The following is a 144179-nucleotide window of genomic DNA, read 5'->3' on the forward strand; positions in this document are numbered from 1 at the left end:
CGAAAGGGCAGAAATTGTATCAAACCCAATTATTTTCCAACAAGAAACCACATATATTTTCTAAAATCAAACAAGAAAACACTAAAATTACAATCAAATGACGCTATTATAAACCCAATATTGCGACTCCATTGGTGTCGATGCAATTGACACTTGTATCGACTCACTCCCTGCTCAACCCGTTCCGAAAGGCCAGAAATTGTATCAAACCTAATTATTTTCCAACAAAAAAAACATAGATATTTTCTAAAATCAAACAAGAAAACACTCAAATTACAATCAAATGACGCTATTATAAACTCAATATTGCGATTCCATTGTATCGATGCAATTGACACTTGTATCGACTCACTCCCTGCTCAACCCGTCCCAAAAGGGCAGAAATCGTATCAAAACCAATTATGTTCCAACAACAACAAAAAATATATATATATTTTTAAATTAAACAAGAAAACAGTAAAATTACGATCAAATGACACTATTATAAACCCAATATTGTGACTCCATTGGTATCGATGCCATAGACACTTGTATCGACTCACTCCCTGCTCAACCCGTCCCTAAAGGGCAGAAATCGTATCAAAACCAGTTATTTTGAAACAAAAAAACAAATATATATTCTAAAATTAAACAAGAAAACACTAAAATTATGACCAAATGGCGCTATTATAAACCCGATATTGTGTCACCATTTGTATCGACTCAAGTGTCACTTGTATCGACTCACTTCCTGCTCAACCCGTTCCGAAATGGCAGAAATCGTATCAAAACCAATTATTTTCCAACAAAAAAACACATATATTTTCTAAAATTAAACAGGAAAACACTAAAATTACGATCAAATGACGCTATTATAAACCCAATATTGCGACTCCATTGGTATTGATGCAACCGACACTTGTATCGACTAACTCCCTGCACAACCTGTTCCGAAGGGACAGAAATCGTATCAAAACCAATTATTTTCCAACAAAAAAACCACAAATAATTTCTACAATTATACAAGAAAACACTAAAATTACGATCAAATGATGCTATTATAAACCCAATATTCCGACGCCATTGGTATCAAGGCAACCGACACTTGTATCGACTCCCTCCCTCCTCAACCCTCCCCGAAAGGGTACAAATCGTATCAAAACCAGTTACTTTCCAACAAAAAACAGATATTTTCTAAAATTAAACAAGAAAACACTAAAATTACGATAAAATAGCGCTATTATAAACCCAATATTGCGACTCCATTGGTATCGATGCAATTGACACTTGCATCGACTCGCTCCCTGCTCAACCGTCCCAAAAGGGCAGAAATCGTATCAAAACCAATTATTTTCCAACAAAAAAAAATACAAATATATATTTAAAATTAAACAAGAAAACACTAAACTTATGATCAAATGACGCTATTATAAACCCAATATTGCGACTCCATTGGTGTCGATGCAATTGACACTTGTATCGACTCGCTCCCTGCTCAACCCGTCCCAAAATGGCAGAAATCGTATCAAAACAAATTATGTTCCAACAAAAAAAACACACAAATATATTTTTAAAATTACACAAGAAAACACTAAAATTACAATCAAATGACGCTATTATAAACCCAATATTGCGACTTCATTGGTATCGATGCAATTGACACTTGTATCGACTCGCTCCCTGCTCAACCCGTCGCAAAATGGCAGAAATCGTATCAAAACCAGTTATTTTGAAACAAAAAAACAAATATATATTCTAAAATTAAACAACAAAACACTAAAATGACGATCAAATGACGCTATTGTAAACCCAATATTGCGACTCCATTGGTATCGATGCAATTGACACTTGTATCGACTCACTTCCTGCTCAACCCTTCCCGAAAGGGCAAAAATCGTGTCGAAACCAGTTATTTTCCAACAAAAAAAACATAAATATTTTTTTAACATCAAACAAAACACTAAAATTACGATCAAATGACGCTATTATAAACCCAATATTGCGTCACCATTGGTATCGATACAATTGACACTTGTATCGACTCACTCCATGTTCAACTCGTTCCGAAAGGGCAGAAATCGCATCAAAACCAATTATTTTCCATAAAAAAAAAACACAAATATTTTTTTTTAATTAAACAAGAAAACACTAAAATTACGATCAAATGACGCTATTATAAACCCAACATTGCCGTTGGTGTCGATGCAATTGACACTTGTATCGACTCGCTCCCTGCTCAACCCGTCCCGAAAGGACAGAAATCGTATCAAAACCAATTATTTTCCAACAAAAAAAAAACACAGATATTTTCTAAAATCAAACAAGAAAACACTAAAATGACGATCAAATGACGCTATTATAAAACCAAAATTGCGACACTATTGGTATCGATGCAGTCGACACATGTATAGACCCGTTCAACTCTCTCTTCTGCTTAAGGATAAATCCGAGCTCTGTTCGGTCACGTGACCCAAGTGATTTTTTTTTCTTTTCCCTCCTTGCGAGTTGAAAGGCGGGAGGGGGAGGGGGAGTGGGGGGCACGACTTCTTCTTCCTTCCCTGTTCGCGGATGCGGCGACTTGTCCTCTTTTCATCCACATTGTTGTCTTTTTTTTTCATCCACATTGTGTTTTTCCTTCTCCCTCTCCTCCATCCACGTTGTTGTGTTCGCCCTCAGCCAGCGGCCACCATGGCGGGAGCTATCATCGAAAACATGAGCACCAAAAAGTTGGTGATAGTAGGAGTGATCCTGCTTTTGTTCCAGGCGTTTGCCTTCATGGTGGGCGGCTTGATCGGTGAGTTAACTCCGCTCACTTTTTACCCTCGTCGGTGTTCGCCGTGTGTCCAATGCTAACTTTTCCACTTCTCCACATGCCTCCATACTTACGCGTTACAAGTCTTTTTGTTCTTTTGACTACATTTTGGCGCCTTGAAACCTTCACTTTGACTCCTCCGGCGTGTACTTTTTGTCAAGGTGTTTCTGGTCTAAACCTCCATACTTACCGCCTCCATCTTTAAAAAACCAGCCTAGTTTTCACTGGTTCCGTCCAAAAGTCTCTCCTGGCGTCCCCCCTCCTCCAAACACACATTTTTGCAGCAAATGCCTAAAAACATGAGTGTTCATGTTGTATGGAGGACCTTGGACAACATAAAACCATTTGGCATATCCCTGCATGGACATTTTAACTTTGGGGGTCCAATCTTGTGGTTTACATACAGAACTGAGGGGTTCTTCAAGGCACCCCCTTCAGTCCTCTGCTTTTTTGCTGCTTATTATTTTCTCTCGTAAAATTAGTTACAGCGTTTACATTTTTCCAGCCTAATTCCACACTGGAATACATGAATTTTTATCCTCAAAATTCTACATACAACACCCCGTATTAACAAGGATTTAAAAAAAATATTTATCTAATTTTATTACAGATTAAATAAACTAAGAAATCACATGTGCATACAGTACTGGCCAAAAGTTTGGACACACCATCTCCTCATTCAATGCGTTTTCTTTATTTTCATGACTATTTACCTTCTAGATTGTCACCGAAGGCATCAAAACTATGAATGAACACACGTGGAGTTATGAAACAACTGAAAACATGTTTTATATTCTATTTTCTTCAAAATAGCCACCCTTTGCTCTGATTACTTTTTAAAGTTAAAGTACCAATGATTGTCACACACACACTAGGTGTGGCGAAATTATTCTCTGCATTTGACCCGTCACCCTTGATCACCCCCTTGGGAGGTGAGGGGAGCAGTGGGCAGCAGCGGTGGCCACGCCCGGGAATCATTTTTGGTGATTTAACCCCCAATTCCAACCCTTGATGCTGAGTGCCAAGCAGGGCGGTAATGGGTCCCATTTTTATAGTCTTTGGTATGACTTGGCCGGGGTTTGAACTCACAACCTACCGATCTCAGGGCGGACACTCTAACCACTAGGCCACTGAGTAGTTTCGCACACTCTTGGCATTCTCTCGATGAGCTTCAAGAGGTAGTCACCTGAAATGGTTTTCACTTCTCAGGTGTCATAGTTTTGATGCCTTCAGTGACAATCTACAATGTAAATAGTCATGAAGATAAAGAACACGCATTGATGTGAGAAGGTGTGTCCAAACAATATATATATATATATATATATATATATATATATATATATATATATATATATATATATACATATATATATATATAAAGAGTACAGGCCAACAGTTAGGATACACCTTCTCATTCAATGTGTTTTCTTTATTTTCATGACTATTTACCTTCTAGATTGTCACCGAAGGCATCAAAACTATGAATGAACACACGTGGAGTTATGAAACAACTGAAAACATGTTTTATATTCTATTTTTTTTTTCAAAATAGCGACCCTTTGCTCTGATATACTTTTTCGCACACTTTTGGGATTCTCTCGATGAGCTTCAAGAGGTAGTCACCTGAAATGGTTTTCACTTCACAGGTGTCATAGTTTTGATGCCTTCAGTGACAAGCTACAATGTAAATAGTCATGAAGATAAAGAACACGCATTGATATGAGAAGGTGTGTCCAAACTATATATATGTGTATATATATATGTGTGTGTATATATATATATATATATATATATATATATATAAAAGAGTAAAGGCCAACAGTTTGGATACACCTTCTCATTCAATGTGTTTTCTTTATTTTTATGACTATTTACCTTCTAGATTGTCACCGAAGGCATCAAAACTACGAAGGAACACGTGGAGTTTTGAAACAACTGAAAACATGTTTTATATTCTATTTTTTTTCAAAATAGCCACCCTTTGCTCTGATTACTTTTTCGCACACTCTTGGGATTCTCTCAATGAGCTTCAAGAGGTAGTCACCTGAAATGGTTTTCACTTCACAGGTGTCATAGTTTTGATGCCTTCAGTGACAAGCTACAATGTAAATAGTCATGAAGATAAAGAACACGCATTGAAATGAGGTGTGTCCAAACTATATATATACCTATATATAGAGTACAGGCCAAAAGTTTAGACACACCTTCTCATTGAATGTGTTTTCTTTATTTTCAGGACTATTTAAATTGTAGATTGTCACTGAAGGCATCAAAACTATGAAGGAACACATGTGGAGTTTTGAAACAACTGAAAACATGTTTTATATTCCATTTTTTTCATAATAGCCTCCCTCTGCTCTGATTACTTTTTCGCACACTCTTGGGATTCTCTCGATGAGCTTCAAGAGGTAGTCACCTGAAATGCTTTTCACTTCACAGGTGTCATAGTTTTGATGCCTTCAGTGACAAGCTACAATGTAAATAGTCATGAAGATAAAGAACACACATTGAAGTGACAAGGTGTGTCCAAACTTTATATATATACATATATAAAGAGTACAGGCCAAAAGTTTGGACACACCTTCTCATCCAATGTGTTTTCTTTATTTTCATGACTATTTACCTTCTAGATTGTCCCCGAAGGCATCAAAACTATGAAGGAACACATGTGGAGTTTTGAAACAACTGAAAACATGTTTTATATTCTGTTTTCTTCAAAATAGCCACCCTTTGCTCTGATTACTTTTTCGCACACTCTTGGCATTCTCTCGATGAGCTTCAAGAGGTAGTCACCTAAAATGGTTTTCACTTCACAGGTGTGCTTGAAGCTCATCAAGAGAATGCCAAGAGTGTGCAAAGCAGTAATCAGAGCAAAGGTTGGCTATTTTGAAGAAACTAGAATATAAAATATGTTTCAGTTATTTCACCTTTTTTTGTTAAGTACATAACTCCACATGTGTTCATTCATAGTTTTGATGCCTTCAGTGACAATCTACAATGTAAATAGTCATGAAAATGAAGAAAAGGCATTGAATGAGAAGGTGTGTCCTGCACTATAAGTATTCAGACCCTTTGCTCAATACTTGATGCACCTTTGGCAGAAATTCCAGCCTCAAGTATTTTTGGACACGATGCCACAAACTTGGCACACCTATCTTTGGGCACTTTCTCTCATTCCTCTTTGCAGCACCGCTCAAGCTCCATCAGATTGGATGGGAAGGTTTTCATCCAGGATGTCTCTGTACATTGCTGCATTCATCTTAGTCTAGTCAGGGAGGTGACCAAGACCATGGTCACGCTGTCCGAGCTACAGCATTCCTCTGTGGAGAGAGGAGAACCTTCCAGAAGGACAATCCACCAATCAGTGGCCAGACGGAAGCCATTTCTTAGTCAAAAGTTTGCTAAAGTGCACCTGAAAGACTCTCAGACCATGAGAAACTAAATTCTCTGGTCTGATTAGACAAAGATTGAAGTCTTTGGTGTGAATGTTTGGAGGAAACCTTCTGGACTCATCACCAGGCCAATACCATCCCTACAGAGGTGGCAGCATCATGCTGTGGGGATGGGTTTTAGTGGCAGGCATTGGGAGACTAGTCAGGATAGAGGGAAAGATGAATGCAGCAATATACAGAGACATCCTGGATGAAAACCAACGCTTCCCCTCCAACCTGATGGAGTTTGAGAGGTGCTGCAAAGAGGAATGGTTGAACGTGCCCAAAGATAGGTGTGCCAATATTTGTCCAGTAGTCTTGTTGAGGTGGGCAGGTAGGGGGTAATGGGGGGTGTATATTGTAGCGTCCCGGAAGAGTTAGTGCTGCAAGGGGTTCTGGGTATTTGTTCTGTTGTGTTTATGTTGTGTTACGGTGCGGATGTTCTCCCGAAATGTGTTTGTAATTCTTGTTTGGTGTGGGTTCACAGTGTGGCGCATATTTGTAACAGTGTTAAAGTTGTTTATACGGCCACTGTTGGCCAAGTATGCCTTGCATTCACTTGTGTGTGTGTGTGTGTGTGTGTGTGTGTGTGTGTGTGTGTGTGTGTGTGTGTGTGTGTGTGTGTGTGTGTGTGTGTGTGTGTGTGTGTGTGTGTGTGTGTGTGTGTGTGTGTGTGTGTGTGTGTGTGTGTGTGTGTGTGTGTGTGTGTGTGTGTGTGTGTGTGTGTGTGTGTGTGTGTGTGTGTGTGTGAGAAAAGCCGTAGATATTATGTGATTGGGCCGGCACGCAAAGGGAGCAAGGATGACGTCATAGGAGGTGGCATGGAATGTGAGTAGGTGTTGACAAACAAAAACGGACAACAACAACAAAAAATGTTGAAAAACAAAGGCAGAAGTAGCAGTGAACTGGACTGTTAAAATGTTGCTTACTGGACTTTTTTCGACAATGTCTTGAGAAAGAAGAAAATGTTTCCTCTTGTTAATTCAAGGTAAAGTGTTGGTGGCACTTTATTTAAATAATATGTGAATGTATTGGCCATTTATTGTTGTTTACTTGCTTGTTTTCATCATAATTAATTTATACATCATTCCTTCAAATTATGATTCGAATCGTTGTTAAAACAAATCGTTACACCCCTAAGGTTGTGTTTTTAAAACCATGTGATGGCTCCTTTTGTGGGAAAGTAATAACTGCCGGCGTCCAGAGTAGCAACAATCAAGACCACTCCGACTAAGAGTGGAAATGTTCAACAAAGTCAAGAAATTGCAATAATAGGTGGGTAGCAATAACGTGACCTAGAAGCACTTCTTTCTGGCTTTCAGGCGGTGGTCCAAGTCCCATTAGACTAGTGCTTATTTACCTGCATCCGTGCAGATTTAGGTTTATTTTGAAAGGTTTAGAGGCAAATATAAAACAGATCATGAAAGAATATTAAAAATGGGATGGAGTGGATTTATACATCCTTAGGAAGAATTTTTTTTTTAAAGATTTAAAGCATTTATCATCACCAAACTGCTACTTCACTTAATTTGACACCAACAAGGATTTAGAGAAGAAAATATTAGAGGTACATCATGTCTTTACATCTGAGGGTGTCCACACATTAAACAGTAAAGGCCTACTGAAATGCGATTTTCTTATTTAAACGGGGATAGCAGGTCCATTCTATGTGTCATACTTGAGCATTTCGCCATATTGCCATATTTTTGCTGAAAGGATTTAGTAGAGAACATCGACGATAAAGTTTGCAACTTTTGGTCGCTGATAAAAAAGGCCTTGCCTGTACCGGAAGTAGCAGACGATATGCGCGTGACGTCACAGGTTGTGGAGCTCCTCACATCTGCACATTGTTTACAATCATGGCCACCAGCAGCGAGAGCGATTCGGACCGAGAAAGCGACGATTTCCCCATTAATTTGAGCAAGGATGAAAGATTTGTGGATGAGGAAAGTGAGAGTGAAGGACTAGAGGGCAGTGGGAGCGATTCAGATAGGGAAGATGCTGTGAGAGGCGGGTGCGACCTGATATTCAGCTGGGAATGACTAAAACAGTAAATAAACACAAGACATATATATACTCTATTAGCCACAACACAACCAGGCTTATATTTAATATGCCACAAATTAATCCCGCATAACAAACACCTCCCCCTCCCGTCCATACAACCCGCCAATACAACTCAAACACCTGCACAACACACTCAATCCCACAGCCCAAAGTACCATTCACCTCCCCAAAGTTCATACAGCACATATATTTCCCCAAAGTCCCCAAAGTTACGTATGTGACATGCACATAGCAGCACGCACGTACGGGCAAGCGATCAAATGTTCGGAAGCCGCAGCTGCGTACTCACGGTACCGCGTCTGTGTATCCAACTCAAAGTCCTCCTGGTAAGAGTCTCTGTTGTCCCAGTTCTCCACAGGCCAATGGTAAAGCTTGACTGTCATCTTTCGGGAATGTAAACAATGAAACACCGGCTGTGTTTGTGTTGCTGCATGCCGGCCGCAATACACCGCTTCCCACCTACAGCTTTCTTCTTTGCTGTCTCCATTGTTCATTGAACAAATTGCAAAAGATTCACCAACACAGATGTCCAGAATATTGTGGAATTTTGCGATGAAAACAGACGACTTAATAGCTGGCCACCATGCTGTCCCAAAATGTCCTCTACAATCCGTGAGGTCACGCGCAGGCGTCATCATACCGAAACATTTTCAGCTGGATATTTCACGCGAAATTTAAAATTGCACTTTAGTAAGCTAACCCGGATTGCCGTATTGGCATGTGTTGCAATGTTAAGATTTCATCATTGATATATAAACTATCAGACTGCGTGGTCGGTAGTAGTGGGTTTCAGTAGGCCTTTAAAGGGTGAAAGACAAAGTTGGACTTATTGGTGCATCGCTAAGTAACGTATTTGATTGACATAACGAGTGCTACTGTGATCAGGACGCTAATGAGAAAAAGGATGAGTTTGTTTGCAGTTGATTTCCTGCTACAAATATTAGTCTCATCTACAATTCATGTCTGCAGTTGTTTGTATGCTGTGAAGTTGATATTTTGTCTCATTATTTAGCTGTAGATGTCCCTGTTGTTCAGCAATGTTTGCTAGCCATAACAAGACTCAATATAGGCTGTTGAGATTTATTCATCTACTTTACTAATACTATGAAGGATATTTTCTTGATGCTAACAAATATCACCATTGGCGCTATATTGTGGTCGTCCATATAGAATAAAACACTTGTCTTTCCTGCACAACAACTAAGTTTAGTTTCTGTTATGAAAATGGACAAAGAAAATACGGTGGATTGGACCAACAATCACAATATTTATTATGAGGACTTAACATGACGTTAGTTTATTTGCACAAGCAGGTCCTCTAGTTATATTTAGGCATAGTAACCACAAAAGAACACAAACTGATGCCATCTCTTGTCCTTTCTTTACGTTTAGTTCTGCTCTCAAACACTACTAATATAGTAGAGAATAAACTGGATTGCATCACAGAAAGTTTCTCAAACAAATCAAATGTGCAAACAAACATCTTACAAAGTGATCACTGTAGACATGAGCATAGTCCGATTATATTCCACAAGATGATGAAAGTGATATTTTTAACTTTATTACCTTTTTATAAACCACTTCTTTTGGGACTCTATGGAAAATCGTTCTTATATCTCTATTTGACCAACTGGAACACCCAAGAACAGACCCGCAATATGACATTTTCTGCTCAAATTCTACACTCACTCTCACTTGTTTCAATGCTATGTTCAAGCTGCTCGACCATTAATGAAGTTAATGAATGAAACGACAAAGAAGAAAAACGGACATGACGTCATGTGCAACCCTTTTATACACTGGGAAATAATTTTAGTGCAGTTAAGTAGTGCCAGGACAAAAAAGTCCTCAGTAATTTAATATTTAGAATACGCTTTAAAAATATGCCCCAAAAAGCCTGCAATGTGGTATTTAAAGCCCAACGTGCTGAGGTATGACTGGATGTCAGTTGTTTTATTTTGAAATAAATCCATGAAATAAGTTATCCATATGTTAAATGGCTGACAAATTAGATTAGTAATAGATATAATTTATCTCCATCTCTTCTCCTTTCTTTACGTTTAGTTCTGCTCTCAAACACTACTAATATAGCCGAAAAAAACTGGATTGCATCACAGAAAGTTTCTCAAACAAATCAAATGTTCAAACAAACATTTTACAAAGTGATCACTGCAGACACGAGCATGGTCCGATTATATTCCACAAGATGATGAAAGTGATATTTTTAACTTTATTACCTTTTTATAAACCACTTCTTTTGGGACTCTATGAAAGATCTTTCCTATCTCTCTATTTGACCGACTGGAACACCCAAGAACAGACCAGCAATACCACATTTTACATTTTACAAAGTGATCACTGCAGACACAAGCATGGTTCGATTGTATTCCCCAGTATGATGAAATTATATTTTTAAGAGACTTTTCTTTCGTCGCACTTCAGCTTTTTTCTTGGACTTCATTACCTTTACTAACCACTTCTTTCAGGACTCTCTTAAAAGGTACTTCCTATCTCTCTATTTGAGCGATTGAGACACCCAAGAACAGAACAGCAATACGACATTTTCTGCTCAGTCTCTCACTTGTTTTAATGCTACGCTCAAGCTGCTCGACCATCGTGTCAATTAAATCGAAGAAGGAAGACGGACGTACACAACCCAGTATATAGTTGATGGGAAAGGCGGTAGCACAAACAGTGCTGGGCCAGCGGGGCCCAGGAGAAGGGCCGAGTGCTTGGCGTTCTTGTCCGCTCGCTGACAAATTAGCTCGTTGGGTTCCTCTGCGGCCGTGTAAGTACGCCCTAAGATGGTTTTAATGAAGCCAAATTCCTTTGTGTTTGCCTGGTGGCCCAGGCGTAGTGGGGCCAATGAAGTAGAAAGGGTGCCCCCTACCCTTGTTTCCCAACAAACCCGGGAGCGTAGCATGGGGTCGGCCGGCTGCAGCGACGGCCATTATTCTGGACACTCTGTGGGGGCACTGAAGCAGCCGCTGGGCTCAGGGTCACCAGATCCTTGAATGCAGGGAGGATTCAGATAACTGGATTGGACTCAGTTTGGTGTCATTGTGTCCTTTTGTTGAAGCCAACCCTAAGCATACTAGAAACTAGGGACGCTCCAATCAGGGTTTTATGAAGCCGATACTGATCATCCATGAGTGAGATCGGCTGATATCAATACAGATCACATTATTAACTGCAAATGTTTCTAGAGATGTCCGATAATGTCTTTTTTGCCGATATTCCGATATTGTTCAACTCTTAATTACCGATTCCGATATCAACCGATACCGATATATACAATTGTGGAATTAACACATTATTATGCCTAATTTTGTTGTGATACCCCGCTGGATGCATTAAACAATGTAACAAGGTTTTCCAAAATAAATAAACTGAAGTTATGGAAAAAAATGCCAACATGGCACTGCCATATTTATTATTGAAGTCACAATTGCATTATTTTTTTTAACATGCCTCAAAACAGCAGCTTGGAATTTGGGACAAGTTGGGAAGTTGAGGTGGGCGTGGTATTGGGGTAGGGGGTAGCGGGGGGTGTATATTGTAGCGTCCCGGAAGAGTTAGTGCTGCAAGGGGTTCTGGGTATTTGTTCTGTTGTGTTTATGTTGTGTTACGGTGCGGATGTTCTCCCGAAATGTGTTTGTCATTCTTGTTTGGTGTGGGTTCACAGTGTGACGCATGTTTGTAACAGTGTTAAAGTTGTTTATACGGCCACCCTCAGTGTGACCTGTATGGCTGTTGACCAAGTATGCTTTGCATTCACTTGTGTGTGTGAAAAGCCGTAGATATTATGTGATTGGACTGGCACGCAAAGGAAGTGCCTTTTAAGGTTTATTGGCGCTCTGTACTTCCCCCTACGACCGTGTACACAGCGGCGTTTTAAAAAGTCATAAATTTTACTTTTTGAAACCGATACCGATAATTTCCGATATTACATTTTTTAAAGCATTTATCGGCCGATAATATTGGCAGTCCGATGTTATCGGACATCCCTAAATGTTTCTATATATTTATGGTCAGTGCTATTGCCAGTTTAACACCAACACAACATTTAAATATTCTATTCTCTTTTATTACATACAATTTGTAAAACAAAGTCAATAGTAAACAATAACTAAACAAAATAAAAAACTATCTGTTAGTCTTTTATCCTTTGGTTTTTGCCATCAAAGTCCCCCTGTGTCCAGGGAACTATTCCCAAAGTTTGTAAACTATAACAAAAGCGACAACAAAATTATTGTGGAAAAACCCCAAAACCGAATTACTCTTGTACCGATTTATATACTGATACTACCACTAGTATCGACACCACCAATTTATGGATCGTTTCACCTTCCTCTTACGTTCAATGTTGACACACCAACAGTTGTTGTTATATTATGTTCTACCTACACTCTTATTACTTGTTAATTTCCTGATAATAACTGCTTACTTTCCGCTGTAACATGGTTCCATCTTCACTTTTTAAACTTTACTAATCACTTATCTGTTGTTTTTAAGTTGGCTTAGCTATTAGCATGCCTGCTGCTGGCTTGCTCTGTGTGTAAAATAAACCTTGTCCTCCAGTGATAATAGTACTTGATAATGCTTTTTTTCCGTAATGAAGGTGATTCTTATTATTTATGGTAGCAGCTCAACACTGTGTATGGAGACACATAATTAGCGGCTGGTCGCTTGTCTAGTGGGGGACCAAAAATAGATACCGTATTTTTCGGACTATAAGGCGCACATAAAATCCTTTCATTCTCTCAAAAATGGACAGTGTGCCTTATAACCCAGTGAAACTAATGTACAGATTAATTCTGGTTGTGCTTACCAACCTCGAAGCAGTTTTATTTGGTACATGGTGTAATGATTAGTGTGACCAGTTGATGGCAGTCACACATAAGAGGTTGAAGCCTGTTCAATAAATGACGCTAACAAGTAGCCGTAAGCAAGCAAACCAAAACTTTGATGTTTCATTGAGAATATAGAACATTACACACAGCGCTCAAAAATCAGTCAAAATAGTTTAGTACGACTTTGGTAAACTACGAAGCCGCACCACTTAATGGATTGTCGGAGTATTACGGCTACCATAGTCAGACGCACTGTGCTTCAACATACGGTATTATTATGGTGTGTGTATAAGGACCCCAAAATGGCACGTATTAGGAGACATGTTATTTGACGTTTTGTTTCGCAATATTATACAAAACAAACTTTTCTTACCTTCTGGTACCTGCTGTTGTGTATTTGGGATCTGCATAAGTCCCGTAGTCAATAAGCTCCTTATTTTTCTCTGTCCTCTTGTTGTGGGGCATTCAATCCGCTGTTGTCATTTCTAATGTAAAGTAGCGTCAGTAGACTCGCTGTGGAAGTGCTAAAAACTACCGGTGCAATAAAGATGACGGGGAGAAGACGTCTTCGAAGTGGAGCCATGTACAAACCCCGTTTCCATATGAGTTGGGAAATTGTGTTAGATGTAAATACAAACGGAATACAATGATTTGCAACCCATACTCAATTGAATGCACTACAAAGACAAGATATTATTTTTTTTTGCAAATAATAGTTAACTTAGAATTTCATGGCTGCAACACGTGCCAAAGTAGTTGGGAAAGGGCATGTTCACCACTGTGTTACATCACCTTTTCTTTTAACAACACTCAATAAACGATTGGGAACTGAGTAAAGTAATTGTTGAAGCTTTGAAAGTGGAATTCTTTCCCATTCTTGTTTTATGTCGAGCTTCAGTCGTTCAACAGTCCGGAGTCTCTGCTGTCGTATTTTACGCTTCCTAATGCGCCACCCATTTTCGATGGGAGACAGGTTTGGACTGCAGGCGGGCCAGGAAAGTATCCGCACTCTTTTTTTACAAAGCCATGCTGTTGTAACACGTGCTGAATGTGGCTTGGCATTGTCTCGCTGAAATAAGCAGGGGCGTCCATGAAAAAGACGGCGCTTAGATAGCAGCATATGTTGTTCCAAAACCTGTATGTACCTTTCAGCATTAATGGTGCCTTCACAGATGTGTAAGTTACCCATGCCTTGGGAACTAATGCACCCCCATACCATCACAGATGCTGGCTTTTGAACTTTGCGTCGATAACAGTCTGGATGGTTCGCTTCCCCTTTTGGTCCGGATGACATGATGTCGAATATTTCCAAAAACAATTTGAAATGTGGACTCGTCAGACCACAGAACACTTTTCCACTTTGCATGAGTCCATCTTAGATGATCTCGGGCCCAGAGAAGCCGGCGGCGTTTCTGGGTGTTGTTGATAAATGGCTTTTGCTTTGCATAGTAGAGCTTTAACTTGCACTTACAGATGTAGCGACGAACTGTATTTAGTGACAGTGGTTTTCTGAAGTGTTCCTGAGCCCATGTGGTGATATCGTTTAGAGATTGATGTCGGTTTTTGATAGAGTGCCGTCTGAGGGATTGAAGGTCACGGTCATTCATTGTTGGTTTCCGGCCATGTCGCTTACGTGGAGTGATTTCTCCAGATTCTCTGAACCTTTTGATGATATTATGGACCGTAGATGTTGAAATCCCTAAATTTCTTGCAATTGCACTTTGAGAAACGTTGTTCTTAAACTGTTTGACTATTTGCTCACGCAGTTGTGGACAAATGGGTGTACCTCGCCCCATCCTTTTTTTTGGGGAAGCTGTTTTTATACCCAATCATGGCACCCACCTGTTCCCAATTAGCCTGCACACCTGTGGGATGTTCCAAATAAGTGTTTGATGAGCATTCCTCAACTTTATCAGTATTTATTGCCACCTTTCCCAACTTCTTTGTCAATTATTTGTAAAAAAAAAAAAAAAGTTTATCAGTTTGAACATCAAATATGTTGTCTTTGTAGCATATTCAACTGAATATGGGTTGAAAAGGATTTGCAAATCATTGTATTCCGTTTATATTTACATCTAACACAATTTCCCAACTCATATGGAAACGGGGTTTGTAAATAGGAAATACGGCGCATCCTGAAGCGACTGTCAGAAAGCAGCTTGAAGATGGTCTGTAAAACAAAATCTATGCAACATTTTGACCAAACCACCATTACATGGTATGTAGAACACAAGGAAGTGCTATAAATGTAGAATTTTTTTAAATAATATGACCCCTTTAATGCGTCTTTTGTATGAAAATACACCTGAACAGACTCCAGTGCGCCTTATGGTCTGAAAAATACGGTAGTGTCAGTCAGAGGGGATAGCTGTTAAAACACATAAATCGGAAATGGCCGATCGCAAACGAAACTAATCAGTCGGTGATGAAACGTAGCAGTGGGACATCCAGCCATTGAACCTACCCAAACTGAATAGAAATATAATTTAATTTTTTTTACTTGACAACATACATTTTTTGTCCATGTCTCTACATGGTCACCATTTACAATTTTTGTATTTCATGTAGCTGAGCTGTGGATGAATTAAATGATACCCACTGTATTTATTTTTTACTTGAATTGATTATATTGGAGGCTTTCTTTTGCCTAATACGTTTTGAATTGATTAACGTGGACCCCGACTTAAAGGGGAACATTATCACCAGACCTATGTAAGCGTCAATATATACCTTGATGTTGCAGAAAAAAGACCATATATTTTTTTAACCGATTTCCAAACTCTAAATGGGTGAATTTTGTCAAATTAAACGCCTTTCTAATATTCGCTCTCGGAGCGATGACGTCACAACGTGACGTCACATCGGGAAGCAATCCGCCATTTTCTCAAACACCGAGTCAAATCAGCTCTGTTATTTTCCGTTTTTTCGACTGTTTTCCGTACCTTGGAGACATCATGCCTCGTCGGTGTGTTGTTGGAGGGTGTAACAACACGAACAGGGACGGATTCAAGTTGCACCAGTGGCCCAAAGATGCGAAAGTGGCAAGAAATTGGACGTTTGTTCCGCACACTTTACCGACGAAAGCTATGCTACGACAGAGATGGCAAGAATGTGTGGATATCCCGCGACACTCAAAGCAGATGCATTTCCAACGATAAAGTCAAAGAAATCTGCCGCCAGACCCCCATTGAATCTGCCGGAGTGTGTGAGCAATTCAGGGACAAAGGACCTCGGTAGCACGGCAAGCAATGGCGGCAGTTTGTTCCCGCAGACGAGCGAGCTAAACCCCCTGGATGTCTTGGCTCACACCGTCCCTTATGCCACCGAAGATGATCAAGAGAAGAATATCGAACCTAGCTTCCCTGGCCTGCTGACATGAGGGTATGTCTGCAGAATATATTAATTGATGAAAATTGGGCTGTCTTCACTCTCAAAGTGCATGTTGTTGCCAAATGTATTTCATATGCTGTAAACCTAGTTCATAGTTGTTAGTTTCCTTTAATGCCAAACAAACACATACCAATCGTTGGTTAGAAGGCGATCGCCGAATTCGTCCTCGCTTTCTCCCGTGTCGCTGGCTGTCGTGTCGTTTTCGTCGGTCATATCGGTTTTGTCAAACCGATATGGCTCAATAGCTTCAGTTTCTTCTTCAATTTCGTTTTCGCTACCTGCCTCCACACTACAACCAGCCGTTTCAATACAAGCGTAATCTGTTGAATCGCTTAAGCCGCTGAAATCCGAGTCTGAATCCGAGCTAATGTCGCTATAGCTTGCAGTTCTTTCCGCCATGTTTGTTTGTGTTGGCTTCACTATGTGACGTCACAGGAAAATGGACGGGTGTATATAACGATGGTTAAAATCAGGCACTTTGAAGCTTTTTTTAGGGATATTGCGTGATGGGTAAAATTTTGAAAAAAACTTCGAAAAATATAATAAGCCACTGGGAACTGATTTTTTTTTTTTTTTTTTTTTTTTGTGTGTGTCCTGTCCAGCTTCTCAGGCAAATCATATAGTTGATGTAGATGCCCATATCGGCTGTTCAGATTTACTTTACAAAAGAGAAGTGTAGGATACTTCTCTTGTTGCCTTATTTGTATTTTACTTTATTAAATGTATTTATATTATCATTTAGGGCAGCCGGGCCGGAGCAGGAGGGGATAGAAAGAGAAAAAAAAAGAAGACAGAGGGGGAAATTGTGGGGACAAGAGGGGGATTAGACAGAGAGACAAAAACAACAACAGCAAACAACAACAACAACAACAATAGAGCAACATCAGCAAATATGACATGTACAAATATGATGGTAAAAGTAATAGCAAATAAGCAGTTAGCGAAAAATAAAAAATAATACAGAAATAACAATGAGCATTATTACACTACAAATGGATCAATACAAATACCAATAGAAATAGCGCTATTGATAATGAACAATACCAATAATTTACCTTTATTATCAACAATACAGTTGTTTAAATGCAACAATACATATACGTAATGATAACTTGAGATACGAAAGAATGCAGAAAAATGGAGGGGGAGAAAGAGAAGCAACCTACATTAACCTTGTAGATTGTTATAGTCACAATAGGTTAAGCTTTGTCAGTGTGCCATGTGTTACACCCAGTTTACCCTAGGGCAACAACGTTAATATATGTTTGATGAAACGTGATTATGTGCATGAGTGTAAGTATGCATATGTACTTGTATATGTACAGAATGTGTATATGTGTTTGTACAATGAATGTATATGTACAGAATGTGTATATGTGTTTGTACAGTGAATGTATATGTACAGTATGTGTATGTGTATGTTTGTATGTTGAATGTGCGTGTGGATGTACGAACATTAGGTAGGTAAATATGTACTGTATTTGTGTATGTATGTGGGAGCGTAGGTACCTATGTACGTATGTGAGCATATGTGAATTTGCATGTACAATACATTCGACTCCCAGAGTGCGTGGGAGCCAGAGCACGGCCCCATCACCCCCGAGAGCCCAACCCACAAACAGGAGGCGTGGTGCCCAGGGAACCAGGGACCACCGCCCCCACGCAGCCAAGCCGGCCAGCGACAGGAACCCCAGAGCCCGACCCACCGTACCGCCCACAAGGGCCAGCAGCAGGCCGCAGACAGACGCACCCGGCAGAGGACAGGGCACGAGAAAAGCAGGGGACAGCCAGACCCCAAGCCAGCGAGAGACCACACCCCACATGGGCAGAAAGGCGAGACGCCCCGCCCGAGGGACCCAGAGACTCCCCGCAACCGGACGGGAAGACCGCCCCCGCCCCACCGGCAACCGGGCCCCCACGAGCCCACCCCCCACCCCCGGAGAGCGCGGCGAGGCCAGCCCCCGGCCACCCCACCCAAACCGGCCGCCGCAGGACCACCCAGGCACAGGGCCACGGGAACCACCCACCCCACCCGCAGGGACCCCAACGATGGAGATGGAACAACCAGCAACCGCCCCGCCGAGCCCCCAACCTGAGGGAGGGGAAAAATTAAAAAATAATATTAATAAAATATATTTAAAAAAAAAAAAAAAGATAAATAAATAAATTAATTAATTAAAAAAAAGAATTAAAAAAAGATCACAGACATGCTGACAAACAAGGTCACTACCCCAGCAACTGGCCGACTCGCAGCACCTCGGAATACCTTGCAGCACCAAGCTACCACAATAGACGCAGGGACTAGGCCCAACAGGCCCCAACCAAGACGGGCACCCGGAAGGGATGGACAGCGGGACCCAGGAGCTCCAGACACGCAGTTCGGATGCAGTAGCCCGAGGCGTCGACCCCCGTCTGACAGGCAGGCCCAGAGCGTACCCCCAGAAATATACATACATACATATATACATACACATACACACATACATGTATACATACCCACACATACACATATATACATATACATACACATATGTACACATACACATATATAAACATACATACATACACACACATATACATACATATACACAGTTCGTCAGCCCCGACAGCCATCACGCGCGCGCGCTGCCACCAGTCACAACATCAGCCACACCCCTGCACCAGACCCAGCAGCCACGGGCGCCCACACCACAAACAAACGGCAGTAGAAACAGCAGCCGCAATAACCCCAGACAGCCAGCACCAGCCCATCAAATCAAAGCGATCAAAAAAAAAAACTGCGACCAGCAACCACACGCCACCAGGACCACGGAGACCAGCCGGCGCCAGCCCGCCAGTCAGCCCGAACGCCAACACGCAAACAAGAGACACCAACAACCCCCCCAACCAAAAGGGCCCCCACCCCAACCCAAACCCGCACAAACACACCACCGCCCAAACAACCGAGACACAGCATCCAGACCAGACACGGGGGCTGCGCCGCCACCACATCAAGTCACCAACAGAGACCCCACAGCGCAAGGTCAGGCCACACGGGCACGGACCCCACCCAACAGGAAGTGAGACCCGCGCGACGCCACACACAAATAAATAATAAGATTTAAAAAAAAAATAACTGATTTTTAATGGTTTTAACCATTCTGAAATTGTGATAATGTTCCCCTTTAAACAAGTTGAGAAACTTATTGGGGTGTTTCCATTTAGTGGTCAATTGTACGGAATATGTACTGTACTGTGCAATCTACTAATAAAAGATTCAATCAATCAATAATTGCAATACCGTCGACTAGGCTGTGTGCGTTTTTGTGTCAGCAGCAGAGGTGGGTAGTAACGCGCTACATTTACTCCGTTACATCTACTTGAGTAACTTTTGGGATAAATTGTACTTCTAAGAGTAGTTTTAATGCAACATACTTTTACTTTTACTTGAGTATATTTATAGAGAAGAAACGCTACTTTTACTCCGCTACTTTTATCTACATTCAGCTCGCTACTCGCTACTAATTTTTATCGATCTGTTAATGCACGCTTTGTTTGTTTTGGTCTGTCAGACAGACCTTCATAGTGCCTGCGTTTCAACAAATACAGTCACTGGTGACGTTCACTCCGTTCCACCAATCAGATGCAGTCACTGGTGACGTTGGACCAATCAAACAGAGCCAGGGGTCACATGACCTGACTTAAACAAGTTGAAAAACTTATTGGGGTGTTACCATTTAGTGGTCAATTGTACGGAATATGTACTGTACTGTGCAATCTACTAATACAAGTTCCAATCAATCAATCAAAAGTGTGAAGGAAAAAAGACAATTTTTTATTTCAACCGTACACCTCGTCAAAAGCCTAAAGACTGACTGCACAGTTCCTGTCTTCACAATAAAAGTGCTGCTCCATCGCGCCTGCGCTTTCTAAATAAGAGTCTCCGAAAGCCTGCGCAAACAAGCTAGCAAGCTACGGAGTTTGCCGCCAATGTATTTCTTGTAAAGTGTATAAAAACGAATATGGAAGCTGGACATATAAGATGCCAAAAACCAACCACTTTCATGTGGTATTAGACAGAAAGGAGGAACTTTTTTTCTCCTCCATTTGAAAACGTGGACGTTTGTCATCACGACTGTCTGATTCCAATCAATGCAAGTCATCAGAATCAGGTAATACACCAACTTATATTCTTGTCTTCATGAAAGAAAGGAATCTATATGTGTTAAACATGCATGTATATTCATTAAAACACTATTAACATGTAAACAAAAACGGCAAAAAAAAAAAATATAAATTATATACTGTATATATCAATGTATGTATATATATATATATATATATATACACACACACACACATATATACATATATATATATATACATACATACATACATACATATATATATATATATATATATATATATATATATATATATATATATATATATATATGATATGTGTGTGTATGTTACTCATCAGTTACTCAGTACTTGAGTAGTTTTTTTACAACATACTTTTTACTTTTACTCAAGTAAATATTTGGGTGACTACTCCTTACTTTTACTTGAGTAATAAATCTCTAAAGTAACAGTACTCTTACTTGAGTACAATTTCTGGCTACTCTACCCACCTCTGGTCAGCAGTAAGAATGGAAGCAAACAATCCTCTTTCACATGCTAAAACATCATGCTGGTTTAGTATGAATGACGACACGTTTACTGCATACATGCTGAACGTTTGTTGATTGGACCGATCCCTGTTTTTCTGGCCTCAACATGCTTGCTTTCAGTTCCAGACACGCTTTCTTTGAGTAGTCTTAGAAGCAGTGATTACCGTCTTCTGGAACGTGTCACTAATCTTTCCCATGAGCTGAATCTGCAAAGTCTGGGCTTTGATGTGCAGCACCTCTACGAGGCGCTACTTTCCTGAATCACCTTTGACAGTGATTACAGCTCAGGGAGACGTCTTGGATACATCACTACTAAAGGGTGATAGTGTTCCTCGTTCTCACAGATCTGCCTGACTAGAACTACGACTGTCATTCCAAAGCACCTGCATGTACTAGGACAGGGGTCACCAACGCGGTGCCCGCGGGCACCAGGTAGACACCAGATGAGTCGCCCGCTGGCCTGTTCTAAAAATAGCTCCAATAGCAGCACTTACCAGTGAGCTGCCTCTATTTTTTAAATTGTATTTATTTACTAGCAAGCTGGTCTCGTTTTGCTCGACATTTTTAATTCTAAGAGAGACAAAACTCAAATAGAATTTGAAAATCCAAGAAAATATTTTAAAGGGGAACATTATCACAATTTCAGAAGGGTTAAAACCATTACAAATGCACAAAAATACAAATTTGTTATCCCCCGGTAATCCACGTCACTCAAGTCCATCACCAACAAACGTAAAATTTTATATTCTGATCTCTAAGGTCTAAAGTAGGGACAATGTACTGCAGGGGGGCAAACAAAACTTGGTCAGGACCGTGTTTGTTTTTTGTATTTACTTGGTATGACTTGTATAAAAGTGTGGTGTGACTTAATCATGACCAGGGTAAATGTCTGTCATTGTAATTCCCAGGCTGAGAGCAGTTGAAAACCCCCGATGTTAAAAAGGCTTAAAAAATGCTATTTTTAAAAACAAATCTGGGTTATTATTATTTAGTATTAACATCTTTTTCTTATCATTTGGCCATTTTTTTTTAATTCTTGCTGTTTATTTTTTTATATTTTTTTATTGTTTTTGTCCTGTCCAGCTACTCAGACAAATCATATTGTTGATGTAGATGCCCATATCGGCTCTACGGATTTACTTTACAAAAGAGAACCGTGGGATACTTGTCTTGTTGCCTTATTTGTATTTGACTTTATTAAATGGATTTACAGTATATTATTATTTGGCACAGGAGGGGATAGAAAGAGGGAAAAAAAGGGAGACAGAGGGGGAAATTGTGGGGACAAAAGGGGTATAAGACAATAACAACCACAACAACAGAACAGCATCAGCAAATACGAAATGTACAAATATGATAGTAAAAGTGATAGCAGAGAAGCAGTTAGTGAAGTAAATAGTACTAACACAGAAATGACAATGAACATTATTATACTACAAATGGAGCAATACAAATACCAATAGCAATAGCACTATTGATAATGAATAATAACAATAATTACCTCTATTATAAACAATACAATTGTTTCAAATGTACATATGTAATGATAACTTGAATTACAAAAGAAAGCAGATAAATGGAGGGGAAGAAAGAGAAGCAAACTGTATTAACCTTGTAGATTGTTATAGTAACAATAGGTTACGCTTTGTCAGCTTTGGTTATTTTATTACTACAACGTAACACAGGGTGTATTTCATACATCTCCGGTTTATTTATTTACATATTCTGTCCTCCCCAAATGTTGGAATTTAGTTTACCAAATTTGTACATTTTTAAATAGGAGATGAGAACAGCTGGAGTTTGTTTGGTAGTCTCTACACTAAAATAAGGTAGATAAAAGAAAGTACACTAATATACATATGAAGTTCACATACATGTAGGAATCATTTTAAGTCAACAAGCACTACAATTATACAGGATGAAGGTTGGTTCTAATGCTGCTAGCTTAATGCTAACGTACAATGGACCAGGCTAACAGAAATTAGCATAGCAAACTTGTACAAATGTTTATCAAATAAGGTTTTAATGCAGGCCTGGGCAATTATTTTGACCCGGGGGCCAAAATTTAGAGAAAAAAATGTGTCTGGGGCCGATCTGGGGGTCTATTTTTAGGAACACTAATAATCACAATAATGTCTGATTGAATGCTAAAAACGTTATGACATACCTTAGAAAACGGAATGGAATTTTATTTTTGTTTTACTAATGAGACACCCAGAATGTACATGTAAATAAAGAAAGTGGGATTTACAATATTAACTATGAACGATAAAACACTGAATATTGACAACATATGAATGTCACACCCCCATTCGATCGACATATTTTAAAATCCGATGCATCAGATATATATCTAAGCTTTAGAACTTTGTTGTAAAAATCTCCTTCCGCGTCTGTCCCTGACACCCGCATTTCAGGCTGGCCGCTCTGGAAACGCTCCCTACCCACACTGCTTGGTGCCTCGTCTGAGCTGCTGTGACTTGTATTACCATAGTAACTAGTATTTCATGCAAAAGCGCAGATTCTAACCGTTTAAAAACTTTGTATAGTTCAAGACTTACGGTCATTTGAAAGCAGTTTCCATCTTAAAGATCTAAAAAAAAATATTTGGTAATGTCCGGCGGGCCATATTGAAAAGAAAGTTTAACGGGCCGCATGCGGCCTCCGGGCCTTATTTTGCCCAGGAACAAAATTGACATTAAACAGCAAGTGTGTTTCTATTTACAGGCATGTATTCACCAAACTCGGTAGAGTAGAAAAAGTACAAACCGCTAACTTTGTACTCCTCAATCTGATTCATGCAGCACACTCGACACTGTGTGTGCATGATGACTAACTATGGAAGCTTGTTGCTGAAACTTCAAACTCTTAAAGGGGAACATTATCACAATTTCAGAAGGGTTAAAACCTTTAAAAATCAGTTCCCAGTGGCTTATTTTATTTTTCAAAGTTTTTTTCAAAATTTTACCCATCACGCAATATCCCTAAAAACAGCTTCAAAGTGCCTGATTTTAACCATCGTTATATACACCCGTCCATTTTCCTGTTACGTCACACAGTGATGCCAATACAAACGAACAGCAAGGTATAGCGACATTAGCTCGGATTCAGACTCGGATTTCAGCGGCTTAAGCGATTCAACAGATTACGCATGTATTGAAACGGATGGTTGTAGTGTGGAGGCAGGTAGCGAAAACGAAATTGAAGAAGAAACTGAAGCTATTGAGCCATATCGGTTTGAACCGTATGCAAGCGAAACCGACGAAAACGACACGACAGCCAGCGACACGGGAGAAAGCGAGGACGAATTCGGCGATCGCCTTCTAACCAACGATTGGTATGTGTTTGTTTGGCATTAAAGGAAACTAACAACTATGAACTAGGTTTACAGCATATGAAATACATTTGGCAACAACATGCACTTTGAGAGTGCAGACAGCCGATTTCAGGCGCGCTAAGAACATATGTTTTTCCACGATTTCAGCACTCAGGTTAACCATACCTAAATAGACACAAAATACTGCATTACACAAGACTACCCGAATGTACTTGAATGATTGAAAAAAATAAATGTTTTTAAGCTAAATTATTGGTAAACACAGTTTATGTATAATAATTTACGTAAAACCGCGAGTAATGAATAAAGTTTTCATCAATTAATATATTCTGTAGACATACCCTCATCCGCTCTCTTTTCCTGAAAGCTGATCTGTCCAGTTTTGGAGTTGATGTCAGCATCTGCTTTGAGTGTCGCAGGATATCCACTAGAGATGCGCGGTTTGCGGACACAACCGCGGAGTCCGCGGGTCGGGCGGTTGAAATAAAAAAAAATTAGATTTTATTCGCGGGTCGGGTCGGGCGGTTGAAATAAAAAAAAATTAGATTTTAAATAGATTCAGGCGGGTGGCAGTTAAACCAATTCGGAAATATATATACATACCGTATTTTCCGCACTATAAGGCGCACCGGATTATTAGCCGCACCTTCTATGAATTACATATTTCATAATTTTGTCCACCAATAAGCCGCCCCGGACTATAAGCCGCGCCTACGCTGCGCTAAAGTGAATGTCAAAAAAACGCTGCGCTAAAGTGAATGTCAAAAAAACAGTCAGATAGTTCAGTCAAACTTTAATAATATATTGAAAACCAGCGTTCTAACAACTCTGTCCCAAAATGTACGCAAATGTGCAATCACAAACATAGTAAAATTCAAAATGGTGTAGAGCAATAGTAACATAATGTTGCTCGAACGTTAATGTCACAACACACAAAATAAACATAGCGCTCACCTTCTGAAGTTATTCTTCATTCGTAAATCCTTCGAATTCTTCGTCTTCGGTGTCCGAATTGAAAAGTTGCGCAAGCGTGGTATCCAAAATGGCCGGTTCCGTCTCGTAGAAGTCATCGGGAGTCAGTGTCGCTGTTGTTCTGTGAATCCTGCCTTCCGGAAAGCTCGGACCACAGTTGTGACCGAAATATCTGCCCAAGCATTTACGATCCACTGGCAAATGTTGGTGTATGTCGTCCGAGGCTGTCTGCCCGTCTTAGTGAAGGTGTGTTCGCCTTCGGAGCTGTGTGAAAAAAGCCACCCGGCCTCTTCGCGTAAACTTCCCTTAACCACTCGCTCATCTTTTCTTCATCCATCCATCCCTTCGAGTTAGCTTTTATGATGACGCCGGCTGGAAAGGTCTCTTTTGGCAAGGTCTTCCTTTTGAATATCACCATAGGTGGAAGTTAGCATGGCAAGCTAGAACCACAGTGAAGGATGACTTCTCATTCCCTGTGGTGCGAATATTCACCGTACGTGCTCCCGTTCCACAGTGCGGTTCAGTTGCTGTGAAATACGGTAGTAATCCGTGTGCGGATGGAGAGATTGCGTCTTTTTATGAACCGGATCGCTTAGTAGGAGCCATTTTGTGGTCTTTACAGATGTAAACAGGAAATGAAACGTACGGTGATATCCGCGCGTTTTTTCTTCTTCCGGGGGCGGGTAGAAGAAGAAGCGCTTCCTGTTCTATGGGGGCGGATGCTTTCCTTGGCGGTTGCTTGCGTAGAAGAAGAAGCGCTTCCTGTTCTACCGGGAAAAAAGATGGCGGCTGTTTACCGAAGTTGCGAGATCGAAACTTTATGAAAATGAATCGTAATAAAGCGCACCGGGTTATAAGGCGCACTGTCAGCTTTTGAGAACATTTGTGGTTTTTAGGTGCGCCTTATAGTGCGGAAAATACGGTAGTTAAATGTTGTTACCCACATACGAAAAACGAGCAGGCACCTGCAGCACACCACAACAGAAGAAGAAAAAAAAAGAGATGGCAACGCCGGCAGCAAACGTGGTACGCGACAAACTAAAAAAGGGAATACTAAAGACCAGGGGAAAAAAAGGCCAGAAAAGTTCAGCGTGGACTCGTTTTTATGAGGTTGTAAATCAGGATGATAGTAATGCTGGCTACGTGATTTGCAAGAGCTGCGACGCTGTTTATGTCTACGACAGTCACAAAACCGGGACATCTAACATGGTGCATCACATTTGTGCAAAACCCCGAATCTCCACAAACACCCTGAGCATGAGCAGTTTCGTCCGCTGTGATCCCAGAAGAGTGCCACAGGATGTTAAAACAAGATAGAACGCAGCTGCCTGCAGCAGTTTGAGTGGCGCGAGCGCGCTTGGAGGTGCGCTCAGCGCGGCTCCCAGATGATTGCGCACTAGTGTGCGTCTGGGCCGTGACAGCGTGGCACGCATTGAATGTCTCTGCTGTATTGGATCAGTCTCCTTTCTTTAACAGCAAAAGCTTTATAACCTCACTAATGCCTTGCATCGTCTATATTAGAAATATAACAACGGGCGGGTGCGGGCGGGTGCGGTTTTGATTAAATGTTAGTTCGGGTGGATGCGGATGGTTGACGACTTTTGTGATGCGGTTGCGGATGAAATAATTGCCTATCCGCGCATCTCTAATATCCACACATTCTTGGCATCTCTGTCGTAGCATAGCTTTCGTCGGTAAAGTGTGCGGAACAAACGACTGACCATTTCGTCGGCTTTCCCCACAGTCTCGTATTTTGAACAAATTTCGTCCAATTTCTTGCCACTTTCGCATCTTTGGGCCACTGGTGCAACTTGAATCCGTCCCTGTTCGTGTTGTTGCACCCTCCGACAACACACCGACGAAAGTGAGAAAATGGCGGATTGCTTCCCGACGTTGTGACGTCATCGCTCCGAGAGCGAATAATAGAAAGGCGTTTAATTCGCCAAAATTCACCCATTTAGAGTTCGGAAATCGGTTAAAAAAATATATGGTCTTTTTTTCTGCAACATCAAGGTATATATTGACGCTTACATAGGTCTGGTGATAATGTTCCCCTTTAATTAAAAAAAAAAAAATGTAGTTGTTTAGTAGAACATCATTGCAGGAGATGAAATCACCTATATCACCTGGAAGATTAAGTGTCACTTACTGCAGTGGTTCTCAACCTTTTTTCAACCCCCTGTGATTTTTTTTTGATTCAAGTACCCCCTAATCAGAGCAAAGCATTTTTGGTTTGAAAAAAAGAGATAAAGAAGTAAAATACAGCACTATGTCATCAGTTTCTGATTTATTAAATTGTATAACAGTGCAACGTATTGCTCATTTGTAGTGGTCATTTTTGAACTATTTGAAAAAAAAAAGGTTTTTATTTATATTTATAAAGGATTTTTTAATTGTTGCTATTTTTAGAATATTAAAAAAAATCTCACGTACCCCTTGGCATACCTTCAAGTACCCCCAGGGGTACGCGTACCCCCATTTGAGAACCACTGACTTACTGTATCGCAAAATCGCCACAAGTAAATGAATATATGGCAAACACCGGTGTTTGGACTTGAGTAAAACCTGACTGTTCAACATAGTTACCATGATAATCACCATTCTCTTAGCTTAATCGCAAATAACAATTTTTTTTTGTCTCACCAGCTCCCAGTCCCACCACAGCAGTCCACTACCTGGCCACCAAATGTGTGGACACAGTCAAACACCGCCAGGAAAGCAAGTGGTTCATGCCATGGGGTCCCAACCAATGCGACAAGATTCGGACCTTTGATGAAGCCATGGCCAAGAGGATCGAGGCCAACAACATTGTGTTCGCTGTCCACATTCCTCTACCTAACAAGGAGATGAGTCCCTGGTTTCAGTTCATGCTGGTCATCTTGCAGTTTGACATCGCCTTCAAGATGTACAACCAGATAGGTGAGAGACACCACTCCTTTCAATACCATGACATCCACAGTCTGTTTTCTTCTGGAATGACAATATTAGCCTCAATTCTGTTTTTTTTTGGCTTCACAATCTCACAGCCAATATTTGCAGTGGCTCAATGAGGCTGAGCTGGTCCTTGAAAAAAATCACATCCTTTGTCACTTCCCATCCTTCACAGGATGAATTGAAAAGTAAAGCCATACATGTCCTGGAAATAAACACATGTCTTATATAACCTCATTTCTGTGCTCGGTCCATCACGGTGAGTGCTGGAGGAACCCACCGGAATGTGTTTGTCAGGAGACCTGATTCCCTTTACGTTCAAACTGAGCAAACTGTGATGGATGATCTGCGGCTTGTTATCTAGTGACATAGACCTTAGGGCATGGGTGTCAAACTCTGGCCCGCCGTGTAATTTCACTTGGCCCTTAAGGCGATATCAAATTAACACCAAAGCTGGCCCGCCGATTATATATTGCGGCGGTGCCGCGGTAACACCGAATTCACCGCTAATTCTAATACTTGCCAACCCTCCCGGGAGTCTTCCAAACTTCAGCGCCCCTCCCGAAAATCGTCACGTCTGCTTTTCAGCCAGTCCAACGAGTGCTGGCCCAGTCACATAACATGTGCGGCTTCTGCACGCACACACAATTGAATGCAACGCATAATTCATCAACAGTGATACAGGTTACTGGCACCCTCAGTGTAACCTGTATCGCTGTTGATGAAGTATGCGTTGCATTCACTCGTGTGTGCGTACAGAAGCCGCACATATCTTGTGACTGGGTCTGAACGATGTTAGAATGGATGAAAAGCGGACGTGACGATAGCTCGTAGGGTACGTTGAAGGCAGTGCATTTAAGGCACGCCCCCAAGACTGAGATTTAATGACTGATGAACAGCTTCGTTCGATAATGAAGGTTGCCTCAGCTCAAAGCCTGAGCCCCGACATTAATGAACTAGCATCCAAGAAAAGATGGCAGGTATCTGGCTTGGGCACATCAGATTAGATCAGTGTGTTGCAAACTGAGCAGTTTAAAGTCCTGAATGGTTGTTTTATTCATTGTTATTTTATTTTCAAATTTATCAGCCTGTGGAAGAAGTTAATGTTGATATTTACCTCAGAAGGCTGCAAATAGAAAAGAGGCATTCAATTTTTATTTAAATTGTATTTGATATGCCATTGATATTTTTTTATTATTATTATTATTATTTGAAACTCGATTTTGCATGTCACTATAAAGTTAAAAGGTTAATTTGTTCAACCTTGGCCCGCGGCTTTGTTCAGTTTTAAATTTTGGCCCACTCTGTATTTGAGTTTGACACCCCTGCCTTAGGGCTTTGTAGATGGGCTTGGGACACGATTGACAGGTGTAAAAACACAGGTATGGTTTTAGAGCGTTTTACACCTCGAAGCAATGAAAGGCCTCTGTGTCTATTCTTATTACCCAGGTCAGATCTGGCATGCTTACCACATGAGTCACACTAAACTGAAGGCATGTTTACCCAAGAACAAGGTGGTCAAAACTGGAGGTTTAGTTTCTTTGCATTTTATGAAAAGTGCCATCTACGCTAGTGCTATCCAACTGGCAAGCTCAGTTAAAAAAAACTTGTAAGAGACTTCATCTTTTCAGCAGATTCCTAAAAGCACTAGAGTCCTGTCGTATAGAGGATCTTTGACTAGCTTTTTAGCAGTAGGTCTATAAAAACAACAGAGCTATCTGTTTTCCAAATTTAGTAACACCAACAAAATCAGTATTAGACAAACATCAGATGTCCACTGCAGGGGATGCTGGTTCTGAGGAATATACAAAATAAGAAAAATAGAGAAATCCGGCCTCTGCCTTCGGTCCTTAGCTTTCTGGAAATGTGGCCCTCAAAACAGTTAAAGGGGAACATTATCACCAGACCTATGTAAGCGTCAATATATACCTTGATGTTGCAGAAAAAAGACCATGTATTTTTTTAACCGATTTCCGAACTCTAAATGGGTGAATTCTGGCGAATTAAACACCTTTCTATTATTCGCTCTCGGAGCGATGACGTCACGTTGTGACGTCACATCGGGAAGCAATCCGCCATTTTCTCAAACACCGAGTCAAATCAGCTCTGTTATTTTCCGTTTTTTCGACTGTTTTCCGTACCTTGGAGACATCATGCCTCGTCGGTGTGTTGTCGGAGGGTGTAACAACACGAACAGGGACGGATTCAAGTTGCACTAGTGGCCCAAAGATGCGAAAGTGGCAAGAAATTGGACGAATGTTGTTCAAAATACGAGGGTGTGGGGAAAGCCGACGAAAATGGTCAGTCGTTTGTTCCGCACACTTTACCGACGAAAGCTATGCTACGACAGAGATGGCAAGAATGTGTGGATATCCTGCGACACTCAAAGCAGATGCATTTCCAACGATAAAGTCAAAGAAATCTCCCGCCAGACCCCCATTGACTCTGCCGTAGTGTGTGAGCTATTCAGGGACAAAGGACCTCGGTAGCACAAGCTAAACCCCCTGGATGTCTTGGCTCACACCGCTTCTACCGTCCCTTAAGCCACCGAAGATGATCAAGAGAAGAATATCGACCCTAGCTTCCCTGGCCTGCTGACATCAACTCCAAAACTGAACAGATCAGCTTTCAGGAAAAGAGAGCAGATGAGGGTATGTCTACAGAATATATTAATTGATGAAAATTGGGCTGTCTGCACTCTCAAAGTTCATGTTGTTGCCAAATGTATTTCATATGCTGTAAACCTAGTTCATAGTTGTTAGTTTCCTTTAATGCCAAACAAACACATACCAATCGTTGGTTAGAAGGCGATCGCCGAATTCGTCCTCGCTTTCTCCCGTGTCGCTGGCTGTCGTGTCGTTTTCGTCGGTTTCGCTTGCATACGGTTCAAACGGATATGGCTCAATAGCTTCAGTTTCTTCTTCAATTTCGCTTAAGCCGCTGAAATTCGAGTCTGAATCCGAGCTAATGTCGCTATACCTTGCTGTCCATCCGCCATGTTTGTTTGTATTGGCATCACTATGTGACGTCACAGGAAAATGGACGGGTGTATATAACGATGGTTAAAATCAGGCACTTTGAAGCTTTTTTTAGGGATATTGCGTGATGGTTTAAATTTTGAAAAAAACTTCGAAAAATAAAATAAGCCACTGGGATCTGATTTTTAATGGTTTTAACCCTTCTGAAATTGTGATAATGTTCCCCTTTTAGCTGAATAGCCGTGATCTACGGAGTGCAATGTTGTCAAGGCAAGCTCTGTAATTTCTGCGTGTGTGTGTGCGTGTGTTTGTAAAATACACTCGCCAGGGATGATGTTAATTCTGTGTTGTTGGCTACAAATAATCATTCTGTAAGGCAAAACTGTTGTCTTTTTTTCGAGTTAAGTCAAGTCAAGACGCCCGCCTGTGGGTGTTTATTAACGGCAGAGCTCAAGACATTCAGCAGCCGTTGCGTACCTCGAATGGCATGATGTGGGATGTATACAGAGTACTGGTATTTTTTGGTACCGGTTGCTAATTAACTACTACTACTCAGTGGCCTAGTGGTTAGAGTGTCCGCCCTGAGATCAGTAGGTTGTGAGTTCAAACCCCGGCCGAGTCATACCAAAGACTATAAAAATGGGACCCATTACCTCCCTGCTTGGCACTCAGCATCAAGGGTTGGAATTGGGGGTTAAATCACCAAAAATGATTCCCGGGCGCGGCACCGCTGCTGCCCACTGCTCCCCTCACCTCCCAGGGGGTGATCAAAGGGGATGGGTCAAATGCAGAGGACAAATTTCACCACACCTAGTGTGTGTGTGACAATCATTGGTACTTTAACTTGAACTTTAATTAGGTTGGGTCATGAGGACCGTAAAGGTTCTGGACTAACGACACTGCTCTCTGTATTTTTTCCTCCCGCTGACCGACGTAATTATGACACGTTGTCTCATTCAGTTAAGCTGCCGCTGCTACACATTAAAATCAGCTTTGAATAATGACAAATAAGGAAGCAACACCAAACAAAAGTATAACTATTTCCTCCTCGAAAGTTCCTCAGTCATGCATGCTGTCAGTTTGAAAAGACCGCACTTTACTCACGACGAGTCACAACCGCGTTCTATTAACCGTCCTCTTAGTGATCCATTAATACATAGGCCAATGTAAATCCACTCCAAAAAGTCAAAAACTGAGGTAATATAATAACCCATAAAGGTGCTTTGAAGCAATATAGCATCCACCGTGTCTGACAGGTCTCTGGTTGCTGTCTGGCGTCACTCGATTGCGTTTGCATGTCAATAAGACATCTTGCTTAAAGGGGAACATTATCACCAGACCTATGTACGGTAAGCGTCAATATATACCTTGATGTTGCAGAAAAAAGACCATATATTTTTTTACCGATTTCCGAACTCTAAATGGGTGAATTTTGGCGAATTAAACGCCTTTCTATTATTCGCTCTCGTGACGTCACATCGGGAAGCAATCCGCCATTTTCTCACTTTCGTCGGTGTGTTGTCGGAGGGTGTAACAACACGAACAGGGACGGATTCAAGTTGCACCAGTGGCCCAAAGATGCGAAAGTGGCAAGAAATTGGACGTTTGTTCCGCACACTTTACCAACGAAAGCTATGCTACGACAGAGATGGCAAGAATGTGTGGATATCCTGCGACACTCAAAGCAGATGCATTTCCAACGATAAAGTCAAAGAAATCTGCCGCTAGACCCCCATTGAATCTGCCGGAGTGTGTGAGCAATTCAGGGACAAAGGACCTCGCTAGCACGGCAAGCAATGGCGGCAGTTTGTTCCCGCAGACGAGCGAGCGAAACCCCCCTGGATGTCTTGGCTCACACCGTCCCAAGATGATCAAGAGAAGAATATCGACCATAGCTTCCCTGGCCTGCTGACATCAACTCCAAAACTGGACAGATCAGCTTTCAGGAAAAGAGCGCGGATGAGGGTATGTCTACAGAATATATTAATTGATGAAAATTGGTCTGTCTGCACTCTCAAAGTGCATGTTGTTGCCAAATGTATTTCATATGCTGTAAACCTAGTTCATAGTTGTTAGTTTCCTTTAATGCCAAACAAACACATACCAATCGTTGGTTAGAAGGCGATCGCCGAATTCGTCCTCGCTTTCTCCCGTGTCGCTGGCTGTCGTGTCGTTTTCGTTGGTTTCGCTTGCATACGCTTCAAACCGATATGGCTCAATAGCTTCAGTTTCTTCTTCAATTTCGTTTTCGCTACCTGCCTCCACACTACAACCATCCGTTTCAATACATGCATAATCTGTTGAATCGCTTAAGCCGCTGAAATCCGAGTCTGAATCCGAGCTAATATCGCTATAGCTTGCTGTTCTTTCCGCCATGTTTGTTTGTGTTGGCTTCACTATGTGACGTCACAGGAAAATGGACGGGTGGTTAAAATCAGGCACTTTGAAGCTTTTTTAGGGATATTGCGTGATGGGTAAAATTTTGAAAAATACTTCGAAAAATATAATAAGCCACTGGGAACTAATTTTTAATGGTTTTAACAATTCTGAAATTGTGATAATGTTCCCCTTTAAGTATGTTTCAGTTTGTTCTGTCTCTTGACTACGAACTAGACGATGAGCATTACACTTGCTCACTGAGACTTTTTATTTGTACAATACACACTAGACACACACATCAGTAGCGCAACACTCAAATGGCTTCAGTCCATCACTCAAATATGTCCGTGTGCAACATAAAAACCCAAAAAAAATTTGCTATTGTTACAAAATACAGAACATGCTAATTCATTGTATTAATTCATATAATGTATTTTGTATGCTATATCATGTAGAAGGTACACTATATTGCCAAAAGTATTTGGCCACCTGCCTTGACTCACATATGAACTTAAAGTGACATCCCATGGAATTGTCAAAAATGTTTTGGTATCCTGGAGCATTCAAAGTTCCTTTCACTGGAACTAAGAGGCCAATCCCAACTCCTGAAAAACAACCCCACACCATTATTCCTCCCCCACCAAATTTCATACTCTGCACAATGCAGTCCGTAATGTAGCGTTCTCCTGGCAACTTCCAAACCCAGACTGGTCCATCAGATTGCCAGATGGAAAAGCGTGACTCATCGCTCCAGAGAAGGCGTCTCCACTGCTCTAGAGTCCAGTGGCGACGTGCTTTACACCACTGCATCCCACGCTTTGCATTGGACTTGGTGATGTATGGCTTAGATGCAGCTGCTCGGCCATGGAAACCCACTCCATGAAGCTCTCTGCGTACTGTACGTGGGCTAATTGGAAGGTTACATGAAGTTTGGAGCTCTGTAGCAGCTGACTGTGCAGAAAGTCTTTGCACTATGCGCTTCAGCATTCGCTGACCCCTCTCTGTCAGTTTACGTGGCCTACCACTTGAAATTTCACGACTGGCTTTGTTGCACATATATGACAGTTCCATGCTGGAAATCACTGAGAGCGGCCCATTCTTTCACAAATGTTTGTAGAAACAGTCTCCATGCCTAAGTGCTTGATTTCATACACCGGGCCAAGTGATTAGGGCACCTGATTCTCATCATTTGGATGGTTGGCCAAATACTTTTGGCAATATAGTGTATGTTCTCTTCACATGCATGCCATATATAAATATTATTTCCCGCTGAGTGTAATTGTAGTGAATAGACACAGTGATGGATCTGTGTGGTCTTTACCAGAAGATGACATAAGTGCATTTCACCTTGCACTGCAAATATACCGTATTTTCCGGACCATAGGGTGCACCGGATTATAAGGCGCACTGCCGATGAATGGTCTATTTTTTTATCTTCTTTCATATATAAGGCGCACCGGATTGTAGGGCGCATTAAAGGAGTCATACTATTATTTTTTTTTTCTAAATGGAAAAGACTTCCTTGTGGTCTACATAACATGTAATGGTGGTTATTTGGTCAAAATGTTGCATAGATGATGTTTTACAGATCATCTTCAAGCCGCTTTCTGACTTCAGGATGCACCGTTTTGTGGGCAGTCTTACAAACCCCGTTTCCATATGAGTTGGGAAATTGTGTTAGATGTAAATATAAACGGAATACAATGATTTGCAAATCATTTTCAACCCATATTCAGTTGAATATACTACAAAGACAACATATTTGATGTTCAAACTGATAAACATTTTTTTTTTGCAAATAATCATTAACACGTGTAAAGAAGTTGGGAAAGGTGGCAATAAATACTGATAAAGTTGAGGAATGCTCATCAAACACTTATTTGGAACATCCCACAGGTGAACAGGCAAATTGGGAACAGGTGGGTGCCATGATTGGGTATAAAAGTAGATTCCATGAAATGCTCAGTCATTCACAAACAAGGATGGGGCGAGAGTCACCACTTTGTCAACAAATGCGTGAGCAAATTGTTGAACAGTTTAAGAAAAACCTTTCTCAACCAGCTATTGCAAAGAATTTAGGAATTTCACCATCTACGCTCCGTAATATCATCAAAGGGTTCAGAGAATCTGGAGAAATCACTGCACGTAAGCAGCTAAGCCCGTGACCTTTGATCCCTCATGCTGTACTGCATCAACAAGCGACATCAGTGTGTAAAGGATATCACCACATGGGCTCAGGAACACTTCAGAGACCCACTATCAGTAACTACAGTTGGTCGCTACATCTGTAAGTGCAAGTTAAAACTCTCCTATGCAAGGCAAAAACCGTTTATCAACAACACCCAGAAATGCCGTCGGCTTCGCTGGGCCTGAGCTCATCTAAGATGGACTGATACAAAGTGGAAAAGTGTTCTGTGGTCTGACGAGTCCACATTTCAAATTGTTTTTGGAAACTGTGGACGTCGTGTCCTCCCGACCAAAGAGGAAAAGAACCATCCGGATTGTTGATTGTTATAGGCGCAAAGTTGAAAAGCCAGCATCTGTGATGGTATGGGGGTGTATTAGTGCCCAAGACATGGGTAACTTACACATCTGTGAAGGCACCATTAATGTTGAAAGGTACATACAAGTTTTGGAGCAACATATGTTGCCATCCAAGCAACGTTACCATGGACGCCCCTGCTTATTTCAGCAAGACAATGCCAAGCCACGTGTTACATCAACGTGGCTTCATAGTAAAGGAGTGCGGGTACTAGACTGGCCTGCCTGTAGTCCAGACCTGTCTCCCATTGAAAATGTGTGGCACATTATGAAGCCTAAAATACCACAACGGAGACCCCCGGACTGTTGAACAACTTAAGCTGTACATCAAGCAAGAATGGGAAAGAATTCCACCTGAGAAGCTTAAAAAATGTGTCTTCTCAGTTCCCAAATGTTTACTTGGTGTTGCTAAAAGGAAAGCCCATGTAACACAGTGGTGAACATGCCCTTTCCCAACTACTTTGGCACATGTTGCAGCCATAAAATTCTAAGTTAATTATTATTTGCAAAAAAAAATAAAGTTTATGAGTTTGAACATCAAATATCTTGTCTTTGTAGTGCATTCAATTGAATATGGGTTGAAAAGGATTTGCAATTCATTGTATTCCGTTTATATTTACATCTAACACAATTTCCCGACTCATATGGAAACAGGGTTTGTATTTACGTGGCTCGCCTTCGACAGCGTCTTCTCCCCGTCATCTTTGTTGTAGCGGTGTAGCGTGCAAGGACGGGTGTGGAAGAAGTGTCAAAAAATGGAGCTAACTGTTTTAATGACATTCAGACTTTACCTAAATCAATAACAGAGCAGCATCGCCTCATCTGGAAACAACACCGGAAATGTGTCCCGTGAAAAAACGTCCGACCGGAACTCTCTAATAACTAAAGTTCCTTGGGTAAATAATGTGAACTCACTACACCGGTATGTTTTAGCGCTTTCATGGCGAGTTTACTGACAGATATAAGTAAGAACTTCACACTACTTTATATTAAAAATGGCAACAGCGGCGGATGAATGTCACATAACAAGAAGATAGAGAAAAAGAATAAGTTTATCAACTACTGTGTCGGCACGGACTACAAAGATGGACTCGCGCAATTTTTCAGGACTTATACAGATCAGCCGGTACCAGAAGGTAAGAAAAGTTGCTTTTGCATAATATTGCGATACAAAACGCCAGATAATGTCTCACCTTATACACACACACCATAATAATACTTGTATGTTGAAGCACACTACAATCCATCAAGCGGTGCGGCTTCATAGCGTACCAAAGTTGTACCAAAACATTTTGGTAGATTTTTGAGCGCCGTGTGTAATGTTCTATATTTTCAATGGAACATATACAATGTTAAATGATAAATAAATTGGTGTTGTTTACTTGAGTCATAGTGCAGCCTACACTTATTTCTTATGTTTGACTGCCATCTACTGGTCACACTTATCATTACACCATGTACCAAATAAAATAGTTTCGAGGTGGGTAAGCTCAACCAAACTTATTCCTTACATTGGGCGCACCGGGTTATAAGGCGCACTGTCGAGTTTTGAGGGGGGGAAAAGGATTTTAAGTGCGCCTTATAGTCCGGAAAGTTCGGTAATTGATTTCTTTAAGACTTAAAAAAACGACTGTAGATGAAAGACTTGTCTGCTCTGAGATGTTACAGTACATCATGTTTTAAAAGTAATTTGAGAATACTGGTAGTAACAGTTATGTGGTGTTGAGTTTAAACACTTTGTTTAAAATTCCGTTATACATCGTATACAGTGATCGACCTAAAAATACCGAGATGTCAGTTTTGGTCCATATCACCCAGCCCTAGGTAAAATGATGCCTTGAGCAATTTGAGTAACTCTGTTATAAAAAAATATTGAGTAATTTTCTCTGCCTCGAGGAATTGTTTATTTAATGGTAAAGCTAAAACCATGACGACTTTTAATGTGGTCCAATGTCCTTACGTCAGTGTTTTTCAACCTTTTTTGAGCCAAGGCACATTTTTTGGGTTGAAAAAATGCGGAAGCCACCACCTGCAGAAATCATTAAAAAACAAAACTCAGTTGACAGTAAAAAGTTGTTGTTGCAATTGTTGGATATGACTTTAAACCATAATCAACCATGCATCACTATAGCTCTTGTCTCAAAGTGGGTGTACTGTCACCACCTGTCACATCACACCCTGACTTATTTGGAGGTCTTTGCTGTTTTCCTGTGTGTAGTGTTTTACTTCTTGTCTAGCGCTCCTATTTTGGTGGCTTTTTCTCTTTTTTTTAAATATTTTCCTATAGCAGTTTCATGTCTTCCCTTGAGCGATATTCCCCGCATCTACTTTGTTTTAGCAATCAAGAATATTTCAGTTGTTTTTATCCTTCTTTGTGGGGACATTGTTGATTGTCACGTCATGTTCGGATGTACTTTGTGGACGCCGTCTTTGCTCCACAGTAAGTCTTTGCTGTCGTCCAGCATTCTGTTTTTGTTGACTTTGTAGCCAGTTCAGTTTTAGTTTTGTTCTGCATAGCCTTCCCTAAGCTTCAATGCCTTTTCTTAGGGGCACTCACCTTTTGTTTATTTTTGATTTAAGCATTAGACACCTTTTTACCTGCACACTGCCTCCCCGCTGTTTCCCACATCTACAAAGCAATTAGCTACCGGCTGCCACCTACTGATATGGAAGAGTATTACACGGTTAATCTGTTGAGCTCTAGACAGTACCGAGACTCAACAACAACACAAATTTGCAGACTATAATTACTGGTTTGCAAAACATATTTTTAACCCAAATAGGTGAAATGACATCATCTCCCACGGCACATCAGACTGTATCTCACGGCACACTAGTGTGCTGCGGCACAGTGGTTGACAAATACTGGCTTACGTTACCCACGCAGAGGAAGGAGAAAGTGGATGCAGTGTTTTCCATATATTAATTTCCTTGAGGCGGACGTTGATAAAAAGTGACATATATGCAATATGCAGTCTACATGTACAGTATCTCTTATGTATGACTGCCATCTATCAATCCAATCCAATCCACTTTATTTATATAGCACATTTAAACAACAAAATGTTTCCAAAGTGCTGCACAACAATATTCAAAACTATTAAAAACAGTATAAAATAAATATGATTAAAAACGATTTTAAAGGGTAAAACCAATTAAAACGGTAAATAGAAATCAAAATTTTAAAAACACAGAGGACAACAGAAGACCACGCAACTCACGTAGTGTTAAAAGCCAGAGAATAAAAATGGGTCTTAAGACGAGACTTAAAACACTCCACTGTGGGAGCAGTTCGAATATGGAGGGGCAGAGTGTTCCAGAGCTTAGGGCCGACCACAGAGAAGGCCCTGTTTCCCCTGGTTTTAAGTCTGGTCTTGGGCACCACGAGCTGGAGCTGGCTCTCGGACCTCAGAGCGTGCGCAGGATTGTAAATTTGGATGAGGTCCGAGATATAATGAGGTGCCAGTCCATGTAAAGCTTTAAAAACAAACAACAAGGTTTTAAAATCAATTCTAAAATGAACAGGGAGCCAGTGCAAACTCTCAAGGATTGGGGTTATATGCTGGCGTCTCCTGGCCCCTGTTAAAAGTCGTGCTGCCGCATTCTGGACTAACTGCAACCGGGAGAGAGCTTTTTGGCTAATGCCAGCATAAAGTGCATTGCAGTAGTCCAGGCGACTTGAAATAAAAGCATGCACGACTTGTTCAAAAAGGTTAAAAGATAAAAACGGTTTTACCTTTGCTAAAAGACGAAGATGATAAAAACACGATTTGAAAACGCCATTGACTTGTTTGTCAAGTTTAAAATCGCTGTCTATAGTGACGCCAAGGCTGGGGACTTTGGGACGCACATAATTTTGCAGTGGTCCCAAGTCAGTGAGGACCGGACCAAAATCTACTGGTCACACTTATTACACCATGTCCATCCATCCATCCATCCATCTTCTTCCGCTTATCCGAGGTCAGGTCGCGGGGGCAGCAGCCTAAGCAGGGAAGCCCGGACTTTCCTCTCCCCAACCACTTCGTCCAGCTCTTCCCGGGGGATCCCGAGGCGTTCCCAGGCCAGCCGGGAGACATAGTCTCCCCAACGTGTCCTGGGTCTTCCCCGTGGCCTCCTACCGGTCGGACGTGCCCTAAACACCTCCCTAGGGAGGCGTTTGGGTGGCATCCTGACCAGATGCCCGAACCACCTCATCTGGCTCCTCTCGATGTGGAGGAGCAGCGGCTTTACTTTGAGCTCCCCCCGGATGACAGAGCTTCTCACCCTATCTCTAAGGGAGAGCCCCGCCATCCAGCGGAGGAAACTCATTTCGGCCGCTTGTACCCGTGATCTTGTCCTTTCGGTCATAACCCAAAGCTCATGACCATAGGTGAGTGGGTTCACAGTGTGGCGCATATTTGTAACAGTGTTAAAGCTATTTATACGGCCACCCTCAGTGTGACCTGTATGGCTGTTGACCAAGTATGGATTGCATTCACTTGTGTGTGTGAAAAGCCGTAGATATTATGTGATTGGGCCGGCACGCAAAGGCAGTGCCTTTAAGGTTTATTGGCGCTCTGCGGCATTTTAAAAAGTCATACATTTTACTTTTTGAAGCTGATACCGATCATTTCCGATATTACATTTTTATAGCATTTATCGGCCGATATCGGCATTCCAATATTATCGGACATCTCTAATATTTTCATTTGAACATATAACATGTTGGTGTTGTTTACTTAAGTCATATGGCAGCCTACATGTATCTCTTATGTGTGACTGCCATCTAATGGTCACACTTACTGTCAGGTTCAAATACAGGACATCTGTTACACAAGACAAAAGGCAAGGAATCAAACAGAGACAGAATTCAATTTGGACTCAATTGAGGAGAGACGGCTTCAACCTGTAACCTCTTACAGTGTCTTAGCACGCTCTGACGAAGAAGGTTCTCGTCTCCTTTTTTAATTCAGATGTTCCATGTTCACGCACCAACATATGTCACAATAGGAATAGGGAGGTATGTAAAACAGTCATTGTTTTTGGTCGCTTTGAAGTCCAAGAAGAGGACTTCTCGGGCTTGGCTCTTCCTGGATCCAGCTGGGGCAGGTGTTGGAGGACAATGAACAACCCCTCCCGTCTCCTGTCCACAGTGACTTCAAGAGGGCAGCGTGTCGTAAATAGCGTTGACCAAATAGTTGGAAGAGAGTTTGTGAATTACTTCAAAGAGAGTTCGTTTAACACTTCAAAGAGAGTTCCTCCAGGAGTTGAGCACATCCTGCCATCTGTCCGTGCTGAAATCACAGTGGCGTTTCTCGAGCCTTCATCCTTTTGTTAGGCCTCGAAATACAGCATTCATAATACAACATTTCTTTTGTGATAACTTACAAACAATTATTCCAACATTTCCCCCCTGTTTATCGCAAAAACTTCCCATAATCTCCTTATCCCTAATAACTTCTTCTTGCAATTTTCAGATAATGGTTCATTTCCTTACGACAAAGTTATGTTTACACTCAGAGTTCAACATCAATTTTTCTCATTGTTACTCGGGTCTGGAAACAGATCAGGAACACCATCCAGGTAGGTATCCCCATCATCAGATTCATCTTCCTTATTGTCCGCCAGGAAGTGCATCTGAACAGCTTTATCATCTGCTGGGCTAATCGCTGTGGTAATCAGACGGTTAAGCAGAGAACACAGACAGGGAATACAACAACATCCACACAACGTCAGTATTGCTACAAACACGGCCATAGATACTAGAATTGATGATACCAAAGACTTGTATTTGCCGAAACCGTCCATCCACCCATCCCACATAGATGTATCTATGCCTGAGTGCTCTTTCATTTTACCGTTGAGGGTGCGAAGGCCTTCCAGTGCTTTGGTCAGGCTACCTTCTGCGTCGGTGTTGTTTGGTATGAACGTGCAACACTGTTCACCAAATATTGCGCACACACCCCCTCTTTCCGCTAACAACATGTCCAGCGCCATACGGTTTTGAAAGGCCATAAAGGAGGTGGCGGCGAGTTGATCAGCGACTGCTTCAAGTCCGGCCTGTGTCCAATTTCCCAATCTCTGTACGTTGTAGTGGACATAGTTTATTCTGTCAACATTCTTGTTAATCGTACACCACCAGTAGACGGATGATTCAAATTCAGCTGCAACTTGATTTACCAATTTATAGTCGTCAGATACACCTCTTGGACACCCATCAATATAAGTTGGATCTACAACACTTTGCCAGTTTACATCATGTCTAATTATTTTCCAATGTTCAGATATCAAACTGTTCAGGCGTGTTAACAATTCTTGTACAAATATTGATACTTTTACTATGTGTATGCAGTTATCTGATGATACGTTTCCTAACTGTTGTACAGAGTCTTGCATGTTAATGCAGGTATAATTAGCTTTTTTCACATATTTATCAAATATTGGTTTCTGTTTTGTCTCTTTAGCTACAGGGTCAATTTTGTTTTGCTCATTACTTCAATTCAACTTTTTTTTTTTGACTCATTTTGAGTAATTGTCTGGGCTTATACATACAACACAATCAGTTTTTGTAGCCTTTCCCACTTGCTCCGCCATAAGGAACAAATTAATTACGAAAACAGGAACCAATTATTATCAAACTTTGACACACCATCAAATGGTATGCTTACAACTTTGTCACAGTGGAATTTGTAGTGTGCTAGTTAACATGTCCCTTTGATAACACAAATACAATTCCCTAATACTTTTTTTCCATTATATGACCTTTTTACTATGTGCTAAGTGTACTCAGCTTGGTCTTTCCACTATCTTTCAAATGGTGTTAGTCCTGTTGTACTTGTAATGTTAATGTACATTTTTACTAAATATTTGCATAATGCTTTTGCTACTGTCAGCACATCTGCTTTTCCTTTAGGAAATATTTCTAACTACTTTGAAAATGCATCTACTATGACCAGACAATAATGATTTCCTTCACTCTTATTTAGTTAATTGCATAGATGTTTTATACAATTTTTTTTATAAGAATTAAACTATAGGAAGTATAGTACTTCTGTATAAGGGCATTCATATCCCTCCTGTTGAGCCATGAGTTCAACCTTGGCTCAATATTGCTGCTCACTTATACCGATTTTTCTTTGTAAGATTGGTTTATTGTCTGGACATACATAGATGTCTTTTTTTTTCCAACATCATCCTCATAATCTCTTTTTATTCCTTTCATTGCTTGTCTCAATATATTGGTCAACTTGTTTTTGTAGTTCTTACAGCGTTTTTCAGCATTCTCTGTTCTTGATTTGATAAACTCCTTACAAAGTCTATTTTTCTTTTTACATGCATTTTTCAAACTGTTTATCATCCAAGGTGCATTATTTTGCCTTTGTTTAGATCTGCATGGAACCTCAGGACAATGCTTGTTATACATATTACTTTATGCATTTTTTAAGTAATGTTTTAAACTCACTTAACTGTCTATACGTCCTTATCTTATCTTAGCTATTAATCTAGGTTTTTATTTGTTCCATTATTGAATTATACATATATATATATTTGTATATATAAAAGCGCTCTTTATATATCCAAACATACATGTATATCTTCAGTCTACCTTTTCTTCATCTCTTATTTCAATACCCCCATTATCTCTCTCTCGCATTAGTTTATTTCATTTTGCATTAATTCTTATTATTGATTTTTCCCTATTCATCTATTTTTACTTTTATCTCATTTTAGCACTTTGAGATTTTTCTCCTATTTGCTTTTTCTTTTAACCTATTTTTATTTTTATTTGAACCTCCAGGGTTTTTACACAATTTGTACCTGGAAAGATACACACTTAAACACACACTAACAAACAAACAAACAAACACATTTGCAGCGATCTTACCACCAATGGCATACGCTGACAACATGACTAATTGGTGTCATCTTTTAACAGTCATGCTGAGTTACTTTGATTTTTTTTTTTCCCAGGACAGTTTCTTGCAAAATGTCCTTCTCTGCTTCAACGCCAACATGCAGTAGGGTCTAACCGCTGACGTTGTGGTTGTTGTCTTCTATTTTGGTTTAAATAGATTGTAATAGACCATATTAGATCTGCGTTTCTTTGTGTCCCTCTTTCCATTTTGAGAATTTGGAGTAATCCGTCGCCCCCTCCTACAGAGCCGAAACTTATAAGGATTACTTTTGTCTTTGTTGTAAGATAGTGGTTTAATTTATTATTGTGGTACACGTCGCTTCTACTGGAGATGGTTCCCCAGTGGAGGTGTCTTGCCTAGAGCATCCACAATAACCCACTATTTACTTCTCACAACTTTCATATGGAGTGATAGCCTAATGGCGATTACTCCCACACACTCTCACATTCACACCTTTCAGTATATTGATCTACGGAAATTTCAATGTATATTACATGCGGATTCCGTCGCCCTCCAGGTTATTGTTTTTTCACGGACAAAATTCAGTTTTTTATTCTGAATAGACCATTTTAGGTCTGTTGGACTCCGACGTCCCCAGGATAATGGTTCACGGATATTTCAAATTATTGTGGGCTCCGACACCCCCTAGTATGTTTGTTTATGGATATTACGGATTCCAGTTTTCGCGGTTCCGTTTACCTGCAGTCTTTTTGCCTCTTCAGTTTTTATCTTAATTCAGTTTTTATTTAAAATTTTAATACTCACGGACGTTGGACTCCGACGTCCCTCTAATTTGGCCTTTTTACCTGTTAGAACCTAGGATTTACAGGGTTTGTTTTACCTGTTAGAGCCTAGAATTTACAGGGTTTGTCTATGCGTCGTAACCCTCAGTCACACGCTTTCTCTCAGTCGTTTCTTTCTTCGTCAATTTAAAACGTACTCACTGCTCTCTGCCTTCCTTCCTGTTGTCCTCGGATTTTCCGTCAGTCTTTCAATTCCAGACCGAAATGAAGAAAAAGCAGTTCCTCAATCAGGATTTGGTTGCCATGGTCCTCTGGTTTCACTCACTCATGCTGGAATCGTCAGACGTGTTGGAATCCGGCTCGAAGGACAAATTAGATGTCAGGTTCAAATACAGGACATCTGTTACACAAGACAAAAGGCAAGGAATCAAACAGAGACAGAATTCAATTTGGACTCAATTGAGGAGAGACGGCTTCAACCTGTAACCTCTTACAGTGTCTTAGCACGCTCTGACGAAGAAGGTTCTCGTCTCCTCTTTTAATTCAGATGTTCCATGTTCACGCACCAACATATGTCACAATAGGAATAGGGAGGTATGTAAAACAGTCATTGTTTTTGGTCGCTTTGAAGTCCAAGAAGAGGACTTCTCGGGCTTGGCTCTTCCTGGATCCAGCTGGGGCAGGTGTTGGAGGACAATGGACAACCCCTCCCGTCTCCTGTCCACAGTGACTTCAAGAGGGCAGCGTGTCGTAAATAGCGTTGACCAAATAGTTGGAAGAGAGTTTGTGAATTACTTCAAAGAGAGTTCGTTTAACACTTCAAAGAGAGTTCCTCCAGGAGTTGAGCACATCCTGCCATCTGTCCGTGCTGAAATCACAGTGGCGTTTCTCGAGCCTTCATCCTTTTGTTAGGCCTCGAAATACAGCATTCATAATACAAACAATTATTCCAACACTTACATTTCACCATTTACCAAATAAAATTGCTTCGAGGTCGGTAAGCAAAACCAGAATTATTCCCTACTTTAGGCGCACCGGGTTATAAGGCGCACTGTCGAGTTTTGAGAAAAATAGGGTCCCGGTATTGTTTAAAGACAGTATAGTGGCGTTTTTAATTCGTTAGTACGGCAGTACTTTATAAGTAGGGGTGTTCCGTACAACACCATTGCCATCTTAATGGTTCTTCTGACCTAGACATTCACCTCCGTCATAAATTGTCAACCATCATAAAATTCATTAGCACGTTTCTGAAACGGGAGTGTAGTAAGGTTCAAGGTGACTAAAACTCCTGACCTAATTTGTGCTACTCGATTTGGGATTTGGAATGCGAGTTTAGACACAAACTTACCAGTGCGCCTGCATTTGTTTTCCTCTATCTTGTCAGAAAGCTAGACATCGGTCACATGCTTCGTCCTGTCTGCAAAGCACACCAGATCGACCGGTAAATTGAGAGCTTTGCCTTCCGGCTCAGCTCCTTCTTCACCACAACGGATCGATACAGCGTCCGCATTACTGAAGACACCGCACCGATCCGCCTGTCGATCTCACGATCCATTCACCATGTACCAAATAAAATTGCTTCGAGGTCAGTAAGCACAACCAGAATTAATCCGTACATTAGGCGCACCGGGTTATAAGGCGCACTGTCGATTTTTGAGAAAATGAAAGGATTTTAAGTGCGCCTTATAGTCCAAAAAATACGGTAGTTTTATCCATCCATCCATTTTCTACCGCTTATTCCCTTTTGGGGTCGCGGGGGGCGCTGGAGCCTATCTCAGCTACAATCGGGCGGAAGGCGGGGTACACCCTGGACAAGTCGCCACCTCATCGCAGGGCCAACACAGATAGACAGACAACATTCACACTCACATTCACACACTAGGGCCAATTTAGTGTTGCCAATCAACCTATCCCCAGGTGCATGTCTTTGGAGGTGGGAGGAAGCCGGAGTACCCGGAGGGAACCCACGCAGTCACGGGGAGAACATGCAAACTCCACACAGAAAGATCCCGAGCCCGGGATTGAACCCAAGACTACTCAGGACCTTCGTATTGTGAGGCAGATGCACTAACCCCTCTGCCACCGTGCTGCCACGGTAGTTTTAGTCATTTCAAAATGAAACCAATTAGTCCGTTATTCAGCGAATTGTCCTTTTTTCTATTATTGATTTATAATTGCTCTTAAACCAAGCAAAAATGTTATATCTAATTACTCGATTAATCAAGGGAATTTTCAGTAGAATCACTAAAATATTTGAATGCTGCAGCCCTAGCATGGCGTGATAACTTGTCTCTGTAGCGCCTGAAAATGTCCTGGAAAATTATTTCAGGGAAAGAGTAGGAACCCTGAAAAAAGCCTGAAGATGCTGTCATTTGCATACTTTGCCGACATCACGCACACACCAACTGCTTGGGTTATATCCTTAAGCCGATTTTCTACTTTGCATGTTTGAGCTAAGAATATGAGCCATAGAAGGATTGTGTCTCCGTTGGGTACACTCAATCTATACTTCAGTGGAGAATTTCAAAAACGCAGTCTTTCAGTATTTACATTGATTACACTGGTTCTTTAAAGGAGCCCTAATATGCAAAACCAATGTTTCTTACCTGATGGTACCTCTTTTTGTGTATTTGGGATACCCAAAAGCAACGTTCCCTCTAAAGTGCACACGGCAAATCTATGCCATGCACAAAATCAAATAAAAAAATAAGGGCATAACAATTTTCAATGTAAGTGATGACAAGTGTTCACACCAGGAAGCTGGTGTTCAATTATTGTAACGTCTGTCGAGACGCTTTAAGGAAGACATCAATTCCATCGATCACTTTATTGAGCAAAACGTTTTATTGTCGGCCATAAACACATGACCAAAAATATTGGTATAACATTTCTATCTCGCAAAACTGGTAATTTTCTGCCGTACAAACCAGACCAAAACCTACTTTGTCAACTATCATATCAACAGCACCCGCTCGCTCTTTCTTACTTGCACATGCACATATGGTACTTAGCCAGTGATGCGTTTACAGCCACACAAAAAGTGGGACAACTCGAACACCACACATCCATCCATCCATCCATCCATTTTCTACCGCTTGTCCCGTTCGGGGTCGCGGGGGTGCTGGAGCCTATCTCCGCACCACACATAATTTGTAATTCAAGGTCGTTGCACTATGATTTACCAATCAAATGTGTGCTTATTCTAGTGTCTTTTATTGAGAATCTTAATTTATAAATATTAATCATGAAATGCTGTTATTATATTAAAGAAATACTAATAAAAATATATATTTTGCAAACAAAGTTACAGGATTGTACCCATGATAATGATAAATGGGTTGTACTTGTATAGCGCTTTTCTACCTTCAAGGTACTCAAAGCGCTTTGACACTACTTCCACATTTACCCATTCACACACACATTCACACACTGATGGAGGGAGCTGCCATGCAAGGCGCTAACCAGCACCCATCAGGAGCAAGGGTGAAGTGTCTTGCTCAGGACACAACGGACATGACGAGGTTGGTACTAGGTGGGGATTGAACCAGGGACCCTCGGGTCGCGCACGGCCATTCTTCCACTGCGCCACGCCGTCCCATGCTTACATCTCATTGTGCAACATGTGAATGTTTTAATGGCAACTAAATGTGATATCTGAAGGGTGTACACATTATTAGCAGGACACCTACCCAGACATACAATACTAGTCCACAGCTCATGAAAAACAAAATTTTTTGTTATTGTCATTGTAAGTGGGCCAAAACACTTATTAGAAAATAATGTCATAGAAATGACTGCTGTCATTTGATTATAATAATAAAACATTTAACTTGTTATTAAGTCAGGTTTGGGACAGGTGTGCTTGCAGGTATGGCCACAGTGTGAGCGTCTGATGTTGCTCACATGAATGCTCATGGAGTTTTTGCGTTTGCTCACACACATGAAAAATTAGAGGGAACATTGCCGATAAGTCCCGAAAATTTGAACTAAACCATAGAGGCAAGGTGTGGATATTTTTAAACTCATCTTGCCTTCTTACAAACTTGTCAAACGTTTGATATTTGAGACTTTAGTGATATATTTTGCCTTAGTTACGTCAGTGGATAACTCCATATATGGTAGAGGTTTACCCGAAGACCTTTGTGCGAGCCTGCTATGTTAGCTAGCCATGTTTTAAAGCACCTTTTGCAGAAGTGTGTGTGTGTGTGTGTGTGTGTGTGTGTGTGTGTGTGTGTGCGTGTGTGTGCGTGTGTGTGCGTGTGTGCGTGTGTGTGCGTGTGTGTGTGTGTGTGTATATATATATGTATATATATATGTGTGTGTATATATATATATATAATATTTATCCATCCTCATTGTGTCTGCTTGTAAGTACTCTGTGCGTGTGCATTGCTTAACATGCTTGTATTACCAATAATATAACGACGTAAAAAAAAAAAAAGCACCGGTATTTTTCAGAGGCAGTATAGTACCGTTTTTAATTCATTAGTACCGCGGTACTTTATTAGTACCGGTATACCGTAAAACAAAAAAGTCCTTTATTTTTCTCTATACTCTTGTTGTGGGGCAGACTGGCTTGTACATGCACATGTATCCTCCGCTGATGCCATTTCTAATGCAAAGTAGCGTATAGTTCTAACTTCTCTGTCAGTAGAATCCTTATGGAAACTACACCATGGCTGACGGGTAGAAGACTCAGTCGAAGGGGGCTTTGGCACATAAATAAAACGGCGCATTCTGAACGGACAGCCAAAAAGCAGCTTGTAGATGGTCTGTAAAACTAAATCTATGCAACATTTTGACCTAAGAACCACCATTACATGTTATGTAGATCACAAGAAGAAAAAAATCATAATATGACCCCTTTTGTTTGCCATTTGCTGTACAAACCAACGACCAAAACTCTACGGTTATCCAATATTTTTGCGTAAAGGGCCACAAAAAGAATTTAATTTCTATAATGTCTCACTCTTTCAAATTCAAAAGTATTGTGGCTATTTGTATATGAGACAATTTGATAAGCGACAGTTGCCATAATATTACTCCAGCCTCAATGTTTATTGTAAAACTAGGTACTGCTGTTCTTGTTCAGGGTCATGGAGTTCAGAACACTATCAGTCCAATGTGCCTTGTCAAATCTTTGTGCACATAGGTTATATTACCTCACACACTCTGAACTTGTACATTTATATGTTGCTCTTGAGCATAAGATTTATTTTTGATTCTTGAAGCCATATTTTTTCTTGCCTTATTGGGCACTGGTATTATTTCTCTGGATATAGACATTTCTATTGATGCTTGAGTGATGTCACGGTATGAAAGTTTCTTATTATCGTGGTATTTTTAAAAAGTACTTACCGTATTTTTCGGAGTATAAGTCGCACCGGAGTATAAGTCGCACCTGCCGAAAATGCATAATAAAAAAGGAAAAAAACATATATAAGTCCCACTGGAGCCCGGCTAAACTATGAAAAAAACTGCGACTTATAGTCCGAAAAATACGGTACATATTACTTAAATCTTTTAACCAAGTTTTATTTAAAAAAAAAAAAAAAAAAAAAAAACCAACAGATTCAAAATGATTTCCTTTCTGGAAGAAACATTATTGTAGATAAGAACACTTTATCATGAACCTCAAGTAGAAATTGAATGTGCACATGAAAGGAACAAAAACATTATAAAAAAAAGTAATATGGTAGAAACAAATTAACCTAAATAACTCGAATAAAGGTGAAAATTGTGCAAGATCACTTTATAGGCATAAGAGATAAACAAATAAAAACAAATGTAAGAATTTTGCAAGGTGGCACCTGATGGCCATAAGACTAACTGCACTTTTTGTCCATATAGATAGAAATAGAGTTAATCTATGAGATCTAGTCTATCTATATATATATATATATATATATATATATATATATATATATATATATATATATATATATATATATATATATATATAGGGCTGCACGATTATGGCCAAAATAATAATTAAGATGATTTTTCATCAATATTGAAATCATAATTATTGATTGTTAGGTAAACAGAGTTGGGGTGTGAACGTGATATCATGCAATTTGTAATGTCTAATAAAAAGGCTATAGATAAACTTTATCCATATATATTTAAATACAAATATTAGTTTTTTGTTCATTAATATTATCAATGTGTCAGCTTTTTTCATTACATGATGCCTTTTATCTCTATTTTTACATTTTGATAGAGAGGTATTTTTTTAAGTTATGTACATTCATATGTACAAGTACAGTAGATGCTGTATCGGGACAGATCCATCAAGAGTTTGAGCAGAAATATGTCGTAGAGGAATTAACTATACTAGGGATGTCCGATAATGGCTTTTTGCTGATATCAGATATTCCGATATTGTCCAACTCTTTAATTACCGATACCGATATCACATATATACAGTCGTGGAATTAACACACTATTATGCCTAATTTGGACAACCAGGTATGGTGAAGATAAGTTACTTTTTTTAAAAATTAATAAAATAAGATAAATAAATTAAAAAAAATTTCTTGAATAAAAAAGAAAGTAAAACAATATAAGAACAGTTACATAGAAACTAGTAATTAATGAAAATTAGTAAAATTAACTGTTAAAGGTTAGTACTATTAGTGAACCAGCAGCACGCACAATCATGTGTGCTTACGGACTGTATCCCTTGCAGACTGTATTGATATATATTGATATATAATGTAGGAACCAGAATATTAATAACAGAAAGAAACAACCCTTTTGTGTGAATGAGTGTAAATGGGGGAGGGAGGTTTTTTGGTTTGGTGCACTAATTGTAAGTATATCTTGTGTTTTTTATGTTGATTTAATTTAAAAAAAAAACAACAACAAAAAAACGATACGGTAATAAAAAACCGATACCGATAATTTCCGATATTACATTTTAACACATTTATCGACCGATAATATTGGCAGGCCGATATCATCGGACATCTCTAAACTATACACAATGAAACATTAACAAAATGCTATGTCACATGAATGGTTTTTAAAGTAATACCTTTGTGACACGAAAAAACCCCACAGGTAATGTAAAAAAACATGGTGTTTACTTTTTGATATCAATATAAAACACAAAGCAGTTTGGGTATTGAAGCTACATTCAAATAAACAAGCATTGTTCTTCAACAACACTAAGTGGTTCAGCACAACAGTTTGGCCAACAATAAACAGGAGTGATACATCTCACATCAAATACACAATCTTCACAGCCTGCGTTCAGTTAGATGAGATGACAAAACATTTAACTAGTATTGATTGATTGAAACTTATATTAGTAGATTGTACAGTACAGTACATATTCTGTACAATTGACCACTAAATGGTAACACCCCAATAAGTTTTTTCAACTTGTTTAAGTCGGGGTCCACGTTATGATGTTGTTGGAACACTGATAAAGTTTGCAGTTAAAGGACGAGTGAGCATCCCAGTAAACAAACTAAATACTTTATAAACTAGTTGCGACAACGTTCACGACACAATGCCTGCTGCATGTTTCTTCACCTCATTAAGTCTCAGTCACAACAGTTGATGGAGGCTCTATTGTGAAAATAAAAGCAACATCAAATAGTTTTCTCCTTCCTTGGGACGGCGTGGCGCAGTGGAAGAATGGCCGTGCGCGACCCGAGGGTCCCTGGTTCAATCCCCACCTAGTACCAACCTCGTCATGTCCGTTGTGTCCTGAGCAAGACACTTCACCCTTGCTCCTGATGGGTGCTGGTTAGCGCCTTGCATGGCAGCTCCCTCATCAGTGTGTGAATGTGTGTGTGAATGGGTAAATGTGGAAGTAGTGTCAAAGCGCTTTGAGTACCTTGAAGGTAGAAAAGCGCTATACAAGTACAACCCAACCCATTCGCTGTATAGTTTGTGTGGGACAGATGAGTCGGTCTCCAATATTGTCCACACCTGTCGCCATCTAAAAAAAGCACTGCGCTCTTAAACGCACGCCGAGAATCCACGAATATGAAGCGAGGGAAAATGAAGTTGAACCAAGCACTTCGCTCTGTTTACTCTGAGACAAAATCTATAGCAAAGTCAGTGTAATTGTGTTCCGCCATGTGACTGTTTCCAGGAAGTAAGCAGTGTTGCCTAAAATGCAACAATAATGATGTTTTTTCTGTAATTTGACTGCGGTTTATCATTATCCAGTTTACATCCCTAAAGTAGACATTGCAATCCAGTAGTATAGTGGGTAACGTTTTGGAGAACAAGAAGTTTAGAAAAGATTCTTGTGGCATATTTATTTAGGAGCGAGCCTCTGTGGCCTTTCTTGTCTAAATAGTCATGTCACAGTAATGGGCAGCTCTTCAGCATAATTAATGTGCGGACATTCTTGGCCTCGGTGGAAGTGTATAAGTGAAAAGTGGCTTGTTTACTGCCTGGGTGCCAGACAGATGAATCTGTGATTCAGCCTGGACCACAGACAGATGTTTGTGTAATTCACTAAAGACTCTTATTTGATGCACAGGAAGTGCCACAATAACACAAGTTGATAGAGCGAGGTCAGCTTGTCAAGAGATGATAATCATTCCAGGAGTAAGATTCACGATTCCCAGAATTCCCATTAATGTCAGTGCTTACGACCAGAGTTATGTGTATTGTGGAAGATATAACCGTATCATTTAGGGCTGTCTTCAAATTATATTTGACCGTTTGATTCGGAGGAGTCTGATTTGACCATCAACATCGCAGTCAAATTGTCAGGCATTTAAGCCCCCTCTGTAGGAGTTAAGTACCTGCTGAGGCACCCACATACAGCAGGTGTTGGGAGGATGCATCAATTGTGTTCTTCATTCGTAAAAGACTCCTGTGTGTAGACAAATAGTTTTTAGAGAGTATGTTGTTCTCATTCAACCAGGTCGTTGTGTTTTCAGGGCATTCAATCGATTGCAACTGGACTGTTTGGTTTGTCTTAAACGTTTCGCCTGTTATCCAAGTAGACTTCATCAGATATAGTCGTAGACTTGGATTGGTCGGATCTAATCTAGCGGCTGGTGGGTTTTGGCACCAGCCGCTAGACTAGATCTGACCAGTTTAAGACTAGATGTGGCCAATCTAAGACTAGATGTGGCCAATCTAAGACTAGATGTGGCCAATCTAAGACTAGATGTGGCCAATCTAAGACTAGATGTGGCCGATCTAAGACTAGATGTGACCGATCTAAGACTAGATGTGACCGATCTAAGACTAGATGTGACCGATCTAAGACTATGACTAGATGTGACCAATCTAAGTCTAAGACTAGATGTGACCAATCTAAGTCTAAGACTAGATGTGACCAATCTAAGTCTAAGACTAGATGTGACCAATCTAAGTCTAAGACTAGATGTGACCAATCTAAGTCTAAGACTAGATGTGACCAATCTAAGTCTGAGTCTAGATGTGACCGATCTAAGACTAGATGTGACCGATCTAAGACTAGATGTGGCCGATCTAAGACTAGATGTGACCGATCTAAGTCTAACACTAGATGTGACCGATCTAAGTCTAAGACTAGATGTGACCAATGTGAGACTAGATGTGACCAATGTGAGACTAGATGTGACCAATGTGAGACTACATGCAACCAATCTAAGTGTGACCAATCTAAGTGTAGGACTAGATGTGACCAATCTAAGTCTAAGACTAGATGTGACTAATCTAAAGCTAAGACTAAATGTGACCAATCAAAGACTAGATGTGACCCATGTAAGTCTAGGACTAGATAATAATAATAATGGATTCGATTTATATAGCGCTTTTGTAGACACTCAAAGCGCTTTACAGAGAAGTGAGAACCCATCATTCATTCACACCTGGTGGTGGTAAGCTACATTTGTAGCCACAGCTGCCCTGGGGTAGACTGATGGAAGCGTGGCTGCCAGTTTGCGCCCCTGACCACCACCCATCATTCATCATTCATTCACCAGTGTGAGTGGCACTGGGGGAAAGGGTGAAGTCTCCTGCCCAAGGACACAACGGCAGCGATTTGGATGGTAAGAGGCGGGGAGCGAACCTGCAACCCTCAGGTTTCTGGCACGGCCGCTCTACCCACTACGCCATGCCCCTTAGATCTGACCAATCAAAGTCTAAGACTAGATGTGACCAATCTAAGTCTAAGACTAGATGTGACCAATCTAAGTCTATGAGTATGAACCGAAGAAGTTTATTTGGATGAGAGACCAAACGTCTTCTAAGACAAACCAAACAGTCCAGCTGCGATCAATTGAAAGCCCTGAGAGTATTTTGTACTATTTTGGCTGTCACTAAAAAATTATCACTGCTTCCTGGTGTGACATAACATGTCTAAAAATTCTGGCCGTGTGTTTTGGCCTCTCACATCTCTTATTATCTAAAAACTATTTGTCTACACACACTAATCTTTTACTAATAGTGTTGTGAGGACGTTTCTACTTTACATTGGGGGAGCGGGCTCTTCGGGACGAGCCGCAGTCCGACACAAAGCTCTCCGCGCCACCGCCCGTCTCTGGCTGTCCGAATCCCTCTGGTTGGATCTCACCGGAAATTTTACACACCACCTCGCCCCGGCTGGCACCTCTAGCAGAGGTAATGATCCTTCCGCGGGTTCACATATGGAAACTTTGTAAGGACTTTTTCTTCCTCTATTTAGTCAAGTTCAATGTCTTGTCGGCGCAGCGCCAGAGGGGAAGACCTTGCTAAACAATCCAATCTCGATCATGTTTGTTTGTTTATCGGTGTGATTTAGCCTATTTTTGAGGTGGAAAAAGTTGTAAATTAGATCAGGGTTTTGTTCACTTTGAAAACCTGTATTCCTTTACAAGTATCTAGAATAATCACCTGTAGCAGCTAGATTTACACCACGTGACAATATGACACCTAGTGACCAGTCAGTATACACCACTATCATCTTAATCTGTTTATATCTCTCTTTAAAAATACACCGTAGATTCGACTGAAAGTCGACTATGGGCAAAATCTAACGAATAAGTATGAAAATCCTTAGTTGAGGCAGCCCTAATATAGTTTTGTATTGATTCTTGCAAATAAGTCATACAGTTTATTGGCTCTTTGTAATGGATAAACTAAGAGAGATGAAATAGTTTACTGAGAATTTAACAAATGTTTGTAATTATTCTAACTTCTGAACCCCAGCTTTGTTGCTGCCTCTGTTAAGCAGCCTCATCTGTTTCATCAACCATAACTAGATCACAGTATTTGTAGTCCTATTAAGTACTCCACCCACCTTCCCGAGTCCACCCTATCACCAAAGCACCCCTTGGCTAGACTCCAGGAATAACACAGCTGTTGAGGAGGCTTAGTTTCCGTGGCAATGGCCACTGGCCTAGACTGGAATGTTGTGTGAAGTGAGACTGTCTGACAGACTAATGGCAGAGTGAAGGGCATTGCAGTTCCTCTACGGCTATCCTCCTTTGCTACAGCGCAGGTTACTGGGTTTCTCCCGCTTTATTCCAGCTTGTTTCATAACCGCACAAGAGGCTCTCCTACAGGGTCGAGGAGAGATTATTTGCTTTGTAATATGAGCTAAAGATGCCTGTGTGTTCGGAGCTGCTTTGCGGGTTCTTAGAAGCTGCCCCCAATACATTGAGAAGGCCTCCATCAGTAAGGAAGTAACCTACCGTAGATATGGACCAGCGTGGATGTATTAGGCAAAGAAATAATCCTGTTCTAAATCATTCAATGTAGCCAAGAGGTAATAGAAATACAGGTTTTTAGGAAAGCTCAACCATGTTGCAAATCGCACCATCTTGGATCACCAACTGGAGACTTTGGTTTGTTGTGTACAGACCCACAGCTTGTTAATGATTTAAAGTGACATGCACATCCTCCTCACTACTCAGACAACTCTGAATACATTAGCATTACATTAGATGTCAGCTGAGCAGATACTTTATGTTTGCTGTCTGGTCGGGAATTTACCCGTCAGTACTTCAGTCGTTCAGTTAAAAGGCCACGGCTGTCTGTCACCATGACCTCATACTCTCACTGTCGTAGGCCATGTTGACAAGCTAGCTAAGGAATATAAATTATTTACAGACACTGATGTTGTGTGTTTTTAATTTAAAGTTCTGTCCTTTTCCCAGAGGATGGAGCACTGGTCACTGTGGACGTTGGTCTGGCCTACAGGGACGATACAGTCAGTGAGTGGACGGAGATGGCTCACTCTTTTGAGCAACGGAAGCTCAGCTGCAACTTCACGACTGCCAAGGTGCCTTAGCGACACATTGTGTTGTTTTAGGGCGTTAAGAACAGCAAGAGTACTTCTAAATTAATGCTTGATTTCCTGATGCAACCCATTCATATATGACAATAAGTTGTTTGTGCTCCACAGACTTTTGAAAACGAGGGCCGTTACTACGAGTGTGACCTGCTGCCCTTCATGGAGGTGGGCAGCGTGGCCCACAAGTACTATCTCCTCAACATTCGTCTACCCGTCAATGAGCGCAAGAAGATCAATGTGGGCATTGGAGAAATAAAGGACATTCGTCTGGTTGTAAGTTGACTTCTTATCGCACGTTGTAACCTAAACAGAGACATGTGTGGAATCTCATATTGTGTTGGTAGTAAAGTTCTGGCTACAGACACAGTGCATCAAGAAAGTATTTACAGTCTTTCACTTTTTCCACATTTTATTATCCATCCATCCATCCATCCATTTTCTAACGCTTGTACCTCTGTTACAGCCTTATTCCAAAATGGAATACTTTTTTGTCCACACAATACCCTATAAAGACAATGTGAAATAAGTATTCACAGCCTTTGCTTAAAGGGAAACATTATCACCAGACCTATGTAAGCGTCAATATATACCTTGATGTTGCAGAAAAAAGACCATATATTTTTTTAACCGATTTCCGAACTCTAAATGGGTGAATTTTGGCGAATTAAACGCCTTTCTATTATTCGCTCTCGGAGCGATGACGTCACAACGTGACGTCACATCGGGAAGCAATCCGCCATTTTCTCAAACACCGAGTCAAATCAGCTCTGTTATTTTCCGTTTTTTCGACTGTTTTCCGTACCTTGGAGACATCATGCCTCGTCGGTGTGTTGTCGGAGGGTGTAACAACACGAACAGGGGCGGATTCAAGTTGCACCAGTGGCCCAAAGATGCGAAAGTGGCAAGAAATTGGACGTTTGTTCCGCACACTTTACCGACGAAAGCTATGCTACGACAGAGATGGCAAGAATGTGTGGATATCCTGCGACACTCAAAGCAGATGCATTTCCAACGATAAAGTCAAAGAAATCTGCCGCCAGACCCCCATTGAATCTGCCGGAGTGTGTGAGCAATTCAGGGACAAAGGACCTCGGTAGCACGGCAAGCAATGGCGGCAGTTTGTTCCCGCAGACGAGCGAGCTAAACCCCCTATCGACCCTAGCTTCCCTGCCCTGCTGACATCAACTCCAAAACTGGACAGATCAGCTTTCAGGAAAAGAGCGCGGATGAGGGTATGTCTACAGAATATATTAATTGATGAAAATTGGGCTGTCTGCACTCTCAAAGTGCATGTTGTTGCCAAATGTATTTCATATGCTGTAAACCTAGTTCATAGTTGTTAGTTTCCTTTAATGCCAAACAAACACATACCAATCGTTGGTTAGAAGGCGATCGCCGAATTCGTCCTCGCTTTCTCCCGTGTCGCTGGCTGTCGTGTCGTTTTCGTCGTTTTCGCTTGCATACGGTTCAAACCGATATGGCTCAATAGCTTCAGTTTCTTCTTCAATTTCGTTTTCGCTACCTGCCTCCACACTACAACCATCCGTTTCAATACATTCGTAATCTGTTGAATCGCTTAAGCCGCTGAAATCCGAGTCTGAATCCGAGCTAATGTCGCTATAGCTTGCTGTTCTTTCCGCCATGTTTGTTTTTGTTGGCTTCACTGTGTGACGTCACAGGAAAATGGACGGGTGTTTATAACGATGGTTAAAATCAGGCACTTTGAAGCTTTTTTTAGGGATATTGCGTGATGGGTAAAAAACTTCGAAAAATTTAATAAGCCACTGGGAACTGATTTTTAATGGTTTTAACCATTCTGAAATTGTGATAATGTTCCCCTTTAATACTTAGTTGATGCACCTTGGGCAGCAATTCCAGCCTCAAGTATTTTTGAATACGATGCCACAAGGTTGGCACACCTATCTTTGGGCACTTTCAACCATTCCTCTTTGCAGCACCTCTCAAGCTCTATCAGGTTGGATGGGAAGCGTTGGTTTTCATCCAGGATGTCTCTGTACATTGCTGCATTCATCTTTCCTTCTATCCTGACTAGTCTCCCAGTTCTTGCCGCTAAAAAGCATCCCCACAGCATGATGCTGCCACCACCATGCTTCACTGTAGGGATGGTGATGAGCATTCACGCCAAAAACTTCAATCTTTGTCTCATCAGACCAGATAATTTAGTTTCTCATGGTCTGAGAGTCTTTCAGATGCATTTTGGCAAACTTTTGACTAAGAAATGGCTTCCATCTGGCCTGATTGGTGGATTGTCCCTCTGGAAGGTTCTCCTCTCTCCACAGAGGAAGCTGTAGATCTGACAGAGTGACCATGGTCTTGGTCACCTCCCTGATTAGACTAAGATGAATGCAGCAATGTACAAAGACATCCTGGATGAAAACCAACTTTTCCCATCCAACCTGATGGAGCTTGAGAGGTGCTGCAAAGAGGAATGGTTGAAAGTGCCCAAAGATAGGTGTGCCAAGCTTGTGGCATCGTATTTAAAAAAGACTTGACAAGGCTGTAATTGCTGCCAAAGGTGCATCAACAAAGTGTTTAGCAGAGACTATCAATACTTATGTACATGTGAGTTTTTGTTTGAATACATTTGCACAATTTTATATTTAAAAAAAAAAAATAGCATTCTCTCGAGGAGCTTCAAGCACACCTGTGAAGTGAAAACCATTTCAGGTGACGACCTCTTAAAGCTCATCAAGAGAATGCCAAGAGTGTGCAAAGCAGTAATCCGAACAAATGGTGGCTATTTTGAAGAAACTAGAATATATAACATGTTTTCAGTTATTTCACCTCTTTTTGTTAAGTACCTAACTCCACACGTCTTCATTCATAGTTTTGATGCCTTCAGTGACAATCTACAATGTAAATAGTCATGAAAATAAAGAAAACATATTGAATGAGAAGGTGTGTCCAAACGTTTGGCCTGTACTGTATATATATCTATCAATACTTCTCTTTCAAGGGAATCCACCAAAATGGCGGTTTCACTAAGGTTTGGTTCGCCATGAAGACCTTCCTCACACCAAGCATCCTCATCATCATGATCTGGTACTGGAGACGCATCACGCTCATGAGTCGACCCCCTGTGCTGCTGGAGAAGTAAGACCACACGTTCATCACTACTACAGAGGTTTTGCATTGTGAATTTGTTCGGAAAGTGGGCATTATGATTCACATCTGAAATAATCCTGATAGCCAACCCAACAGCATTGTGACTGCAGTGCACTTTTAGAAGAACTGCAGCCAGAACCTCCACAAATAGTTTCATCGCAAACCAGTGACTCATCTACTTGAGGATGCATATTAACTATGGATGAAATGTGCAAGTGGGTCAGTGAGATAAGAGGGCGTCTGATGGGGAGTCATATTCATACCAAGGGTTTATACAAACAACCATATACGATTATGGCTGACCTAACTATAGAAAAAGATGCAGCTTTTAACTTTCTTTTTCTCCCAATTCAGGGTTTTTCCCAGATTGCCACTATATATGTGGCGGTGGGGGCGTGGTCAATGTGACATCATATATGGCGTCATGATCATTTTGATCGGCAATGATGCATAAAATAAATGTTTTATGTATAGCTAAAAAAATCTGTTATGTATATTTAAAAACAAATCTGTGCCATTAGAAATGAATGTTAATTTGCTCTTCTCTATTTTTCAATTGTTGCTGCTCATTGTAAAAGTTAACGCAGGCTACACCAGTGGTTCTCAAACTTTTTTTGTCATCCCCCACTTTGGACAAGGGGGAGTTTTCAAGCCCCACCTGCCCCCATCACCCCAACAGAACGCTAATGCCAAGCTTTAACATTTTCAAATTAATTGAACATCAAGTTGTATACATTCAAACTCAATAACATAAAATAACATCAAGTTCAATAATAAATAAAATAACTGTGCAGCTGTGGTATAACTTGCATCAAGTTCAATAATAAATAAAATAACTTCCATCAAGTTCAATAATAAATAAAATAACTGTGCAGCTGTGGTATAACTTGCATCAAGTTCAATAATAAATAAAATAACTTCCATCAAGTTCAATAATAAATAAAACAAAAGTGTTATAACTTGCATCACGTTCAATAATAAAAATAAAAAAAAAGTGTTATAACTTGCATCAAGTTCAATAATAAAAAAAAAAAAAGTGTTATAACTTGCATCACGTTCAATAATAAAAAATAAAAAAAGTGTTATAACTTGCATCAAGTTCAATAATAAATCAAATAAGTGTTATAACTTGCATCAAGTTCAATAATAAATCAAAAAAAGTGTTATAACTTGCATCAAGTTCAATAATAAATCAAACAAAAGTGTTATAACTTGCATCAAGTTCAATAATAAATCAAAAAAAGTGTTATAACTTGCATCACGTTCAATAATAAATAAAAACAAGTGTTATAACTTGCATCAAGTTCAATAATAAATCAAATAAAAGTGTTATAACTTGCATCAAGTTCAATAATAAATCAAATAAAAGTGTTATAACTTGCATCACGTTCAATAATAAATCAAATAACTTGCATCAAGTTCAATAATAAATAAAATAAAAGTGCCTCTTTGTAATCTTTGCAAAGAAAAAAGGAGGAGCTATGCATTTGGCAAGACAGGGCAAGTGACAGCACTTTTCCCCGTGAGAGCCACTTTGCTTCACTGTGAAACAGCACGGCTGTATGATCAGCTCCCATTTCCTCACACAGTGCAGAGAACAGTCGCACTTTCAGTGGTCGTGTTTTGATCAAATTTACCGCGCTCACAACATCTGTTAAAACTTCATTGAGTTCGGGGCTGAGCTGCCTTGACGCGAGTGCTTCCCGGTGAATGACACAGTGTGTGCACGTCAGATTTTTGTTTCTCTGCAGGCGCTGGCTCTGGCTCGACGACCTTTGAGGTGCGAGTCACAAATGTATATATTTGTGTAATTGTGGTCCACACATTAGCCTGCTACCCATCCACGCGAAAGTTTGTTCCGCTTAGCCCCGCCCACAGTAGTTACTGTTGCTATGTCTGTCAAACTTTCGCTCCTACCGAGAAATTTAAAGCCTACAGTAAAAATAAGTACCGGTAATTTCCATTTATTTATATAGCGGATTTCACAGACAGAATCACAAAGTGATTTACAGTGTGTATAGAAAATGAAAGCATTGTAAAAAAAAAATCTAAGAATATAATAATTAAAAAAATTTTTTTAAGTGAAATTTCCTCCCGTTCCTCGCGCCCCACCTGTCATCTCTCTATTCCCCACCAGTGGGGCGCGCCCCAAACTTTGAGAAACGCTGGGCTACACTATATTGCTGGGTTGCTTATGACGTCACGTCCGTTTTGCTTCATCGCGGTGTAGTTCACTTGAAGAGTTCTGAGCTCTGCTGTGCTGTTCCAAGCGTTTAAATAGAGAGGAAATAATTTTTAATAGATTCCCGACAAAAGTGGTTCATAAAGGTAATAAAGTCAGGGAAATTATGAAAGTGCGTCGAGCGAAATGCCCTTCAAAAATATCATGCAATTAGTTTTTCTTATAGCTAGCTTTTAATTTTCCTGAGGGAACTCTCCTGAAGGAATCAATTAAGTACTATCCATCTATCTAGACTTGAGATGTCCGATAATGGCTTTTTTGCCGATATTCTGATATTGTCCAACTCTTAATTACCGATTCCGATATCAACCGATACCAATATATACAGTCGTGGAATTAACACATTATTATGCCTAATTTTGTTGTGATGCCCCGCTGGATGCATTAAACAATGTAACAAGGTTTTCCAAAATAAATCAACTCAAGTTATGGAAAAAAATGCCAACATGCCATATTTATTATCGAAGTCACAAAGTGCATTATTTTTTTTAACATGCCTCAAAACAGCAGCTTGGAATTTGGGACTTGCTCTCCATGAGAAAGCATGAGGAGGTTGAGGTGGGGGGGTAGCAAGGGTGTATATTGTAGCGTACCGGAAGAGTTAGTGCTGCAAGGGGTTCTGGGTATTTGTTCTGTTGTGTTTATGTTGTGTTACGGTGCGGATGTTCTCCCGAAATGTGTTTGTCATTCTTGTTTGGTGTGGGTTCACAGTGTGGCGCATATTTGTAACAGTGTTAAAGTTGTTTATACGGCCACCCTCAGTGTGACCTGTATGGCTGTTGACCAAATATGTCTTGCATTCACTTGTGTGTGTGAAAAGCCGTAGATATTATGTGATTGGGCCGGCATGCAAAGGCAGTGCCTTTAAGGTTTATTGGCGCTCTGTACTTCTCCCTACGTCCGTGTACCACTCTGTACAGCGGCGTTTTAAAAAGTCATACATTTTACTTTTTGAAACCGATACCGATAATTTCCGATATCACATTTTAAAGCACTTATCGGCCGATAATATCGGCAGTCCGATATTATCAGACATCTCTAATCTAGACCTGTGTGTTTATTTCCGTACCTGCCGGTTTCGGCTACAACTGTTGCAGAAGCCAAATAACAAATTACCGTATTTTCCGCACTATAAGGCGCACCGGATTATTAGCCGCACCTTCTATGAATTACATATTTCATAATTTTGTCCAACAATAAGCCGCCCCGGACTATAAGCCGCGCCTACGCTGCGCTAAAGTGAATGTCAAAAAAACGCTGCGCTAAAGTGAATGTCAAAAAAACAGTCAGATAGTTCAGTCAAACTTTAATAATATATTGAAAACCAGCGTTCTAACAACTCTGTCCCAAAATGTACGCAAATGTGCAATCACAAACATAGTAAAATTCAAAATGGTGTAGAGCAATAGTAACATAATGTTGCTCGAACGTTAATGTCACAACACACAAAATAAACATAGCGCTCACCTTCTGAAGTTATTCTTCATTCGTAAATCCTTCGAATTCTTCGTCTTCGGTGTCCGAATTGAAAAGTTGCGCAAGCGTGGTATCCAAAATGGCCGGTTCCGTCTCGTAGAAGTCATCGGGAGTCAGTGTCGCTGTTGTTCTGTGAATCCTGCCTTCCGGAAAGCTCGGACCACAGTTGTGACCGAAATATCTGCCCAAGCATTTACGATCCACTGGCAAATGTTGGCGTATGTCGTCCGAGGCTGTCTGCCCGTCTTAGTGAAGGTGTGTTCGCCTTCGGAGCTGTGTGAAAAAAGCCACCCGGCCTCTTCGCGTAAACTTCCCTTAACCACTCGCTCATCTTTTCTTCATCCATCCATCCCTTCGAGTTAGCTTTTATGATGACGCCGGCTGGAAAGGTCTCTTTTGGCAAGGTCTTCCTTTTGAATATCACCATGAGTGGAAGTTAGCATGGCAAGCTAGAACCACAGTGAAGGATGACTTCTCATTCCCTGTGGAGCGAATATTCACCGTACGTGCTCCCGTTCCACAGTGCGGTTCAGTTGCTGTGAAATACGGTAGTAATCCGTGTGCGGATGGAGAGATTGCGTCTTTTTATGAACCGGATCGTTTAGTAGGAGCCATTTTGTGGTCTTTACAGATGTAAACAGGAAATGAAACGTACGGTGATATCCGCGCGTTTTTTCTTCTTCTTCCGGGGGCGGGTGAAGCGCTTCCTGTTCTATGGGGGCGGGTGAAGCGCTTCCTGTTCTATGGGGGCGGGTGCTTTCCTTGGCGGTTGCTTGCGTAGAATAAGAAGCGCTTCCTGTTCTACCGGGAAAAAAGATGGCGGCTGTTTACCGAAGTTGCGAGATCGAAACTTTATGAAAATTAATCGTAATAAAGCGCACCGGGTTATAAGGCGCACTGTTAGCTTTTGAGAAAATTTGTGGTTTTTAGGTGCGCCTTATAGTGCGGAAAATACGGTACCGGTACATAATTTTTTGAAGACCTAATGAATCTGTTTGTATTTCAAAAATATCACTTTCGTCATCTTGTGGAATACAATCGGACTGCTTGTGTCTGCAGTGATCACTTTGTAAAATGTTTGTTTGAACATGTGATTTGTTTGAGAAACTTTCTGTGATGCAATCCAGTTTATTCTCCACTATATTCGTAGTGTTTGAGAGCAGAGAACAAGAGAAGCCATTAGTTTGTGTTCTTTTGTGGTTGCTATGCCTAAATATAACTAGAAGACCTGCTTGTGCAAATAAACTAACGTCATGTTAAGTCCTCGTAGTAAATATTGTGATTGTTGGTCCAATCCACCGTATTTTCTTTGTCCATTTTCATAACAAACTAAAAGTTAGTTTATAGCGCCTTTGGTGATATTTGTTAGCATCAAGAAAATATCCTTAATAGTACAAACTCCGTTTCCATATGAGTTTGGAAATTGTGTTAGATGTAAATATAAATGGAATACAATGATTTGCAAATCCTTTTCAATCCATATTCAATTGAATGCACTACAAAGACAAGATATTTGATATTCAAACTCATAAACTTTATTTTTTTTTGCAAATAATAATTAACTTAGAATTTCATGGCTGCAACACTTGCCAAAGTAGTTGGGAAAGGGCATGTTCACCACTGTGTTACATGGCCTTTCCTTTTAACAACACTCAGTAAGCGTTTGGGAACTGAGGAGACACATTTTTTAAGCTTCTCAGGTGGAATTCTTTCCCATTCTTGCTTGATGTACAGCTTAAGTTGTTCAACAGTTTGGGGGTCTCTGTTGTGGTATTTTAGGCTTCATAATGCACCACACATTTGCAATGGGAGACAGATCTGGACTACAGGCAGGCCAGTCTAGTACCCGCACTCTTTTACTATGAAGCCACGTTGATGGAACACATGGCTTGGCATTGTCTTGCTGAAATAAGCAGGGGCGTCCATGGTAACGTTGCCTGGATGGCAACATATGTTGCTCCAAAACCTGTATGTACCTTTCAGCATTAATGGCGCCTTCACAGATGTGTAAGTTACCCAGGTCTTGGGCACTAATACACCCCCATACCATCACAGATGCTGGCTTTTCAACTTGATGTACAGCTTAAGTTGTTCAACAGTTTGGGGGTCTCTGTTGTGGTATTTTAGGCTTCATAATGCACCACACATTTGCAATGGGAGACAGATCTGGACTACAGGCAGGCCAGTCTAGTACCCGCACTCTTTTACTATGAAGCCACGTTGATGGAACACATGGCTTGGCATTGTCTTGCTGAAATAAGCAGGGGCGTCCATGGTAACGTTGCCTGGATGGCAACATATGTTGCTCCAAAACCTGTATGTACCTTTCAGCATTAATGGCGCCTTCACAGATGTGTAAGTTACCCAGGTCTTGGGCACTAATACACCCCCATACCATCACAGATGCTGGCTTTTCAACTTTGCGCCTATAACAATCCGGATGGTTCTTTTCCTCTTTGGTCCGGAGGACACGACGTCCACAGTTTCCAAAAACAATTTGAAATGTGGACTCGTCAGACCACAGAACACTTTTCCACTTTGTATCAGTCCATCTTAGATGAGCTCAGGACAAGCGAAGCCGACAACATTTCTGGGTGTTGTTGATAAACGGTTTTCGCCTTGCATAGGAGAGTTTTAATTTGCACTTACAGATGTAGCGACCAACTGTAGTTACTGACAGTGGGATTCTGAAGTGTTCCTGAGCCCATGTGGTGATATCCTTTACACACTGATGTCGCTTGTTGATGCAGTACAGCCTGAGGGATCGAAGGTCACGGGCTTAGCTGCTTACGTGCAGTGATTTCTCCAGATTCTCTGAACCCTTTGATGATATTACGGATCGTAGATGGTGAAATCCCTAAATTCCTTGCAATAGCTGGTTGAGAAAGGTTTTTCTTAAACTGTTTGCTCACGCATTTGTTGACAAAGTGGTGACCCTCGCCCCATCCTTGTTTGTGAATGACTGAGCATTTCATGGAATCTACTTTTATACCCAATCATGGCACCCACCTGTTCCCAATTTGCCTCTTCACCTGTGGGATGTTCCAAATAAGTGTTTGATGAACATTCCTCAACTTTATCAGTATTTATTGCCACCTTTCCCAACTTCTTTGTCACGTGTTGCTAGCATCAAATCCTAAAGTTATTGATTATTTGCAAAAAAAAAAAAGTTTATCAGTTTGAACATCAAATATGTTGTCTTTGTAGCATATTCAACTGAATATGGGTTGATGGGTTTATATTTACTTCTAACACAATTTCCCAACTCATATGGAAACGGGGTTTGTACGTTAGCATTAAGCTAGCACCATTATAGCCAACATTCTTCCTCTGTAATTGTGTTGCTTTTTCCCCAGTTTATTCCAAACTACATTATTCATTTTAACGTGATTTCGTACATGAATATGCACTTCATGTGTAAAAAATGTACTTTCCTTAGGGTGCTTAGTTTTGCGGTGACTTCATTGTAGAGAATATCAAACTAACTTAAAATATGTTTTCATCTAAATTGCAACATTCAGGGAGGGCAGAGTTGCTGGGTGGCAATCACGTGACCTCGAGGCACTTCCAGGTTTCAGGCGGTGGTCTGGAGTCCCATTTTGCTACTGTTAATTTACCTGCATCAGTGCAGATTTGGGCGTATTTTGAAAGATTTAGAAGGAAAGGTATAAGCTATCTTTAAAAAACATTTCAAATGGGATGGAGTGGATTTATACTGTCTTAAGAAACTTTTTTTTTAAAAGATTGAAACCATTCATAATCACCGATGTAGACGTTACCGCTCGCCTTGACCTCACTTCATTTGACACGAACAAGGATTTAGAGAAGAAAATATTAGAGGCACATCATGACTTTACATCTGAGGGGTCCACAAATTAAACATTAATGGGTGAAAGACAAAGTTGGACTTATCGGTGCATCGCTAACGTATTTGATTGACATAATGAGTGCCGTGCTGCTGTGATCGTGACGCTGGTGAGAAAAAGGATAAGTTTGTTTGCAGTTGATTTCCTGCTACAAATATTAGTTTCATCTACAACTCATGTCTGCAGTTGTTTTTATGCTGTGAAGTTGATATTTTGTCTCATTATTTAGCTGTAGATGTCCCTGTTGTTCAGCAATGTTTGCTAGCCATATCAAGATTCAGTATATGCTGTTGAGATTTATTCATCTACTTTATTAATACAAACCCCGTTTCCATATGAGTTGGGAAATTGTGTTGGATGTAAATATAAACGGAATACAATGATTTGCAAATCATTTTCAACCCATATTCAGTTGAATATGCTACAAAGACAACATATTTGATGTTCAAACTGATAAACATTTTTTTTTTGTGCAAATAATCATTAACTTTAGGATTTGATGCTAGCAACACGTGACTAAGAAGTTGGGAAAGGTGGCAATAAATACTGATAAAGTTGAGGAATGCTCATCAAACACTTATTTTGGAACATCCCACAAGTGTGCAGGCTAATTGGGAACAGGTGGGTGCCGTGATTGGGTATAAAAACAGCTTTCCAAAAAATTCTCAGTCTTTCACAAGAATGGATGGGGAAAAGTACATCCCTTTGTCCACAACTGCGTGAGCAAATAGTCAAACAGTTTAAGAACAACGTTTCTCAAAGTGCAATTGCAAGAAATTTAGGGATTTCAACATCTACGGTCCATAATATCATCAAAAGGTTCAGAGAATCTGGAGAAATCACTCCACGTAAGCGGCATGGCCGGAAATCAACACTGAATGACCGTGACCTTCGATCCCTCAGACGGCACTGCATCAAAAACCGACATCAATCTCTAAAGGATATCACCACATGGGCTCAGGAACACTTCAGAAAATCACTGTCACTAAATACAGTTGGTCGCTACATCTGTAAGTGCAAGTTAAAGCTCTACTATGCAAAGCGAAAGCCATTTATCAACAACATCCAGAAACGCCGCCGGCTTCTCTGGGCCCGAGATCATCTAAGATGGACTCATGCAAAGTGGAAAAGTGTTCTGTGGTCTGACGAGTCCACATTTCAAATTGTTTTTGGAAATATTCGACATCGTGTCATTCGGACCAAAGGGGAAGCGAACCATCCAGACTGTTATCGACGCAAAGTTCAAAAGCCAGCATCTGTGAGGGCATGGGGGTGCATTAGTGCCCAAGGCATGGGTAACTTACACATCTGTGAAGGCACCATTAATGCTGAAAGGTACATACAGGTTTTGGAACAACATATGCTGCCATCTAAGCGCCATCTTTTTCATGGACGCCCCTGCTTATTTCAGCAAGATAATGCCAAGCCACATTCAGCACATGTTACAACAGCGTGGCTTCGTAAAAAAAAAAGAGTGCGGGTACTTTCCTGGCCTGCCTGCAGTCCAGACCTGTCTCCCTTTGAAAATGTGTGGCGCATTATGAAGCGTAAAATACGACAGCGGAGACCCCGGACTGTTGAACGACTGAAGCTCCACATAAAACAAGAATGGGAAAGAATTCCACTTTCAAAACTTCAACAATTAGTTTCCTCAGTTCCCAATCGTTTATTGAGTGTTGTTAAAAGAAAAGATGATGTAACACAGTGGTGAACATGCCCTTTCCCAACTACTTTGGCACGTGTTGCAGCCATGAAATTCTAAGTTAATTATTATTTGCAAAAAAAAAAAAAAAGTTTATGAGTTTGAACATCAAATATCTTGTCTTTGTAGTGCATTCAATTGAATATGGGTTGAAAAGGATTTGCAAATCATTGTATTCAGTTTATATTTACATCTAACACAATTTCCCAACTCATATGGAAACGGGGTTTGTACAATGGACCAGCTCATTGACAAGCTAACCAAAATTAGCATGGCCAATCGCAGGGCACTTACATACAGTAGACAATCATTCACACTCACATTCATATCTTTGGACAATTTAGAGTCTGCAATGAAGCTATCATGCATGTTTTTGGAATGGTGCACAGGAAAACATGCACACTCCACAGACACATATGTCCAAAAGGAGGTTGGAATTCAAATCAATTGAAACAATTTTATGTTGCACATGACGTAAAATTCGACGTTATTGTCAGTAGTAGTGTCAAAAGAACGTGGGTAGTTTACACAGGCTTGAACAAAAAAAATGCCAGGTGCACGACTAGCTCTACCATTGCTGACATTCAGATGCACGGTTTATTTTTCAAAATAAAGCACAGGAACATTTTTATAATATTTAAGGTTTGTTTTTCTAACTTATCCACTAACTTACCCTACAGCAAATAAATAATTGACTGTTTACGGTGTATTAATTAATTCAATATATTACCTAAATTTGCTTTCTCGTGTTTTTATTTTGAAGGCAAGTTTAATCTTGCCGTGGGTGTGCGCCATCACCAACTTTATGTAGGGTAGACCCTGCATTTCTGCATTAGATCATTTTAGAGCAAATCTAAAGCATCCAAGGTATTTTAGTTTCTAGCCGATAGCCCAGAGCCGAAGTGTGTGTCTCTAAGGAAGTATCTGGCGAAGCGTGAAACACATAACAAAATCTGACGAATACTGCACACAGAAACACACACAGTATCTCCCTCCTTTGCACTTTGTGACTCAATGCTTTTTTATTCCCAGGTGAGCAGCAGGCTCTGAGAAGGTACCACTTTTACCCTATTTCGGGACTGGCAATGATGTTTATTGACTGTAAAAGTTATATTGCAATTGTTTATGATAAAGAAGCTTCAGAAACATACCTTTCAACCTTCCCATTTCTGCTGGGTAATCACATTTTCTGTCAGTTTTTCTGTTCCCGGTCCTTTCTCGGATTTTGCTCTTCATGAAAAAAATCGATCGGGTTTGCTCAACTATGAGTTGAGAGAGATGATGCATATGAATTATCTGTAGAAAGCCTTATAGCAGTGGTTCTCTAACTCTGGCTCCCTCTAGTGTTACGCCAAAGAATCAATTAAATATCCAAACACGGTGTTACTGTTCAAACAGTAACGTTACAGTTAGAGATGTCCGATAATATCGGGCTGTCGATATTATCGGCCGATAAATGCTTTAAAATGTAATATCGGAAATTATCGGTTTCAAAAAGTACAATTTATGACTTTTTAAAACGCCGCTGTACGGAGTGGTACACGGACATAGGGAGAAGTACAGAGCGCCAATAAACCTTAAAGGCTCTGCCTTTTGCGTGCCGGCGCAATCACATATTACCTACGGCTTTTGACACACACAAGTGAATGCAATGCATACTTGGTCAGCAGCCATACAGGTCACACTGAGGGTGGCCGTATAAACAACTTTAACACTGTTACAAATATGCGCCACACTGTGAACCCACACCACACAAGAATGACAAACACATTTTGGGAGAACATCCGCACCGTAACACAACATAAACACAACAGAACAAATACCCAGAACCCCTTGCAGCACTAACTCTTCCGGGACGCTACAATATACACCCCCCGCTACCCCCTACCCCCCACCTCGACCCCGCCCCCCCAACCCGCCCACCTCATGCTCTCTCAAGGAGAGCATGTCCCAAATTCCAAGCTGCTGTTTTGAGGCATGTTAAAAAAATGTTGTGACTTCAATAATAAATATGGCAGTGCCATGTTGGCATTTTTTTCCCTAACTTGAGTTGATTTATTTTGGAAAACCTTGTTACATTGTTTAATGCATCCAGCGGGGCATCACAACAAAATTAGGCATAATAATGTGTTAATTCCACGACTGTACGTATCGGTATCGGTTGATATCGGAATAGGTAATTATGAGTTGGACAATATCGGAATATTGGATATCGGCAAAAAAGCCATTATCGGACATCTAAAAATATTAAATACAGGGTTTCCCCTACATGAAAATGATCGGGGCGCACCGCCACGGTAAGATAGATACCGCCACACCTTCAAAATAAGGTTTTATTTCTTACATAAACATGTTTTTGACATGAAAGCAAATTTAAGTAATACATTGTTTGAATGGATGTAGTTTATATGGTCTATTATTCACATACTATTGGCCATAATACGTTTTGAAAAACATCTCAAATATAAAAATGTTCCTCTATGCTTTATTTTGAAGGGGGGGAAAAAAGTGCAGAGACAGTTGGAGAGATGTTTCAAGTTAAATACTGTATTTCTTTGTCAAGCCTGTGTAAACTACTCACATTTTTTTTGACAAGACTACCGACAATAACATCTGACTTTACACAACGTGCGTCTTCAAACCTCAGTTTGGACGTCTCTGTGTGGAGAGGGCGCATGTTTGGGTTTTCTTCGGGTATTGTGGCTTCCTCCCACATTGCAAAAATATGCATGTTGGCTTTTGTCTATATTTACTAGAGATGTCCGATAATATCGGCCTGTCGATATTATCGGCCGATAAAAATGTAATATCATAAATTATCGGTATCGTTTTTTTAATTATCGGTATTGTTTTTTTTTGTTGTTTTTTTTTAATTAAATCAACATAAAAAACACAAGATACACTTACAATTAGTGCACCAACCCAAAAAAACTCCCTCCCCCATTTACACTCATTCACACTCATTCACACAAAAGGGTTGTTTCTTTCTGTTATTAATATTTCTGGTTCCTACATTATATATCAATATATATCAATACAGTCTGCAAGGGATACAGTCCGTAAGCACACATGATTGTGCGTGCTGCTGGTCCACTAATAGTACTAACCTTTAACAGTTAATTTTACTCATTTTCATTAATTACTAGTTTCTATGTAACTGTTTTTATATTGTTTTACTTTCTTTTTTTATTCAAGAAAATGTTTTTAATTTATTTATCTTATTTTATTGTATTAATTATCTTCCCCATACCTGGTTGTCCAAATTAGGCATAATAATGTGTTAAATCCACGACTGTATATATCGGTATCGGTTGATATCGGTAATTAAGAGTTGGACAATATCGGAATATCGGCAAAAAAGCCATTATCGGACATCCCTAATATTTACCCTGCGATTGGCCCTGCTAATTTTCGTTAGCCTGTCTATGAGCTAGTCCATTTTACGTTAGCATTAAGCTAGAGGCATTAGAGCCGACCTTCTTCCTGCATATTTATATTGCTTTTTTCAGTTTATTCAAAACTATATTATTAATCTAACGTGACTCCGAAATGTATGTGCATATATAATGTACTTTCCTTATTGTGCTTGCTTTTAATGGAGAATATCAATCATTTTTTTCATCACTAAATTAAAGCACTGTTTACATGTTTTGGCAAACTAAATTGCAACATTGAGGGAGGGCAAAGTATAGTGTAGCTTGTGTTTCCTTTTACAATAATCAGCAAAAATTGAAAAATAGAGAAAATCAATATAATACCAGAAAAAATATTAACTAATAACACATTTGTTTTTAAATATACATAAAACAGTTGTTAAGAGTTTTTAATGAAAATACTGTATATGCATCCTTGCAAATCAAGATGATTATAACGTCGCCACACATACAGTGGCAATCTAGGGGAAACCCTGAAATATACTTGCTAAATAAAACATCCGCTTTGTTTTTAATAAATATTTAGGCCTCTTACGCTACTGCATTTTAATGTTGGTCATTGGAGACCCAAGAGTTTTCTTGGTGAAAAGGTTTGAGAAGCACTTAAAACATCTATTTTGTATCATATTAATATAGTATTAATATTATATCAGGCACATAAATAACTTATTGCATGTCAGAATGGATGGTACAGTGGTTGATACTAGTTTGATCATATTAATATACAAACCTTGTTTCCAAAAGAGTTGGGAAATTGTTTTAGATATAAGTATAAACGGAATACAATGATTTGCAAATCCTTTTCAACCCATATTCAATTGAATGCACTACAAAGACAAGATATTTGATGTTCAAACTCATAAACTTTATTTTTTATTTGCAAATAATAATTAACTTAGAATTTCATGGCTGCAACACGTGCCAAAGTAGTTGGGAAAGGGCATGTTCACCACTGTGTTACATCACCTTTTCTTTTAACAACACTCAATAAACGATTGGGAACTAAGGAACCTAATTGTTGAAGCTTTGAAAGTAGAATTATTTCCCATTCTTGTTTTATGTAGAGCTTCAGTCGTTCAACAGTCCGGGGTCTCTGCTGTCGTATTTTACGCTTCATAATGCGCCACACATTTTCGATTGGAGACAGGTCTGGACTGCAGGCGGGCCAGAAAAGAACCCACACTCTTTTTTTACGAAGCCACGCTGTTGTAACACGTGCTGAATGTGGCTTGGCATTGTCTTGCTGAAATAAGCAGGGGCGTCCATGAAAAAGACGGCGCTTAGAGGGCAGCAAATGTTGTTCCAAAACCTGTATGTACCTTTCAGCATTAATGGTGCCTTCACAGATGTGTAAGTTACCCATGCCTTGGGCACTAATGCACCCCCATACCATCACAGATGCTGGCTTTTGAACTTTGCGTCGATAGCAGTCTGGATGGTTCGCTTCCCCTTTTGTCCGGATGACACGATGTCTAATATTTCCAAAAACAATTTGAAATGTGGACGCTTTTCCACTTTGCATGAGTCCATCTTAGATGATCTCGGGCCCAGAGAAGCCGGCTGCGTTTTTGGATGTTGATAAATGGCTTTCACTTTGCATAGTAGAGCTTTAACTTGCACTTACATTATGTAGCGACAAACTGTATTTAGTGACAGTGGTTTTCTGAAGTGTTCCTGAGCCCATGTGGTGATATCCTTTAGAGATTGATGTCGGTTTTTAATACAGTGCTGTCTGAGCGATCGAAGGTCGCGGTCATTCATTGTTGGTTTCCGGCCATGCCGCTTACGTGCAGTGATTTCTCCAGATTCTCTGAACCTTTTGATGATATTATGGACCGTAGATGTTGAAATCCCTAAATTTCTTGCAATTGCACTTTGAGAAACGTTGTTCTTAAACTGTTTGACTATTTGCTCACGCAGTTGTGGACAAAGGGGTGTACCTTGCTCCATCCTTTCTTGTGAAAGACTGAGCATTTTTTGGGAAGCTGTTTTTATACCCAACCATGGCACCCACCTGTTCCCAATTAGCCTACACACCTGTGGGACGTTCCAAATAAGTGTTTGATGAGCATTCCTCAACTTTATCAGTATTTATTGCCACCTTTCCCAACTTCTTTGTCACGTGTTGCTGGCATCAAATTCTAAAGTTAATGATTATTTGCACACAAAAAAATGTTTATTTAGTTTGAACATCAAATGTTTTGTCTTTGTAGCATATTCAACTGAATATGGGTTGAAAATGATTTGCAAATCGTTGTATTCCGTTTATATTTACATCTAACACAATTTCCCAACTCATATGGAAACGGGGTTTGTAGAACTATTATTATTATTATATCAGACACATGAATAACCTATTGCATGTCAGGATGGATGGTACAGTGGTTGATATCAGTTTGATTATATTATTATAGTATTATCATTATTATATCAGACAGACTAATAACCTATTGCATGTCAGCATGGATGGTCCAGTGGTTGATGCTAGTTTCATCATATTATTATAGTATTAATAAAGTACCAATGATTGTCACACACACACACACACACTAGGTGTGGCAAAATTATTCTCTGCATTTGACCCATCACCCTTGATCACGCCCTGGGAGGTGAGGGGAGCAGTGGGCAGCAGCGGTGGCCGCGCTTGGGAATCATTTTTGGTGATTTAACCCCCAATTCCAACCCTTGATGCTGAGTGCCAAGCATGGAGGTAATGGGTCTCATTTTTATAGTCTTTGGTATCACTCGGTCGGGGTTTGAACTCACAACCTACTGATCTCAGGGCGGACACTCTAAGCACTAGGCCACTGAGTAGGTATTATTATATCAGACAGACTAATAACCAGGATGTCAGGATGGATGGTACAGTGGTTAATGCTAGTTTGATCATATTATTACAGTATTATCATATCAGATACACTAATAATATATTACATGTCCGGGTGGATGGCACAGTGGTCATACTTGCCAACCTTGAGACCTCCGATTTCGGGAGGTGGGGCGGAGGCGTGATTGGGGGCGGGGCTAAGAGGGGAGGAGTATTATTACAGCTAGAATTCACTGAAAGTCAAGTATTTCATATATATATATATATATATATATATATATATATATATATATATATGTATATGTATATATGTATATGTATATATAAGAAATACTGGACTTTCAGTGAATTCTAGCTATATATATGTTTATTTTATTATATATATATATATATATATATATAAATAAAATAAATACTTGAATTTCAGTGTTCATTTATTTACACATATACACACACATAACACTCATCTACTCATTGTTGAGTTAAGGGTTGAATTGTCCATCCTTGTTCTATTCTCTGTCACTATTTTTCCAACCATGCTGAACAACCTTTCGCAGGTACCCAGAAAGGTTTCGACTACCACCAAAAAAACTGAATCTCTGAAGACAGTATAAAAATCTGTGTTAAAGGTGTACAAATACTGTTTGTATAATAAGCATGTTATTTTTTTTACAAATGAGGGTTAAGAGTTCAGTACTAAAAATAAAAATAAAAGAATGTGACTTAAGTACAGTTTTTTTACTTGAGCTGCTGCATTTTTTGGTTGGGTTGTTTATTTATTTTGAGTAGTAGCTCCGCCTGAATTTCGGGATATTTTCGGGAGAAAATTTGTTCCGGGAGGTTTTCGGGAGAGGCGCTGAATTTTGGTAGTCTCCCGGAAAATCCGGGAGGGTTGGCAAGTATGCCAGTGGTTGATATCAGTTTGTGAATCAAAGGGACATGCGTTCAAGTCCCAAATTTAATGGAGATTAAATTAAAATCGCTTATTTTTTTACCCATTTTCCTGCAAAATTTACCATATTTTGAGACGCAAACATGTTCAGAAAGTCAACCTCAAGTTAGATACATTTAGAAAGAAAAGTTTAGCTACTTTCTTACGGAACCAAGAACACAACTGAGAATTGTTGCATCAGCAGTTACCTGAATGTTTTGCACAATGATGTCATGTTTCTTCCTCACTTTTAACTTCTTAACGTGCCCGAGCACTCTCTTCACACCCTGGCGGTTCGTACACACACTCTGTTGGTTTAGCCCAGGGCACATTCCTCACATACCACCCGAGTGAGCTTTCATTTTGTTCCCTCTAAGAAGCTTTGCTGAGGAGCTGAGTCTAGAGCCCAACGATTTACAACCTGGAGTGCATTACTTCTATTACTTTTGTCAAAAATCATCATACTTCAACGTCACTTTTCTCCCTCTGGCTCTTTATGGCCTAAACCTGTTGTGAAAACTCCCAAACCGCTTTAACTGAATTTGTGGTGGGTTTTAGTGCAGTGTTCACGCAGAACCCATTTGGAGGTTGTGTGATGTCCCCTTTTTGAGTCGGTGCTTTTTTTTTATCTGCAATGAAAATCAAGCGTTGTCATAACACTGTTTTGCCCGCTTGTCTTGACTATTTATGAGGGTCCTTCTTATCTGCTGGTGGCATGCAGAAACCTGCTTCAGGACCTCGTCGACCTCTCATTCACACTTACACTTACTTACCTGTCTTGATTTCAGGCTTTGTAGCTATACTGATTTTGGACTATGACTTACCAACCATTAATTCTGCAGACAATTCAATCTGAAAGTTGCAAGTTGAGGTGCCTGCATTGTCTTGAATCCAGACAGTGATTCGGATCACTCTCAAAATCCACTCACTTTTTCCCTTTTTCTGTTTAGGATATTTATTTTTACATTCATCAAAGTCTGCCCATAACTTTTTGAGTTTATTTCGAACATGCATGCATACAACATGATCCATCCCAATTTCCAGTTTCTCTATTCAACATGTTCGAAAAGGAGTAGGAAGAAGCAGAGTTTATTTAATCCTATCACTTTTCCTCTACATAGCAGTTGCTAACACATTTGTTCACTTCCTGTTCTCAGTTTATTCACATATACTCCATAAGTAATAACATTAAAAATAAATAAACGAATAAGCTGTATTTCATATAGTGAGATAAATAAGATTATCTAGAAAATGAATAGATGGATGAAATACATTCAGAAGGTTTATCATGGTTCTTCTATTTTGTACTTTGTAAACATTTTAAGTTTGAATTGTTTCTTGAAGTGGATCATATTAGTACATTGTTTGATTTCTTTGTTTAATCAATTCCATATTTTAAGGCCACATACTGATATACTAAAGATCTTAAAGGGGAACATTGTCACCAGACCTATGTAAGCGTCAATATATACCTTGATGTTGCAGAAAAAAGACCATATATTTTTTTTAACCGATTTCCGAACTCTAAATGAGTGAATTTCGGCGAATTAAACGCCTTTCTAATATTCGCTCTCGGAGTGATGACGTCACGACGGGAAGCACTCCGCCATTTTCTCAAACACCGAGTCAAATCAGCTCTGTTATTTTCCGTTTTTTCGACTGTTTTCCGTACCTTGGAGACATCATGCCTCGTCGGTGTGTTGTCGGAGGGTGTAACAACACGAACAGGGGCGGATTCAAGTTGCACCAGTGGCCCGAAGATGCGAAAGTGGCAAGAAATTAGACGTTTGTTCCGCACACTTTACCGACGAAAGCTATGCTACGACAGAGATGGCAAGAATGTGTGGATATCCTGCGACACTCAAAGCAGATGCATTTCCAACGATAAAGTCAAAGAAATCTGCCGCCAGACCCCCATTGAATCTGCCGGAGTGTGTGAGCAATTCAGGGACAAAGGACCTCGGTAGCACGGCAAGTGATGGCGGCAGTTTGTTCCCGCAGACGAGCGAGCTAAACCCCCTATCGAACCTAGCTTCCCTGGCCTGCTGACATCAACTCCAAAACTGGACAGATCAGCTTTCAGGAAAAGAGCGCGGATGAGGGTATGTCTACAGAATATATTAATTGATGAAAATTGGGCTGTCTGCACTCTCAAAGTGCATGTTGTTGCCAAATGTATTTCATATGCTGTAAATCTAGTTCATAGTTGTTAGTTTCCTTTAATGCCAAACAAACACATACCAATCGTTGGTTAGAAGGCGATCGCTGAATTCGCCCTCGCTTTCTCCCGTTTCGCTGGCTGTCGTGTCGTTTTCGTCGGTTTCGCTTGCATACGGTTCAAACCGATATGGCTCAATAGCTTCAGTTTCTTCTTCAATTTTGTTTTTGCTACCTGCCTCCACACTACAACCATCCGTTTCAATACATTCGTAATCTGTTGAATCGCTTAAGCCGCTGAAATCCGAGTCTGAATCCGAGCTAATGTCGCTATAGCTTGCTGTTCTTTCCGCCATGTTTGTTTGTGTTGGCTTCACTGTGTGACGTCACAGGAAAATGGACGGGTGTTTATAACGATGGTTAAAATCAGGCACTTTGAAGCTTTTTTTTAGGGATAATCCGTGATGGGTAAAATTTTGAAAAAAACTTCGAAAAATATAATAAGCGACTGGGAGCTGATTTTTAATGGTTTTAACCATTCTGAAATTGTGATAATGTTCCCCTTTAAAAGTGTTGCACGTGCATACAAATGTTTTAAATTAAATTTTTCTCTAAGGTTATATTTCTCTGCTTTTGTTGAGATGAATTGTTGTATTACCTTGGGTAGTAGCAGGTTATAGTTTGCTTTGTGTATAATTTTAGCTGTTTGCAAATTCACTATGTCGTGGAATTTCAGTATTTTCGATTCAATGAATAAAGGGTTTGTATTTTCTCTATATCCAACATTGTTTTATTATAACTGACTTTTTTTGTAACACAGTTAATTAACTTAATGTACTTTTGTAGTTATTTCCCATATTTCTACACAGTAACTCAGATATGGCAACACTAGTGAGCAGTAAAGAATATGAAGTGATTTTTTTTTGGTCCACAACATATTTTGCTTTATTCATTATTGAAGTTTTTCTTGCCACCTTATGTTGTACATTTTTATATGAGTTATGTTGCTAACTAAAAAACTAACCCGTGCAATTACATACCATCCTGATGGAGGAAATCAAACTAGGCATGTGCCGATTGCTTGGCCACTGATCAGTATCGGTCAATTTTTGTGAAGAATTAAGTGATCGTTATTGCCAATTTGTGCATTTTAATACCGACCGCCTCTGCTGTATTTATTTTTTGTCCCCCGAGACTGATAAGTTAGCTAATTATGTGTCCCTATACACAGTGTGGTGCAGCTCCACTAAGATAATAATCACCTCCATTACGGCAAATGAACATTTTTGGCGGGCACTGCTTACTTAACATGTATTACACCAAAAACAAGCCAAGAGCAGGCATGCTAATAGCTACGCTAGCTTTAAACAGAGGAAATAAGTGCTTAGTAAATTTGAAGAATTGTAGAAGGAAGCACGTTACATCAGAAAGTAAGCAGATATTAACAGGAAATTAACACGTAGGTTAAAGAGAGTCTAGAGCAGTGATTTTGTGTAGAACTCGGCTGTAGAACTGTGATCCCAATATGCAGACCACAGCGTGCAGGTAAAAAGGTATGTAATGCTTAAGCCAAAAATGAACAAAAGGGAAAGGAAAAGGCAATGAAGCATAGGGATGGCTATGTAAAACGACAGTAAAACTGAACTGGCTACAAAGTAAACAGAAACAGAATGCTGGACGACAGCAAAAACTTGCAGCGTGTGGAGCAGAGACGGCGTACACAAAGTACATCCGTACATGACACGACAATCAATGTCCCCACGTTGAAGAATAGCAACAACTTAAATAGCCTTGCTTGCTAACACAAAGCAGGTGCGTGGAATAGCGCTCAAAGGAAGACATGATACTGCTACAGGAAAACACCTAAATAACAGTACAAGATCTAAAGCACTACACACAGGAAAACACCAACAAACTCAAAATAAGGCACGAGGAGGATCTGGTAGAGATTCATTTTTTAACGTTTTCTGCTGGTGGTGTGCCGCCGGATTTTTAAATAATAAAAAATGTGACTTGCCTCAAAAAAGGTTGAAAAACACTGATGTAGAGAGAGGATAATATAACAACTGTTGGTGTCAGTCAGCATCGTCACAGTCAGTACACGTAAGAGGACGGTGGATCGATCCATACATTGGTGGTGTCTATTAAAGGTAATATCACTATATGATCCTTAACAGAGATCAGATTGATATTTAGATTTTCTCTGGCTCCCACGCACTCTGGGAGTCGAATATATTGTACATACAAATTCACATATGCTCACATACATACTTACATATATAGGTACCTACGCTCCCATAATACATACACAAATACAGTACATATTTACATACTTAAAGTTCGTACACCCACACGCACATTCAATATACAAACATACACAGGCGGGGCCTCACCTGCCATCATGGAAAGAAAAAAAATGTAAAAAGACAAAAAAGTAATTCAATTGTTATATGTATCCAGTGATTATACTATTGAGTTATTTTCCATTTAACTTCACCAGTTTTAGATTATTTTTATTCAAAATCACTGAATTTTCACATTTGCCGTTCAAATACTGAGAAGAGACGGTGCGGTGAACAGCAGCCAGTTGAGGCACGTCACTCAGTGCCTCAACATGGATTCCGGACTCGGCTAACTGCTGGTCTGCTGTGCAGTGAGACCGTATTGCTATATGAACTATATTATACATTTCCATAGTTTAGTTAGCTGAGGTATATAATGTACAGTGTATTTTGTCAACAACTGTATGTGTGTAACGTATTTCTTGTGCTGAGCGATCATAAAACGGCTGCAAAAGACGCACTGGCTGAGGCTCCAGTAGTCCCGCCTCCTGCACCCCCGCCGTAGAATTTGCACCCCCTGACGGGAGTGTTATATCAACTAAAGCCCACACTTAAACTTTCCACGTGCAAGATTGAATCTATTTAAAAAAAGTTATTTCATAAGAAGCCAAAAAGTGCAAAAACAATAATGTTCGTGTTGGAGGAGTTGTGAATGACTGCAGGGCCACAACATTAGGTACACCTGCAGACTGCAGGTGTATCTAATTCACAACTCCTCCAACACGAACATTATTGTTTTTGCACTTTTTGGCTTCTTATTAAATAACTTTTGTAACCTATTTTTATGGGCTTTCCTCTTTGTGATGTTAAGTTCCTGTTATGCGCTGTTATACAGTATATGCCTTGAGCTCTTATTTTGAAGGCGCTAAGAGCGAAAGTGATGTCACGTTGCGGAGGTTTTTGAAAGAAGGTAAATAAAGTGGTCCTCGTGTAAACTTGAGCCTCCGTGTTTGTTATTTTGTAGTTTCATACAGTATAGGCGACATTTATAAACCCTCGGTTACACTTTTTTAAATAGATTCAATCTTGCACGTGGAAAGTTTAAGTGAGGGCTTTAGTTGCATGGACTTCATTTATAAGTAAAGGTAAGACCATAATAACGTTTTTTTTATTAAATGTGCTTTTATGTGTGCTACAGTTTGTATGTGTAAAAGTTAAGTTAAAGTACCAATGATTGTCACACACACACTAGGTTTGGTGAAATGTGTCCTCTGCATTTGACCCATCCCCTTGATCACCCCCTGGGAGGTGAGGGGAGCAGTGGGCAGCAGTGACGCCGCGCCCGGGAATCATTTTTGGTGATTTAACCCCCAATTCCAACCCTTGATGCTGAGTGCCAAGCAGGGAGGTAATGGCTCCCATTTTTATAGTCTTTGGTATGACTCGGGAAGAATGCTGGTATGAGCTTTTAAACATAACCCGTTAACTGCTGCCAATCAAATGGTGAATAAGATACTCTTTAGGGTTCATATGTTTGTAAATCTGACTGTGATGAAGTCAGTGCCTCACCAGCCATCAACCTCACCGCACGTCACTGGCATCTACATCAACTATATGATTTGCCTGAGAAGCTGGACAGGACAAAAAAAAAAAAAGATTTTCTCAAAAAAAACTTTTTTTGGTTTTATTTACAAACTCTGTGAATATTTCATGGACACAGGAGGAGTTTGAGGCCAAATACCAAATGCTTAATTTAGCAGATTTTGTCGAGTTATTGTGTGCTATTGACTTTGCTCAAACAATTGTATGGAACAGAGAATAAGGAAGTCATTGAAACAATGTGTTGATATTGTTACATTACATTATGACGTGATGGGTAACTGAATCTGCAGCATAAAACTCTGATATAAATAAATCCAAAGCAGGAAGTGATGTACAATACTGTTCTTGGTTTTGCAGAGTAATCTTTGCTTTGGGCATCTCTATGACCTTCATTAACATCCCAGTGGAGTGGTTTTCTGTTGGCTTCAACTGGACCTGGATGTTGCTTTTTGGAGACATCCGACAAGGCATTTTTTACTCCATGTTGCTTTCCTTCTGGATCATCTTCTGTGGGGAACACCTCATGGTAATGTACCCGGCTCCCCGCTTGCTCTCCCCCCTGACCTGCAGAGCGTCATCCATTGTCTGCTCTCTTCTCCCAGGACCAGACGGAGAGGAATCGTTTCTCCGTGTACTGGAAGCAGGTCGGACCCATCGTGTTTGGGTCCTTCTGTCTTTTTATCTTTGACATGTGCGAGAGGTGAGATCACGTCTTTTTGACCCTTAAAATGACGATTGTATACTTTTTAAAAAGCAAAGCCAATAGCTGCCGTATGTCCTACACTGTATGCTGCTGAGTGTGTGTAAAGAGAGTATGGCCAACTTCTCCTCAATGATAGGTCAAAAGTAGGGATGTCCGATAATGGCTTTTTGCCGATATCCGATATTCCGATATTGTCCAACTCTTTAATTACCGATACCGATATCAACCGATATATACAGTCGTGGAATTAACACATTATGCCTAATTTGGACAACCAGGTATGGTGAAGATAAGGTACTTTAAAAAAATAAAATAAGATAAATAAATTAAAAACATTTTCTTGAATAAAAAAGAAAGTAAAACAATATAAAAACAGTTACATAGAAACTAGTAAATAATGAAAATGAGTAAAATTAACTGTTAAAGGTTAGTACTATTAGTGGACCAGCAGCACGCACAATCATGTGTGCTTACGGACTGTATCCCTTGCAGACTGTATTGATATATAATGTAGGAACAAGAATATTAATAACAGAAAGAAACAACCCTTTTGTGTGAATGAAAGTAAATGGGGGAGGGAGGTTTTTTTGGGTTGGTGCACTAATTGTAAGTGTATCTTGTGTTTTTCATGTTGATTTAATAAACAAAATAAATAAATAAACCAGGGGGGGGAAAAAGATACCGATAAAAAAAAAAACGATACCGGGACGGTGTAACGCAGTGGAAGAATGGCCGTGCGCGACCCGAGGGTCCCTGGTTCAATCCCCACCTAGTACCAACCTCGTCATGTCCGTTGTGTCCTGAGCAAGACACTTCACCCTTGCTCCTGATGGGTGCTGGTTAGCGCCTTGCATGGCAGCTCCCTCCATCAGTGTGTGAATGTGTGTGTGAATGGGTAAATGTGGAAGTAGTGTCAAAGCGCTTTGAGTACCTTGAAGGTAGAAAAGCGCTATACAAGTACAACCCATTTATCATTTATTTATTTACCGATAATTTCCGATAATTACATTTTAACGCATTTATCATGCCGATATTATCGGACATCTCTAGTCAAAAGGCAGTCACGTGACAACAAGCGCTGTCGAGTACTAATCAAACTTCAATCACACGCCACTGTTGTTTAAAGCCACCACCACTAGGGGTCCTCGCATGATCCAAAAGGCCAAAGTGTGTGTAAAGAGAGTATGGCCAACTTCAATCTCCTCAATGATTGGCCAAAAGGCAGTCACATGACTACAGGGCGCTGTCACGCCAAATTTCTTCCCCCTACAAACCCCCCGCCCCCATTTAAAAAAATAAATAAATAAATAAAATAAGATAAATAAATTAAAAACATTTTCTTGAATAAAAAAGAAAGTAAAACAATATAAAAACAGTTACCGTATTTTTCAAAGTATAAGTCGCACCTGCCGAAAATGCATAATAAAGAAGGAAAAAAACATATATAAATCGCACTGGAGCCCGGCCAAACTATGAAAAAAACTGCGACTTATAGTCCGAAAAATACGGTACATAGAAACTAGTAATTAATGAAAATGAGTAAAATTAACTGTTAAAGGTTAGTACTATTAGTGGACCAGCAGCACGCACAATCATGTGTGCTTACGGACTGTATCCCTTGCAGACTGTATTGATATATATTGACATATAATGTAGGAACCACAATATTAATAACAGAAAGAAACAACCCTTTTGTGTGAATGAGTGTGAATTAATGTAAATGGGGGAGGGTGTTTTTTTTGGGTTGGTGCACTAATTGTAAGTGTATCTTGTAGAGATGCGCGGTTTGCGGACACAACCGTGGAGTCCGCGGATTATCCGCGGGTTGGGCGTTTGAAATAAAAAAAATTAGATTTTAAATAGATTCAGGCGGGTGGCAGTTAAACCAATTCGGAAATATACATACATAGTTAAATGTTGTTACCCACATACGAAAAACGAGCAGCACTCTTTGAAACAGGCAATTATTTATCATCAGGCACCTGCAGCACGCCACAACAGAAGAAGAAAAAAAAAAAAGATGGCAACGCCGGCAGCAAAAGTGGTACGCGACAAACTAAAAAAGGGAATACTAAAGACCAGGGGAAAAAAAGGCCAGAAAAGTTCAGCGTGGACTCGTTTTTATGAGGTTGTAAATCAGGATGATAGTAATGCTGGCTACGTGATTTGCAAGAGCTGCGACAAAACCGGGACATCTAACATGGTGCATCACATTTGTGCAAAACCACGAACCTCCACAAACACCCTGAGCATGAGCAGTTTCGTCCGCCGTGATCCCAGAAGAGTGCCACAGGATGTTAAAACAAGGCTTACAGATGCATGTGTGAACGCAGCTGCCTGCAGCAGTTCGAGTGGCGCGAGCGCGCTTGGAGATGCGCTCAGCCCGGCTCCCAAATGATTGCGCACTGGTGTGCGTCTGGGCCGTGACAGCGTGGCACACATTGAATGTCTCTGCTACATTGGATCAGTCTCCTTTCTTTAACAGGCAAAAGCTTTATAACCTCACTAATGCCTTGCATCGTCTATATTAGATATATAACAACGGGTGGGTGCGGGCGGGTGCGGTTTTGATAAAATGTTAGTTCGGGTGGATGCGGATGGTTGACGACTTTTGTGATGTGGTTGCGGATGAAATAATTGCCTATCCGCGCATCTCTAGTATCTTGTGTTTTTCATGTTGATTTAATAAACAAAATAAATAAATAAACCAGGGGAAAAAAGAAAAAAAAAGATACCGATAAAAAAAAAAAACGATACCGATAATTTCCGATTATTACATTTTAACGCATTTATCGGACATCTCTAGTCAAAAGGCAGTCACGTGACAACAAGCGCTGTCGAGTACTAATCAAACTTCAATCACACGCCACTGTTGTTTAAAGCCACCACCACTAGGGGTCCTCGCATGATCCAAAAGGCCAAAATGTGTGTAAAGAGAGTATGGCCAACTTCAATCTCCTCAATGATTGGCCAAAAGGCAGTCACATGACTACAGGGCGCTGTCACGCCAAATTTCTTCCCCCTACAAACCCCCCGCCCCCATTTACTTCCGGGGTCATTTCCTCTTACGTCATTTCCTCTTACTTATGTCATTTCCTCTTACGTCATTGACAGCGATCGATAACACTTTGGCTTTGACTGCCCGTCGCTGGAAAGATACTTGTTTTTTTAATTTATTTTTATTTTTAAGTACAGACATTTAACAGTATTATATATTAATTAATATTAGTGAAGTGGTTTCAACAATAATGTTGATTTAAAGTACAGACATTTAACAGTATTATATATTAATTAATATTTTTTGCACGTTACCATGAAGACAGAAGTTCCCAGCAGCGGCCCTAACACTCCGCCTGACATTTTCCCTAACACTCCGCCTGGAATTTTTCGAAGCCTGCTGGTGTTTGACATAAGTTCCCTGAGAAAGATAAAGACAAATGTCATTCAGTGACACCACCATTTTCAGGAGATTTGGATTCTATCGATCACTGTCAATGACGTAAGAGGAAATGACATAAGAGGAAATGACGTAAGTAAGAGGAAATGACCCCGGAAGTAAATGGGGGGGGGGAAGGTTTTTGTAGGGGGAAGAAATTTGGCGTGACAGCGCCATGACTGCTACCAACTTTGAGCTTGTTGGACGGACGTTTTGTCGGATTAGTAAACAACTGCAACTAGCTGGAATAGAAATGGAAAGAACAGAACGTAAACAAAGAAGGGGAATTAAGTAACAAATACATGAAAATGCGCTGTCAGTACTAATTAAATTTCAATCACACGCCACGGTTGTTAAAAGCCACAACCACTAGGGTTCCCCACATGATCAGAAAGACCAGAGTGTGTGTAAAGAGAGTATGGCCAACTTCAATCTCCTCGATGATTGGTCAAAAGGCAGTCACGTGACTACAGGGTGCTATGACTGCTACCTACTTTGAGCTTATTGGATGGACATTTTGCGGTATAGCTCGGTTGGTAGAGTGGCCGTGCCAGCAACTTGAGGGTTCCCGGTTCGATCCCCGCTTCCGCCTTCCGAGTCACTGCCGTTGTGTCCTTGGACAAGACACTTAACCAATGCTCCCAGTGCCAACCACACTGGTTTAAATGTAACTTAGATATTGGGTTTCACTATGTAAAAGCGCTTTGAGTCACTAGAGAAAAGCGCTACATAAATATAATTCACTTCACTTCATTTTGTCGAATTAATAAACAACAGAGAGGAAATAATAGAAAGTAAACAAAGAAGGGGAATTAAGGAAAAAAATACATGAAAAAGCGCTGTCCAGTACTACCGGTAATTAAACTTCAATCACACGCCACGGTTGTTTAAAGCCACCACCACTAGGGGTCCCCACATGATCAGAAAGGCCAGAGTGTGTGTAAAGAGAGTATGGCCAACTTCAATCTCCTCAATGATTGGTCAAAAGGCAGTCACCGGACAACAAGCGCTGTCGAGTACTAGCGGTAATTAAACTTCAATCACACGCCACGGTTGTTTAAAGCCACCACCACTAGGACTCCTCACATGATCCAAAAGGCCAAAGTGTGTGTAAAGCATACTTGCCAACCCTCCCGGATTTTCCGGGAGACTCCCGAAATTCAGCGCCTCTCCCGAAAAACCTCCACAAATTTTCTCCCGAAAATCTCCCGAAATTCAGGCGGAGCTGGAGGCCACGCCCCCTCCAGCTCCATGCGGACCTGAGTGACGTGTAACAGCCTGTTTTCACGTCCGCTTTCCCACAATATAAACAGCGTGCCTGCCCAATCACGTTATAACTGTAGAATGATCGAGGGCGAGTGCTTGGTTTCTTATGTGGGTTTATTGTTCGGCAGTTTCATTAACGTCCTCCCAGTGCGGTAACAACACACAACAACAGCAGTCACGTTTTCGTCTACCGTAAAGCAGTTCGTCTGCCGTAAACAGCAATGTTGTGACACTCTTAAACAGGACAATACTGCCATCTACTGTACATGCATATGTGACAATAACATCTAGGGCTTTTAGAGAGTGCGCACACAACAAGGAGACAAAGCAGAATGCATCATCAGAGAGGGTGTTCAGCATGGTTAGAAAAATAGTGACAGAGAATAGAACAAGGATGGACAATTCAACCCTTAACTCATACTTGCCAACCCTCCCGGATTTTCCGGGAGACTCCCGAAATTCAGCGCCTCTCCCGAAAACCTCCCGGGACAAATTTTCTCCCGAAAATCTCCCGAAATTCAGGCGGACTCAGGTCCTCCACAATATAAAAAAGCGTACCTGCCCAATCACGTTATAACTATAGAATGATGGAGGGCGAGTTCTTGGTTTCTTATGTGGCTTTATTGTTAGGCAGTTTCATTAACGTCCTCCCAGCGTGGCAACAACACACAACAACAGCAGTCACTTTTTTGTATACCGTAAAGCAGTTCGTCTGCCGTAAACAGCAATGTTGTGACACTCTTAAACAGGACAATACTGCCATCTAGTGCATTTGATGAAAGCACTTTTGTGCGTGCCACACATCAATGTATCATCACAGAGGGTGTTCAGCATGGTTCGAAAAATAGTGACAGAGAATAGAACAAGGATGGACAATTCAACCCTTAACTCAACAATGAGTAGATGAATGTTATGTGTGTGTATATGTGTAAATAACTGAACACTGAAATTCAAGTATTTATTTTATATATATATATATATATATATATATATATATATATATACATATATAATAAAATATATATATATATGTATATAGCTAGATATCACTGAATGTCAAGTATTTCTTATATATATATATATATATATATATATTACTCCTCCCCTTTTAGCCACGCCCCCAACCACGCCCCCGTCCCACCCCGACCACGCCCACCCCCACCCCCTCCCCCACCTCCCGAAATCGGAGGTCTCAAGGTTGGCAAGTAAGCCTTAACTCAACAATGAGTAGATGAGTGTTATGTGTGTGTATATGTGTAAATAAATGAACACTGAAATTCAAGTATTTCTCTTATATATATATATATATATATATATATATATATATATATATATATATATATATATATATATATATAGCTAGAATTCACTGAAAGTCAAGTATTTCTTATATATATATATATATATATATATATATATGAAATACTTGACTTGGTGAATTCTAGCTGTAAATATACTCCTCCCCTCTTAACCACGCCCCCGCCCCTCCGACCACGCCTCCCCCCACCTCCCAAAATCGGAGGTCTCAAGGTTGGCAAGTATGGTGTAAAGAGAGTATGGCCAACTTCAATCTCCTCAATGATTGGCCAAAAGGCAGTCACCTGACTACAGGGCACCATGACTGCTACCAACTTTGAGCTCATGCTACGTGTCTGCGGCGCTTCTTAGTTTGTTTTTCCAGGTGTATAAATGCCCTGTTGTGCAGCATGGGGCCGGTCCACCCGCGAGAATTGTGGAAATCTTTTCCATGGCTTTCCTCACAAGCCGGAAAGAAGACAAGTATGAAGTTGAAGGTTTGCCGTCAACACTGGAGAGACACTGATTACAGCGTCTTGTGCCAGCTAAAGACACAACACAACGTCTGCGTTTTGTTCAGGAGAGAACACACATAATATCATACAATAATAACACAATAAATTAATACATTTAACAGTTGGTTCGACAAAAACAGGCCAACTTTGAACTCAGTACAACTAAAATAATGCAATTCAGTCACAGCAGAAGGGAAAGTCAAACGCAAAGACAAATAGACTGACACTGAAAGAGTAAAATAAAACGCACTTTGGGGGTAAAAATAGATGAGAAAATGAACTGTAAATCTCATGTAAAAAATACAACATCAAATGGCAAGAAATAAGTCAATAATCGATAAAGGAAATTATGTTGTGGATCTAAAATCACTTCATATTCTTTACTGCTCGCCAGTATTACCATATTTGAGTTATTGTTATAAGGATATAAGTAAAAAGTCGACTTATTCACTGAGCGTTTTAGAAACAAGAAAGATGAGTTATAATAATACACATCGTGACACACACAGTGATTACAAACACACCACACTTGGCACACTTCACACGATAGTAAAACACACATAAGTAAAAAGTCGACTTATTCACTGAGCGTGTTAGAAACAAGAAAGATGAGTTATAATAATACAGTGACACACACAGTGATTACAAACACACCACACTTGACACACTTCACACGAAAGTCACAATTTCTCCGTGATTGTTGGTCTAAAGCTAATTATTTTTTACGTTTTATGGCGCCGTCGAGTGCATGTTAAAATGCCTGCTGGTCACTAAACACTGCAGAAATGTAGCAGCAGAGTGCGTCAAATACGGCCACAAAACGATACTTTCACAACAAAAAAGCATGTTTTATTGTAAGTTTATGATCTGCAGTATTTTTAGAACTATATTTAGACGTATTATTTTGGTTTATTTTTGTCAGAAAAACTACCATCAGAACGACAGCAATTGCACAGCCGCACACGTCCTTGGTAGCAAAGATGGCGCCTGGTGTTCAGTTGGCCGTACTCTTTATACAAACCCCGTTTCCATATGAGTTGGGAAATTGTGTTAGATATAAATATAAACGGAATACAATAATTTGCAAATCATTTTCAACCCATATTCAATTGAATGCACTACAAAGACAAGATATTTGATGTTCAAACTCATAAACTTTTTTTTTTTTTTGCAAATAATTAACTTAGAATTTCATTGCTGCAACACGTGCCAAAGTTATATAACCTTTTCTTTTAACAACACTCAATAAACGATTGGGAACTGAGTAAACTAATTGTTGAAGCTTTGAAAGTGGAATTCTTTCCCATTCTTTTTCTATGTAGAGCTTCAGTCGTTCTACAGTCCGGGGTCTCCGCTGTCGTATTTTAAGCTTCATAATGCGCCACATATTTTCGATGGGAGACAGGTCTGGACTGCAGGCGGGCCAGGAAAGTACCCGCACTCTTTTTTTTACGAAGCCACGCTGTTGTAACACGTGCTGGATGTGGCTTGGCATTGTCTTGTTGAAATAAGCAGGGGCGTCCATGAAAAAGACGCCGCTTAGATGGCAGCATATGTTGTTCCAAAACCTGTATGTACCTTTCAGCATTAATGGCGCCTTCACAGATGTGTAAGTTACCCATGCCTTGGGCACTAATGCACCCCCATACCATCACAGATGCTGGCTTTTGAACTTTGCGTCGATAACAGTCTGGATGGTTCGCTTCCCCTTTGGTCCGAATGACACGATGTCGAATATTTCCAAAAACAATTTGAAATGTGGACTCGTCAGACCACAGAACACTTTTCCACTTTGCATGAGTCCATCTTAGATGATCTCGGGCCCAGAGAAGCCGGCGGCGTTTCTGGATGTTGTTGATACATGGCTTTCGCTTTGCATAGTAGAGCTTTAACTTGCACTTATAGATGTAGCGACCAACTGTATTTAGTGACAGTGGTTTTCTGAAGTGTTCCTGAGCCCATGTGGTGATATCCTTTAGAGATTGATGTCGGTTTTTGATACAGTGCCGTTTGAGGGATCGAAGGTCACGGTCATTCAATGTTGGTTTCCGGCCATGCCGCTTACGTGGAGTGATTTCTCCAGATTCTCTGAACCTTTAGATGATATTATAGACTGTAGATGTTTGACTATTTGCTCACGCAGTTGTGGACAAAGGGGTGTACCTCGCCCCATTTTTTCTTGTGAAAGACTGAGCATTTTTTGGGAAGCTGTTTTTATACCCAATCATGGCACCCACCTGTTCCCAATTAGCCTGCACACCTGTGGGATGTTCCAAATAAGTGTTTGATGAGCATTCCTCAACTTTATCAGTATTTATTGCCACCTTTTCCCAACTTCTTTGTCACGTGTTACTGGCATCAAATTTTAAATGAATGATTATTTGCAAAAAAAATAAATGTTTATCAGTTTGAACATCAAATGTGTTGTCTTTGTAGCATATTCAACTGAATATGGGTTGAAAATGATTTGCAAATCATTGTATTCCGTTTATATTTACATCTAACACAATTTCCCAACTCATATGGAAACGGGGTTTGTACACCACTCTAGTATACTGTAAATTATTTCATTGTAAATTCACAGCAAATTACTGGTTATTAATTGCATTACTTTCACTGCAACATTTACAGTAATTTACTGTGAACTATATTTACAGCAGGTACAGAGCTCTGAATTTACGGGCAATTACAAGAACTGAATGCTGTAACTTCATATATGTAATTTATAGTTAATGACGGGACGTAGTTATAGTTAATTACTCTGTCGGTTTAACAGTGTACCACCACTTACTGTACAATGAATTAATTTGACTTTGTGATATTACAGAAGACTGTGATTACAGTATTTTACTGTGAAATTTAATAATATAATGTTTAGTCTTTTGTTGTAATGTTTCAGTACATTTTAATGACATTATTTTACTGTGAAATTAAATAACATAATGTTTACAGTCTTTTGTTGTAATGTTACAGTACATTTTGATCACATTATTTTATGTGAAAGTAAATAATATAATTTTTACAGTAATTTGTTGTAATGTTACAGTACATTTTGATGACATTTTTTTACTGTGAAATTAAATAACAATGTTCAGTCTTTTGTTGTAATGTTACTGTACATTTCGATGACATTATTTTACTGTGAAATTACAACTAACGACTGTAAACATTACATTATGTAATGTTACAGAACATTTTGATGACATTATTTTACTGTGAAAATAAAAAATATGTTTAGTCTTTTGTAGTAATGTTACAGTACATTTTGATATTATTTTACTTTGACATTAAGTAAAATGTTTAGTTTTTTGTAGTAATGTTACAGTACATTTTGATGACATTATTTTACTGTGAAATTAAACAATATAATGTTTACAGTCTTTTGTAGTAATGTTACAGTACATTTTGATGACATTATTTTACTGTGAAATTAAATAATATAATGTTTACAGTCTTTTGTTGTAATGTTACAGTACATTTTGATCACATTATTTTACTGTGAAATTAAATAATATAATTTTTACAGTAATTTGTTGTAATGTTACAGTACATTTTGATGACATTTTTTTTACTGTGAAATTAAATAATATAATGTTCAGTCATTTGTTGCAATGTTACTGTACATTTCGATGACATTATTTTACTGTGAAATTACAACTAACGACTGTAAACATTACATTATTTAATGTTACAGTACATTTTGATGACATTATTTTACTGTGAAAATAAAAAAATATGTTTAGTCTTTTGTAGTAATGTTACAGTACATTTTGATATTATTTTTACTTTGAAATTAAGTAAGATGTTTAGTTTTTTTGTAGTAATGTTACAGTACTTTTTGATGACATTATTTTACTGTGAAATTAAATGTTTACAGTCTTTTGTTGTAATGTTACAGTACATTTTAATAACATTATTTTACTGTGAAATTAAATAATGGATTTTTTACAGTAATTTATTGTAATGTTACAGTACATTTTGATGACATTTTTTACTGTGAAATTAAATATTATAATGTTCAGTCTTTTGTTGTAATGTTACTGTACATTTCGATGACATTATTTTTTTACTGTGAAATTACAACTAACGACTGTAAACATTACATTATGTAATGTTACAGTACATTTTGATGACATTTTTTTTTACTGTGAAATTAAATAATATAATGTTCAGTCTTTTGTTGTAATGTTACTGTACATTTCGATGACATTATTTTACTGTGAAATTACAACTAACGACTGTAAACATTACATTATTTAATGTTACAGTACATTTTGATGACATTATTTTACTGTGAAAATAAAAAAATATGTTTAGTCTTTTGTAGTAATGTTACAGTACATTTTAATATTATTTTACTTTGAAATTAAGTAAAATGTTTAGTTTTTTTGTAGTAATGTTACAGTACATTTTGATATTATTTTACTGTGAAATTAAATGTTTACAGTCTTTTGTTGTAATGTTACAGTACATTTTAATAACATTATTTTACTGTGAAATTAAATAATATAATGTTTACAGTAATTTGTTGTAATGTTACAGTACATTTTGATGACATTTTTTTTACTGTGAAATTAAATAATATAATGTTCAGTCTTTTGTTGTAATGTTACTGTACATTTCGATGACATTATTTTACTGTGAAATTACAACTAACGACTGTAAACATTACATTATTTAATGTTACAGTACATTTTGATGACATTTTACTGTGAAAATAAAAAAATATGTTTAGTCTTTTGTAGTAATGTTACAGTACATTTTGATATTATTTTACTTTGACATTAAGTAAGATGTTTAGTTTTTTGTAGTAATGTTACAGTGCATTTTGATGACATTATTTTACTGTGAAATTAAATCATGTTTACAGTCTTTTGTTGTAATTTTACAGTACATTTTAATAACATTATTATACTGTGAAATTAAATAATATAATTTTTACAGTAATTTGTTGTAATGTTACAGTACATTTTGATGACATTTTTTTTACTGTGAAATTAAATAATATAATGTTCAGTCTTTTGTTGTAATGTTACTGTACATTTCGGTGACATTATTTTACTGTGAAATTACAACTAACGACTGTAAACATCACATTATTTAATGTTACAGTACATTTTGATGACATTATTTTACTGTGAAAATAAAAAAATATATTTTCTTTTGTGGTAATGTTACAGTACATTTTGATATTATTTTACTTTGAAATTAAGTAAGATGTTTAGTTTTTTGTAGTAATGTTGCAGTACATTTTGATGACATTATTTTACTGTGAAATTAAACAATGTTTACAGTCTTTTGTTGTAATGTTACAGTACATTTTGATGACATTATTTTACTGTGAAATTAAATAATATAATGTTTACAGTCTTTTGTTGTAATGTTACAGTACATTTTGATCACATTATTTTATGTGAAAGTAAATAATATAATTTTTACAGTAATTTGTTGTAATGTTACAGTACATTTTGATGACATTTTTTTACTGTGAAATTAAATAATATAATGTTCAGTCTTTTGTTGTAATGTTACTGTACATTTCGATGACATTATTTTACTGTGAAATTACAACTAACGACTGTAAACATTACATTATTTAATGTTACAGTACATTTTGATGACATATTACTGTGAAAATAAAAAAATATGTTTAGTCTTTTGTAGTAATGTTACAGTACATTTTGATATTATTTTACTTTGAAATTAAGTAAAATGTTTGGTTTTTTGTAGTAATGTTACAGTACATTTTGATGACATTATTTTACTGTGACATTAAATAATGTTTACAGTCTTTTGTTGTAATGTTACAGTATATTTTGATGACATTATTTTACTGTGAAATTAAATAATATAATGTTTACAGTCTTTTGTTGTAATGTTAAAGTACATTTTGATCACATTATTTTACTGTGAAATTAAATAATATAATTTTTACAGTAATTTGTTGTAATGTTACAGTACATTTTGATGACATTATTTTACTGTGAAATTAAATAATATAATGTTCAGTCTTTTGTTGTAATGTTACTGTACATTTTGATGACATTATTTTACTGTGAAATTACAACTAAAGACTGTAAACATTACATTATTTAATGTTACAGCACATTTTGATGACATTATTTTACTGTGAAAATAAAAAATATTGTCTTTTGTAGTAATGTTACAGTACATTTTAATGACATTATTTTACTGGGAAATTAAATAATATAATGTTTACATTCTTTTGTTGTAATGTTACAGTACATTTTGATATTATTTTACTGTGATTTTTGTTTTTTTTAATGCTATAAAAAAGTTTTTTTGTTTGTAAATAGGTGCATTATTTAGTTTGTTTGTTTCACCAGAGGTGTCCAGCTGACAAACCCCTTCTACAGCATCTGGGCGTCTGATGTGGGGACCGAGCTGGCTGTATCCTTTTTACACTCAAATATCGGACAAAAACAGACGTGTGCTTAAGAACTCCAAAATATGAACTCAACGTACGTGAGTATATGCACACGGTAAAAGAGCAGACCTTCCTTTTTGAAGATGCACTTCATTTTTCATGGTTTCTTGTTATTGTCGACACAGATCGTTCCCCAGACTAATTAGAAGAGGAATAATTCAGTAATGCCATATGCTGCCTCTGGCCTGGGAATCATTTGTTTTTTTATGTCTCTCGTTTGTTTCTAAGCTTGCCATTTTGAAAATAGACACTTTTAAACACTGAAATGTTTCTCATTGACACGTTTATGATGTTGATTATAGGTGGGGGAATTCGGTCATGGACGATTATATAATCGATTAGTAAACGTCGATAGCCGAGAAAGCCGACCAGCTTCTTTATTTTAGGGCACTTATGCTCCAGTTTCGCACACATTTTCATTAATTTAATCAATGTGATGACAATTTCCTATTACAAATGCACTGTATTTAAAAATTGCAAGTGATAAACGCTTATTTATTGAAATGTAAAACTGCATCAATTTATTAACGATTCATCAATAATCGATTTTTCATCGAATCGTAGCTCCTGAATCCTAATTGGATCTTGAGGTGGCCAAAGATTCCAACCATGGTATCCATGTTCATGAAATATTACCCAGCATGGAAGGACTTAATCAGAATCAGAATAGTTTTTATTGCCATTGTTTGAGAACGGGTTCACAAACTAGGAATTTTTTTTGGTGCAATCCTGCAACATATAACACAGATTTGGTCATAAAAAGAGCTGTAACTGAGCTATCAGATCTTGTTATTGTTCATGTGCCTGATGGCCGAGGGGGAAAAACTGTTCAGGTGGCGGGAGGTGTGGGTCTGGATGGACCCACATGGAGGGGAGAATAGTTTGTGTCCAGGGTGAGAAGAGTCAGCTGTGATCCGACCCACACGCCTCCTGGTCCTGGAGTAGAACAAGTCCTGGAGGGATGGGAGCTTTCAGCCAATCACCTTCTCAGCAGCCCGTACGATGCGCTGCAGGCGATGCTTATCCTGGACTGTGGCGCCGGGGAACCACACGGTGATGGAGGAGGTCAGGATGGACTCGATGATGGCTGAGTAAAACTGCACCAGCATCTCGGTCGGCACCTTAAAGGGGAACATTATCACCAGACCTATGTAAGCGTCAATATATACCTTGATGTTGCAGAAAAAAGACCATATATTTTTTTAACCGATTTCCGAACTCTAAATGGGTGAATTTTGGCGAATTAAACGCCTTTCTAATATTCGCTCTCGGAGCGATGACGTCACAACGTGACGTCACATCGGGAAGCAATCCGCCATTTTCTCAAACACTTCAATCAACTTCTCATCAGGGAATTTAAGTTGCTGGTCACTCCCAAGTTCTTTTGATGACACATAAGCTGAGTTCTTTGACCACCAGACAGAATGGGTATTTTGTGATTTATTTTCAAAGCTTTGAAAATAAACGTGAGACCAATCCAGTACAGCAAGCGTTCACTAGCGCAGCTAAAATGATCTGAAAAACATCAGGGAAAACACTCTCTTCTTCAATATCTCCCCCCGCCCTCATCTCTCTCACCTTAACACATGCCCATTGTGTCTCTTATCTAGAGTCGGCCTGAGAAGGGAAGCAGGGAGGATTCCTCCTCTCTGCCTCCTAGCTCCAGGTGGCCCCACAATGTAAGCACACTTTCATAAGATGATGAGAAAAGGAAAAGAGTACAATATGGAACATTAGCTATTTGTAATATGACTATGAAAGTAAAGAAGTAACACACAAATATGGCTATATGTAATTATCTGCCTCCGTCAATACCTAAGCTAAAACGGCGTATGATGACACTGCTTTCTGTTCTTCTGGATGAGCAGGCGCTTATTTCCTTGACTGATGTTCTCCCAGATGGCTTTTATTATAGTGGCAGGAATCTGTGCTTGCCTCTACTTCCTCTTCCTCTGCTTCATGGTTTTCCAAGTATTCCGCAACATTAGTGGTAAGAGGACTTCACTGCCCGCCATGTCCAAGGCCAGACGTCTGCACTACGAGGTATGAACTATCGCCGTTTTACTACCTCCGCCAAGCAGGTTGCGTATTCGCCAAGGTTTGTCAGTCAGTGAGCAACACACCTCCAACAGTTATGGACGGATTTTGATATAATTTTCAGGAAATGTCACAAACGAGATAAAGAACAAGTGATTACATTTTGATTGTGATCCGGCTCACAGTTTGGATTCAGGATTTTTTTTAAAGGATTAGAAAGGGTCTGATTGAGGTCTGCACTGGGAGTGCATTTTTCGTTAATTTACCTCAATTATTGTAAGGGGGGTTCTGAAACGTAACCCCCGCCAAAATTGAGGACATTTTTGTGAAGTAGGCACACTATTTTATGATTTATATGAATATTACCAATATAGCGCACTGGTATATAAACCGCACTCACTCAATTTTAGAAGAAAAAAATACTTTTCCATTCATTAGCCGCACCGGACTATAGGCAGAAAATGAGTTATTTACACAGAACGATTTTGTAAATGTTTATGTGCCTGTAAACCGGCAGTAAAACGAGTGATCAAACAAAACAGAAGTCATCGTCATGGACCCACTAGCCGCGGAAGCTAGCTCTCCAATCAGCGAAACAGACTCAATAACTCCACTGGGATGTTTTGGTGAATTTACGAAACTGAAACAATTAAGCAATCAATCAATCAATGTTTATTTATATAGCCCTAAATCACAAGTGTCTCAAAGGGCTGCACAAGCCACAACGACATCCTCGGTTCAGAGCCCGCATAAGGACAAGGAAAAACTCACAACCCAGTGGGATGTCAATGTGAATGACTATGAGAAACCTTGGAGAGGACCGCAGATGTGGGTGACCCCCCCACCCCCCCTCTAGGGGAGACCGGATGCAATGGACGTCGAGTGGGTCTAGCATAATATTGTGAAAGTCCAGTCCATAGTGGATCTAACACAATAGTGAGAGTCCAGTCCATAGTGGGGCCAGCAGGAGACCATCCCGAGCGGAGACGGGTCAGCAGCGCAGAGACGTCCCCAACCGATGCACAGGCGAGCGGTCCACCCCGGGTCCCGACTCTGGACAGCCAGCACTTCATCCATGGCCACCGGACCTGTGTCCCCCCTTCCACAAGGGAGAGGGGGGCAGAGGAGAAAAGAAAAGAAACGGCAGATCAACTGGTCTAAAAAGGGGGTCTATTTAAAGGCTAGAGTATACAAATGAGTTTTAAGATGGGACTTAAATGCTTCTACTGAGGTAGCATCTCTAACTGTTACTGGGAGGGCATTCCAGAGTACTGGAGCCCGAATAGAAAACGCTCTATAGCCCGCAGACTTTTTTTCAATACAAAAAGATTGAGCAGCTAGAAGACAGAACAGGACTCCTACTTCCGGCGATTTTCTTATTTAAACGGGGATAGCAGGTCCATTCTGTGTGTCATACTTGATCATTTCGCGATATTGCCATATTTTTGCTGAAAGGATTTAGTAGAGAACATTGACGATAAAGTTCGCAACTTTTGGTCGCTGATAAAAAAGCCTTGCCTGTACCGGAAGTAACGGACGAGTAGCGTGACGTCACAGGTTGTGGAGCTCCTCACATCTGCACATTGTTTACAATCATGGCCACCAGCAGCGAGAGCGATTCGGACCGAGAAAGCGTCGATTTCCCCATTAATTTGAGCGAGGATGAAAGATTCGTGGATGAGGAAAGTGAGAGTGAAGGACTAGAGGGCAGTGGGAGCGATTCGGATAGGGAAGATGCTGTGAGAGGCGGGTGGGACCTGATATTCAGCTGGGAATGACTAAAACAGTAAATAAACACAAGACATATATATACTCTATTAGCCACAACACAACCAGGCTTATATTTAACATGCCACAAATTAATCCCGCATAACAAACACTTCCCCCCTCCCGTCCATATAACCCGCCAATACAACTCAAACACCTGCACAAACAGCCCAAAGTACCGTTCACCTCCCCAAAGTTCATACAGCACATATATTTCCCCAAAGTCCCCAAAGTTACGTACGTGACATGCACATAGCGGCACGCACGTACGGGCAAGCGATCAAATGTTTGGAAGCCGCAGCTGCATGCGTACTCACGGTACCGGGTCTGCGTATCCAACTCAAAGTCCTCCTGGTAAGAGTCTCTGTTGTCCCAGTTCTCCACAGGCCAGTTCTCCACAGGCCAATGGTAAAGCTTGACTGTCATCTTTCGGGAATGTAAACAATGAAACACCGGCTGTGTTATCCGGCACAACAGTCAGGGGGTGCATTCTACGGCGGGGGTGCGTTATCCGGCACAACACCTGCCGCAATACACCGCTTCCCACCTACAGCTTTCTTCTTTGCTGTCTCCGTTGTTCATTGAACAAATTGCAAAAGATTCACCAACACAGATGTCCAGAATACTGTGGAATTTTGCGATGAAAACAGACGACTTAATAGCTGGCCACCATGCTGTCCCAAAATGTCCTCTACAATCCGTGACGTCACGCGCTTACGTCATCATACTGAGACGTTTTCAGCAGGATATTTCGCGCAAAATTTAAAATTGCACTTAAGTAAGCTATTGCATGTGTTGCAATGTTAAGATTTCATCATTGATATATAAACTATCAGACTGCGTGGTCTGTAGTAGTGGGTTTCAGTAGGCCTTTAAAGGTACTCTCAAATGTGCGACGCACTGAGGACGTTGTACGTGACCTACTATGTGGTTAGGGAATACTGAGGGCGTTGTGCGTGACCTGCTTTGTGGCGAGGGAACACTGTATACATCCTGACTGTGCACTGTGACTCAAGTTCTATGACCCCCCTCCCTCCTTTTGAAGGGTTTGATTTTCAGGTTCAAGTTCCTCATGCTGGTCACTCTGGCCTGTGCTGCCATGACGGTCATCTTCTTCATCATCAGCCAGGTGAGTGTCGTCATGTATTCGCCAGAGCCGTCGGACAACAAGAAGTGTACTTGCAACCCGTCCAGGTGAATGAGGGCCACTGGCACTGGGGGGACCACACAGTGCAGGTGAACAGCGCCTTCTTCACTGGCATCTACGGAATGTGGAACCTGTACGTGTTTGCCATCATGTTCCTCTACGCCCCCTCTCACAAGCGATATGGAGACGACCAGTCAAGCGCTCAGTGCATCACTGGTAACTATGACAACCATTTCTACACAGATGTGTGACATTATTTTCTCTCTTGCACTTGGTATTGACTATTTTTCATTGCCTAAAGTACTATGAGATACTAGTACCTGGTCAGAGGTGGGACCGCTGACCGCTGCTGTGGATGCTGCAGTACTACATGCCAGTCCTGTCTTGCACAAAGGATGGTCTATTTATGGCCTGCAAGCACATGACTAGTAATTAGTCAACCGCGCTCAATTTACTTGTCATTTTTTTTAAATGGAAAGGAAAGTAAACTAAAGGGAAGTAGAGTTAAGCTTAGCCAGGAAGAAAGCGGCATTATTAAGCATCAAATATGTTTAAAAGTACATTTGGGTATGAATAAAAATCCAAATGAGACATTTTTTTGAATGCTTTAAAGCTGGGATGTCAAACTGGTTTTCATTGAGGGCCACATGGCAGTTTTGGCTGCCATCAGAGGGCCGCTTTTAACAGTGTATGAATTTGCCTCTGGATTTCATTATTAATTGTTTTAAGTAGACTGTTGATTTTACAGTAAAAACTTTACATTTACAAAATCTTACTGTAAAAATTGGGGTTTTTGGGGGATTTTCTACAACATTTTACGGTAAATGGAAAATCAGTACCACTGTTTTTTGCGAAACGGTATTTGTTTTTACGGTAGAAAAGCTGGCAGCTTATATTAACGTTGTTGCCCTAGGGTAAACTGGGTGTAACACATGGCACACTGACAAAGCTTAACCTATTGTGACTATAACAATCTACAAGGTTAATGTAGGTTGCTTCTCTTTCTCCCCCTCCATTTTTCTGCATTCTTTCGTATCTCAAGTTATCATTACGTATATGTATTGTTGCATTTAAACAACTGTATTGTTGATAATAAAGGTAAATTATTGGTATTGTTCATTATCAATAGCGCTATTTCTATTGGTATTTGTATTGATCCATTTGTAGTGTAATAATGCTCATTGTTATTTCTGTATTATTTTTTATTTTTCGCTAACTGCTTATTTGCTATTACTTTTACCATCATATTTGTACATGTCATATTTGCTGATGTTGCTCTATTGTTGTTGTTGTTGTTGTTTGCTGTTGTTGTTTTTGTCTCTCTGTCTAATCCCCCTCTTGTCCCCACAATTTCCCCCTCTGTCTTCTTTTTTTTTCTCTTTCTATCCCCTCCTGCTCCGGCCCGGCTGCACTAAATGATAATATAAATACATTTAATAAAGTCAAATACAAATAAGGCAACAAGAGAAGTATCCTACACTTCTCTTTTGTAAAGTAAATCTGAACAGCCGACATGGGCATCTACATCAACTATATGATTTGCCTGAGAAGCTGGACAGGACATAAAAAAAAAAAAAAAAAAAAAAAAAAAAAAAAGAAAAGCTGGCAGCTTAGTTGCCAGAATTTTTGTGTTAAATTTACTTTGGTTTTTACAACATTATATTATTAATGGAAAAACAGTACAAGTTATTTTTTTTATTATGGCAACTTAGCTGCCAGTTTTTCTACCGTAAAAACAAGAACCGTAGATTTTACAGTCAACAACTGGCAGCTCAGTCAACAGAATTTTAACGCAAAAAAAAGTACGGTATTTTTCGGACTATAAGTCGCCGTTTTTTTCATAGTTTGGCCGGGGGTGCGACTTATTCTCAGGAGCGACTTGTGTGCGAAATTATTAACACATTACCGTAAAATATCAAATAATATTATTTAGCTCATTCACGTAAGAGATTAGACGTATAAGATTTCATGGGATTTAGCGATTAGGAGTGACAGATTGTTTGGTAAATGTATAGCATGTTCTATATGTCAGTGTTTTTCAACCACTGTGCCGCGTGCCGTGAGATACAGTCTGGTGTGCCGTAGGAGATGATCTAATTTCACCTATTTGGGGTAAAAAATATTTTTTGCAAACCAGTAATTATAGTCTGCAAATGATGTGTTGTTGTTGAGTGTCGGTGCTGTCTAGAGCTTGGCAGAGTAACCGTGTAATACTCTTCCATATCAGTAGGTGGCAGCCGGTAGCTAATTGCTTTGTAGATGTCGGAAACAGCGGGAGGCAGCGTGCAGGTAAAAAGGTGTCTAAAGCTTAAACAAAAAAATAAACAAAAGGTGAGTGCCACTAAGAAAAAGCATTGAAGCTTAGGGAAGGCTATGCAGAACGAAACTAAAGCTGAACTGGCTATAAAGTAAACAAAAACAGAATGCTGGACGACAGCAAAGACTTACTGTGGAGCAAAGATGGCGTCTACAATGTACATCCGAACATGACATGACAATCGACAATGTCCCCACAAAGAAGGATAAAAACACAGTAGATGCGGGAAATATCGCTCAAAGGAAGACCTGAAACTGCTACAGGAAAATACCAAAAAAAGAGAAAAAGCCACCAAAATAGGAGCGCAAGACAAGAACTAAAACACTACACACAGGAAAACAGCAAAAAAGTCCAAATAAGTCAGGGCGTGATCTGACAGGTGGTGACAGTACACCTACACTGCAAAAAGTCAGTGTTCAAAAACAAGAATTTTTTTTTTTTAAATTAGGGGTATTTTATTTGAACTAAGCAAAATTATCTGCCAGTAGAACAAGAAAATGTGGCTTGTCAAGACTTTCCAAAAGAAGTAAAATTAGCTAACCTCAATGAACCCAAAAATACCTTAAAATAAGTATATTATCACTAATAACAAGTGTACTACTATGTGAGTACATATTTTCTATTGTTTTATTGAAAATAAAACAGCAAAGTCCATTTGGCTGTCATCTGTTTTAATTATGAGACACAATTGTGTCAAAGTCATGATTTTTTTTTCATGCCTGAAATAAGAAATTGTTACTTTAAAAAAGTAGTTTTATACTTGTGAGCAGGGGCGCCGCTAGGGATTTTGGGCCCCATGAAAAGAATCTTTACAGGGCCCCCAACACAGTGTCATTATTTTTTCTGTATTATACTTTCATCATCATTAGGGGCCTCTCTGGGCCCCCCTCCATCATGGGCGCCTAGAATCCGTCTCCTTTACCCCCCCTTTTCGGCGCCCCTGTATATGTGACACAGATCTTCCATATGTGACAAAGATTGTCAATATATGACAAAGATCGTCTATATGTGACATAGATCTTCCATATGTGACAAAGATTGTCAATATATGACAAAGATAGCTTATATGTGACATAGATCCTCTGTGTGACAAATATTGTCGATATATGACAAAGATTGTCTATATGTGACATAGATCCTCCATATGTGACAAAGATCGTCTATATGTGACAAAGATCGTCTATATGTGACAAAGATCGTCTATATGTGACATAGATCCTCCATATGTGACAGATTGTCGATATATGACAAAGATTGTCTATATGTGACATAGATCCTCCATATGTGACAAAGATCGTCTATATGTGACATAGATCCTCTATATGTGACAAAGATCGTCTATATGTGACAAAGATCGTCTATGTGTGACATAGACCCTCCATATGTGACAAAGATCGTCTATATGTGACATAGTCTATATGTGACAAAGATCGTCTATATGTGACATAGATCTTCCATATGTGACAAAGATTGTCAATATATGACAAAGATCGTCTATATGTGACAAAGATTGTCAATATATGACAAAGATCATCTATATGTGACATAGATCCTCTATATGTGACAGATTGTCGATATATGACAAAGATCGTCTATATGTGACATAGATCCTCCATATGTGACAAAGATCGTCTATATGTGACAAAGATCGTCTATATGTGACAAAGATCGTCTATATGTGACATAGATCCTCCATATGTGACAAAGATCGTCTATATGTGACATAGATCTTCCATATGTGACAAAGATTGTCAATATATGACAAAGATCGTCTATATGTGACATAGATCTTCCATATGTGACAAAGATTGTCAATATATGACAAAGATAGTTTATATGTGACATAGATCCTCTATGTGTGACAAAGATTGTCGATATATGACAAAGATTGTCTATATGTGACATAGATCCTCCATATGTGACAAAGATCGTCTATATGTGACAAAGATCGTCTTTATGTGACAAAGATCGTCTATATGTGACATAGATCCTCCATATGTGACAAAGATTGTCGATATATGACAAAGATTGTCTATATGTGACATAGATCCTCCATATGTGACAAAGATCGTCTATATGTGACATAGATCCTCTATATGTGACAAAGATCGTCTATATGTGACAAAGATCGTCTATATGTGACAAAGATCGTCTATATGTGACATAGATCTTCCATATGTGACAAAGATTGTCAATATATGACAAAGATAGTTTATATGTGACATAGATCCTCTATGTGTGACAAAGATTGTCGATATATGACTAAGATTGTCTATATGTGACATAGATCCTCCATATGTGACAAAGATCGTCTATATGTGACATAGATCGTCTTTATGTGACAAAGATCGTCTATATGTGACATAGATCCTCCATATGTGACAAAGATTGTCGATATATGACAAAGATTGTCTATATGTGACATAGATCCTCCATATGTGACAAAAATCGTCTATATGTGACATAGATCCTCTATATGTGACAAAGATCGTCTATATATGACAAAGATCGTCTATATGTGACATAGATCCTCTATATGTGACAAAGATCGTCTATATGTGACAAAGATCGTCTATATGTGACAAAGATCGTCTATATGTGACATAGATCGTCTATATGTGACAAAGATCATCTATATGTGACAAAGATCGTCTATAAGTGACATAGATAGTCTATATGTGACAAAGATCGTCTATATGTGACATAGATCTTTCATATGTGACAAAGATTGTCAATATATGACAAAGATTGTCTATATGTTACAAAGATAGTCTATATGTTACAAAGATCGTCTATATGTGACAAAGATCGTCTTTATGTGACAAAGATCGTCTATATGTGACATAGATCCTCCATATGTGACAAAGATTGTCGATATATGACAAAAATCGTCTATATGTGACATAGATCCTCTATATGTGACAAAGATCGTCTATATGTGACAAAGATCGTCTATATGTGACAAAGATCGTCTATATGTGACATAGATCCTCTATATGTGACAAAGATCGTCTATATGTGACAAAGATCGTCTATATGTGACAAAGATCGTCTATATGTGACATAGATCGTCTATATGTGACAAAGATCATCTATATGTGACATAGATCCTCCATATGTGACAAAGATCGTCTATAAGTGACATAGATAGTCTATATGTGACAAAGATCGTCTATATGTGACATAGATCTTTCATATGTGACAAAGATTGTCAATATATGACAAAGATCGTCTATATGTTACAAAGATAGTCTATATGTTACAAAGATCGTCTATATGTGACAAAGATCGTCTTTATGTGACAAAGATCGTCTATATGTGACATAGATCCTCCATATGTGACAAAGATCGTCTATATGTGACATAGATCTTCCATATGTGACAAAGATTGTCAATATATGACAAAGATCGTCTATATATGACATAGATCTTCCATATGTGACAAAGATTGTCAATATATGACAAAGATCGTCTATATGTGACATAGATCCTCTATATGTGACAGAGATTGTCGATATATGACAAAGATCGGTTAATATGTGACAAAGATCGGTTAATATGTGACATAGATCCTCCATATGTGACAAAGATCGTCTATATGTGACAAAGATCGTCTATATGTGACATAGATCTTCCATATGTGACAAAGATCGTCTATAAAAATATGTGACACAGATCTTCCATATCTGACAAAGATTGTCAATATATGACAAAGATCGTCTATATGTGACATAGATCTTCCATATGTGACAAAGATTGTCAATATATGACAAAGATAGTTTATATGTGACATAGATCCTCTATGTGTGACAAAGATCGTCTATATGTGACAAAGATCGTCTATATGTGACATAGATCCTCCATATGTGACAAAGATCGTCTATATGTGACATAGATCCTCCATATGTGACAAAGATCGTCTATATGTGACATAGATCCTCCATATGTGACAAAGATCGTCTATATGTGACAAAGATCGTCTATATGTGACATAGATCCTCCATATGTGACAAAGATCGTCTATATGTGACATAGATCCTCCATATGTGACAAAGATCGTCTATATGTGCAGGGGCGCCGCTAGGGATTTTGGGCCCCATGAAAAGAATCTTTACAGGGCCCTCAACACAGTGTCATTATTTTTTCTGTATTATAATTTCATCATCATTAGGGGCCTCTCTGGGCCCCCCTCCATCATGGGCCCCTAGAATCCGTCTCCTTTACCCCCCCCTTTTCGGCGCCCCTGCTTGTGAGTGTTGATGGCACAGCTTTGCAACACTTGATATTCTAGTTTCAAGCATGTTTTACTCAATATAGGTCATCAAATCTCAGCAACAAGCTGTAGTATCTTACTGAGATCATTAAGGACCAAAACACTTAAAACAAGTAAAACACTGCTTAGTGAGAAGAATTATCTTATCAGACAGAAAATAAGCAAATATGACCCTTATTTGAGATATTTAATCTTACTTAGATTTCAGTTTTTGCAGTGTACTTTGAGACAAGAGCTATAGTGATGCATGCTTGGTTATGCTTTAAAGTCATATCCAACAATTGCGACAATGACTTTTTACTGTCAACTGAGTTTAATTTTTTATGTTTTCTGCTGGTGGTGTGCCTCCGGATTTTTTCAACGCAAAAAATGTGCCTTGGCTCAAAAAAGGTTGAAAAACTATATGTTATAGTTATTTGAATGACTCTTACCATAATATGTTACGTTAACATACCAGGCACGTTCTCAGTTGGTTATTTATGCCTCATATAACGTACACTTATTCAGCCTGTTGTTCACTATTCTTTATTTATTTTAAATTGCCTTTCAAATGGCTATTCTTGGTGTTGGGTTTTATCAAATAAATTTCCCCAAAAAATGCGACTTATATATGTTTTTTTCCTTCTTTATTATGCATTTTCGGCCAGTGCGACTTATAATCAGGGGCGACTTATACTCCGAAAAATACGGTAGTAATTTTTTTTTCAATTTACAGTAATATGCTGTAAAGAACAATGTACAATTCATTGTCATTTTTATGAATTTGATGGGTAGTCTGCTGTAAAGTTAAGTATTTTTATTTCGACAAAAACATGTTTGGAAAGTATGATAGTATACTGTAATATTTTTTGCAATATTGGATACTATTAAAGTTTAAAAGGAATGCAATTTCAAGCAGTACATATATTTTTTCTGTCAAAAAAAATAAAAAATCAATGACATTTAGTGAGAAAATATTCAGTACTTTGACATGTTTGCGGACCAGATAAAATGATGTCGCGGGCCAGATTTGGCCCCCGGGCCTTGAGTTTGACACCAGTGCTTTAAAGGCTCACTCTGTGTGATCTATTTCAGATGTTCTAACTGTAAACACAATTGGGAAAAGGTATTCATTTGGCATTGAATTAAACTGAAGGAAAAAAATCTTTAGGCTTTTAACACCCCCAAAAATACCGTACTTTCCCGAGCTGTAAAGTCCACCGGTATTTAAGCCACACCTACCACATTTTTGAAGAAATAAATAGATTTACATAATAGCCGGGAGCCGCAGATACATACCGGTACTAAATATTTTATAAATGTTTATTTACATATCTTAATTGTTTCCAAACGGTGTCTGTAACAAGGCAGTAAAACAGATGATCAAACAAAACAGTAGATCAAACAAAACAGTAGTCATCGTCATGGACCTACTAGCTGTGCAAGCTAGCTCTCTAATCATCGGTGACGTTTTGGTGGATTTACTTAGGAATTTGTGAAACAAACAATACAAAAAGAATGTAAGTTAATAATGCTAACACAGACGCTCGTAAACGTGTTAGTATATTAGCTAATGCTAACAACGCTAGCTTGATTACATTACGATAGCAGGTACTGATATGCATGAAAACACTCCTACAGACATCACACATGGGACGGTTTAGTAAGTAAGAATTGTTTTAGTTATATTGTAAAACTCGTACTCCATACGAGTAGAAACGCTATGGACGGATATGGTGCGTCCGATTTGTTCTGGGAAGTCTGAATTTAAGTTCCTAGTAGGAATTTCAACTGGAACACTCCTCAAGGTCGGATTTGCGACTCGGAAAGTCGGAGCATTCTCACCATCCCCAAGTTCGTTTCAAGGATGGCTACTCTGGAAGTAAACAATGATGATATCCGTTTTTAGCACTTCTGATTACTTTTTGTTGTGAATCAGCCGTATACGATGTTTTGTTAGACGTTACTTTATGATAACGTTACTGTGGTGTCAACTAGATGTGTTTCATATGGTATCGCTAGCAATAACGTCTTTATTTCCTCATCTACTGTGCTTGAAGGTTCTAGAAAGAGTCCATATTTTCTCGTAAGTTGTTTATATTCAGACAAGGCAAAAACAGCTTTCGCGGATGTGGCAATCTTGATTTCCGACCTTGTAACTGGAACGCTCGCAGCTCATATCTGACGTCGTTCCCAGCTCCAACTTCCGAGGTAAATGGAACGCGCAGCCTTATACTTCCAGTTCTGGGCATTAAAACGGGAAGTACGTCGTCCAAAAGTTGGCACTATCGCACAGACAATAACGCACCCTTTCAGTGTTGAATGCAAAACATTGTATTCAACACAGAAAAGTCTTAAATTAGCTGCACCGTTTAATAAGCTGCAGGGTTCAAAGTGAAGGAAAAAATGTAGCGGCTTATAGTCCGAAAAAATATGTTGTGTAAAACTACAGTAGTAGGAGTTTCCAATTTTTGGGCGACTTGAGACTCGAGTTTGAACGTCTTCTTCGGCTCAAAGCACGGCAACAGTGAAGATGGTGAAGGGTTTGAAACCGGGATATTCAACTGAATTGTTATGGGGGGCCACATTTTCAGAAAGCTAAGGGGCTGGGCTGAACTTCTTCCCCTCACTGTTAGTCGTATGTTCTATGTATCTGGGAACCAGCATCCTCTACAGTAGGCATTTCATTATGCTCTATTTATTTTGTCGCAGCTACAGGAGCGTTCTGATGTTTTTAAGGATCTTTTGCACACAAAAAAGCTAGTCAAAGATCATCTATATGACAGCACTCTAATGTTTTGAAGAATCTGCTGTAAAAAACAATTTGTTTAAAAAAAACTGAACTCTCTGGCCACCAGTTGAATAGCCCAAATTAGGGAAAAAAAGGGGACCTAAAGTTGAACCTTGAGGAACACCACTAGTATAACTAAAGACGTTGCAAAAAAAAAAAGTTATTCAAAGATCATCTTTATGACAGCACTCTAGCGTTTGTAAGAATCTGCTGCAAAACACAAGTCTCTCCAGCTACGAGTTGAATAGCCCAAATAATGACAAAAAGGGGACCTAAAGTTGAACCTTGAGGAACACCACTAGTATAACTAAAGACGTTGCAAAAAAAAAAAGTTATTCAAAGATCATCTTTATGACAGCACTCTAGCGTTTGTAAGAATCTGCTGCAAAACACAAGTCTCTCCAGCTACGAGTTGAATAGCCCAAATAATGACAAAAAGGGGACCTAAAGTTGAACCTTGAGGAACACCACTAGTATAACCAGTGTTGGGACTGTAACGCCGTTAGTTTCGGCGGTTACTAGTAATCTAACGCGTTATTTTTTATATTCAGTAACTCACTTACCGTTACTACATGATGCGTTACTGCGTTATTTTACGTTATTTTTTATGTAGTATCAGCTAGAAACAGAAGATCTGAGTGTGTTTTATTGCAGCGCTGCGGTGTCGTCCTTCTGTGTCACAAGGAAAAGAAAAAGCGTGCTTTGTGTGGGTGGGGGCGCAGGGGAGACGTTCCTCCAGGGCCTATGTACTTCGGGGCTAACAACCTTCACTTTACCCGGAAGTGGGTCTTTACAGCTGAGGGTGAATGACGAGGCCGGCGGATTGTTGCAACTTTGTGACTTTATTGGACGCAGCCATCCACCAAGCTAGAGCACCTGCACGCACTCACTGTCGCCGTTCCCTCACCTCTCTCGCCCACTCACTCACTGACGTCACTCGCCTCACATGCTGTCATATCTTAAAGGGCCACACACACCCACACATACGCTACTCTCATAACAACTAACAAGACATCATGGCGAAGCCAGAAGTCGAGTTTCTTAACATGGAGACATTCTCAATACTTTTCTTTAGTCGAACACAAAGAAAATAACATTTTAGTTAAATGTAAGTTGTGTCTTGGATCAAAGATCCTATCTACTTAAAGTTAAAGTGCCATTATGTTGCAGCTATTTAAAATAGTTTTGTCTATTTGTTCCGCCCGATTGTAGCTGAGATAGGCTCCAGCGCCCCCCGCGACCCCAAAGGGAATAAGCGGTAGAAAATGGATGGATGGATTTGTTCTGGCCTGAAATAAATTGGCCCTTTGAAACATATCTTTGTCTTTGTGTGTTGTATGTAGACCACATTGCTTAGCAGAGTTCAGTGATGCAAATGCATGTCAAGTTGATCAACATTTGTATTATTCTCCAGTGCAATAACAGTACTGAAATGAAGGCTAAAAGGGCATTATTGGGAGCCTTAAAAAAAAAAGAGAAAAAAAAGAAGTAACTAAATAGTCACTTTTCACAGTAACGCATTACTTTTTGGTGTAAGTAACTGAGTTAGTAACTGAGTTACTTTTGAAATAAAGTAACTAGGAACTGTAGCTAGTTACTGGTTTTCAGTAACTAACCCAACACTGAGTATAACTAAAGACGTTGCAAAAAAAAAAGTTATTCAAAGATCATCTCTATGATAGCACTCTAGCGTTTGTAAGAATCTGCTGCAAAACACAAGTCTCTCCGGCTACGAGTTGAATAGCCCAAATGATGACAAAAAGGGGACCTAAGGTTGAACCTTGAGGAACACCACTAGTATAATTAAAGACGTTGCAAAAAAAAAAAATTATTCAAAGATCATCTCTATGACAGCACTCTAGCGTTTGTAAGAATCTGCTGCAAAACACAAGTCTCTCCGGCTACGAGTTGAATAGCCCAAATGATGACAAAAAGGGGACCTATGGTTGAACCTTGAGGAACACCACTAGTATAACTAAAGATGTTGCAAAAAAAGAAGCTATTCAAAGATCATCTCTATGATAGCACTCTAGCGTTTGTAAGAATCTGCTGCAAAACACAAGTCTCTCCGGCTACGAGTTGAATAGCCCAAATGATAACAAAAAGGGGACCTAAGGTTGAACCTTGAGGAACACCACTAGTATAATCAAAGACGTTGCAAAAAAAAAAAAAGTTATTCAAAGATCATCTCTATGACAGCACTCTAGCGTTTGTAAGAATCTGCTGCAAAACACAAGTCTCTCCGGCTACGAGTTGAATAGCCCAAATGATGACAAAAAGAGGACATAAAGTTGAACTTTGATGAACACCACTAGTATAACTAAAGACGTTGCAAAAAAAAGTTATTCAAAGATCATCTCTATAACAGCACTCTAGCGTTTGTAAGAATCAGCTGCAAAACACAAGTTTTTTTTTTAAACTGAACTCTCTGGCCACCAGTTGAATCGCCCAAATGATGAAAAAAGGGGGACCTAAAGTTGAACCTTGAGGAACACCACTAGTATAACTAAAGATGTTGCAAAAAAAAAAAAAAGCTATTCAAAGATCATCTCTATGACAGCACTCTAGCGTTTGTAAGAATCTGCTGCAAAACACAACTCTCTCCGGCTACGAGTTAAATAACCCAAATGATGACAAAAAGGGGACCTAAAGTTGAATCTTGAGTAACACCACTATTTTAACTCAAGACGTTGCAAAATTAAAGCTATTCAAAGATCATCTCTATAACAGCACTCTAGCGTTTGTAAGAATCAGCTGCAAAACACAAGTTGTTTTTTTAAACTGAGCTTTCTGGCCACCAGTTGAATAGCCCGAATGATGGAAAAAAGGGGACCTAAAGTTGAACCTTGAGGAACACCACTAGTATAACTAAAGACGTTGCAAAAAAACAAAAGCTATTCAAAGATCATCTCTATAACAGCACTCTAGCGTTTGTAAGAATCAGCTGCAAAACACAAGTTGGTTTTTTTAAACTGAACTTTCTGGCCACCAGTTGAATAGCCCGAATGATGAAAAAAAGGGGACCTAAAGTTGAACCTTGAGGAACACCACTAGTATAACTAAAGACATTGCAAAAAAAAAAAAAAAGCTATTCAAAGATCATCTCTATGACAGCACTCTAGCGTTTGTAAGAATCTGCTGCAAAACACATGTTTTTTTTAACTTAACTTTCAGTCCATCAGTTGAATAGCCCAAATGATGAAAAAAGGGGAACTACAGTTGAACCTTGAGTAACACCACTATTTTAACTCAAGACATTGCAAAATTAAAGATATTCAAAGATCATCTCTATAACAGCACTCTAGCGTTTGTAAGAATCAGCTGCAAAACACAAGTTGTTTTTTTAAACTGAACTTTCTGGCCACCAGTTGAATAGCCCGCATGATGGAAAAAAGGGGACCTAAAGTTGAACCTTGAGGAACACCACTAGTATAACTAAAGACGTTGCAAAAAACAAAAGCTATTCAAAGATTATCTCTATGACAGCACTCTAGCTTTTCTAAGAATCTGCTGCAAAACACAAGTTGTTTTTTTTAACTGAACTTTCTGGCCACCAATTGAATAGCCCAAATTAGGGAAAAAAAAGGGAACCTAAAGTTGAACCTTGAGGAACACCACTAGTATAACTAAAGACGTTGCAAAAAAAAAAAAAAGCTATTTGGGGCAGTATAGCTCGGTTGGTAGAGTGGCCGTGCCAGCAACTTGAGGGTTCCAGGTTCGATTCCCGCTTCCGCCATCCTAGTCACTGCCATTGTGTCCTTGGGCAAGACACTTTATCCACCTGCTCCCAGTGCCACCCACACTGGTTTAAATGTAACTTAGATATTGAGTTTCACTATGTAAAAGCGCTTTGAGTCACTAGAGAAAAGCGCTATATAAATATAATTCACTTCACTTTACTTCACATTCAAAGATCATCTCTATGACAGCACTTTAGTGTTTGTAAGAATCTGCTGCAAAACACATGTCTCTCGGGCCACAAGTTGAATTGCCCAAAGGTGAAAAAAAGGGGACCTAAGGTTGAACCTTGAGGAACACCACTAGTATAACTAAAGACGTTGCAAAAAAAAGCGATTCAAAGATCATCTCTATGACAGCACTCGAGCGTTTGTAAGAATCTACTGCAAAACACAAGTTTTTTTTTTTTAACTGAACTCTCTGGCCACCAGTTGAATAGCCCAAATGATGAAAAAAAGTGGACCTAAAGTTGAACCTTGAGGAACACCACTAGTCTAACTAAAGATGTTGCAAAAAAAAAAAAAAAGAAGTTATTCAAAGATCATCTCTATGACAGCACTCTAGCGTTTGTAAGAATCTGCTGCAAAACACAAGTCTCTCCGGCTACGGGTTGAATAGCCCAAATGATGAAAAAAGGTTGAACCTTGAGGAACACCACTAGTATAACTAAAGACGTCGAACGTAAACGAGCTACAGCAACACCTTAGTTAAATGAATCACATTTTCAGAAAAATGTGCAGCTACCAAAAAGGACAGTACTTAAAAGGGGTGCCTTGAGGAACACCTCGGATATGTAAACGATACATTTGGACCAAAGTCTTCTGTTTGCTAGCAAAAATGTTTGTCTCCCAAGTTTTGAACTCGGGGCCCGTTTATCAGCCCTGGTTCAGAAGTCCTGTAAAGCATGCGTCTCCGGAGTTATTTATCAAAATGCATTTTTGGAGGCTTTCCCAAAAGTCCATCAAGCATGCAGTCTCCTATGTTCCAACCACTGATGATTTACTCCTTCATTTCTGCCGAGTCGAGGCCCTCGTCCCTCCAATATCTTCACGCCAAGTGTCCGTTTGTGCAGGAGACGCCGGGGCGTCCAGCGGGGAGGACATCCAGTTGACCACGACCATCACTCATGTCGACGGTCCCACTGAGATCTACAAGATGACGGGCAAAGAGGCCCAGGAATAGATAATCTGCCGTTTATCACCGAGTGTTCCACGGGGCCCACTCGTGCACCCACTACCCCCTTCATCCTTGCTGCCTGTTCATTTCATTCTACACATCACGCTTTTGTGTACACCGTCGCTAAATGTTGCACTGCTCCTCGGACACCAAGTCGGATACTTGAGCGCGTTATTATGGGCAAAGGCAGTCGTGGAAATCATCGGTGAGAAAAGTCGCATCAAGTTGCAACAGGCGGAACTTTGCACTGAAGTTGAACTGTTTGCTAAGTCCTGAGCTGGGGATGGGAATTGACTTTATTTTGTGTTTGTCCTGGATGCAGTATTGCTACTTGGTTCAATTTGTGCATTCTCAGTGAAGCAACACGTCCTTTTCTTCCATAGAAAGTAGATCATGTGTTTTATAGTGTTTTTTTTAAACTTCAGAACAATGTATTCAGCTCTACCAATGTTGCCAGTAGTCTATTAAATGCCATGTTTGTGCTTTTTATTTTAATTTAAATAAACATGCTTTTACTTAACCTCTGGTGCAGACTTGTTTCAAATATTTGTCAGCTAACTAATTCAAAGCAGCTCATCAAAAAAATGGTTATGGTTTTATTTCGAACATGCATACAGTCACAGGAGGGGTCGGCAACCCAAAACGTTGAAATAATTGGACCAAAAATACAAAAAACGAATCTGTCTGGAGCCGCAAAAAATTAAAAGCCGTATATAAGTCTTATAATGAAGGCAACACATGACGTAAGTGTCTATATTCGCCATAATAGCCTACTATCAAAATGACTATGTTGACAGAAATGTTGAAATTTAATATTTATTCTACACATTTTTACAACATTAGTAAATCAGAGGCTACTCAGAATCAAAGGCCTACTGAAACCCACTACTACCGACCACGCAGTCTGATAGTTTATACATCAATGATGAAATCTTAACATTGCAACACTTACTAAAGTGCAATTTTAAATTTCGCGCGAAATATCTTGCTGAAAACGTCTCGGTATGATGACGCCTGCGCGTGACGTCACGGATTGTGGAGGACATTTTGGGACAGCATGGTGGCCAGCTATTAAGTCGTCTGTTTTCATCGCAAAATTCCACAGTATTCTGGACATCTGTGTTGGTGAATCTTTTGCAATTTGTTCAATGAACAATGGAGACAGCAAAGAAGAAAGCTGTAGGTGGGAAGTGGTGTATTGCGGCCGGCTGCAGCAACACAAACACAGCCGGTGTTTCATTGTTTACATTCCCGGAAGATGACAGTCAAGCTTTACCATTGGCCTGTGGAGAACTGGGACAACAGAGACTCTTACCAGGAGGACTTTGACTTGGATGCGCAGACGCGGTACCGTGAGTACGCTTCCAAACATTTGATCGCTTGCCCGTACGTGCGTGCCGCTATGTGCATGTCAGGTACGTAACTTTGGGGACTTTGGGGAAATATATGTGCTGTATGAACTTTGGGGAGGTGAACGGTACTTTGGGCTGTTTGTGCAGGTGTTTGAGTTGTATTGGCGGGTTATATGGACGGGAGGGGGGAGGTGTTTGTTATGCGGGATTAATTTGTGGCATATTAAATACAAGCCTGGTTGTGTTGTGGCTAATAGAGTATATATATGTCTTGTGTTTATTTACTGTTTTAGTCATTCCCAGCTGAATATCAGGTCCCACCCGCCTCTCACAGCATCTTCCCTATCTGAATCGCTCCCACTGCCCTCTAGTCCTTCACTCTCACTTTCCTCATCCACAAATCTTTCATCCTCGCTCAAATTAATGGGGAAATCGTCGCTTTCTCGGTCCGAATCGCTCTCGCTGCTGGTGCCATGATTGTAAACAATGTGCGGATGTGAGGAGCTCCACAACCTGTGATGTCACGCTACTCGTCTGCTACTTCCGGTACAGGCAAGGCTTTTTTATCAGCGACCAAAAGTTGCGAACTTTATCGTCGATGTTCTCTACTAAATCCTTTCAGCACAAATGAAGCGAAATGATCAAGTATGACACGTAGAATGGACCTGCTATCCCCGTTTAAATAAGAAAATCGCATTTCAGTAGGCCTTTAATTACTGGGTTTTAATGGCCAAAGGTATAGATGTGTGTGTCCAAGTTAAAGGGAACGTCAGGCTGTCTTCTTTTAATGTATTTATTACAATCTTTGGCAAGCTTGGTAATATTTGCTGTGGTCTGGAACAACATCTGAAATGCAGCCAATATTGCATACAGATAATGTGTTCTGAGACACGCAAAACTAAATTATATACAAAGAGGATAAGCGTAAAGGATATTAAATGAGCTCAAATATAGCTACAAATGAGGCATAATGATGCGATATGTACATACAGCTAGTCTAAATAGCCATACTTGCCAACCCACCCAAATTTTCCAGGAGACTCACGAATTTCAGTGCCTCTCCCGGGACAACCATTCTCCCAAATTTCTCCCGATTTCCAGCCGGACTTAAGGCACGCCCCCTCCGGGTCCGTGCGGACCTGAGTGAGAACAGCCTGTCGTCACGTCCGCTTTTTCTCCATATAAACAGCGTGCGGTCCAGTCACGTCATAACATCTACGGCTTTTAGAGAGTGCGCAACTCCCCACACAGCAAGAAGGAGACGGCCATGGCGACGGCGAGTGACAGAGAATAGAACGAGGATGGACAATTCAACCCTAAACTCACTCTTTTCCCGCACATTACATTTCACAGATGCTGCCCATACCTATGCTCCTTCAAAGGCTGCAAAGCATTGCACTTTCAAATACAACAATGAGTAGAGGAGTGTAATGTGTGTGTGTATATGTGTAAATAAATGAATACTAAAATTAAAGTATTATTTTTTATATATATATATATATATATATATAGCTAGAATTCACTGAAAGTTAAGTATTTATTGTATTTATATATATATATATATATATATATATATATATATATATATATATAAATAAGAAATACTTGAATTTCAGTGAATTCTAGCTATAAATATACTCCTCCCCCTTAACCCCGCCCCCGGTTACGCCCCACCCACCAATCTCCCGAATTCAAAGGTCTCAAGGTTGGCAAGTATGCAAATGGCATGTTGGCATTGATTAGTTTGCAGTAATGCACTGACCAAATATGCCTGATTAGCACTCCAACAAGTCAATAACATCAACAAAGCTCACCTTTGTGCATTCACGCACAGCATAAAACGTTTGGTGGACAAAATGAGACAAAGGAGTGGGAGATTTAACATGTAAACAAAGTGTTGCGTCACAGTCCACACTATGGTGAGTTCAAGAACCGCCGAAATGAGTAGGACAAAACGATGTCCACCAAATAGTCTCATCAGTGAAGCATAGACACATATTAAACAGTGGACTTCCTAACAATTGGGAAGGTTCGTTTCATGTTTGTCCCCAAACAAAAAACACACTAAAACAAAAAAAAATATTTTCCCCCATCTTTTTCCATTTTCGATCCTTTTTTAAAAATGCGGGGCCTCACCTGCCATCATGGAGAGAAAAAAAATGTAAAAAGAAAAAAAAAAATTAAATTGTTATATGTATCCAGTGATTATACTATAAAGTTATTTTCCATTTAACTTCACCAGTTTTAGATTATTTTTTATTCAAAATCGCTGAATTTTCACATTTGCCGTTCAAATACTGAGAAGAAGCTTGCGGTGAGTCACCAGCCAGTTGTGCCTCACCATGGATTGTGCAATGACTCTGCTAACTGCTGGCCCGCTGTGCAGTGAGACCGTATTGCTACATGAATTATATTATACATTTCCATAGTTTAGTTAGCTGAGGTATATAATGTACAGTGTATTTTGTCAACAACTGTATGTGTGTAACGTATTTCTTGTGCTGAGCGATCATAAAACGCCTGCGAAGACGCACTGGGTGAGGCTCGCAGTAATCCCGCCTCCTGGTGGTAGAGGGCAGTAGTGATCCCAGGGATCATTCTTGGCTGCAGAAGAAGTGACAACAAGCAGCGACAGTTAGCGATCGTTTATTTTTTCCTCTCGCCTGGACTATTAACATGGAGGATTACATATCTAAAATAAAACAGTTTTCTGAACTGGACTTTCAATCGAAGCAGGAGGTGATAATTAAAGGAAGATCTCCATCGAGACAGAGAGACTTTTAAAACTGAAGAAAGATAAGGAAGACTTCTATAAACAAGTTATCAATGCTTTTGTTCAAAAGGAGCGGCGCATTGACTTCATTTATAAGTAAATGTGCTTTTTTGTGTGCTACAGTTTTATGTGTAAAGTTAAAGTTAAGTTAAAGTACCAATGATTGTCACACACGCTAGTGGTGAAATGTGTCCATTTGACCCATCCCCTTGATCACCCCCTGGGAGGTGAGGGGAGCAGTGGGCAGCAGCGGCGCCGCGCCCGGGAATCATTTTTGGTGATTTAACCCCCAAATCCAACCCTTGATGCTGAGTGCCAAGCAGGGAAGAATGCTGGTATGAGCTTTTAAACATAACCCGTTAACTGCTGCCAATCAAATGGTGAATAAGATACTCTTTAGGGTTCATATGTTTGTAAATCTGACTGTGATGAAGTCAGTGCCTCACCAGCCATGCACGTCACCGCATTACGACATGTCCGAAAAGGAGTAGGAAGAAGCAGAGCTTGTTTAATTCATTACATAGCCATTTTTCTTCCACATTTTGTTTACTTCCTGTGCTCAATTCTCAACACAAATTAAGTAAATAGAAAATGATCAATGGTGGTTCACATGAGATTAATACATCGATCTCATTTTCAAAATAACTGTTCAATTTCATGACAAAAATACTAACCCAGAGAAAAGCATCAAGACAATGTTGGTATGATGAAGATCTGCTTCCTAAAAGTACAATTTAAATGTCGGTCATATAAATAAAACTCAATATTTTATTTTTGTCAAAGTAGCTGGAATAATAATTTTAAAATGCTTTAATACAATAAAAAAGAGCTTATTCCCTCGGTTTTTTGGGGTGGTTTGGCTCAGATGGTTTCTGGTTCGAATCCAGCTTCCGCCGTCCTCGTCACTGCCATCGTGTCCTTGGGTCGTCACTGCCATCGTGTCCTTGGGCAAGGCACTGCACAGTCGATAATGGGTTTCTTACTGTAAAACGCGTTGTGTCACTTCAATGTAAATATACGAAAAATATAGGAAATGTTGCAAAGATGAGTAGCTTTCTGCCATTTAAAAAGTAAAAGTAGCTCTCAGGAGGAACAAGGTTGGGGGCTTACAAAACTGTGAACATGAATATTTAGGTGAACACTGCCCTCTTCAGGCTCATAGGAGAACTGTTTAAATCTCCACGCGTCTGTCAACAGACTGTACAACCGGAAGTTGTGCGCCACAAAATTATATGAGTGGACCAATTTTGAGCAAATTGTGAATTAGGCTTAATACAGGCATTAATTAAGATCCAATATTGTAGCTATGCTGGACATATATATGAATATTGTGGAGTGTTTTTTTTATTTTTTTTTATTTTTTTTATACAAGTTTTTATTTATTTTATTTCTGCTTGTGTTTCTTCTATTTGGGTTTTTATCGTATGTTTTTTTTTTAATTCTGTAATATACATCACCCTGGGTCTGAAATAAAATGACTACTACTGCTAATAATAATCATAATCAATAATGATGTATCACAGGTAGAGATGTCCGATAATGGCTTTTTTGCCGATATTGTCCAATTCTTAAATACCGATTCCGATATCAACCGATACCGATATCTACAGTCGTGGAATTAACACATTATTATGCCTAATTTTGTTGTGATGCATTAAACAATGTAACAAGGTTTTCCAAAATAAGTCAACTCAAGTTATGGAAAAAAATGCCAGCATGGCACTGCCATATTTATTATTAAAGTCACAAAGTGCATTTTTTTTTTTAACATGCCTCAAAACAGCAGCTTGGAAATTGGGACATGCTCTCCCTGAGAGAGCATTAGGAGATTGAGGTGGGCGGGGTTTGGGGGGCGGGGTTGAGAGTTAGTGCTGCAAGGGGTTCTGGATATTTGTTCTGTTGTGTTTATGTTGTGTTACGGTGCGGATGTTCTCCCGAAATGTGTTTGTCATTCTTGGTTGGTGTGGGTTCACAGTGTGGCGCATATTTGTAACAGTGTTAAAGTTGTTTATACGACCACCTTCAGTGTGACCTGTATGGCTGTTGACCAAGTATGCATGGCATTCACTTGTGTGTGTGAAAAGCCGTAGATATTATGTGATTGGGCCGGCACGCAAAGGCAGTGCCTTTAAGGTTTATTGGCTCTCTGTACTTCTCCCTACGTCCATGTACACAGCGGCGTTTTAAAAAGTCATACATTTTACTTTTTGAAACCGATCATTTCCGATATTACATTTTAAAGCATTTATTGGCCGATAATATCGGCAGTCCGATATTATCGGACATCCATAATCGCAGGAGGTTAGTTCTGACACAACGTAAATTGTAAGCGATGATATTATGGACCTTCAACCCCTCAGGCGGTACCGCATCAAAAAGCGACATCAGTGTGTAAAGGATATCACCACATGGACTGAGGAACACTTCAGAAACCCACTGTCAGTAACTACAGTTGGTCACTACATCTGTAAGTGCAAGTTAAAACTCTACTATGCAAAGCGAAAGCCATTTATCAACAACACCCAGAAACGCTGATGGCTTCGCTGGGCCCGAGATCATCTAAGATGGACTGATCAAAAGTGTTTTGCGGTCTGACGAGTCCACATTTCAATTTGTTTTTGGAAACTGTGGACGTCGTGTCTTCCGGACCAAAGAGGAAAGGAACTATCCAGATTGTTATAGGTGCAAATTTGAAAAGCCAGCATCTGTGATGGTATGGGGGTGTATTAGTGCCCAAGACATGGGTAACTTACACATCTGTGAAGGCACCATTAATGCTGAAAGGTACATACAGGTTTTGGAGCAACATATGTTGCCATCCAAGCAACGTTATCATGGACGCCCCTGCTTATTTCAGCAAGACAATGCCAAGCCACGTGTTACAACAGCGTGGCTTCATAGTAAAAGAGTGCGGGTACTAGACTGGCCTGCCTGTAGTCCAGATCTGTTTCCCATTGAAAATGTGTGGCGCATTATGAAGCCTAAAATAACACAATGGAGACCCTGGACTGTTGAACAAATAGACCCCCCTGGGTCTGAAATAAAATGACGACTACTACTACTACTACTAATCAAAATCAATAATGATGTTTCACAGGAGGTTAGCGCTGACACAACGTAAATTGTATTATAATATGTTAAATACGTAATCTAAATATTTTCAAGTTCTTCTCAATTCGTCGATTGTGTCAAAAACACTAGTTATTCTCCCAGAACAAGTTTGAGTTTGGGATGAAAGTAAGGCCTTCATTTTCTAATTGGCTTAATGGTTTACAATTATCAATCAAATCTTGGAGAATGATTAAAAGTTCAAACACCTTTAAATTGATATCTTTGTTAAAAACATTTAAAGTGATTTACGTAGTAGCCCCCTTTTGTCCTGTTTTTAATTTTTTAATTTTTAATTTTTAAATTAAATTATTAATTTATATATATATATATTAATTATTATTACTATTTATTAATATTTAAACTTAGACTTCCTTTTATTGTCATTCAAATTTAAACTTTACAGTACAGATAAGAACGAAATTTCGTTGCATTAACTCATGGTAGTGCAGGATAAAAAAGCAATAAGGTGCAGATATAAATAGATGGATTACTGTACAGATAAATACATTGCACTTTTGCATATGCACGTTTATGGATGTATGTTATATTGTCTTTATATTCCAGCGAGTTAATCTGTTTTTGGGGGGGAATTGAGGGAATTATTTTGATGCGTTCAAGAGTCTTACGGCCTGAGGGAAGAAGCTGTTACAGAACCTGGAGGTTCTGCTACGGAGGCTGTTAAAAACATTTAAAGTGATTTAGGTAGCCGTTTTTGTCTTTTTATTTTATTTTATTTTTTTATTAATATAATTTTTTAATATATATATAGTTTTTTTGTTTTAATATAGTTTTATTATTATTATTTATTAATATTTAATACTCTATCTGTATTTGCTTTTGTTTTCTTTCTTTGTTGTTGAAAGTGCCTTGACTGTTGAGGGAATTATAAATGTATGTTTGTTGTTGAATAATAATATAAAAAAATAAATAAAAAAGAGTTCGAGTTTAGGAACATCTGGTTATTATATATATATATATATATATATATATATATATATATATATATATATATATATATATATAATTTTTTATTTATTTATTTAAATATCCATCCATTCATTTTCTACCGCTTGTCCCTTTCGGGGTCGCGGGGGGTGCTGGAGCCTTTCTCAGTTTTATTATTATTATTTATTAATATTTAATACTGTATCTGTATTTGCTTTTTTCTTTCCTTGTTGTTGAAAGTGCCTTGACTGTTGAGTGATTTATAAATGTATGTTTGTTGTTCAATAAATAAAATATTAAAAAATAAAAAACTTCGAGTTTGGGAACATCCGCTGTCTCATTTTGAAAATCCAACCAGGAAGCCTTTTAATATATTTTTTATTATTATTATTTATTAATATTTAATACTGTATCTGTATTTGCTTTTCTTTTCTTTCCTTGTTCTTGAAAGTGCCTTGACTGTTGAGTGATTTATAAATGTATGTTTGTTGTTCGATAAATAAAAAAATAGAAAAATAAAATAAAAAAGTTGGAGTTTGGGAACATTCGCTGTCTTATTTTGAAAATCCAACCAGGAATCTTTTTAATATATGTTTTATTATTATTATTTATTAATATTTAATACTGTATCTGTATTTGCTTTTCTTTTCTTTCCTTGTTCTTGAAAGTGCCTTGACTGTTGAGTGATTTATAAATGTATGTTTGTTGTTCGATAAATAAAAAAATAGAAAAATAAAATAAAAAAGTTGGAGTTTGGGAACATTCGCTGTCTTATTTTGAAAATCCAACCAGGAATCTTTTTAATATATGTTTTATTATTATTATTTATTAATATTTAATACTGTATCTGTATTTGCTTTTCTTTTCTTTCCTTGTTCTTGAAAGTGCCTTGACTGTTGAGTGATTATAAATGCATGTTTGTTGTTCAATAAATAAAATATAAAAAAATAAAAAAGTTCGAGTTTGGGAACATCTGCTGTCTTATTTTGAAAATCCAACCAGGAAGCTTTTTAAATATATTTTTATTATTATTTATTAATATTTAATACTCTATCTGTATTTGCTTTTGTTTTCTTTCCTTGTTGTCGAAAGTGTCTTGACTGTTGAGTGATTTATAAATGTATGTTTGTTGTCAATAAATAAAATTAAAAAAAATATATAAAGGTTCGATTTGGGGAACATCCGCTGTCTTATTTTGAAAATCCAACCAGGAAGCTTTTTAATACATATTTTTTATTATTATTATTTATTAATATTTAATACTGTATCTGTATTTGCTTTTGTTTCTTTCCTTGTTGTCGAAAGTGCCTTGACTGTTGAGTGATTAATAAATGCATGTTTGTTGTTCAATAAATAAAATATAAAAAAATAAAAAAGTTCGAGTTTGGGAACCTCCGCTGTCTTATTTTGAAAATCCAATCTAGGAAGCTTTTTAAATATATCTTTATTATTATTATTATTATTATTATTATTTATTAATATTAAATACTCTATCTGTATTTGCTTTTGTTTATTTCCTTGTTGTCGAAAGTGTCTTGACTGTTGAGTGATTTATAAATGTATGTTTGTTGTTCAATAAATAAAATTTAAAAAATATATAAAGGTTCGATTTGGGGAACATCTGCTGTCGTATTTTGAAAATCCAACCAGGAAGCTTTTTAATATATATTTTTTATTATTATTATTTATTAATATTTAATACTGTATCTGTATTTGCTTTTCTTTTATTTCCTTATTGTTGAAAGTGCCTTGACTGTTGAGTGAATTATAAATGTAATGCATCCAAAGTCTTATTTTGAAAATCCAACCAGGAAGCAGCAACGGCTGAGGCTGGCGGACGTCGGCGGGAGTGTAGCTCGGCCCGCCTCTCTCCGCCCGTCAACATTCGGGTGTTGTCGACTCGAAGCGCACAGTCGGAGGAGGAAAAAAAGGAAAGGAGACGGAAACTCGCACTGGTTTGCGTACATAGACCCCCCCCCAAAAAAAAAGAAAAAGAAAAAAAGTTAAATATTAACATCAAACGTCAGCGAAAAGTGCCAGCGGAGCGAGCCACATCTGTTTGAAGTGGAGCGTGTGTCTGATGGTGGAGTCGCGCTGGTGTGTTCGCTACATGTTGTTGGTGTCGTGGTGACATTGTTGGTGTCGTGGTGACATTGTTGGTGTCGTGGTGACATTGCCGCCGAGGGACAGCTCTCCTCCAGCGCGTCGAAGAAGGAAGGAAGCAGCCAGGTAAGAACACGTTTCCTCTTCGCCCTAATCGGCGTCTCGCCTCCCCTCCTGGAGCAACAGTTGTTTCCGTAACTCTTGCTCGGCTCTTATGCAACGACAACAGCTCATTTCTGGGGCACACGATCGCTCAAATAGGACTTTTAATGACGCATTCAACAGGTGAGTGATGGAGGCTCCGAAGACTGGGCCCTGATTCTTGCCTGCAGGCCTCTCTGTTTGTGCAGGCGAACCTTTCCTACATCCACCTTTTCCTTTACCTTCAGCGTCAAACTTGGTGTCAGGGTGGAAAGTGGCACATATGTAGGAGCTTCTACACCTGACTAAGATCAGGATCCCATAGGGCAGTGTTTTTCAACCTTTTCTGAGCCCACGCACATATTTTTCATTGAAAAAATCCCTAGGCCAGGGGTCGGCAACCCGCGGCTCCGGAGCCGCATGCGGCTCTTTGATCATTCTGATGCGGCTCAGCTGCGTACTTGCCGACCCCCCCGATTTTCCCGGGAGACTTCCGGATTTCGGTGCCTCTCCGATAATCACCCTTACAATAATAATAAGGGCGTGCCATGGTGGTACAGCATTTAGCGCCCTCTACAATCTGTATTAACAGTTTGCCAGCCCAACCTCTTGTTATGTGCATCTTCTGCTCGCATGTAAGTGACAGCAAGGCATACATTGGTCAACAGCCACACAGGTTACACTGACGGTGGCTATACAAAACAACTTTAAGACTCTTACTAATAATGAACCAACACCAAACAAGAATGACAAACACATTTCGGGAGAACATCTGCACCTTAACACAACATAAACACAACAGAACAAATACCCAGAATCCCATGCAGCCCTGACTCTTCCGGGCATATTTGCCAACCCTCCCGAATTTTCCAGGAGACTCTCGAAATTAAGCGCCTCTCCCGAAAACCTCCCGGGACAAATATTCTCCGGAAAATCTCCCGATTTTCAGCCGGAGCTGGAGGCCGCGCCCCCTCCAGCTCCATGCGGACCTGAGTGAGGACAGCCTTTTTTCAGACGGGAAGACAACAGGGTGACAAGAACTAAATCATCCATACTAGAGATATATTTTATTATTATGTTTATCTTACCTAAAAATAAATATATTTACTAATTAAAAAACCCAAAAACGAAATACATTTTTACTATATTTTGCTAAAAACATCAACATTAATTGTATTTTTATTTGTATTTTTTCTGACTCCTTACTACATCCAGCCATAGAATTATACATTAAAATAAACATATTTGAAATAATTAATTTTAAATGATCATAATTCATTTAAAATGACCATATTTAATTATTAAAATAATTGCTTGTTTATCAACAACTTTAGCATTTTATTCATTACATTTTGAAGCTCTCAGAAGCCAAGTTATGTTATATTCCTCAAGATTTATTTATGCAAGTTTGAATCATCAATTATCTAAACACAGTTATGTTTGCATATTTTCAGGATGTAGATATATATATATATATTATATATATATGTATATATATATATATATATTTATATATATATATAATACTTGGTGAATTCTAGCTGTCAATATACTCCTCCCCTCTTAACCAGAGTTTCAAGCACTCTTCATTCTCTAGCAGGTGACTTTTCAAATGATGCTACATATTAGCTATAATGCTACTTTTTGTAGCAACACTTTTGCCGCACACTTGACAAATTACGGTTGTCTGTTTGACATATTCCCGCTTGAAGCCAAACCACCGCCAGACGATGGACCCCGTGCTGTTTTTCTTGGGAATTAATTATTTCTTCATTTGTTACCAGATTCGCACCTTCTTTCTCTCGTATTACCACTCGCACCACAGCTAACGTTACCCATGCCGCTACCTCTCTGCTCCGCGAGGGCGTATACGTATGTGACGTATGTAAGAAGGTGCGCTTGTTTTATGTCTCTGTGAGAAGGAGAGACAACAAAGAGTGAGAAGAGCCTGTAGTGTAATGCCCACAGCTAAAAGCAACTGCGTGAGAACGTATACTCGAATATCACCATATAGTCATTTTCTATACTGCGCTATATCGAGTATATCGATATATCGCCCAGCCCTACTGTCACGACCTGTCACTTCACGCCGTGACTTATTTGGAGTTTTTTTGCTGTTTTCCTGTGTGTAGTGTTTTAGTTCTTGTCTTGCGCTCCTATTTTGTTGTTGATTGTCATGTCATGTACTTTGTGGACGCCGTCTGCTGCGCCACACGCTGTAAGTCTTTGCTGTCGTCCAGCATTCTCTTTTTGTTTACTTTGCAGCCAGTTCAGTTTTAGCTTCGTTCTGCATAGCCATCCCTAAGCTTCAATGCCTTTTCTTATCGGCACTTGCCTTTTGTTTATTTTTTGTTTAAGCATAAGATACATTTTTATCTATACGCTGCCTCCCGCTGTCGTCTGCATATTGTGATCACGACAAACCATGTTTCCGACATCTACAAAGCAATTAGCTACCTGCTGCCACCTACTGATATGGAAGAGTATTACACGGTTACTCTGTCGATCTCTAGACAGCACAGACACTCAACAACGGCACATTTGCGGATTATAATTACTGATTTGCAAAAAATGTTTTTAACCCAATTAGGGGAAATTACATAATCTCCCACGGCACACCAGACAATATCTCACGGTACACTAGTGTGTCGTGGCACAGTGGTTGTAAAACACTGCCATTGGGGTGTAATGATTGATCGATTTATATTCGATCTGTGCTCGGCAAGTTTGTCGTCCGGATTGTTTGACAAGAGAAATCGACCGATTTTATCGATACAGGTAAAGTTCGATACAACGCGGTCTGATACAAAGCGATGATTTATAAACCCAGCAGGCACAAGACATTAATACAACGTTGATTATACCTACATGTCCTTTTAAAAGTGACTTTGAATCAACGTTGCAAAATAGTTGTATTTGTAAATTGAGACAACGTTGGTGTCTAATGTCGTATCCACGTTTTTGGTCGTGAAGTGACCAAATTTCAACGGTAAAATCAACGTCACAACCTGACATTGAATAAACGTTGTCAAACAGCATGTTGTTTCAATGTTGTATTTGTGTTGTAGAATATTGGTTGGGAAATGACCAAATTTCAATGGTAAAATCAACGTCACAACCCAACATTGATTAATCGTTGTCAAACAGCATGTTGTTTCAATGTTGTATTTGTGTTGTAGAATATTGGTCGGAAACGACCAAATTTCAACGGTCAAATCAACGTCAGAACCCAACATTGATTAATCGTTGTCAAAAAGCATGTTGTTTCAACGTTGTATTTGTGTTGTAGAATATGGGTCGTGAAATGACCACATTTCAACGGTAAAATCAACGTCACAACCTGACATTGGATAAATGTTGTCAAACAGCATGTTGTTTTAATGTTGTATTTGTGTTGTAGAATATTGGTTGGGAAACGACCAAATTTCAACGGTCAAATCAACGTCAGAACCCAACATTGATTAATCGTTGTCAAAAAGCATGTTGTTTCAATGTTGTATTTGTGTTGTAAATATTGGTCGTGAAATTACCACATTTCAACGATAAAATCAACGTCACAACCTGACATTGAATAAACGTTGTCAACCAGCATGTTGTTTTAATGTTGTATTTGTGTTGTAGAATATTGGTCGGGAAACGACCAAATTTCAACGGTCAAACCAACGTCAGAACCCAACATTGATTAATTGCTGTCAAAAAGCATGTTGTTTCAATGTTGTATTTGTGTTGTAGAATATGGGTCGTGAAATGAACACATTTCAACGGTAAAATCAACGTCACAACCTGACATTGAATAAACATTGTCAAACAGCATGTTGTTTTAATGTTGTATTTGTGTTGTAGAATATTGGTCGGGAAACGACCAAATTTCAACGGTCAAACCAACGTCAGAACCCAACATTGATTAATCGTTGTCAAAAAGCATGTTGTTTCAATGATGTATTTGTGTTGTAGAATATTGGTCGTGAAATTACCAAATTTCAACGGTAAAATCAACGTCACAACCTGACATTGAATAAACTTTGTCAAACAGCATGTTGTATTAATGTTGTATTTGTGTTGTAGAATATTGGCCGGGAAACGACCAAATTTCAATGGTGAAATCAACGTCAGAACCCATTATTGATTAATCGTTGTCAAAAAGCATGTTGTATGTTGTTTCAGTGTTGTATTTGTGTTGTAGAATATTGGTTGGGAAATGAGCAAAATTCAACGATCAAATCAACGTCAGAACCCAACATTGATTAATCGTTGTCAAAAAGCATGTTGTTTCAACGTTGTGTTTGTTTTGTAGAATATTGGTCGTGAAATGACCACATTTCAACGATAAAATCAACGTCACAACCTGACATTGAATAAACTTTGTCAAACAGCATGTTGTTTTAATGTTGTATTTGTGTTGTAGAATATTAGCCGGGAAACGACCAAATTTCAATGGTCAAATCAACGTCATAACTCATTATTGATTAATCGTTGTCAAAAAGCATGTTGTTTCAACGTTGTATTTGTGTTGTAGAATATGGGTCGTGAAATGACCACATTTCAACGGTAAAATCAACGTCACAACCTGACATTGAATAGACATTGTCAAACAGCATGTTGTTTTAATGCTGTATTTGTGTTGTAGAATATTGGTCGGGAAATGACCAAATTTCAACGGTAAAATCAACGTCAGAACCCAACATTGATTAATTGTTGTCAAAAACATGTTGTTTCAACGTTGAATTTGTGTTGTAGAATATGGGTCGTGAAATTACCATATTTCAACGATAAAATCAACGTCACAACCTGACATTGAATACACGTTGTCAAAAAGCATGTTGTTTTAATGTTGTATTTGTGTTGTAGAATATTGGTCGGGAAATGACCAAATTTCAACGGTAAAATCAACGTCAGAACCCAACATTGATTAATTGTTGTCAAAAACATGTTGTTTCAACGTTGAATTTGTGTTGTAGAATATGGGTCGTGAAATTACCACATTTCAACGATAAAATCAACGTCACAACCTGACATTGAATACACGTTGTCAAAAAGCATGTTGTTTCTACGTTGTATTTGTGTTGTAGAATATTGGCCGGGAAACGACCAAATTTCAATGGTGAAATCAACGTCAGAACCCATTATTGATTAATCGTTGTCAAAAAGCATGTTGTATGTTGTTTCAGTGTTGTATTTGTGTTGTAGAATATTGGTTGGGAAATGAGCAAAATTCAACGATCAAATCAACGTCAGAACCCAACATTGATTAATCGTTGTCAAAAAGCATGTTGTTTCAACGTTGTGTTTGTGTTGTAGAATATTGGTCGTGAAATGACCACATTTCAACGATAAAATCAACGTCACAACCTGACATTGAATAAACTTTGTCAAACAGCATGTTGTTTTAATGTTGTATTTGTGTTGTAGAATATTAGCCGGGAAACGACCAAATTTCAATGGTCAAATCAACGTCATAACTCATTATTGATTAATCGTTGTCAAAAAGCATGTTGTTTCAACGTTGTATTTGTGTTGTAGAATATGGGTCGTGAAATGACCACATTTCAACGGTAAAATCAACGTCACAACCTGACATTGAATAGACATTGTCAAACAGCATGTTGTTTTAATGCTGTATTTGTGTTGTAGAATATTGGTCGGGAAATGACCAAATTTCAACGGTAAAATCAACGTCAGAACCCAACATTGATTAATTGTTGTCAAAAACATGTTGTTTCAACGTTGAATTTGTGTTGTAGAATATGGGTCGTGAAATTACCATATTTCAACGATAAAATCAACGTCACAACCTGACATTGAATACACGTTGTCAAAAAGCATGTTGTTTTAATGTTGTATTTGTGTTGTAGAATATTGGTCGGGAAATGACCAAATTTCAACGGTAAAATCAACGTCAGAACCCAACATTGATTAATTGTTGTCAAAAACATGTTGTTTCAACGTTGAATTTGTGTTGTAGAATATGGGTCGTGAAATTACCACATTTCAACGATAAAATCAACGTCACAACCTGACATTGAATACACGTTGTCAAAAAGCATGTTGTTTCTACGTTGTATTTGTGTTGTAGAATATTGGCCGGGAAACGACCAAATTTCAATGGTGAAATCAACGTCAGAACCCATTATTGATTAATCGTTGTCAAAAAGCATGTTGTATGTTGTTTCAGTGTTGTATTTGTGTTGTAGAATATTGGTTGGGAAATGAGCAAAATTCAACGATCAAATCAACGTCAGAACCCAACATTGATTAATCGTTGTCAAAAAGCATGTTGTTTCAACGTTGTGTTTGTGTTGTAGAATATTGGTCGTGAAATGACCACATTTCAACGATAAAATCAACGTCACAACCTGACATTGAATAAACTTTGTCAAACAGCATGTTGTTTTAATGTTGTATTTGTGTTGTAGAATATTAGCCGGGAAACGACCAAATTTCAATGGTCAAATCAACGTCATAACTCATTATTGATTAATCGTTGTCAAAAAGCATGTTGTTTCAACGTTGTATTTGTGTTGTAGAATATGGGTCGTGAAATGACCACATTTCAACGGTAAAATCAACGTCACAACCTGACATTGAATAGACATTGTCAAACAGCATGTTGTTTTAATGCTGTATTTGTGTTGTAGAATATTGGTCGGGAAATGACCAAATTTCAACGGTAAAATCAACGTCAGAACCCAACATTGATTAATTGTTGTCAAAAACATGTTGTTTCAACGTTGAATTTGTGTTGTAGAATATGGGTCGTGAAATTACCATATTTCAACGATAAAATCAACGTCACAACCTGACATTGAATACACGTTGTCAAAAAGCATGTTGTTTTAATGTTGTATTTGTGTTGTAGAATATTGGTCGGGAAATGACCAAATTTCAACGGTAAAATCAACGTCAGAACCCAACATTGATTAATTGTTGTCAAAAACATGTTGTTTCAACGTTGAATTTGTGTTGTAGAATATGGGTCGTGAAATTACCACATTTCAACGATAAAATCAACGTCACAACCTGACATTGAATACACGTTGTCAAAAAGCATGTTGTTTCTACGTTGTATTTGTGTTGTAGAATATTGGCCGGGAAACGACCAAATTTCAATGGTGAAATCAACGTCAGAACCCATTATTGATTAATCGTTGTCAAAAAGCATGTTGTATGTTGTTTCAGTGTTGTATTTGTGTTGTAGAATATTGGTTGGGAAATGAGCAAAATTCAACGATCAAATCAACGTCAGAACCCAACATTGATTAATCGTTGTCAAAAAGCATGTTGTTTCAACGTTGTGTTTGTGTTGTAGAATATTGGTCGTGAAATGACCACATTTCAACGATAAAATCAACGTCACAACCTGACATTGAATAAACTTTGTCAAACAGCATGTTGTTTTAATGTTGTATTTGTGTTGTAGAATATTAGCCGGGAAACGACCAAATTTCAATGGTCAAATCAACGTCATAACTCATTATTGATTAATCGTTGTCAAAAAGCATGTTGTTTCAACGTTGTATTTGTGTTGTAGAATATGGGTCGTGAAATGACCACATTTCAACGGTAAAATCAACGTCACAACCTGACATTGAATAGACATTGTCAAACAGCATGTTGTTTTAATGCTGTATTTGTGTTGTAGAATATTGGTCGGGAAATGACCAAATTTCAACGGTAAAATCAACGTCAGAACCCAACATTGATTAATTGTTGTCAAAAACATGTTGTTTCAACGTTGAATTTGTGTTGTAGAATATGGGTCGTGAAATTACCATATTTCAACGATAAAATCAACGTCACAACCTGACATTGAATACACGTTGTCAAAAAGCATGTTGTTTTAATGTTGTATTTGTGTTGTAGAATATTGGTCGGGAAATGACCAAATTTCAACGGTAAAATCAACGTCAGAACCCAACATTGATTAATTGTTGTCAAAAACATGTTGTTTCAACGTTGAATTTGTGTTGTAGAATATGGGTCGTGAAATTACCACATTTCAACGATAAAATCAACGTCACAACCTGACATTGAATACACGTTGTCAAAAAGCATGTTGTTTCTACGTTGTATTTGTGTTGTAGAATATTGGCCGGGAAACGACCAAATTTCAATGGTGAAATCAACGTCAGAACCCATTATTGATTAATCGTTGTCAAAAAGCATGTTGTATGTTGTTTCAGTGTTGTATTTGTGTTGTAGAATATTGGTTGGGAAATGAGCAAAATTCAACGATCAAATCAACGTCAGAACCCAACATTGATTAATCGTTGTCAAAAAGCATGTTGTTTCAACGTTGTGTTTGTTTTGTAGAATATTGGTCGTGAAATGACCACATTTCAACGATAAAATCAACGTCACAACCTGACATTGAATAAACTTTGTCAAACAGCATGTTGTTTTAATGTTGTATTTGTGTTGTAGAATATTAGCCGGGAAACGACCAAATTTCAATGGTCAAATCAACGTCATAACTCATTATTGATTAATCGTTGTCAAAAAGCATGTTGTTTCAACGTTGCATTTGTGTTGTAGAATATGGGTCGTGAAATGACCACATTTCAACGGTAAAATCAACGTCACAACCTGACATTGAATAGACATTGTCAAACAGCATGTTGTTTTAATGCTGTATTTGTGTTGTAGAATATTGGTCGGGAAATGACCAAATTTCAACGGTAAAATCAACGTCAGAACCCAACATTGATTAATTGTTGTCAAAAACATGTTGTTTCAACGTTGAATTTGTGTTGTAGAATATGGGTCGTGAAACTACCATATTTCAACGATAAAATCAACGTCACAACCTGACATTGAATACACGTTGTCAAAAAGCATGTTGTTTTAATGTTGTATTTGTGTTGTAGAATATTGGTCGGGAAATGACCAAATTTCAACGGTAAAATCAACGTCAGAACCCAACATTGATTAATTGTTGTCAAAAACATGTTGTTTCAACGTTGAATTTGTGTTGTAGAATATGGGTCGTGAAATTACCACATTTCAACGATAAAATCAACGTCACAACCTGACATTGAATACACGTTGTCAAAAAGCATGTTGTTTCTACGTTGTATTTGTGTTGTAGAATATTGGCCGGGAAACGACCAAATTTCAATGGTGAAATCAACGTCAGAACCCATTATTGATTAATCGTTGTCAAAAAGCATGTTGTATGTTGTTTCAGTGTTGTATTTGTGTTGTAGAATATTGGTTGGGAAATGAGCAAAATTCAACGATCAAATCAACGTCAGAACCCAACATTGATTAATCGTTGTCAAAAAGCATGTTGTTTCAACGTTGTGTTTGTGTTGTAGAATATTGGTCGTGAAATGACCACATTTCAACGATAAAATCAACGTCACAACCTGACATTGAATAAACTTTGTCAAACAGCATGTTGTTTTAATGTTGTATTTGTGTTGTAGAATATTAGCCGGGAAACGACCAAATTTCAATGGTCAAATCAACGTCATAACTCATTATTGATTAATCGTTGTCAAAAAGCATGTTGTTTCAACGTTGTATTTGTGTTGTAGAATATGGGTCGTGAAATGACCACATTTCAACGGTAAAATCAACGTCACAACCTGACATTGAATAGACATTGTCAAACAGCATGTTGTTTTAATGCTGTATTTGTGTTGTAGAATATTGGTCGGGAAATGACCAAATTTCAACGGTAAAATCAACGTCAGAACCCAACATTGATTAATTGTTGTCAAAAACATGTTGTTTCAACGTTGAATTTGTGTTGTAGAATATGGGTCGTGAAATTACCATATTTCAACGATAAAATCAACGTCACAACCTGACATTGAATACACGTTGTCAAAAAGCATGTTGTTTTAATGTTGTATTTGTGTTGTAGAATATTGGTCGGGAAATGACCAAATTTCAACGGTAAAATCAACGTCAGAACCCAACATTGATTAATTGTTGTCAAAAACATGTTGTTTCAACGTTGAATTTGTGTTGTAGAATATGGGTCGTGAAATTACCACATTTCAACGATAAAATCAACGTCACAACCTGACATTGAATACACGTTGTCAAAAAGCATGTTGTTTCTACGTTGTATTTGTGTTGTAGAATATTGGCCGGGAAACGACCAAATTTCAATGGTGAAATCAACGTCAGAACCCATTATTGATTAATCGTTGTCAAAAAGCATGTTGTATGTTGTTTCAGTGTTGTATTTGTGTTGTAGAATATTGGTTGGGAAATGAGCAAAATTCAACGATCAAATCAACGTCAGAACCCAACATTGATTAATCGTTGTCAAAAAGCATGTTGTTTCAACGTTGTGTTTGTGTTGTAGAATATTGGTCGTGAAATGACCACATTTCAACGATAAAATCAACGTCACAACCTGACATTGAATAAACTTTGTCAAACAGCATGTTGTTTTAATGTTGTATTTGTGTTGTAGAATATTAGCCGGGAAACGACCAAATTTCAATGGTCAAATCAACGTCATAACTCATTATTGATTAATCGTTGTCAAAAAGCATGTTGTTTCAACGTTGTATTTGTGTTGTAGAATATGGGTCGTGAAATGACCACATTTCAACGGTAAAATCAACGTCACAACCTGACATTGAATAGACATTGTCAAACAGCATGTTGTTTTAATGCTGTATTTGTGTTGTAGAATATTGGTCGGGAAATGACCAAATTTCAACGGTAAAATCAACGTCAGAACCCAACATTGATTAATTGTTGTCAAAAACATGTTGTTTCAACGTTGAATTTGTGTTGTAGAATATGGGTCGTGAAATTACCATATTTCAACGATAAAATCAACGTCACAACCTGACATTGAATACACGTTGTCAAAAAGCATGTTGTTTTAATGTTGTATTTGTGTTGTAGAATATTGGTCGGGAAATGACCAAATTTCAACGGTAAAATCAACGTCAGAACCCAACATTGATTAATTGTTGTCAAAAACATGTTGTTTCAACGTTGAATTTGTGTTGTAGAATATGGGTCGTGAAATTACCACATTTCAACGATAAAATCAACGTCACAACCTGACATTGAATACACGTTGTCAAAAAGCATGTTGTTTCTACGTTGTATTTGTGTTGTAGAATATTGGCCGGGAAACGACCAAATTTCAATGGTGAAATCAACGTCAGAACCCATTATTGATTAATCGTTGTCAAAAAGCATGTTGTATGTTGTTTCAGTGTTGTATTTGTGTTGTAGAATATTGGTTGGGAAATGAGCAAAATTCAACGATCAAATCAACGTCAGAACCCAACATTGATTAATCGTTGTCAAAAAGCATGTTGTTTCAACGTTGTGTTTGTTTTGTAGAATATTGGTCGTGAAATGACCACATTTCAACGATAAAATCAACGTCACAACCTGACATTGAATAAACTTTGTCAAACAGCATGTTGTTTTAATGTTGTATTTGTGTTGTAGAATATTAGCCGGGAAACGACCAAATTTCAATGGTCAAATCAACGTCATAACTCATTATTGATTAATCGTTGTCAAAAAGCATGTTGTTTCAACGTTGCATTTGTGTTGTAGAATATGGGTCGTGAAATGACCACATTTCAACGGTAAAATCAACGTCACAACCTGACATTGAATAGACATTGTCAAACAGCATGTTGTTTTAATGCTGTATTTGTGTTGTAGAATATTGGTCGGGAAATGACCAAATTTCAACGGTAAAATCAACGTCAGAACCCAACATTGATTAATTGTTGTCAAAAACATGTTGTTTCAACGTTGAATTTGTGTTGTAGAATATGGGTCGTGAAATTACCATATTTCAACGATAAAATCAACGTCACAACCTGACATTGAATACACGTTGTCAAAAAGCATGTTGTTTTAATGTTGTATTTGTGTTGTAGAATATTGGTCGGGAAATGACCAAATTTCAACGGTAAAATCAACGTCAGAACCCAACATTGATTAATTGTTGTCAAAAACATGTTGTTTCAACGTTGAATTTGTGTTGTAGAATATGGGTCGTGAAATTACCACATTTCAACGATAAAATCAACGTCACAACCTGACATTGAATACACGTTGTCAAAAAGCATGTTGTTTCTACGTTGTATTTGTGTTGTAGAATATTGGCCGGGAAACGACCAAATTTCAATGGTGAAATCAACGTCAGAACCCATTATTGATTAATCGTTGTCAAAAAGCATGTTGTATGTTGTTTCAGTGTTGTATTTGTGTTGTAGAATATTGGTTGGGAAATGAGCAAAATTCAACGATCAAATCAACGTCAGAACCCAACATTGATTAATCGTTGTCAAAAAGCATGTTGTTTCAACGTTGTGTTTGTGTTGTAGAATATTGGTCGTGAAATGACCACATTTCAACGATAAAATCAACGTCACAACCTGACATTGAATAAACTTTGTCAAACAGCATGTTGTTTTAATGTTGTATTTGTGTTGTAGAATATTAGCCGGGAAACGACCAAATTTCAATGGTCAAATCAACGTCATAACTCATTATTGATTAATCGTTGTCAAAAAGCATGTTGTTTCAACGTTGTATTTGTGTTGTAGAATATGGGTCGTGAAATGACCACATTTCAACGGTAAAATCAACGTCACAACCTGACATTGAATAGACATTGTCAAACAGCATGTTGTTTTAATGCTGTATTTGTGTTGTAGAATATTGGTCGGGAAATGACCAAATTTCAACGGTAAAATCAACGTCAGAACCCAACATTGATTAATTGTTGTCAAAAACATGTTGTTTCAACGTTGAATTTGTGTTGTAGAATATGGGTCGTGAAATTACCATATTTCAACGATAAAATCAACGTCACAACCTGACATTGAATACACGTTGTCAAAAAGCATGTTGTTTTAATGTTGTATTTGTGTTGTAGAATATTGGTCGGGAAATGACCAAATTTCAACGGTAAAATCAACGTCAGAACCCAACATTGATTAATTGTTGTCAAAAACATGTTGTTTCAACGTTGAATTTGTGTTGTAGAATATGGGTCGTGAAATTACCACATTTCAACGATAAAATCAACGTCACAACCTGACATTGAATACACGTTGTCAAAAAGCATGTTGTTTCTACGTTGTATTTGTGTTGTAGAATATTGGCCGGGAAACGACCAAATTTCAATGGTGAAATCAACGTCAGAACCCATTATTGATTAATCGTTGTCAAAAAGCATGTTGTATGTTGTTTCAGTGTTGTATTTGTGTTGTAGAATATTGGTTGGGAAATGAGCAAAATTCAACGATCAAATCAACGTCAGAACCCAACATTGATTAATCGTTGTCAAAAAGCATGTTGTTTCAACGTTGTGTTTGTGTTGTAGAATATTGGTCGTGAAATGACCACATTTCAACGATAAAATCAACGTCACAACCTGACATTGAATAAACTTTGTCAAACAGCATGTTGTTTTAATGTTGTATTTGTGTTGTAGAATATTAGCCGGGAAACGACCAAATTTCAATGGTCAAATCAACGTCATAACTCATTATTGATTAATCGTTGTCAAAAAGCATGTTGTTTCAACGTTGTATTTGTGTTGTAGAATATGGGTCGTGAAATGACCACATTTCAACGGTAAAATCAACGTCACAACCTGACATTGAATAGACATTGTCAAACAGCATGTTGTTTTAATGCTGTATTTGTGTTGTAGAATATTGGTCGGGAAATGACCAAATTTCAACGGTAAAATCAACGTCAGAACCCAACATTGATTAATTGTTGTCAAAAACATGTTGTTTCAACGTTGAATTTGTGTTGTAGAATATGGGTCGTGAAATTACCATATTTCAACGATAAAATCAACGTCACAACCTGACATTGAATACACGTTGTCAAAAAGCATGTTGTTTTAATGTTGTATTTGTGTTGTAGAATATTGGTCGGGAAATGACCAAATTTCAACGGTAAAATCAACGTCAGAACCCAACATTGATTAATTGTTGTCAAAAACATGTTGTTTCAACGTTGAATTTGTGTTGTAGAATATGGGTCGTGAAATTACCACATTTCAACGATAAAATCAACGTCACAACCTGACATTGAATACACGTTGTCAAAAAGCATGTTGTTTCTACGTTGTATTTGTGTTGTAGAATATTGGCCGGGAAACGACCAAATTTCAATGGTGAAATCAACGTCAGAACCCATTATTGATTAATCGTTGTCAAAAAGCATGTTGTATGTTGTTTCAGTGTTGTATTTGTGTTGTAGAATATTGGTTGGGAAATGAGCAAAATTCAACGATCAAATCAACGTCAGAACCCAACATTGATTAATCGTTGTCAAAAAGCATGTTGTTTCAACGTTGTGTTTGTGTTGTAGAATATTGGTCGTGAAATGACCACATTTCAACGATAAAATCAACGTCACAACCTGACATTGAATAAACTTTGTCAAACAGCATGTTGTTTTAATGTTGTATTTGTGTTGTAGAATATTAGCCGGGAAACGACCAAATTTCAATGGTCAAATCAACGTCATAACTCATTATTGATTAATCGTTGTCAAAAAGCATGTTGTTTCAACGTGGTATTTGTGTTGTAGAATATGGGTCGTGAAATGACCACATTTCAACGGTAAAATCAACGTCACAACCTGACATTGAATAGACATTGTCAAACAGCATGTTGTTTTAATGCTGTATTTGTGTTGTAGAATATTGGTCGGGAAATGACCAAATTTCAACGGTAAAATCAACGTCAGAACCCAACATTGATTAATTGTTGTCAAAAACATGTTGTTTCAACGTTGAATTTGTGTTGTAGAATATGGGTCGTGAAATTACCATATTTCAACGATAAAATCAACGTCACAACCTGACATTGAATACACGTTGTCAAAAAGCATGTTGTTTTAATGTTGTATTTGTGTTGTAGAATATTGGTCGGGAAATGACCAAATTTCAACGGTAAAATCAACGTCAGAACCCAACATTGATTAATTGTTGTCAAAAACATGTTGTTTCAACGTTGAATTTGTGTTGTAGAATATGGGTCGTGAAATTACCACATTTCAACGATAAAATCAACGTCACAACCTGACATTGAATACACGTTGTCAAAAAGCATGTTGTTTCTACGTTGTATTTGTGTTGTAGAATATTGGCCGGGAAACGACCAAATTTCAATGGTGAAATCAACGTCAGAATTCAACATTGATTAATCGTTGTCAAAAAGCATGTTGTTGCAATGTTGTATTTGTGTTGTAGAATATTGGTCGGGAAATGAGCAAAATTCAATGTTCAAACCAACGTCAGAACCCAACATTGATTCAATGTCTTGTGCCTGCTGGGAAACGCGGTCTTGCCATGGACCCCAAATTTCCGTTCGTTTTTTTTCACCAGAGTCAACCGTGTTGTTTTTTTTTTTTTTTACCAAATTATCGACTATCAACACTGTATCGACCCACCCATGAATAGTGGCCGCCCTATCCTTTGACATGGGAGCACAATCCACTATTTACGTCACGTCACATGGGGGTTATCCACCAAACATCGTCGTTATTGTCATCATTCCGAGGTCTTGCACACACCCAAAGTTTGTTTGTCCGTGAGCCTTTATCGACTTTGCATTCCAAAATGTTTGGTCTGTATAAAAACTGACTGCGTTGACGACACGTTCGTCTGTTTGCTCAAATCTCGTCTATTGGATGTGCTCACATGGATCAATTCCATCAATTTTACTTATTTTTCTCGGTGGCTAGTCTTTGGAACAGGGTGCAGTTTGTTTCGGTACTGTCCACGGATGGTTTTTTTTCGTACGATACATTTTAATGTAGTTTGTTGCTCATTCTCACAATACCGCTGGTTGAGTACAGCTATGTGAACAATAACTTTGTCCAGCTCCCACAATGCATTGCGAAATCACCTGCCCTTTCGAGCCCTATGAAGTAGGAATGTAACGATATCAAAATCTCACAAAATTTTCTCACATTAAAAATAGGTTGTTTTTTTTACTTGAAATCAAATTAATGTAATAAAATATAGTGTAGCCCCCAGAAGAAACACACAACGTCCGACGCTATTTTTAACTTTTATTACCAATCTTATGATAACAAACGTCACAATTTAAACAGGTTTTACCTCCCGCGTACACACTTACGTGTCTGTAAGTCCACGCATCCCCGCCGGACACACAACACCTCATTCTCCGCCAATCACCTTTCAAGCCCGGACGGTGTGTTTGTAAACATGGGAACAACTGACATTAAATCCAAACCACACGAACATAAAACATTAACATCAGCTGGTCGTTACAGTATGAATTGATACATATAGCCTATTATTTGTGCACTATTGACAAGTGATGTACCGAAAACTTGACCACCGAAAAAAGACTTTGATTACAGAAAACAGTGCTGAACAAAACGTTTGGAGTGTTGTCAGCATGTCTGTGATGTGGATGTAACCAGATATACCCGTGGACAGCCATCTACTAAATGTGCAAATATTAAGAGGACAGTGGCGGCTTTTAAGAATAGAAAGCCCAACTGGAGCAGCAGCGCCAAGCAAGTGTGATGTCATGCTCACTACATCTCGCCTCTTTCGTCAGGGACATGGAGGGACAAAACTTAAGAGTCTTTAAACACGACTACATTTTATAATAAACCGGAAGAAGATTAGATTTGTTGATAATAGTTTTTAATTTAAAAAAAGGTAATTCAAAGTTTCTAGACTGACACTTGAAAGATTATCAAAGTACAATTGAAAATATGGCAAAACAATGTCAAAATATTTCCCAATACTGATTACCATATTTTTCGGAGTATAAGGCGCACCGGAGTATAAGTCGCACCTGCCGAAAATGCATAATAAAGAAGGGGAAAAACATATATAAGTCGCATTTTTGGGGGAAATGTATTTGATAAAAGCCAACACCAAGAATAGACATTTGAAAGGCAATTTAAAATAAACAAAGAATAGTGAACAACAGGCTGAATAAGTGTACGTTATATGAGGCATAAATAACCAACTGAGAACGTGCCTGGTATGTTAACGTAACATATTATGGTAAGAGTCATTCAAATAACTATAACATATAGAACATGCTATACCTTTACCAAACAATCTGTCACTCCTAATCGCTAAATCCAATGAAATCTTATACGTCTAGTCTCTTACGTGAATGAGCTAAATAATATTATTTGATATTTTATGGTAATGTGTTAATAATTTCACACATAAGTCACACCCCTGGCCAAACTATGAAAAAAACTGCGACTTATAGTCCGAAAAATACGGTAATAATAACTGATTTGTTTTTCAATGTGTGTATACATTTGTTTTTAGCCCTTTTATCCTATCCAACCGACTTTATTTGTATTTCACATTTTAGAAAACAATAAAAGTTTCACAAAGTGCTTCACAGGAGTTAAAACAAATATTTAGAAGCAGGATAAAACTAAAGAGAGTTTTTTTTTTTTAAGAAAATCATGTCATCGTAGCGGATAAGGCAATTTATTCGATGACGTCATGATGACCACGCCCATAACCACACCCCCACCGCCAAAGGTATTTTGGGAGTCTAGGGCAGGGGTCGGCAACCTGCGGCTCTAGAGGCTCTTTAGCGCCGCCCTAGTGGCTCTCTGGAGCTTTTTAAAAAAATGTATGAAAAATGGATAAAGTTGAGGGGCAAAAAAAAATTTTTTTTTGTTTTAATATGGTTTCTGTAGGAGGACAAACATGACACAAACCTCCCTAATTGTTATAAAGCACACTGTTTGTATTAAACATGCTTCACTGATTCGAGTATTTGGCGAGCGCCGTTTTGTCCTACTAATTTTGGCGGTCCTTGAACTCACTGTAGTTTACATGTATAACTTTCTCCGACTTTCTAGGATGTGTTTTATGCCACTTCTTTTTCTGTCTCATTTTGTCCACCAAACTTTCCACAAAGGTGAGTTTTGTTGATGTTATTGACTTGTGCGGAGTGCTAATCAGACATATTTGGTCACTGCATGACTGCAAGCTAATCGATGCTAACATGCTATTTAGGCTAGCTATATGTACATA

At 38.9% G+C, this 144179-nt stretch overlaps 2 protein-coding genes across 3 annotated transcripts in view; both read left to right on the plus strand.

The window, feature by feature from the left end:
* The first annotated feature begins 2505 nt into the window (after positions 1–2505).
* Positions 2506–116252, plus strand: wls (Wnt ligand secretion mediator). The gene is made up of 12 exons (XM_061941270.2): positions 2506–2773; positions 28140–28412; positions 57062–57186; positions 57310–57471; positions 60176–60312; positions 83201–83369; positions 83446–83543; positions 96407–96470; positions 98407–98550; positions 101357–101440; positions 101506–101674; positions 115629–116252. Exons 1-12 carry the CDS (start codon positions 2548–2550, stop codon positions 115736–115738), a joined length of 1761 nt encoding a protein of 586 aa, XP_061797254.2. The 5' UTR covers positions 2506–2547; the 3' UTR covers positions 115739–116252.
* Positions 116253–125744: 9492 nt separating this feature from the next.
* The window catches only part of gng12a (guanine nucleotide binding protein (G protein), gamma 12a), a 163623-nt gene continuing 145188 nt past the window's right edge, over positions 125745–144179 (plus strand). For both annotated transcript variants that reach the window (XM_061941282.2, XM_061941290.2), the window contains exon 1: positions 125745–126142. The gene's annotated coding sequence lies outside the window, so the exon portion shown is untranslated. The remainder of the gene's footprint in view (positions 126143–144179) is intronic.

This window comes from Nerophis lumbriciformis, linkage group LG03, assembly GCF_033978685.3.
Source record: "Nerophis lumbriciformis linkage group LG03, RoL_Nlum_v2.1, whole genome shotgun sequence".
In the NCBI taxonomy this organism is placed as follows: domain Eukaryota; kingdom Metazoa; phylum Chordata; class Actinopteri; order Syngnathiformes; family Syngnathidae; genus Nerophis; species Nerophis lumbriciformis.

Bases quoted from the DNA above. Each gene is read 5' to 3' on its own strand.
- wls (XM_061941270.2), top strand. From the start codon at position 2,548: ATGCGGCGACTTGTCCTCTTTTCATCCACATTGTTGTCTTTTTTTTTC. The intron at 83,370-83,445 runs GTAATGTACCCG...CTCTTCTCCCAG, and splicing joins TCTGTGGGGAACACCTCATG to GACCAGACGGAGAGGAATCG. The intron at 83,544-96,406 runs GTGAGATCACGT...TTGTTTCACCAG, and splicing joins ATCTTTGACATGTGCGAGAG to AGGTGTCCAGCTGACAAACC.